Raw genomic sequence first — 139,663 nt, forward strand, 5'->3', positions numbered from 1 at the left:
ACAATAACGAGAGCGGGCTGTTGCCAGGCGATTGTGAAAGGGGCTAAACAGAGAGCACCTGTTGTTTACATATCTTGAAGGTCAGCATCCTGATCCTGCACAACAGCTAGACGCAGCAGGCTGCGTGGCGCTTAAGGGTGTGTTCAAGTCTGCAGCAGGCTACTGGTTTGTTTAGAGCCCACAGATGACCAGTAATATGAATGTGCGTACTGCCCAGCAATTCAAATACAGATCTGAGAAGATTGGATTTTCAATTCTGACACTGAATTAAACAATAAAAACCACACACCTTGAATAAAGACAATTCACTGTACACATTTATTTACAGTCTTTTTTTACATTGCCTTAATGAGTGAAATTTAACTGAACACATTTTAATAAACACATTAAACAGAAATGCTTAAAACAGACCTTATGGTGATATGTGCAACTGTGTGAGACAAGGAATGTAATAAAGACTAAAAAAAAATTTAAAACAAAATTATATCCAGCTGCAGTAACAACATTTTCATTATAACCAAAATTATATTTTAAGAGGAAGAGGGGAAATAAATCACACCGACTATTAATTCCAAAGCCCTCTAAGATACACGTACAATAAACCAACCCTTTTAACCTTCAAAGTTAAGAAAATAAAGTCTCAACACTGTCAGAACAGCTACATAAAATAAATTAGAGTGAAACAGAGGATTACCGCAGAAAACCTTGGCGGTAAACCGTGAAAAGCGTTGGCTAATTAGAAAAGCTTCACAAAGAGTGAAAATCATCCGTCACTAAATGGATCAATACGATTTTAAAGTGAACATGGTTCTTAAATGTAGTATTTTAACACAAACTACTTTTTCAGGTTCTCTCTTTCCCCCGGAATTTAAAGTCGCCGAAAGAGACAGCCAGCCATGAAATGAGGTCATCCTTTGTTTTCCGAAGTCCTTCTTTGTTCCTGCGACATTGGCAAGAGGAGCGGAGACTACAGAAGACCCAGTGTGAAAAACTGACCAGAGAGCTTTCAACTGCGCAACTGCGAGCAGCCTGATCCTCCATGAAGGGACTTTGGTTTAACCTGGACACGGATTGTTTGACGCTATTTTGGAACCTTAAACGAGTAAAAAAAATAATAATGAAATAAAAAAGAACTTAAATTGAAAAGGTGCTGTGTTTGACAGGCTCTGGTGGCCTCCCTACACAACAAATTTGTTCTTGGTAGTGGAGCCGCTTTTTGTGGCTGTGTCTGCGTGAGACTGGTATCCGATGATCACCTTTGGTGGGACCCCCAATCTCTCCTTGTACACTCTCCTGCGTAACGGACACGGATCATTAGTGTCAAGGCGTCACATCTGGCACGTCATGCATTACTTACATTTAAACCAAAAGAATGCTTTATGCCAGGGTTATTCAACTCACGGCCCTCGAGGTCCGAGCACTCGTGGTTTTCCAGCCTTCCTTTACCTGTCAGTCAGGTGTGAAGCCTCTGACCAATCAGAATCAGTAATTATTAAACTAACTACCTGGGAGAACTGAAAACACGGCCTGGATTTGGAATCGAGGTCCAGAGTTGAAGAACCCTGCTTGCTTTATGCTAATAAGCATAAAATAAGATAGGACATTTTTGTCATTGACTGTCTACAATGAAATAGGAAATTAATAGTTAATAGTTAATTAAATAACTCTAGTACCCCATAGAATAGTGCCAGGTGTTTTTAGTACTTGTCCCTAGGGGGCGCTCAAAGGTCAACTGAAATCACTGGTCAAATGAATTTGTCCTTTCAAAGAGAATATGGACGGGTTACCATCTGGCTCACCCTAACTTCCTTTGAGAATCCAAGCGAACATTTTACGATCCTCACACCTGCCGCAGAACACCACGTCGCACTCACCCTATGTGCGTTACGGCATCTTTGTTTTCATAGTTGGTCGTCCATATTGATATTTTGTCCCCCTTTGCTCGGATGTTGACGACAGCGCCACACACGTCGTCGCTATGGTCGTCAAAGGCTTCGCCTACAAGGCACAGGAGCTGCGGGGGAAGACGGACAGCTTAAAACCGGCTGAGCTGCCTCGTGTAGGACCAGGGAGGAGCCAAAACATCCTCGGATCACGCTGACTCACGGTCTCGAGCCAGAAGCGATCGAGGTCGGCCCGCCTCTGCTGCTTCGACAGGGTGATCAGCCAGCGACCCCCCTGCTTGTTTCGCTCGTCCTCCCACATTGGCTCGATTCCGTCCTGTGCGGGGGTCACAGGCAGAGTCACGGCATTTTAAATTCCTTAAATAAAAACTCTTTGGTGAGAAAGAGTGAAAAAAAATATCAAACGGAAAAACAATTGAAATGTTGCGGCAGCTTATTGGAAAAAGTCATTCATTAGTCAACTTTATTGTCATTGTCCGCATGCACAATGAGATGAGCTAATAGGATCCCTTACAGCAAGAATAACACTTCTAAGAGTGTTAAACAAGATAGCGGAATAGAATAGTACAAGATTATAAAATAGTGGAACAATAGTGTCCTTAGTAAGGTGCAAAAGTCACACATATTCATAATGACATTGTGCATATATGCATTACCATGTAAAAGGGGTTAAATGTACCAAATCATTTTACACTTCTTCAGCTGGTTCCACGAAATAAGGAGACTATGAGTAGTGCATGACATACCATAGCTACAGCTGGTGTAACATGTCGTATCAAGTGTAAAACCTGGCGGTATCCAAGCGCACCGTCGCTATGACAAAGAGGGCTACTTGGGGCATCTTTGACCCCCTTAGAGACAGAGACCTTTGACCCTGAAACGAAACTCGGGGGCGAGCTGCTAGGTAGCCCAGACACGTACCACGGCGGGAGAGAGCGGGAGACGTGGGGGGGGGCCAAGACAATTTGTCAATGGCGGCCAATACCACAACTTTTACAAGGCCAGTAATTAATACTGTTAATGACGACAATCATCTGAGGGCTTTTCCAGAACCCAATCACATAATTATCTCATGCAAAAAAAAAAAACAAGAGGCAGAAATGCCCAAAACTCCCCTTTTAATGTATTTTAAAGCGAATTCCTCACAAACGTCAGCCCCTACCTTGAACAGGCAGTAATCACAGCCCGACATCAAGTTGCTTGACAGCTGAATGTGATTGTAGAGACTGCAAAGACAGGAGAACGAATGAACAGAACACAGGAGCCATTTCAGACAACAACTCCAGACCCAGACACCTGGGCATTACACGCACGTCTATTGCAAATGGTGACCTCACATTATCCAGAACAAAGAGATGACAATAATAAAAAAAAAGTGACGCAGTTAAAATCTTAAAATCGTTCATTTAGAAACCGCAATAAGCATCCATGTCACACATACTAAACAACAGCTGTCTGAATAATGTAAACATTTTTTTTAAAACCTGTGATGAATGTGAATTTTTTTTGGAGGATTTCCAAATGTCAATTTCTACGTTAAACTATATTAGAGAAACAAAACTGGAATAACAGCAAGTTGATGAACATCTGGTTAAATATTTTAAAATCTAACAAGGACCATGGGACCGTGGAAAACAGGGTTCAGACATCTCCCATTCAGTTCTATTCTCATATCCACCGGAGGTTAATATTTAACTAAGCTTAAGGGATGTCACAGTGTAGCAAGACCTAGATTCACGGATAAATAGAAAAAAAAAATAATGACTGAGATGTTCTTTTTAAAAAAAATAAATCTCATCACCATGGCAACAGGCTTCTGCACACAAAACAATATGTGCTTTTATTTGACCTGTAATACTGAAAACTATTAATTAAAAAAAAATAGGAAAAATGATTGAATCCTTATGTAAAACGTCATCATGTCCCACAGTAAAGGGAAACATGGGTGTTGAGTACAGGAAAATGTGAAGTCATATACAATAATCCACACCTAGCTGAAGACTTTCAAATAAAATAATAATAATTATCATCATCATCATTATCATCATCATCATCCTGATCACACAATAGGCGACATTCTCACCACACAATGTCACCTCACATCCAAGCAGATTACTGTTGCCTCACCAATGGAACAACAGAGCAAAAAGGTCAATTTCTAATAAACCTGCACTGCAGACATTATTTCTCTGTACTACTAAAAGTCATACTTACACAGGCTTTCCTTAAAATCTGAACACACCTAAACAACCAGGCTGTTCCAGGTCTTTCTATTCTAATTTTATTTAAACATCTCATTTCTATCCTCGTTCCAAGTTCAAAATCACCTGAAATGTTCAACCATATGCAGAATATATTGTAATATTTAAATATTTTGTTCTTACATTTAAATAATAATAATATAATAGATAAAAATTATCTTAAAGCCACAGTTGCCCTTTAACTGGACAAACAATAAAACAAGTACTTAATATTGCTCAAAATACATTATTTACGTCACACTTTCACCATGACGCTATCAACACCAAAGCAAACAAACAGACAGGCAAGACAAACAAACAGCAAACGAACGATCTCTTACGCCCAGAAATCCTCAACGGTGTCGAACTTGGAGATGAGCCGCAGATTGGCTTGCCAGGTTTTGCTTTTGTCGTTCTTGAAGAACCAAAGAGCCCATCTGTTTTAGAGGGAGACAGTCATTATGGCGGCGCACACTTCGAGAGAGGCTGGAATATCAACTAGTCACACACACACACACGTAAGGCCTCGGAAACACGATTAGCTGATCCCTCGTGCAAATGGAAAATGCATAAAGGTACAAACATTATCGAATTGTATCAACATCACCACAGTCTGCATAATTAATATTTAAGCACACCAATTGGGCAAATCAAATTAAGTGGTTATTCCAGGCTTTGCCCGACACTGAATCTGACACTGATCGTGGACTACCAGCATTTTGGAACACAGTGCTCCTTCAGGTGGGGTGGGGCTGCTGACAGATGGGCCCACCTGTTCTGCAGTGGGTGTTTAACGTAGTCTTCTGGGCACACGACTTCCTGGCTGGCTGCTTCGGGCTGCTTCTCTTCGTCAGAATTTTGGGAACTTAAAGTGGTTTCCTTAAAAATAAAATAAAGGTTAGAAAAAAACTCTGCTTAATTTCCACCTTTTTTTTTTTTTATAACAGCTAGATTATGAAGTTGATGTTCCTTTTGAGACTGAAAGTTCATACATCTACATAAATGTGTAATGATAAATAAGCAACCGAATTAAAAAATAAATCAATTTACGTACAAGAATAAAAGTTATACATCAGTGTGTAAAGCTTTTCCAGTTACTACAGCCAGTTTACGTTCAATCAAATTGCTTGTGGCATCAGACTTTTCAGTTCAAAGACAAATAAGCAAGAAGACATTTACATGAAAACGGGGATAATATTCTATCCATCTTATGATGAGAGACTATTAGAACATTCTGGATTGCAGGCCTCTGTCTTGTCATTTTTTCCCTTTATCTACAACTTCCTAAACTCACACATTCAGCCAGAAAGAAGTGATCCCCTCTGATTTAATTATGGCAGCTTAAAACTTCATGCCTAAGATGCTTCAAGACTAATATTAACTGCATTCTGCATACTTCACAGTAGCACTAAGTCGTGTTGCCTGAGTCGTACAGATTTGGGGCACAGCACATGGTGCCGTTTTGTGTTATTTTTATTCTCTTTTAAGTGGGGTTTCGACAATGCAACAGAAATCCATAAGGAGAAGAACCGCTTGAAAATAACCTTAAACCAATTGATAGAAGTTATTATATTTTGGTCTACTTCTAGCCTGAATTCAGATGACTAGGAACCCGCTGCGCAGACTGGCCCTTTGCCAAACATGGAGTATAAAAGTATTATTTTCTTTTTCTTGTTTTGCAGCGAGTTAATGAGCTTGACAGAAGTGTTTTGTTCTCTCCCCTGAGGGTATGCAGGCCCTGCTGGATGAAACGAGTTCAAAGTATGTAGGGGGACCTGCATCGGCGGGATGCCGCTAGCTTCAGCGCCTCTGCTGGGGCTACCCGCCACAAGCACCCCGCTCCCGGGGCTCCGCCGCCTGCCATACCGAGACACTAACGGGACAGCGACCAGCGGCTTCCCAAAGACCTGCACCGTTACGCCATCGTCAAATAAACACACACCGACACCAGGGCACTCCCCTCCATCTCTGCGACACTTCTATCGCCCAACGCTTTGCGAGAAAGGCGACAAAAAGTAAGCGGAATCCGGCGCACGACAGTCAATGTCTCAGAGGGCTGCGTTTACTCACCGGTTCCGCGGTCGCCATCTTATAGCAATCTGACTCAGTGGCCTCTGGTATGATCATAAAAGCTGATTGGCCCGAAAGAACCAATCAAACGCGGCCTACGATGGCGTCCTCTGTGCGCATGCGCACCAGCAAGTTCCTTAACCGCAACCAGGAATACAGGATACTATAAAAATGAAATTGGGTCTTAAAACAAGAAGAGCAAAGGAAATCTATCATTCTATAACATTTTAGGGGATTATAGAAAAGTGAATGGAATATTACAGAATGACGAAAATATATGACTACTTTTAAATAAAGCCATACAAACCATATATGTATTATAATGCATAATAAAAACATCGAATAACATTGTTCCTTCGAAGAAATGGGAAGATTACTTGAAGGGGTCTTTGCAAATTATGTAGATAAACTATTTGGTTGGTTTTGCCAATAAATATATTTCACACAATTTCAATTTATACAAGGCAACAAGGGTGAGCGAGAAAACAAAAGTGATCGAAGTTGCATCTGCACCGTTAGACTGTTCAGTTGTGTTGAAATCGGCCCTATTTGCCGGCCCTCTCCCGCAAACCCTGACATCCCTGGTGGGTGTCCTTATATCATTTGGAGTGACTGTATTGGGCTCATGTTCCCAACAGGCGCGGGGGGGGGGGGGCGGTGGATGCGATGAATAGGCAGCACTGAGCGGGGCGGGCGGCGTTTAGCTGGCCGAGCAGCTCTCGGTCAGTCCCTCCCCAGTGCGCACCGCCAGTCCCTCCCCCTTTCCTCGCCGTGCCGGGGTGTCAGCATGGCGGCGGTGGAGACCAGAGAGTGTGAGACGCAAGGCTGCGGCAGCGAGGCCAAGCTGCAGTGTCCGACGTGCATCAAGCTGGGTATCCAGGGCTCGTACTTCTGCTCCCAGGTACCCACGACGCCGTCTTGCACGGATCACACGCGATCGGGCGCTACGGCTTCCCCGCACACGCGTTTTCCCTGGGAACTCCTGTGTCCCGGTTCACGGCGCTGAGAGAGATCAGACATTTTATATCGACTCTGTAGTGCTTCGAGACAAAAGTTGGCCTTATACAATGAAATTCTTCTCGTTTTTCATTCACTTTTCTCCAGTTTTGTAGTGTTGTCACCCCACCTCGTTGTGGCGGTGTTCCTCAGAGAAAGTTAATGATAGGCCTCCTGACACGTTTTCTATTTTGCGAGCTAGCTGGCTAACTCCGAACTTTTCTGCACCTTTCACACGTGTCCACACGGTCTCGTGCTCCCCTACACGTTTCCACTTGCCTCTACACGTCTCCACGTGATTCTGCACGATTCCTCGCGGCTCCGTGTGATTCTACACGTCTCAACGCGCCCCTACACGTTTCCACTCTCGCACGCGTGCCGTCATACGTGTGGCTCAGGCGATCACCGTCCGCGTGTATCACCCGTCCACGCATGCCCCCTAACTTGGGCACCATAAGACGATTTCGGTAACCGGTCCATCAGAAATCAGTTCACCGATTTAAAATCCGCTTATTTGTCCTGCTAGATGCACCGTGTTGTTTAGTGTTGATTAAATATCATGTCAAATATTTGCAGATGGAGTCTTTATTGGGCCATAAAAATACAAAAGGTGGCTAATGAATTGAAGGATGTTTACATTGTAGTGCTAGATGATGATTAGAGGATGCACAATATCTCATACAGGCTAAGGTGCTAAGCTTCAGAATTTTCCATTCATCTTCCTTACAACCACTTATCCAGTACTGGTGTGTGGGGGGTGGGGCCTGGAGCCTATCCTAAGCAAAACTACACACAAGGCTGGTGTGGAACGCAAATTAGATGGGATGCCAATCCTTCACTTGGCACACACATGAATGCACTCAGCCACCGTAAAAATGGTAAGCTTCTATTAAAGATCTTAACAGTCTCTCCTCATTAAGTAACAAATCAGACTGGAAACAGAAGTTCCAGGTCATCGATATAAGCCATGTTTTCAGTAAAATGTTTCAATTCCGCTAACAGTTGTTGTGGCGTATTAGAAGTTTACTGATGTAGAGTAATGACGCTCATTTTCCTGCATCTATTCTTGGTCCAGAATGGTTTCAAGCTACTATTCATAGTTTTTTTTTGCTCATTCTGGTGCTTTCGTTGGGCGACCTGCAGATGAGGATGGCCTTAACTCTGCACTTGCCCATCAAAATCTAATGATCGCGGCTGCTCTGTGGACCCCTAGTTTCTCTTAAAGTGCCGTCTACGAGGGGCACTGTTTAAACCTCCCTCGTGGAAACCCTTCACAGGCCTAGTCTGCTCGCCACAGCTCTATGTGCTGACCTCACGCTGGTAGTGTCACCCAGTAGGGGCGTATACAGGGGCACTGGTCCCCCGCTGAAAGCTGATTGGCTCACAGAATGCCCCCTCCCCAGTCACTCACTGTTTCAAAACATATCATTGGCTAATGATAAGGTTGGCCCCCTTCAAAAATCCTAGAATCACGACTGTCACCCACAGCCCATGCTATTTTTACTCCTTGCACTGCCCATTTGACACTAGTAGATCTTACTGACAAATGTATAGCCTGGGCTCTTGCTTTACATGTCTGTCCATAAGCTTTTATTAGACATGAATAATCTGTGTTTGATAACTGAAATGCTGCTTTTAAATCTTCCAGGAGGTTTTGCCATTGTACCATTTAGCAGGGTTAGGTATTTCAGTGGCTTCGGTTGAAATATTTGAGTATGCGTGAAATAGATGTTAAAAACAGACGTAATCCCTGAAAGCCGATTCAGATGCCTGGAAGGGTCTTGCTGTTGTACCCTTAAGGGAAGTGCTCAGCTGGCTGATCCAGCTGTGTGTGGCTGGATAATAGTCATGGCTGAGCAGGCTGCTCCTGGGGTCTCGGGGACGCTTTCGAAAATGGCAGTGCAGGAGTGCACCGATCTTGGGCCTAAGGAGCAGATTGGAGTCGGAAGCAGGCCTTGCTGCTACGCGACTGGCTCTTCATGCGAACTGCCGCCGTTATCACTTTGTGTTTATGCCGACGGTCCAATTATGTAGCCTGCGGTGCATTTCATGGAGACCCTGAGAGAAGAGCTGCAATTCCGCTTAAATCCAAGATTAGCAAGAGTCTCACTGTCACTGCTAGTGAACTTTGCAATAGCTAGTGAAGCACTGCTTTTAAATTAAATGCTACTATTTTTTTGTAGGGGTGCAAAAAATGGATCTATCGGCCTTACCATCTATGAACATGAGATAGCGCTCCGTACATAGCATGTATGGTCCATGCAGGTCACATGTTAGCTGTTTCGTCTCTCAGAATAAACCAGTTATTGTGGTTTAAAAAATATATATTTTTGTGTTCCTCTTCTAGGAGTGCTTCAAGGGAAGTTGGGCCACCCACAAGCTGCTGCACAAAAAAGCAAGTATGTGTTTTTTGTGAATAATCAGCTTGTTTACTTTTTGTCCAATCTAATTTAACTGCGAAACGCTTGTTGTGTTGAGTGTCTTCGTCACTGGCTGGTATGACATAATCCTGGCTGGTCTTCTAACTGGTGTCTTTTTCTTCTGTTTTTGATCGCAGAGGAAGACAAGACCAAAGAAGATGCCAAGAAGAAAGTTGAGAACGATATTGATACGGACCCCTGGCCAGGCTACCGTTACACCGGAAAGCTGCGGCCGCACTACCCCTTGGTAGGCCTTCCCCAAGAAGGACTGTGACGTGACTGTTGTGGGAATAGAACTGTAGTGTGGGATGCTGGTTATTTCACTGACATGCTCTGGAGTGAAGTTCACTCTTTGACTGATGGCTTTTGCTGAGGTTGGTCTCTCTTCCTGCTCGTATCCCTCCCTCTATCCCTGTCTTTCTTTCTCTCTCAGACCCCAATGAGGCCTGTTCCAGAGAATATCCAGAGGCCGGATTATGCTGATCACCCACTAGGTAACTGCTGCGTGTTCTTAGCTTGATATGGCTGCCAATTCAAGCTAAGCTTATGTGGTGCTGCCTCCTTCAGCACCGGAAGAGTATTGCAGGATGAGTATGGCTTTGAAGAAACATCAGTCAATCTCGTCTAGAAAGTCGACCATGTGTCTAAGCATGCTTTACGGCACAGTGTGCTGTTATCGAGGTCCAAAAGTGCCGGAGCAGCTGTGGTCTCCAGGAAGCTTTTAAAGCTTTCTATTTTCACCATGGAAGTCATTGTTTAGTGTTTGTTCCTTTGCTAAGTTGCATTAGCATCTAATGCATTAGCAGCCATATAAATAACTATTAGCATAGCGGGCCTTAATTATTTCAGGCTACTGTGTACACCTTGACACCTGCAGAGCTCCAAGAAAGCTTGCTACATCCCCCAGGCTAAGCTCTGCATACATGAGGATTCTGCTCTAGTCATTATGTCAGTTTTCCACTTTTCTTATCTCTCAGCCCACACGTCTGGGATTAGATGGGTGTTTTTTTTTTTTTTTGTTGCCATGTTTGTTTGTTTGGAAGTGATGCTGTGTGGTGAGGAACATTTTTTTTTCAGTATTTTTATTGGCAGCGGTGTCTGCAGTTTCAGAAGATTGTGAAAATGACTGACCTATACACCAGTTTACCTCATGACAATGTTTGGGTTTTGGATCAGATCTGACTCTGGAAAAAGTGAAGCAAAAATGCTTTCTGTCTTCATTTTGGTGTCATTCCAGGAATGTCTGAACTGGAGCAGACTTTGAAGGGGACCTCTCAGATACGGATTCTGTCTCCTGAAGACATTGAAGGGATGAGAATCGTGTGTAAAGTATGTCTGTCTCCCCACCTTGTCATTTTTATAAAAATCTCAATCTCTTTCAAAATTCCTGTCATCTGGACCCTCATCTACCATCTAGTGGAGTAAATGCACCGTGACTGGTTCAGCACAGGTCACATGTACCTGGATCAGACATTATGTAACCATGTGTAACAATGCATATTACAACTATGACCTGAATAGAGTATCCCTGAATTGGATCATCTCTGGGCAATAATACCAGCTTAAAATGGGACTTGGGTTCTTTGGGTTCTGTCATGGGGCAGATGGGGTCTGGCTGGCCATCCATCTGCAGAACATGAAAGGGCTGACGGCTTTGATGGAGTTATATTTTGGCTGTTGCATTGTATTTTTTAGATTAGAGATCATAATTTAAATAGTTGAACGTGAATATGACTATGGTTGTGATGTGATTATTTTGCTGCCATTGGGTGCAACTGTTGCCCGTCGATGGTTGGCTGCGTGTGGTCACCATCGTTATTGATACCTGCAGCTGGCCCGAGAAGTGCTCGATGTCGCCGCCCTGATGGTCAAGCCAGGCATGACGACAGAGGAGATTGACCATGCTGTGCATCTGGTGGGATATCCGACACTCTGCTGAACCCCCCCATTCCACCAAAGACGCCAATAACCAGTAACCTCCCTCCCATTCCCCCTGCAGGCTTGCACTGCCCGGAATTGCTACCCTTCCCCTCTGAATTACTACAATTTCCCCAAGTCTTGCTGCACGTCTGTCAATGAGGTCATCTGCCATGGGATCCCGGACAGGAGGCCCCTCCAAGAGGGAGACATCCTCAACGGTCAGAAATCGAACCCTGTGCTGATGACAGAAACCATAATTTCCCAAAATGCTTTGCTTTAGCACTGTTCAACAAAGCCTTATACTTTTCTTTCCTCCACATTTTGCCCATTGGGGAAATATTATGGGATGTTTCGTTCTTTTTCCCTCCCTCGAGATGAAGCAACTTTTGTGACACACACGTATATTGGTCGCACTCTCCGTTACTAAGAGAAGCATCTACTGTCCTGTTTCCCATTCAGTGGACATCACCGTTTACCGCAACGGTTACCACGGTGACCTCAACGAAACTTTCTACATCGGGGAAGTTGACGAGGGGGCCAGGAAGCTAGTTCAGACCACTTTCGAATGCCTTATGCAAGCCATCGACTCGGGTAAGGGTAGGAGTTTACTAACACACTTAAGTTACCTGGGAGCAGTTTGGTCGCTATAAATTCTGCTAATCTTACACCGTGCTTCCTAAGCGTCTGGAGGTATAGAGGCTGCTGTGTTGTATCATGTGTTGCCATAGCCACAAAGATGATGGCTTCCACTGCTAGGAGAGAATTAAGTGCCTTTGTCAGCAAAGTAAAAATGACAGCACTCTCTGAATGTACTGAGCTTTTAAAGACATTTGGCTGTGGTACCAGGCTAACTCCAGCCAGGTGTATGGGATTCCTTTTTACGTCATAATTAATGTCTGTGATGTAACCCCATCATCGCCATGGCAGCGACCTCTGACCCCTTTCTCCATTTCCTCCTGCAGTGAAACCAGGTGTCCGTTACAGGGAGCTGGGTAACATCATTCAGAAGCACGCCCAGGCCAACGGCTTCTCCGTGGTGCGGAGCTACTGTGGCCACGGCATCCACAAGCTTTTCCACACAGCCCCCAACGTGCCACACTATGCCAGTGAGTGGCGCCGCCCTAGTGGCCACCTCTCCTCCTCCTTGTTGTTGTTAACCAGACTATCCTCTTCTGTCCTATCTACAGAAAACAAAGCAGTGGGGGTGATGAAGCCAGGCCATGTTTTTACCATCGAGCCGATGATATGTGAAGGTAAGGAAGGGCGCCCTCTGTTGTTGGTGCAATGCAGTTACATGCTGGGTGACTTGTGTAGTTCAGGACCAGGTTGTCAGGTGAAAAGATTTTATAGCTCTGTGGCGATGTTTCATTAAAGAACTCCAGTAGTCTAGCTCATAACCTGTTGGTTTTTGTTCTTGTTTTATTCCAAATACTTGATTTTATTAGATTTTGCTCAATAGACTAAAGAGCAAAAAGTTTGTCTGGGATTTGTGTGGTTCTGCGTGTGTTGCTGTCCGTTGATGTTCATCTCCAATGGCCTCCAACCTCGCCCCCCCTCTCTGTGCCCCGCAGGCGGCTGGCAGGACGAGACGTGGCCTGATAGCTGGACGGCCGTGACGCGGGACGGCCGGCGCTCTGCACAGTTCGAGCACACCCTGCTGGTGACGGAGACGGGCTGCGACATCCTGACGCGAAGGCTTGACGACAATGGGCGGCCCCATTTCATGAGCCAGATATAGAGCGAAGCTGTCCCCCCCCCCTCACAACCACACACACAGTAGTGAGGGAGCCAAGTTTGTCTAATCATCAACCCCTTGATCATCCCTCATTTTCCCATGACATTTTTTTTCCTGGCTTGTTTTTACCCCATGGAAACATCTGGAATTGGGTTAATTGAAACAAGCTGCAGAAGGCGCACTCTTAAAATGCTGGAGCTTGTGAAATATACGATAAAGGGTCATTCTGGTGGCCTCCCTGCCACTAGGGGGTGCCAGTCGTGGGTGTCATGTACTCTGTGGATACATACTGACATTTCCCTCCCCTGCCTGTGTTATACGAGTATCAGCTGGAGCTGCAGCACAGTCAGGGCTGTCTCATGTATAGTTCAGACAAATTCACTGTCAAAGTGCAGATCCTCTCCTGTCCCCCCCCCCCCACCCCCTTCGTAGAGGTGCTGAAACGCATCGTAGCTCATTCAGCCGAGACCAGTTTAAGCTGCTTGGCTGTTGACTGATGGTAATGAAAGTACACATGAAGTAGTTTTAATGAAATAGCACTGTACATGGATACCTGCAGTGTTTTTTAGATGTAGTTGTGCCATCATCTTGTTTTTTTGTTGCAGATTTTATTCGAAATGCTGAAAAATCAGACTTGGCACCCTGTGTGTACCTCCGGCTGGTTTCTAACAGTGTTCAACCCAAAGATCTTGTCTTGGAACCAGGCTTCTAGTATCTCCTCGGAAGGGTGCCTCACTGTTTCACCTTGCACGTTTCCTTTGATTGTCAGTACTGTTTTTTTTTTTCCTGTCCCGTATCATGTGATCTACACCCAACCAATCGGATTACTGTGTGCCCTTGTCCTAATGTTGCCAGATCCATAATGCTGAAACAAATGTCTTACAGTCCCCAGAACTACTTTTATGTGACGTTCAGGGGGAAAAGATGGCTTACACCACCACATTGTAACAATGCTGCAGTGTATGGTGCTTTGTAATGTGGGAGTGCTGTACTTTTTTTATGCTTAACTTTCAAGTGATCCCAGTGCGGATCGGTGGTTGTCAGTGCTATGGTCACATGTTTATGTGTAAGTGAGAGATTGTGGAAGGTCCACTTCCACTTGCTTCACTGTGATTGGCTGAGCCCATTCACTCGATTGGATTGTCATTAAAATGCGATTTGTCCACCTGGGACAGTGCAGTAGATCATAACGCCTCTTGTTTTTCGGTTCATCTCACAACTGGGTGAACATAACTTTGGCAAAGTAAAAATATTTTGTAATTCTTTAGTTTAAGACAGTTAAATTTCTCTGTGGGAAATACGTTTCTTGGGCACTTGTGTTGAATTAGCCAGTTAGAACATGTTCTCTATCCAGAATTACAGTCCGTAGAAATGATCTTTTCACAACATGGACTTGGTTCTTAATTTAAAGAAATGTATAATCGGTTACCTGACAACCCTCTCTTATACTCTTAATTAAGCCATACAGTGGGGGAAAAAATGAAGCAGGCTCTAATTTCAAACGGTTTTAATTATCCTAGTACGCGGAGACACGCTTTCAGCGTTAATGCAACTGCTGATTACCAACAAGATCAGGTCTTTAAGCTGTGGGAAGTGCATGGAGCCGAGAACAGCTAGGTCTTCAGGCAGCGGGGGAACCGACAGGGGCTTCAGAACTTCAGAACAGTCCGAATGCTGCAAGACAAACAAAGCCTTGCATTCATAACTACTTTACCATTTCAATGTAACGTGCCAAAAACATCCAGCCTTTTCATCAAATCCTAAACCAAAGACTCAAACTACTTCCTTCGTTGACTGTGAGCACAATTTCACGTGTTATACAGCTTCAAATGTAACACTGGAGATCTTACCTCTTACCAGCATGCATGAGGTCAAAGCCCTCATTTATCTGATCAAAGGGCAACGTGTGGGTCACAAACTCATCCACCTTCAGCTTCTTGGCCATATAATCGTCCACCAGCTTTGGAACACTTTCCACACTCTTCCATCCTACAGAAAAAGTAATAATCTAGTCAACAAAACCAGCCAAAGACCTAGTGTCAGTAGCACGACATCCAACTACAGCCAACGTCAACGGAACATCCCATAATACACGCGCGTACGCAGAAGCTCACCTCCAAACGCTGTTCCCTTCCAAGTACGCCCCGTGACCAGCTGGAAGGGGCGTGTTGATATCTCCTGTCCCGCACCGGCCACCCCGATGATGACACTGGTACCCCAGCCTTTGTGACAGGCTTCCAAAGCAGCTCTCTAGACAAAGAAAACAGCAAATGAACAAACCAGAATTTAAACTCAGGCTTAATATTTAAGCCAGAAAAAGCACAGTCCAAGTTTAATATATCTGCTACTCTGGTAAGAGTGAGATCAAGCCACAATTTGCTGATGCATTGTTAAAGTCTCCTTTTGTAAATAGGTGAACATTTTAAAGAATTTTCACAAGAAATACATGAGAAAAAAATGCACAACCTACATTGATTTCCTGATGATCAGTAGGAAAAGTGCATTATAGCTCACCATAATCCCAACATTGCCAATGCACTCAAAGGAATAGTCCACCCCTCCGTCGGTCATCTCCACAAGAACCTCCTGGATGGGCTTCTTGTGGTCCTTGGGGTTCACACAGTCCGTGACTCCGAATTCTTTGGCCTTCTCGAACTTATCCGTGTTGATGTCAATGCCGATGATGCGGGCCGCCCCGGCCGACTTGCACCCCATGACGACGGCCAGACCCACGGCGCCTAGGCCGAACACGGCACAAGTGGAGCCTGGCTCCACCTAAAGGTGAAGAGGCGCCATGACACCACAGCACAAAGGACAAGGATTACACCAACACTATTACACTATTAATCAGCACCAGAACTTAAGAAATGTTGATGCCACATGAAAAAATATGTAGCAAGAAGCCTTTGGGCTGATACACTTTGGCATAAATTACCAAGGTCCATGGAGAGAAGCTTCTAGTGACCAAGTGTTAAAGGGACTCACACTTAATCTGGGGCCACTAGCTAAGAGAGCATCAGCTCTAACTGGCCATTTTTTTGTGGAAAGATAAACGAGAGAGATAAAAATTATATACAAATCAGCACTGCTGCTGGTGATGAAAAATACAGAGTTTGCTGACACTAATTAGCGGAATGAGATTACATAATTTTTTTAATTCTCTGCAGGCCAGAGAATAAAAAGATCGATCTGTGGACTAGATTGAATAATATTAGAAACATGTCAGGATGTGTATAAAACAATCGCGGTACTCTGAGACCCCCTTCCCGTCTCACCTTGGCGGTGTTGAGGGCAGCGCCGTAACCCGTGGAGATGCCACAGCCCAGCAGGCAGACCCTGTCCATGGGGGCCTTCTCGTCCACCTTGGCCATGGAGATGTCTGCCACCACCGTGTACTCGGAGAAGGTGCTGGTGCCCATGAAGTGGAAGAGCTGCTTGCCTTTGCAGGTGAACCTGGACGTCTTGTCGGGCATCAGACCCTGACCCTGGGTCACCCTAGAGAATGAAAAGGTCAAGGGTCAAGCAGACACCCGCAGTTATATTATATAATAGTCTCTACTGTAGCTAGGGAACCATCTGAATTCTGACTGGTTACCTAATCTTCTGGCAGAGGTTGGTCTTGGGGTTTTTACAGAACTTGCATTCTCCACACTGTGGCACATACAGCGGTATGACCACGTCCCCTGAAGAGAGAAAAATATCCACTTAACAACACTGTTAACTATCTATTTAACACCAGTTAACTCACTGGAAACAACTCATATTTAGTTTTAAATTTAGCTACTTTTTGTCAAGTTTGTAGCCTTGACCATCACTTAACTTGTTGCACTGTAACATTTTGGCCAAGATCAAGGGTAGCATCTGTTACGATCGCTTTATTTTTCAATATTCTATTCTAAAAAGTCACAGAGCTTTTTTGGACACATACAACAGCAACATCTAGAGATATTTTAACAACCGAAAAAAGCTCACTCTGGCAACCCCCCCCCCCCCATCACCGCCTCACCTGGCTTAAACTTGGTGACCCCCTCTCCGACGCTCTCCACGGTCCCGGCACCTTCATGGCCCAGGATGACCGGGAAGAGCCCCTCTGGGTCGGCGCCGCTCAGAGTGTAGGCGTCCGTGTGGCACACGCCCGTCGCAAACAGCTGCAGAGATTACGGCAAAGGGCCGGCATTCATGCCCAGCTCCGAACACCCACCCACCCGAGAACCTCCCATCCTATAAATGCTACACCTATCCAGAATCTGCCCAGTAGGGGGCAGTGTCCAAAGCATGGTAATGTCCAGAAGGCTGATACTCAAACTAAAAGCATGTAGATACCCAAAATTATGCAGGACCACGAGTAAATCCAGGATTTTTAACGTAGGGAGCGCAAAAGACATCGGAATTTGTACAGAGGTGCAAACCTTATTAGCTAATATGTTTTGAATCAGTGAGAGACAGAGGAGCGGACAGACCTGGGGCCAGTCAGCGATTAGCTGGGGACAGTACCTCTGTAGCGCTGGTCCTATATAAACCTCTGTGAACAACATGCCTAATTTCAGTCTTCATTTTAAAGTTTCTTCACAAACACTGTCCATGTTACTGTAGAAAAAGGAGCTGAAGAAGGTAGTTCAACAATTTAATGCACAAGTAAATAGACACAAAAAAACTGCGCAGAACACACTCTTCGGTTACATATTTTGCTAACTATGATATGTGGTGCATGGGGCTATATCTGTTACTTTCAATATGCTACATGTTAACACAGAGGGGGAAAAGGAGTGTATGAAATTGCAGCAGCAGTTTTGCAGCTGTGGAACGGGACATGAAGGAACCCCACAGCTGCTCTATTAAATCCTGACAGAAAGCAAAACGCTCATGGGAGTTGTACTTACGCAAAAATGTTCTGAGGGCAGAATGAAAACTGATTGGTGAAATCAACTTGAGGAGGCGGGACCAACCAATCAGATGTCTTGGTCCCACCTCCTCTACAATCTGATTGGTTATCTGTCTGAACATGAATGAATGAATCATTTTTCGTTCTGCCCACAAAACATTTTTGTGTAAGTAAAATTACCACAAGCAAGTAAAACCAGGACGGGGAAACACTGCAGGATATTCACTCTGCTGCCTCCCACTGCCACATAATTAACCCACATTGCTGCTTCACCAGCCAAGAAGCACGCCTTCAGTTTGATACGGGCCACCACCGGATCGCAAGCTCCTTCGTGCACTGGCTCCGTGTTCATTGACAAAACGTGGAAGTCGGTGATCTCCTGGAGGGTTGCCGTTACCTTGATGCGGACTTCGTGGGCCTTAGGTGGGGCCACCTCCACGTCCTCGATGGACAAAGGCTTCCCTGCCTCCCAGGCCACAGCAGCCCGGCACTTGATCACCTGTTTGTCAATACACAGGATTGCAATTTGTTGTCGTTCAGTGACATCTGGAACCTGGGTCAGTCGAGCCGATGGGGAGCATAGGGGAGACTTGCCACCCAATTTCACTTCAGACGGGGGGCTGGCAGGTAATTCGAGCTACCTTGTCAGAGTGGCATTCACCACAAAAATCAAACAAATCCGAGGAAATCTGAGATCTTGCCCATTGATGCAACCTGCACAGATGCTCTAACTTCACAGAGGACTTTTGGAGTCTTGTAAGCGGTGAACTTCGTATGGTTAATATGTCGGCGTGATCAGGAGACTAAACCTCGGAGGTTGATGTTTCACAAACTCAGCTGCCTCGACGTTAATACCCGCGTGTTAACGGTACAGCGTCCTACTTTCTGAAAAGCAACAGCAAAAAAAACGCAAAATAATTTCGGGAATAACTGCATCCATGCAAAACTGCAACTTGCAGCCATTAATGAAAAGCGTGCGGTTCCTGGGGGAAAAACGTCTGTGCAGTTCCGCTAAATGCGACACGTATCTCCGAGAAAATGATTAATTAAACCCTAAGATTTGAGTAAAAGGTTTGCCACCTCTCTGAAACCGATTATTTTTGTAAAAGTGAGGATGAAGTTAAGTTAACAATTACATAGCGCCATTGCAAGCCAAGCACACCAACACCCAGACTCACGTTTCTTTGTATAAAATTTGAAGTCCAACTTTCAGGTCAACGTCCATTAAGAAGGAAAGAAAAACTAAATATACAGCAATGCTGAACATGAAACTCACAGAACAGATAATATACTATAATGTGTATAATATGCATATTATCGTTAGGGCGGCGTACGCGTTAACGGCATGAAGTAATATTTAAAACAATGATCATGCTTACTTTCCCTGCTGTGTCCATATTCGTATCCCACTGCGGAACAGCGAGCGTGTACGACCCAGGAATATGAATAAGCAGCTGTCATCCAATCACAAGTAATTTTCAGCCAATCATCACGCAGAGGTGTCACCTCGTGTTATAGTTTGTAGCGTGCGGCCAATCAGAGTAGGATAAAATACATTGGGCGGTGCTACTGTGTCAAATTTCAGTTACTTTATTGGTCAGAATCGCAGTGGGTGTGTAGTGCCCTGATTTTCTGTCTTTTTCGCTTCTTAAATATTGTGTGTTTATGTTTGGGGAAACCAGCTCAGCGCTACGTCGCATTTGACAGCTTCATATGCAGTTAATCATTAGAAAGATTTAGGAAAATTTTGTCATTATTGACTTTTACTCAGTACCTTAACGAGCATTTATTGCGTTGTGTTATAACTTGGGCAGTAATCACTTATATACTGTACAACGTATAGAACCAGTCAAATGTTGCTGGTAACTTTTTTTTCCCCATTATCTTTAACATCGTTTATTTTTTTTCTCTAAATAAATGAAAACGAAAACAGTCTATAAAATATTACATTATACGAAACAGATAATGAAGTCTTTACGAAAACTGAACATGGATTATGGACTTGTTTCCATGACAGTCACATCCAGTCCTTTTTATAGAGAGGTGTATCAAGTTTCATGAACAGAAAAGTATGATTTCAAGTATGTCTGTTCAGACCTTTGAATAGTAATGTGTAATGTTACGTGTGTGTCACTGACCATCTGCGGTTGTAACGGGACACAAAGAACGTGGCTGAACAATGATTTTGACATTGACGTTTTGCTAAGGTAAAGGTACCTTTACTGATGAAGGGTTTCGATAGTACAACACAGACATGTTGAAAATTGCAAAAGCTGCAGGTGTGCAATTGGTAACCCGAGCGAAGGGCAATTGAGGATAGAGACATGAATCACGAGCAGCAGTGAATATTATTATGAGCGGTAAGAATGATTTTTCTTCAGTGAACCAGAAGTCATGAATCTTCAAACACGAGGCAGGTCGCGTCACTTCTCAATGTCCTGTAGACAGCTTTAGCACTGTTCGGATGCTGGAAAAGAGGGTGGGCAGGAAATACAGTGTCATATGAAAGATTACAAAGCTGACATCAAACATTTGCTTGCTACGTGGGCATGGGGCTGTAAACACAAAAGCAGAAAGCACAGGGAGGCAGAGTACCTTTTCCCTTGAACCAAAAGATCAAAGGCCTCGTTAATACTGTCCAGGGGTAGAGTGTGGCTCACAAACTCATCCAGCTTGAGCTTGTTGGCCATGTAGTCATCGGCTAGCTTTGGGACACTCTCCACACTCTTATAGCCTGTTAAATGCAAAGCACCCCCTGTCGGTTCATCTCATTTATTGATAATATGATTATCAATATGTGAATTCTGAACACACATGGTATTGTAACATATGAAACCAGAGCATTGAACTTAATTAGATTTAAATATATTGTATATATTCATTCATTCATTCATTCATCTTTTATACTCCTATGCAGGGTGACAGGGGACTGGAATCTATCCTGGAAACTTTGGACATAAGCTAGAGAATAGTCCGGGCCGGAGCACCAACCTAGGGCAGTAAGTATATTTATTTATTTGTTTGTTTGTTTATTAAAGTGATTTATTGCATATTTGTGGTAATACGCTGGTTGGGAGATTACATGTAATCAGAGCATTACTGAGGAGCAGAGTATAGGTATTCGTGCGCTTACCTCCGAACAGCGAACCCTTCCATGTGCGCCCACTGAGCAGCTGAAGGGGCCGTGTGCACACGTCGTGGGTGTCCGTGTAGCCCACCACCACGCTGACCCCCCAGCCCTTCACGCAAGACTCAAGCGCACTTCTCTGGCATCAGAGAAAGAAAACAGAGATGAAGACCAATAAACCAGACAAAGGTGCCAGCAGCGGAGTTCTCCACCCACCATGACATCCACATTCCCGGTGCACTCCAGGGAGAAGTCCACGCCTCCGTCGGTCATCCCAGCCAGCACCTGTTGGATGGGTTTGCTGTGGTCCCTGGGGTTGATGAACTCGGTGGCTCCAAACAGCTTCGCCTTCTCGAATTTGACCTCGTTGATGTCGACTGCGATGATCCTGGTGGCACCGGCGGCCTTGCAGCCCATCACCGCAGCCAGACCCACGGCGCCGAGTCCGAACACGGCACAGCTGGAGCCGGGTTTGACCTGCGTGAGACACGTGCGTCGTCATGGATACATCCAACTCATGGAACGATGACACAAGCCATGAAACAACCATGATACTATTGATACTACTAATGATAATTCACTACCAGTCAAAAGTTTTTGCACACACTGAGCGTTTCTACATTTGCATGTTACTCATTTAACAGTTACTACAAATATACTCAATATTCTTTGCTAACAAATCAATTTTGAGTACCTTTATTAGCAAGAAAATGTCATATCTTTGATTCATCAAAGTCTGGTTTCATGAGGGGGCAACAATTAACTAGTTAACTTTCCAATTTGACTATGCCATCACCACACAACCAGTTAACAGGACGTCAGACATACACTATTACATACTCTTTCCATGTTATAAAGGAAACTTGTTTTATTTGACTTCAATTTTTATTTGTAGATGTTCACTCAACTCCAATGCTTAACAAGAACGAAAAATCTGCAGTTTATGAAATAAATGTAAAAGTGGTAAAAACCTGTGGTGGGCAAAAGCTTTTGACCGGTAGCGTAGAATCGGAGTCACCTTGGCGGTGTTGATGGCGGCACCGTAACCTGTGGAGACACCACAGCCCAGCAAGCACATCTTGTCCAGCGGGGCAGAGTCAGGGATTTTGGCCACTGCAGTCTCATTGACCACAGTGTACTCCGAGAAGGTACTGGTGCCCATGAACTGAAGGAGGGTCTGTCCCTTGCACTTCATCCGTGACGTGGTGTCTGATCCCACATCATACCTCTTTCCAGGCCTGAAATCAAAGGAACATCTATAAGAACAGGTGCATCAAGATGGCCACAAAACCTTCCGCCATATTCTCCTTAGTCACATGACCTAGACGTTAAATTGCTGAAAGTAATGTAATGCTGCTATTACAGATACAAAGGTACAGGGTGCACTGCATGCTTTCAATCACTTGGTGGCAGTATAACCCCAACTGCTGGAAGAAAGGCACTGTATTTACATTATAGTGATTTGAAGCCCTTAAAGTGATTTACAATGATTGCTTAAGGATGCCATATCTCACTTATGATCCTGACAGCAGTTCGGGACAATTTTTTTTTTCAAAGTTCATCTTTTTTTACGATTAAAGTCAGGTAACAATGTCTTACCTCTGGCTTGACCTAAGAAAAAGTAAAAGAAAAAGAAAAATACCAAAGAATATTAATAATACATTGTTTGGTGCTACTTATAAGTCTCAGTGAACAACTTTATAGCCTTTTAATTCCCTTATGATGTTTTCCCCGTACAATAACATAGCATATACTCCCAGTTTGTTGCTGATGGCCCCCTGCTTACCAGTTCATGTTGCAGTGGTTGGTCTCCGGGTGCAAGCAGAAGCGACACTCCCCGCACTGGGAAACAAACAGGGGAATTACCCTGTCCCCTGTATGACGGAATAGATATCAGTCTTGCTTTATGTTCTTAGCCTTGTTACAATACAATATGGCAATGGAGGCAGTTATGGTACAGTGAGGTTATGCATTGTGCCAGAAGCCTTACATTGAGGTGATTCTGACACTTAACATAGTAGAGGTTGCTAAAGGATGTATCCAGTGTGCGAAATATGGGGGGTCCGGGGGGCGACACCCCCGATTAACCCATGAGACCCTCTGAAAGCCTCAAAAGCGAAATTTTAAGGGGGTCTCAAGATCGGTATTGCGCAACAATAGGGAGATGGGGACCCGCCAGAATATTGACGGGTATTTCGCACACTGGATGTATCCTTTTTAGCCAGCAGCTAAATAAGCAGTGGTGTGCGCACTGCGGCTGACCTGCTTTGAGTCTGCTCACTCCGGGGCCCACGCTTTCCACAATCCCCGCGCCCTCGTGGCCCAGCACTGCTGGGAAGCCCTCACTGCTCGACTTCTCACGCAGGAAGTACAGGTCCGTGTGACACACCGCGGTCGCCACGATCTGGCCCAGAGGTAGGGGATGCAAGAACGACACTCAAAACTGCTCTTGTTTTATCTGCTTTTATAATAAATATATATTTGGCTTTAAGTTGCACTGAACATAGGAAAATGTTTGCTTTTATTGTCTGGTTTGGTTGTGTATTTAACTTTACTGAGATTGTTTACATCTTTATATGTGCTCTTCTCTTGACAAAGAACCCAGGGACTATACATGGAGACTAGGTTCTTGGCTTAATAGAATAGAATAGAATGTCTTTATTGTCATTGTAACAAATTACAATGAAACAATGCATATTTACAGAATGTTATCAGCATGCATTGTCCCTGTCAAATAAACCGACAATAAAACCAAATAGATATGGGGTGCAGGTCCATGCAGGTGCCTATATGAGTCAGCTGCTGAAATCTATGGCCATAATGCCATTATACCATCACCTTTCCTGCTTGCTTCAGGGCTGGAAACATCGCCCCCCCCCCTAAGATCTGGGGGCTTCGGCTCATACTGTGAGTGACGGCCAATCAGCGTTTTGTGTCTAACTCTCACCTTGATGCGGACCTCCCTTTCTTTGGGGGGGGCCACTTCGATCTCCTCCATGACCAGAGGCTGGCTGAGGCCCCAGGCTACGGCCGCCTTGCACCTGATTACCTGCGGAATGGGGTGCCCTTCATTATGGGTAAGCGCATGGTGATCATCCTCACAACCATTCCGGAAACAAGATCACTGTAAACTAGTTACAATCACTATCACTGAGTGAGTTTCCCGACGCCTTCTTAATGCTACGTCGTTCGTAAGATCTGTCTTTTAACATAGAACTTAATGAACGACGTAGCATTAAGAAGGCTTCCGGAAACTCACCCACTATCAATAACTACGATATATACTATATTGCCAAAAGTATTGGGACACCTGCCTTTGCAGACACATAAACTTTAATTACATCCCATTCTTAATACATAGGCTTTAATATGGAGTTGGTCCACCCTTTGCAGCTATAACAGCTTCAACTCTTCTGGGAAGGCTGTCCACAAGGTTTATGAGTGTGTTTATGGGTATTTTTGACCATTCTTCCAGGAGAGCATTTGTGAGGTCAGGCACTGATGTTGGACGAGAAGACCTGACTCAGTCTCCACTCTAATTCATCCCAAAGGTGTGCTGTCGGGTTGAGGTCAGGGCTCTGTGCAGGCCAGTCAAGTTCCACCAAACCAGACTCGCTCATCCATGTCCTTATGGACCTTGCTTTGTGCACTGGTGCGCAGTCATATTGGAACAGGAAGGAGGGGCCTTTCACTGGAACTAAGGGGCCAAACCCAAGCCCTGAAAAACAACCCCACAGCATAACCCCCCTCCACCAAACTTTACACTTGGCACAATGCAGTCAGGCAAGTACCGTTCTCCTGGCAACCGCCAAACTCAGACTCTCACATCAAATTGCCAGACAGAGAAATGTGATTCATCACTCCAGAGAACACATCTCCACTGCTCTAGAGTCCAGAGGTGGCGTGCTTTACACCACTGCATCCGTGATGTAAGGCTTGGATGCAGCTGCTCGGCCATGGAAACCCATTCCCTGAAGATCTCGACACACTTCTGGAGCTAATCTGAAAGCCACATGAAGTTTGGAGGTCTGTAGCTATTGACTCTGCAGACAGTTGGCGACTTCTGCACACTCGCCCTCAGCCTCAGCATGCGTTGTCCCCTCTCTGATATTACGTGGCCGACCACTTCGTAGCTGAGTTGCTGATGTTCCCAATTGCTTCCATTAACAGTTAACCATGGAATATTTAGTAGCGAGTGAATTTCACAAGTGGACTTGTTGCACAGGTGGCATCCTATCACCACATCACGCTTGAATTCACTGAGCTCTTGAGAGTGACCCATTCTTTTGCAAATGTTTGTAGAAGCAGCCTGCATTCCTAGGTGCTTGGTTTTATACACCTGTGGTGTCTTAAAATGGATGAGAGAGGGATATAGGGCTCTCGAAGGAACAAACAGGCACGCTTAGGTTCACTCAAATACACTTTAATAAGTAATACAAAATGATCTCACATTAACACCAATACTGAGCTATCATATTGAAGGCAATGCAAAATAACTCGTACTACAACGGATATCAAATAATATATATCTTATAGCTAATAACATTAGGTGCAAAGGTTTGAATATATATATAGAAAAGAAGCAATTATACATAAAAGAAGCAAGGAAACATAGAAAGTTACGAAATATCACAAGCGGCGATAATTTACTCGCAACAATCAATAGAAAGCAGAAGCAGTTGCAAAGCTATTTACACTCGGACGTGCTATCATCACCCACCTTCACACATGGACTGGGGAGCCCTTTCAGTCCTGGCAGGAGACCAACACGTGAGTTCCGAGAAAGTGCCGGGCGATGCGCGCTCTATCCCACGGCTGAACTCCGGTCAGTACTGGGTTCTCCCCCTTCCTTTATACTAAATTTAGAGTTGCGTGTGGGCAGGGGGTAAGCTGGCCAGGCTCACTCCTTCCCCCCAGGCAATATATGGTGTTCCAATTCCCCCTTTTGTCCGAGTGATTCTGCTTGCGATAACATACTTCAATGGGCGTCCTGGCGCCAGGTGTCTTTGCGCAACACCTCCCTGTTCCCCCCTAAAGGCAATATAGGGTGCTGTATACCGACCCCCCACCCTATCTCCCGAAACCAAGATAAGCATCCTGGCTTCTTTTATGAGCCCAAGTTATTTACGGCAAAATTAGGTTTTACAGGGGATCGGTAAATAACTTGTTCGTGCAGTGTAGTGACATTTGGGGTGAATCATGGACGATTGATCTGAATTTCAGGATGATCAGTCCACAGGCGATCGGAATTAATCCATAATTATAACTTTCCAGAATATTATAGTAAAGTTAATTCCATGTCACGTGGGTGACGTAATCGTCCGCGAATTCATCCTAATACATTCGGTCCCTCGGCCATGATTCACCAATGTATAACCCGTGCAGAAATGTGATCATATAACCTGCGGGTATAAATACATAAACAGGTGTTCCGCACAGCCAATAGCATAACGTATTCGTAGTGCATACATATCCTCTATCTCGTATATTATACGTTTTGTTAGTATAGGTATCTAGTCATTCTCCCTTCCTTTTAAAGTCCTATATGCCCGTCCAGCTATTACAGGCAGCACATGGAACCTACATAAAGTTTGGGGAGTAGTTACACTATACATTTACCATTGGCCTTTACACAAAGTCTCGTTACACTGAGTTTTTTCAGGCTTCAGATGTAATCTCATACTGGAATCAATATTCCAGAATATTTTCCATTAGAATTAAATGTGATTAACACTTAATACACATTATTTAGTTGAATTCTGGTGTTTTACATAGTCATAGTGCATTCAGTCCGATTCCTCCACTGAGTTAGGTCACACTCCTACACCCACTTGAGGGGCACTCCGGCAGACGCAAGGATGGGAATGTTCTTTCCCATTGTGGCATCCTCTACAGACGTACATCTCGTTCCGGTTCACAGGAGTCAGTTCAACGACGAAGCATGATCGGTTTGCTGGTCAGGTGAAGATGTCTTGCTGCCGCTCCGTCGCGCTGTCTTTCCATCCGATCCTGAAAGTAGAAGTCTGCTCCCACTCGGTCCCTGGGACTGCAGCATAGCCGAAGGTCGTCAGCAGCGTCGGCCACGCCCATCACCAGAGCCATTGCGTCATCCTTCACACATAAGGAAAGAACTCACATGCACATTAGTTTTCTCCTAGATAACATTCATTAGCTGGGACATGTCGCCACCTTCGGCGCTTGGCTCCATAACGACCACAGTGTTGTTTTGTCCCACAGCTATCACTTCTGCAGGTTTCGGTGGGTTGTCTTGTTGTTGCTGAACCCACATACCTGTGTTTTTATTCTTTTTACTTGTTTTTTCAGATTCGCTCCTATAATTTCTTACCCCAAACCTCCTTGGTCCTAATTCTCTAATTCAGATTTTTCCACGCAGGCATCCGAACAGCCATACCATTCACTACTCACCAGGAATCAGTATAAACATAGCAATCACTCATCCCTTCCTGCTTCCAAAACCATTACTCACAAATCAGCCCATTGGCTGCTTTTACCTTCACCTGTCATTTCCAACATCTGCTGCGTACATAGATTACATGCCGCAGCTTTCCACTTTCGCTTACCATCGACATACTTAGCCGCCCCATCCGTACAACACACATGCTGTTTCTATTCTTCACCCCCCACGATATAGGGGACTCCACCAACACCGTCAATATCACAATCTCTTCCCCTTTCTCTACAACATCCGCCACTTACTCATAGCCCTTGTCATTTACATACTATTTCCTTTTTAAAACCCATGCTTCTTACACTCCTCCAATCCGGTGCTGCTTCAATCTCACTACTTTGTTTGCGAGAGGTATGGGGAAAGGTTGCATCTTCACCTTCCCCACCAATACCGGTCGCGCTGTCATCGTACCTCCGAATTTAAATAGTCCATCCCACTCCTGGGTCCCAGGTGTAATCACCATCATGGTTAGACTTATCCCACTCTCCTAGATCTCCCAATTCTCTCAATCTGAACGCCACATCTCCTATTCTTTCCCCTACCATATTCAACAACAATGACATCACTGCTGCCTTGTACTGAGCGGGTGCTGTTTTTATGAGAGCATTCCGGGTCAGTATTGTTAAGGACAAATCGTCCAGTGCATCAACATGCCCGGTATACACACCCGCCCTCATAGTCAACTCTCGCATTCTAGCGATCGCTTCTGACAATGTTTGCCACTGGCCCGATTTTTCCGGCCAGCTGCTTTCATCGGGGTATCGCTGATTCACCCCGGTTCCCATAAGGGCTAGGAGAGTAGTGTCACTGCTTCTCCCATCTATTGGTGGCTGCCTGTGCTCCCGACATTGGGACCGCACTACAGCATCGGTGCTTAGATCACAAAAATGGTGACAATCCATATGATCTATGGATATCTGTGCCGCACCCTGATCATACAGCCTGACCAACCATTTATCTAATGGCTCTCCTGGTCGCTGCTTCATCCGCTCCCGTATATCGCTAATCTCCTTCTGTGTGAAATCCTCCACAAGTAGCTCAGACTGCCGTGGTCTCCGGCCAGAAGGATCTTGCACTTCCCTTCTCCGTGAAATAGGGAGTGCAGAAGTTGTTAACGGAGGGGGATCCATAAGAGATCCCCGATCAGGACCCGCGACTTTATCTGGGTTGTAAATATCAATATCCTCATCATCTGAGTCCCAGATATTGCCATCCCATCGCTCGGGATCCCAATTAGCTGCTGTTGCAGTAGCAACAAATGCTCTAATTTTTCGCGGACATGGTGTCCGTTTTTTCCTGGCATTGGCTTTTGCTACTTGCATCGCAGCCCGCTCTGCAACCCCCGTTACTTGGTGCAGGCGTTGATGTAAAATATCCACCTGACCCTGTGCCAGGGTCATCCGACCTAATGCCTCAGTCAATTCTCTCATTTGTCCCTCTTTCTCCCTTTCAATCTGGTCTGCGCGCTCATACTGCATTCTGTATGCAGCCAACACGATCCATAGGCGTCTCTGTAGAGCACGCACAGGATCCTTTACAACCGGAACCTTTCTAAGGCAAGACAATACTTGCTCAGGCTCGGCTTTTCTCAACGCAGCAGTCCAGGAATCAACAGGCCCTCCACCCTTCCTTATCTCCTGGGCTAACGCAGCAAACTGCGTCTCATCCCACTCAGGGAGCACTTCAGGCTCGGGCGCTGCTATCTTTCTTCTAAACATGTTTGTTCCTTAGTCCTATATCTTTTTCCCCTCAGATCCTGCCGACTACGCCAAAATGTCTTAAAATGGATGAGAGAGGGATATAGGGCTCTCGAAGGAACAAACAGGCACGCTTAGGTTCACTCAAATACACTTTAATAAGTAATACAAAATGATCTCACATTAACACCAATACTGAGCTATCATATTGAAGGCAATGCAAAATAACTCGTACTACAACGGATATCAAATAATATATATCTTATAGCTAATAACATTAGGTGCAAAGGTTTGAATATATATATAGAAAAGAAGCAATTATACATAAAAGAAGCAAGGAAACATAGAAAGTTACGAAATATCACAAGCGGCGATAATTTACTCGCAACAATCAATAGAAAGCAGAAGCAGTTGCAAAGCTATTTACACTCGGACGTGCTATCATCACCCACCTTCACACATGGACTGGGGAGCCCTTTCAGTCCTGGCAGGAGACCAACACGTGAGTTCCGAGAAAGTGCCGGGCGATGCGCGCTCTATCCCACGGCTGAACTCCGGTCAGTACTGGGTTCTCCCCCTTCCTTTATACTAAATTTAGAGTTGCGTGTGGGCAGGGGGTAAGCTGGCCAGGCTCACTCCTTCCCCCCAGGCAATATATGGTGTTCCAATTCCCCCTTTTGTCCGAGTGATTCTGCTTGCGATAACATACTTCAATGGGCGTCCTGGCGCCAGGTGTCTTTGCGCAACACCTCCCTGTTCCCCCCTAAAGGCAATATAGGGTGCTGTATACCGACCCCCCACCCTATCTCCCGAAACCAAGATAAGCATCCTGGCTTCTTTTATGAGCCCAAGTTATTTACGGCAAAATTAGGTTTTACAGGGGATCGGTAAATAACTTGTTCGTGCAGTGTAGTGACATTTGGGGTGAATCATGGACGATTGATCTGAATTTCAGGATGATCAGTCCACAGGCGATCGGAATTAATCCATAATTATAACTTTCCAGAATATTATAGTAAAGTTAATTCCATGTCACGTGGGTGACGTAATCGTCCGCGAATTCATCCTAATACATGTGGCTATGGAAGTGAAAGTTTTAGTTTAGGAAGGAGTTTTAATTTTTGGTTTATTACCACAGTTCAGACATACATGACACGATTTTTAGATTGACCCATTCTTACACCATTTCCAGAAGCGTATTCAACAGTAGACAAGTTAGTCTATGAAACAGGAGAATTTGTTTTATGTTTGATTAAATATTGGACTTTTTTGTTTGGTCTTGATAAGTACTGTGAATCCTTTTGTAACTGAGTAAATATTTTTTATCTATCAGTTTATTTACTCTCAATTATGATTAAGATAAGATAGGGCCAAGATAAGTCGATGAAACAGACAGGAATGATTGAAAATGAAATGTCATAATGTAAAACGACTCCAGTAATTTAACATGGGAAACATGAGGGATAATTGCATGAACGCAATAAGGGCAGAATTTTTACATTTATGTGGTAGTAGGATAGCAACACCTGTATGCAAAAGCTATATAATATCAGATTTGGATTTCAAGCAAACACTGTAATGAAGCATTTAACTTATCGTATGATAAGGTTATCAAGTGTGATATTTGAGTTAAAAAAAACATCAAACATTCCAACATATATTACTTACCTTTCCTGCAGTAGTCATGGCTGCAAACGTAGATCCTATGATCTGTGGACTGATCTGTGGACCCATAAAACTGAGCAAAGGGTCTGTTTATCTGCAGTAAATAATTAACATCCACAATCGCTACCTTTTACGTTAATGTGCTGCCACAGATCTCGCCATCAGGTCCGTCTGCATTTCCAAACCTTCTCACTAAATATATTTTGTGTGACACCAGCCTAAGTTGCACCACCAGCTGATGGTGGAATAATCCCAACGGCGTTTTATCAGCATTTAACTGTGTGACACAAAAATGTATGCTGCTCCAAAGACAACAAATGCCACTTATTTGGTCACCATTCCGAAGACTCTGGGGCCTGTGGTTTTATTTACAGCACCCCCACCCACCCAAAAAAAAGAAGAAAAAAGAAAAATTGCCATTTATCATGCTCCATTTGCTTCCTAACATAAAGAATAACTTTATGCTTGAAGTAAGCTTGAGATAGACATATATATATATATATATATATATATATATATATATATATATATACACAGTGGTACCTCAGAACTCGAACTTAATCTGTTCAGAACTCCGGATCGAATCCTAAAAAGTTCGAGTTCTGATCGAATTTTCCCCATAAGAAATGATGGAAAACCAATTAATTGGTACAGCAATTAATTACACCAATAATTAGGTACACCTAAATATGTTTTTTTTTTAGCATTTTAACACAAAATGAACTGGATAAAACAAGATCGAAGAGCATATACTGTACAAAACACATCTAAGCACATTTATCAAGACAGTCATTTGTAAAGTAAGAAAATAAATGTATCCAAACAATGTGTAAAGTTAAAAAAAAAAAAAAGACAATGTGTCCTGCCCGATCGTCCGCTCCTTCCGTGTGCCACGCCCCCTCGTTAACCCCGTGTGGAATCCCCGTGTGATCAGCTGTTTCTGGTTGTCATTAGTCCTCTGTATTTCCTCCGCGTTTCAGTTTGTTTCCCCAGTCCGGTCATTGTATTGTCCGTCTGCGTTTTGCCTGCCTTACCTGTAATTAAACCTAGTATTCCCCGATACCCTAACATCTGCGCCTTTGTCTCCGTTCCGTCCCTGCTCGGCAGGACAATATTATTATAATTAAATGTATTAATGGTTTACAACAACAACAACAACAACAAATTTATTTTTGTATAGCGCATTATCACAACATTACAGTTTATTATTAATATTAAAATAATTATTAATAAATCTTTATTTTTAAATGTATTTTATTATATAATAATTACTGTTACTGTCTATCATTGTCTAAATGTATTTTTTCTGTCTAAAAATATGTATTCAGCTAGTGTAAACATGCACGATGCTATCACAGCCAATGCCAGGCTGAGACTGAAGCCTTACCTTTTCTTTCAGCTGAGAGACGTGCCGCGTGACTCATTTCCCCACGCATACAAGTAATCTTAGGTCAGCGTTCACCGTTTGACTTCTGAGATTCAGATCGAGTCCTAGGTAATTTTTTTTTTCGAACTGGTTGGTTCGACTTTTAAGAAATTCGAGTTCTAATCAGTTCAAGAACTGAGGTACCACTGTATTATCAATAATTCCCAAAACTTGTTTCTCAAAATTCATTTGCAATGTTCTCAGAGCACATGGTAGCATGTAGCATAGCGATACCTAAATGCATCCTTGAATGGTAGCATAGCAATACCTATATGCATCCTAGAATGACACTACCATCCAGCTATGACAGAAAGATAAAGGAGTCAATGAAGTAACTAAATGTTATTTAATGCAGTTATTGTAGGTACAATGTGCACTGCATGCTTTCAGTCATATGATGGCAGTAAAACTCCAAATATAGGCACAGAAGCCCAACTGCTGGAATTGAAGAACAATTTACATTAACAGTAATCCGAGTTGACTTAATGGATGGAAATTAGCATTAATCCGCAACACAATCACATCAAACGTCATTTTTAAGATATTTCTGCAGTCAGTGCTGTGCTTAACAGCTGAACATAGGGGCTTCAGGACCTGAACTCATCACAACAACATCGAGGTCTCTGCTTCAGGAAGTGAGCCCTCTCTTCATCATTTTCTTTTCATGGAACAGGAGGCTTTACTGAACAAAGTTGCATGAGTAGAACTACAAGAATAAATGTATAGGTCATAGAAGGGAAACAGGAAGTTCACATGCAAATAGTACAGGTCAGCCAGTGATTTGGCTGAGCAATTCAAAACTACAGGTGTAACCGGGATTATCCTGTGTATAATTACACAAAATCAGTGTATTTTATGTTTTGTTTATTTACATCCATACCTGACAGCTGTGTTCTCCATACTTGCTTGTTAAGTCTTATTGCATATGGCTCCACCCCTTTTTCCCTGTGTTCCTGCATTTATGAGCGTAAGTCCTAAACACTTTTAATATATACTGCAGCAAGGAAGGTTTATGTATGTCCTGTTAATGATTTTATCAAAGTCTATTGTATTGTCATTCTCTAATTGCATTGCATTGTCACAATCTAATGCTACAATCATACCAATAATGTCTCATCACACACATATATATATTTGCAGTTGGGGTTACCTTTGTGTGTTGGTGGCTTTATGTGTGCTGTAATACCCCCATGACTCAGGTTTGCATGTAGAGGCCTGTATGCTGCTATTACTGAGGAGTGTTTGTTTCTGTTCCTGTCAGGTTTCGCCAATAAAAGGAGAAAATGTCCAATGGTTCTCGAGAATCAGAGTGTGTTGGATTCCAAAAAAACCACAACACGGAGTTACACAGGCAGTGTGTTATTTCACAACAGTTTTCAAATCATCCGTCCAGTCTTCTTGTGTCCTAATGCAGTCTGACTTATATACCAAACAATCAGGCTCTATGCAATATTTTCCAGAGAGCCCTACAGGGGGATAAATCTTACAACACAAAATGTCTATCTGCCTACCACCCACACGCATTAAGCAAGGAGTCAGATCAGGAAAATATAAACGGGCAGTAGGTTCGAGAAGACACCTTCGGTTCTCCGTCTTCAGGAAGCAGCAGCGATTTATTCCATCTTTATTACTGATCTAATGCTGTGGACAGGAAGCAACGACGCAAGCTGTTAGTACGTCTGTTTTTGGCTACGCGAGAAATCAATAACGAACATAATTACACATGTAGTGCTAATAGCAAAATAGCTACTCTCACACCTTACAACCATAGCAATACAGTGCTAATATCTGCGAGAGCAATGATGGTATATATACTGATTATGTTGTTACCTTTCTCCCCTGGTCATGAGGTTAAAGGCCTCGTTAATCTGATCTATGTGCAGGGTGTGGGTCACAAACTCATCCAACAACAGCTTCTGGTTCATGTAGTCATCGACTAGCCTCGGCACACCCTCCACACTTTTCCAGCCTGGGGGGGGGGGGGGGGGGACAAGACTCACTAGTCAAGCAGATGCTAGCATTCGTAGGGGACGCCCACAGCATGCTGGAGAGGACTGAGTCTCTCATTTACACTGTATTGGTGAAATGTGCTGTAGTGGTGAATTAGAAAAAAAAAACATCTCCCCTTAATCGATAGCCAGTGCTGCATATTTGGACAGCGGAAACAAAACCCTCACCGCCAAAGTAAGTCCCCTTCAGGGTACGACCCAATAAGAGGTCATAGGGGGCCAGGGTGAGCTCCGCCAGCTCTGTCCAGCCCACGATGACACATGTACCCCAAGCCGAACGACATGATTCCAGGGCGGCCCTCTGGAAGGAGAAGGACATGGCCTCACAGCGATGGTGCACCATGACCAAGCTGGAGCAAGTTTGGGCATTCACACAGACATCGTGAACTACAGAACAACCCTGCAATTTTAAATCCCATATAATAATTTAAGAACTTTCCTACTTATTGTATGAATTAAATATGAGCTGAAACCTCAAGACTTAGTAGTTCATCATAGGACCACATAGCCTGTACCTATGGATTCCATCCACTTCAGACATTTTTTAAGACAATAGACTATTGTGACACATCTCCAGCCATACGCACCATCACTGCTACATCCCCGACACACTCCAGGGAGAAGTCCACTCCTCCGTTGGTCATCTCAGCCAGCACCTTCTGGATGGGCTTGTTGTGGTCTTTGGGGTTAACAAATTCGGTGGCCCCAAAGACCTTCGCCTTCTCAAACTTGTTGGGGTTGATGTCGACAGCGATGATCCTGGTGGCGCCGGCGGCCTTGCAGCCCATCACCGCCGCCAGACCCACGGCGCCGAGTCCGAACACGGCACAGCTGGAGCCGGGCTCAACCTGGGAAGCGAGTAAATCCTGGTGGTGACTGAGAACAAGCCTCTTCAGTGTCTCCAGCAGGCTCTCGTTTCAATACAGAGTTTTTCAGTCACTATTTATATGTACAGTTGTGTTTTTATCTATTCATTAATTTATTTTCTGCCATAGAGGGTTGGTGAGTAAGATAAACTTCTGGAGTTCAGGTAGAAAGAATGCACAGTTACAAACGGGTGAAACTTAAGAATCTTTGCTACTAGCCAACTAGGCTAGTTCAGTAAAATTGTAGTCGGAGAAGGCTAGTGCCCAGTTTTTTTGTGCATATGCTTCATTCAAATCACTCACCTCAACACAGTGGCCAAGTTTAATTTGCAGCCCTGGTCACAGATATCAGTCAAATGCCTTCAAAAGGGGCTCATGTTCCAGTCCTTCAATTCCCCTATAGCACATGTTATAAGTGTGTGTGTGGCATTAGAGTGGAGGATCCTGGGAAACAGAGTCACCTTGGCAGCGTTGAGGGCGGCCCCATAGCCCGTGGAGACTCCACATCCCAGCAGACACACTTTATCCAGGGGAGCATCATCACGGATCTTGGTCACCGAGGTGTCCAAGACGACGGTGTACTCGGAGAAGGAGCCGATGCCAATGAACTGGTACACCTGTCTCCCATTGCATGAGATCCTGCTTGTGCCATCAGCCAGGACTCCCTGCTGTGTTTTGGTCCTAATGGAGAACAAGAACTTCAGAATAAAAGTCCTCACCTCCAGATGGATATAGTAGCGATGGCCAAATGAGGCTTCATGAACCATTTGCTGTATTTTTGACCCCACTAGATGGTGATCTTGGTTTGCTTTTGGACATGATGTTAAAACATCATCTTTAAAAACTGTATAAAATATTATCAGCATCACTTTCTAATCATCAGCTCACCAGGTTAACAGTCACACAACTTAAGGCATGGGATTAAGATAAATAGAGCTGAATTTGATTGAAATTAGCAGTCATTGGAAACTGTTTAGGGCTACAGTGTCATGAATATTTTGTGATACTTAAATAATTTTTAGAGTAATGATTAATTCCTGAAGGGGAGGGTGGGGTCAGTCTACAGTTTACATCATTAAAATTGACATAGACAATGTATGTACTCACCAGTTTTTGGTACATAAATTAGTCTTTGGACTGAGACAGCATTCGCATTCTCCACATTGTGGCAGGAAAAGAGGGATCACCTTATCCCCTGAAAAACATTCAACAAGTTTCAGTTTCAGTTTGCGAATGAGAGTGGCAGCTCACTGACAGCACGGCTAAAATTGAGAAGGACCCTCAAAGAAACTTTTACAAGCAAACTACTCTGCAGAGTTTCCTAACTGATCCCACGACTGAAATGTAAACCGTTTATGATTTTACGCAGCTGGTAACAGACATCTCACCTTCTGCATATCGATGTCAGGGAGGTGGATGAGGGACAACTAGGAGGGGGTGTTTGGGTGGTCCGGCGTTGTGCCAGTAAAATACCTTGCCGGTTAATTTTACCGCCATTGAAAAGCTGAATGACAGATTTCCAGGCCACTGTGCATCATTCGTGGGTGTCAGGGAGCTGATGTCAATTTGTAGCAGACTCCCAGAACTTCCGTGACGGGTGGTTCATGGGAGTGTTACTTACACAAAAATGTTCTGAGGGCAGAAGGAAAAATGATTGGTTCAGAGAGATAACCAATCAGATTGTAGGTGAGGTGGGTCCAAACAACTCCAGGAGGCGGGACCAAGCAATCAAGTGTCTTGGACCCACCTCCTCTACAATCTGATTGGTTATCTCTCTGAATCAATCATTTTTCATTCTGCCCTCAGAACATTTTTGTGTAAGTAAAACTCCTGCAAGCTGAGAGGCGGGATGCGGGTGTTAATGAGCATTCAAACCAATTACGTTTTAAGTAGATTGGTAAAAATCATGGATTTCTCAAAGTTTGCCATAGTTTATGACGAGTATAAGTCATGAGCCTCTAACTTTGCTTTTTTTGCCGAACTGTCCTGTATTTTAGCATGGCATAGTAAACATTACGCAGTCTACATTCAAACTCTAAAGACTGGAAATGATTTACACTGTGGCATGAGTAGGTTGCGCATGTGCACAGACTCACCCGGTGAGAATTTGGACACGCCGGGGCCTACGCTCTCCACCACTCCAGCGCCTTCGTGGCCCAGAATGAGGGGGAAGGGTCGCATCTGCATGCCCTTGCCAGCCTCGAACAGGTAGGCCCAGTCTGTGTGGCACACGCCACTGGCTGCGGTCTGACAGAATGCACGGACGGCGCCATTACCGTGACGCATTTCAAAAACCAAGAGCTCAGGCTGAGAAATATCTTTGCACACACTGTTAACCGCAAAGATAAAAACACTGATTCAAAAACGGGGAAATTACCTAACCACTTCACCCACATCTCTAGGGGATTTATCAGAAGAGGAAAAAAAAAGCTAACACTGAAGTTAATTTCTTTTAATTGTTTTTTAAAGCGAAGCAAAAATGTCTCACAGAACTAACACACAAAGTTAAGGTTCTTTTCAGTAGTTCCACAACAAATAATCATTTTCCTATTGGACAAAAAAAAAAATACAAGGAAAATTTGTTTAAATTCATATGTTTGGTGGGTCACATGGTCAGTCACATGACCACCCATGTCTGCCGCTGGATTACCACCTTGATGCGGACTTCGTGGGCTTTGGGAGGGGCCACCTCCACGTCTTCAATGGACAGGGGCTTCCCTGCCTCCCAGGCCACAGCCGCCCTGCATTTGATCACCTGGAGGCCACACAATGGTTCTCTCATCTCAGATCCATGCAGAACTGTACCACACACTCCAAACCTGCAGTTCATTCCTTCACGCATGCCCGGCAGGCAAACTGATTAAATAACCAGACCATTTCTGAAATCGCAAAAGGTATCTTTATAATACACAATAGTGTTTTGAGTACTGTGTTTAAGTAATGCATTTGCTCTACTTTTACAGGAAACATGGTCAGCCTCTCACATACCTGGCCCACTGTTGCCATGGTTCCTTCTATGACCAATTGAAATCCTTATCCAGGTAGACTAACAAAAAAGACAAAAAAAAAAAATACGTATTGAAACTTCAAACAAAATCACAACAAAATCAAACATCTACATATATCTACCAAAGTACACACATATGCAAAAATCACATTTCACAAAGCATGTGATACACCTATGGATAAATTATATTTCAGACCTGTTACATGTGTAAAAACTAAGATTGTGATAAGGCTTACTCACAAACTAGTAGATGGGAAGTTGTGTGTCAAACTTACAGAAAGAGGAATGACAAATGGATAAATATGAATTTAAACGTGCCAGGCTTTTAAACGTGCCTATAATATAGATTAAAATTAAACGAATCCTTAAAACAGCTCCAAAACAGGTGTTCAACTGGGAAACATTTATAAATTGGGAATAAATTGATATCAAAACTGCATAGCTGCTTAAGCCACCCAAACTGTCTGACGTTACATTGTTGTTGCAAACAGCAAACACTAATCAGCGCTGGGCTTAATGATCGCCGCGAAGCACGTGGGCTCTGCGCTGACCGGAAGTGGCCTCGAGGACAGTTCCAGGGCTGCCAACTTTGGGGAGAAGTCAGCTCTCACATGCGCACACGTTTACATGTGAAAGTTGTAAATAGTCTGTAGGGCTTGCAAACTACCACAACACTTCTGATGTAGCTAATTTTAGGTTTATAGGCTAATGTAATAATATAGACTGTCACGCCAGATGCATGACAACTGGCAAACCTGAAACCACTTTTCCTGAACTTCTCTCTAACGTGTTCAGACGGTTAAGTACTATATTTCAAGGTCCATCCACCCACGTTTTATACCCGCTTGTCCTCCTCACTTCAGCATGTTTTGGACTATGGGGAAAACCCGGAGGAACTCCCGTGACGACACGGAAAGAACGTAAACGTTGTACAGTTAAAGGCGTCAGCTCAGCAATGAAACACAATGGCGGCAAACTGCACCTTGCAAACGCTTTTTGTCGTGTTGATTTGTTTGACGCCACAAAGGGAGTGATAAATTGCCACGGATGTATATACAATTTAACCATCCAGCGAATATTGTCAATGGAATATGCATGAGCTGGCACAATCTGAACACATGGTTTAATATCCCATGGAGAAAAAGTTTCTCATATGCTTGCATATTACTGCATATAGTTAGTATTAATTAACAAGTGCCTGCACAAGCTTCGTCTTCTTAATGCATCGAAATATGGTATCCTCATTAACACCATAGGCTACCTATAGACGCCAAATACCATAATAATTTAAAATTACATTTGTATGTCGCAAAGCACAATCTAGTTAACATCCATTTATGTTCGTTTTTAACTTATTTGTTTACCGTACGCGATGATGAAACAGCGCCGCCTCCACGTCGCCAGCCCAGAGACACACCCCTCTGCGCTCTTAAAGGGCAACGACGTACGCGGGGGAGGGGTATTATTTATCTACTGCCGGGGTGTCAAATTGCAGTCCTGGGGGGCCGGGGCCCTGTATAGTTCTTTCCCTGTTCCACCACAAGTGATTCAGCTCAAGAGCTGTGTAGTAATTAGCACAAGGAGTTAAATCAGATGTGTTAAATGGGGGGAAACCCAAAAAGACTAGAGTTTGACACCCGTAATCTACTGCAATAGCTATGCTCAGTTATTCTGTGAGGTCAGCACTACAAAACAATAATAATAATAATAATAATAATAATAATAATCTTAACAAAAACAAGAAGGTTCCATAGGACTACGTGCTTTGGACCCTTAATAATAATAAGAAGAAGAAAAAGAAGAAGAAGAAAGATGATGATGATGATGATGATGGTCTAAAACATGGCCTAATGGATCTGAAATATTTCTTGATATTTGAGGGTAGAATTACGTTAGTTCTTATTATTTTGCTCTGTACATTAATAGAAACGTTGGCGTGACATTTGAATTACTCGGGCAGCAGCTGTGTTTCTTCTTGCCTGTACTTTGGTTCATTTCACCAGACCTTTCGCCCGATACGTCACGCTATATATTCCCTCGGCCAGCTATATGACCATAAAGTAACCTAGTTCTAAGTTCACTCTACTGGCGTGACACGTCTTGCAGTTGCATTTTACCTTCGCGTTGGCAGCCTACCCGAAGTCAGTTTGACCCTCACGGCATTCCGTAGTTTAGAGGCAATCACATGTGTTTCAACAAGGAAGAGGGATTCCTGCTGATAGTTTATTTTAAAAAAAACACACGATGACTGTACAGCGATACCTCGTCAACTTAAACCATATGAAACGTGTTATATGCTTCGAATGAATGAACAAGGCATAGTGGATTTTGCTATAGTATATAAGAGGCGCTAGATTAATGCTCCAGTACATGTGGACGTTTGTGGCGGTGTGTTGACAGTGGTGCCTGAGTCATTGACATCTAAGTATTGAAATTTTGATGATCTTTTTGACAGCATGCAATGGGGAACTGCTGGACCAGGTGTTGTGCGATATTCCGAAAGGAAACGAACAGGATCAAAAGAGGAGGCGGGTAAAGTGGCTGCAGACGTCGGATTCATTTACATCTACGCGGTTAATTTCCCCTTTTATCGGGAAACATTTCCCCCCGATTTAAACAGAGCCTATGTGCCTTATGGAACACGTTGCATATGACTGGAAACTTCAGGCTTTCCATTAAAATGTCTTATTCTTGAAGACTTGCCACTTAATAAAAGTGATATACAAAGTTGCCCATTTTTATACATAGCCCCTGATATATTGGTGTTACCTGCCCATTATGGCATTAACGTAGTGAACAAGCAGTAAAAATTGGAAAAAAAGTTACTTGTTGTTCACCTGGATCGCAATCTGCTGGTAAATTACCGGTACAGCAGCGTTTTTGTTGGTGTATTTTACCCGCTTTCTGTCGTCTGCCAAATGCGGAAATTAATACTTGGCGGAATTTCCCGGGCATGGATAATTAATTTTCAATGCAAAATTTCAAAAATACTGTTAAGGCTTTGAGGACCAAAGACGCATGCGTCACTTCCATGAAATGACGCCATTATACCTAGCTTAACCACCCTAAAATTGCTGCTGGTTTTAAAACACGTAAGATTATTTTAGCCTAAAACGAAATAAATACATTTTTTATTCATACGGCTGTTGATAACCGTATGCGTCATAAGGGCTGGACATCAAGTCCTGTCATTTCTGAATGTGCTTTATTTGGTTGGTCTGTACAGTATGTAAATATTTACTATGCAAAATAATAGTGGCGTTCAAGGACTGTCCACTTTTAAAAGCATGTGTCTGTGTTATCAGCCAAATAAGACAAATATCAATACGGTATAGTATATTTGTAGTGTTCTAGGGCAGTGTTTCCTGACCCGGTCTGTGGGGACCCCCAGGTTCACGTTTTTGCTCCCTCCCAGATCCCTGCAGTGTGGACTGTGAGGGTCCCTGAGGACTGGGTTGAAAAACACTGTTGTCGGGTAGCACAGTGGCTCAGTGAGTAGCATTATTGCATCACCTCTAGGGCTGGCAGTTGCTGTGTTTGCCCCCGCTGTATTTGTCATGTGTACTTCCTCCTGCAGTACAAAGACAGGCAGACTGCCGGTTAATTGCTGTATGTGTCTCACCCTATGCCCTTGTTCAGGGTTACCCGATGGAAGATGCATGGATCTAGTGTTGTACATTAAATTTGCTGGATTTATTTGATTCATAGAAAAAAGAATGGATAGCCTGTATCATTGTGTTACAGTTTTGCATACACTGAAATACAAAAGTTCATTCTTTATAATGAGATTTTCATTTGAGGGCTGGTATTTAAGGATTGATGCTCTCTATATATCTGCAAAAGCCTTCTTCAGAGACCTTAACCCTTTATCCAGCTTCTCTGTATAAAATAGCACAGTCCTCTCTCACGGTTCGATGTTACTGTCGGTTTCATAAACTGAAAGATAGAGGAGAAAGGAGCGCTCCCGTAACTTGCAGATACTTATCATCCTGTGAAATAGAGAGATTGATGTAGAAATGTGCATTTTCAGACAGAAGAGTCTCCTTTCCCTTTCTGTCCACTTTCCATGAGCGGTTTCATTTTAATATATTCTCCCAGGCTTTCTCCTGATTGCATTTAATTTTTTTCACAGGTCTAAATACTTTAAAGCTGTTGGGGACCATTGCACTGTAGAGGTATTTGGATTTTATATTTTTATATTCTGACTAGGTGTTTTTTTTAACACCAGGCAGAGACCACCGGTGTATGAATGTGTGGTATGGATGGGTGAATGTGAGGCAGGAATTGTACAGTGCTTTCAGTACTCGTAGGAGTAGAAAAGCACTATATAAACGCAGTCCATTTACCATTCACCATGTATTTTGTACTTGATACTCGTCACCATGAAAAATCACACTTTTCACGTGTCAGTGTCACACTCAGAGCTCTTTGCTTGCCTTCCCAGTTTGAGAACCTGGTGGAGAGCGATGAGGTAAGTCCGCTGTGTGCCGTGGTCCAGCCCGGGTACACTTTGTGAGCTGGATAGAGGAAGCCTGTGAAGGACCCATTTCTGAGTGTCCTCATGTTCTCCTGCTTTCTGGTTTTCAGGAGGGAAATCCCGGCAGCTGTCTCAGGTACTCCCTAATCACCATTCGCTTCCATCAAGATTTCATATCTGGATTTCAATCAACATTTTTTTTTTTATTTTATTAAAAATAAAATAAAAATGATTTATCCTCAAAAGGCGTTCTCTGACCCAGGAGAGAGCGTCAGCTCTCATATTTGTTTATGATCAAAAACACGTTAAATTTGGTATAGTGATGAGGATCCTATTGTAGCGGGTAACTCACGCTGTCGCTTGCCGTGGTACCACAGAGCGATCAGCGAGGAGGAGATGGCCCACCTGAAGGAGCAGCGCTACGCCGCCATCTCCGACAAGCAGACGCTGGTGGACGAGCGGCTACGGGCTGAGGTACGGTGGGGGGCATTCCGACACACCCCCCGGGCTTTGTTTGAAACAGGATGGGCTTCCATCTGAGGACAGCGCTCTTTGTAACAGAGTACAGAGGACAGTAAAATCCCTGGGTGTCATTCTTGCCCCCCCCCCCCAAATATGAAGGGTACATCGGCTGCATCCTCACCAAACAAGACCAATACCATGATTCACTGCACCCCAACTTTGTTCCTGGGAGGCTAGTTAGCATGACCGGTATTGCCAAGACCGCAAGTCTTTGCGTTCTTGGTATTGAGATTCACCCACGTAGTGAAAACTCAACCAATTCAGTAGCTCATTATTGTACATCATTGTTCTTGATCACATGACCAATCAGTAAGTTGATCACATGAGTAACGAACCAATAGGACACTTTATGGCCATGGAGAACGCAAACATTACAGTTAATGTTCTACTTACGGTAAAGTCATTGAGTGTTTGATTTCCATTGGTCACCTATTAAATAAGCAATTACCTTTAATGTCTTAATTTTAGTTTTTGATTATTTCCAGCAACATTTTTTATTACAGCTCTGGATTTTAAATATGTTGTTTAATAGATTCTCACAATCCTGTATTTGAAATAATTGTGATTAAATACCAGCCACCAGAGCAAATTCACCACATTAGTGCTCTCTCACTACAACCTGTAATTAACCTTTTATGACCTTAATTTTCTCCTTTTTCTGCCATTTTTTGACCACCGGACCACGTTGCGCTGTTATTCCCACCCAGTTAGCGGCAGAGGAGGAGAGACTGAGGCAGGAAGAGGAGGCGGAGTGCACGGCCCAGCGAGAGGCGTCCAGGAGGGTGCGGGAGAGGAGGTGGCAGGAGGTGAGGCCCCGCAGTGCTGAGGACGCTCTCTCGCACCTCCTCAGTGCCCCCCTCCTCAGCTCACTCAGCCATAGAGGAGTGGAGGGGCCATAGCCTCTCCAGTGCACGTGTGACACATCAGTCCCGACTCCCAGTCTCTACCTTCTCAGTTCATGGGTGTCAGGATATAGAATAGTGATACTTTATTCATGCTGGTGGGGAAATCCTCGTTTCAGAGCAAGCTGGGGGGGGGGGGGGGGGGTCACAGCACAGGGCCAGGCAGCATCCAAAACCCCTGGCAGAACTGGGGATTAAGAGCCTTGCTAAAGAGCCCAAACACAGCATCAGTTTGCCGGTCCTTGGATTCGAACCAACAACCTTCCGCTAACCCTCTGAACCACACAACGACACCCATGGGTTGGACCCCAGTGGCATCCTGGCCTTACTACACATCTATGTCCTTAGACAGCCTGCTGAAGGATGGTGAATTTGGGTTTGATGGATTCAGATCCTCTTCTGGACCCTCTGCTGTGATACTGCTCATCCCCCAGGGGGCGTACTTGTGGGCTGACATGAAACATAAGCATAACTAGCACTACTGTTTAATGTTCATCCTTATTCATACATTACTTTAATCCTGAATTTATAATATATACTTTGTTTAGTCACTAATACTCTGCTGTATTAGAACAAATTTGTAGTTAAACATTGATTACAGATGTTAGATTCTCTGGCACTTCCCAAAGAAAAGAAAAGTCAGTAATTTTTCGAGAATATTTAAAATAATTTTGGGTAACAAGCTGTACAACCGGCTCTTTGGTGATTTTCCTGTGAGTTTTCGGTGTTTTAACACAGCAGGCGCAAAGCAGGGACACCAGTGCAGAAGCTGGAAGCTGTGGAGATCCTCAGACAACGTGAGTAGATGGTTCTAAACTTTGTTGATCTGATCTACCAGGCATCAATGAGCTCTTCATACAGTCTGATTCAAAATGATTTTTAAATTCAAAGCTTAATTCATAGCTTAATTAGACAATTAACATTAAAAATTTGACCTGTAAAGGCAATTGAGCCAGACTTAGAACTTCAAGCTGTAATGCTATTACCTTTGCTTTGTTGATTACCAGGGCCAAATTTCTAAATATTAGAAATTTTATGTGAGAAACCTTTAAAAAGTAAAGCTGCATTCACTAATGCAAAATTCCACAATATTCCACATCACCACTCAGGACTTTTTTTTTAAACATTGAGAAGAAACAGATTTTTCTAAAATGCGTTAAACGTGGCTGAAGTGTTTTTTAGAAACTGAAATGACCACCCTGCAAAAAGGAAGCTACCATATTTAACGATGTACCATCTACTGGACGCAAACGGACAGTGTTTTACAGACTGTGTGACTTTTAGGCTGGTGGCAGGAAGCAGTACCGGAGTCCCCCAGCAGGAGGCACTGAGGAGTAGTAGTAAGTCCAAGGGCATTCTTTGCAGACCTGTTGCTTTCAGCTACGTTAGACTGCATTTGGCACACGCCCGCCTGGCTTCACCCTTTGATCTTTACTTAGGCGTTGCCATGGCAACACCCAGCACTGGGAGCGGTCGTGACCTCATCAGCAGAAGGCAACGTTCCCTCAACGATGATGGATCTTCAGAGGAGCTGGAGTGGGATGGTGAGGAAGGTTAGTGGTGGACATTACACTGTCCCCTAAACCATCGTGCTTTAATGTACATCTCCGTGCTCATTTCCACTTTAATGTCGAGCAGGTGCGATTCTGGGATTTTTTTTTAAGGTGGGGGAGGGGGGGGAGGCAAAAGAGCAGCCAAATTTAAACAGCGGGACCAACCTTATCATTAGCCTTGTGACCCCGCTGTTTTGAACACCCTTGATGTCGAAACCTTGACACAGGCTGGACCTTGTTTTAACTTCACGCCGAGCTGTGTTTACATTCAACAAGCTTTCTGTTCTGAAAGGAAACGTCGTAAGGTACTTCAGACAATGCCTGGACAAAACAAAATCAAGTGTGTCAGCGAAAACCGTCTGCCGCATGCTTAAAACGACGTCACCTTGTTCGCCACAAGCCTATAGGGTGCAGAATGTTTTCGATGCGGTTGTCCCACATCAAGAGCGCAAATAAAGATATCGTGGCGAGTGAGTCATTTTACTAAAAGAGATGACATCACTTTTAAAATGGAAGTTGGTCTAACTAGCAACACAGAGAGGGAAGTTTACACAACACTCTTGACGAAGCACGAACATTATGGCTAACTATACACAATTTTGACATTTGCTATGTACAACATAAATACACAAATGAAATAACACTATTTACAGATGCGCACGGTGTGGTGCAAAGCATGCTGGTAACTGCATAATTAGTCCTGCTGACCAATCTTGTGCCATCACATTTATGTCAGCCAATCGTGGACAGTGGGTGGGATTAGATCAAACAAAAAAAGTTTGCCTCGGGGACCCTACACAGGTGTTATGCTTAATCACCCCTCATAAGATGTTGTATTGATAAAACTACATAGATTCCGTCAATTTCTCATTTGGCCGTCTAAGTCTTTGTCTTTGAATCCCTGCGTTTGCTATACCTCGGGTAAAGCATGCAGGAAGGTCGCTCCGCACAGAGTAGTAACAGGGTTCGTACGGTCATGAAAATCATGGAATTACATGGGATTCTTGAGATCTAAATCTCTGTCTGTCTGTCTGTAATCAACATTTGCAGTACAGTCCATTCTCTCTCTCCAGCAGTATCTCGATTATACTTTCCGAATCACTGCAGGTCCTCAGTATGGAAGGCCGTTGGGGCAGAAAAACGAGAGGAAATCCATCTCGACACGGGATTTTCCCCCCTCTGTTTACCCCGAAACAGCACTTTCCTACACAGCATTGGCATTAAAATATGCGTTTAAAAACCTGTGATGACATGTATTTTTATACCACATCAACATGATACAAATCTGCATGTTCAAAAAAAATGTCTTTCAGTACTAAGTACTAAAACATTTACATTCAAGGGCACATGGTCCAGTCTGTAATGCATTATATTAGTTGCTGTATCGTGTATCTTGTTACCATATAACATTTCGGCTTTTAATGATAACCACTGATTTCAATTTTCAAGAAATAGGTTTGTTGTTTTGTCTGATAAGCTGAATAATGCAGACACCCAACAACCAAATGCATTCATGTAGCAATGCAGATAAGTTTGTGGTTTGATATGTGGGTTTGATTCCTGACCCAGAATCTGCGCGTGTGGAGTTTGCTTGGGTCACATCCCACACTCCAAATAAGGGCAGCTAGGTGGGCCGGTGTCTGCAGGTAGCCTGATGTTTATCTTTGGGAGGAGCTGGCCTGCAAGGATGCACAGTGACAGTGTACGACGCTGTAAAGCTTGTTGGCAATGGGAGACGTCATTCAGGATATGGACGGTCTGACGGTAGAAGCCTTTTCTCTGACCGCTTCTGATTTGTTATTCAAAGGTGTTTATTTCTCATGTCACTGCATTGGATTTCCTTCATATGCAGTGCCATCAATCACAGGAATGACCTAGACTGATTGGTCATGCTCCCTGTAGGTGAATCCCAGGCAGAAATGGTTCAGCAGTCTGGTGCCTGGGACCGTGGCACCTCCCTGGAGTGGGAGGACGACTTCGTTAGCGCCCGCGCCGAGGACTGCGACGACCCCGAGTTCGACGGCTTCGTCAATCCCGTCCTGGATGCGCCGTCCTGGGACAGCGACCAGCAGGACAGATAGGCCCAATGGGAGGCGGGAACAGAATGGGGGCAGATTATAAAAAGCACCAATACCAGCCAAGGCACCAGTTTCAGCTAAGACTGCAGCGAATCCCAACCCATCCTCTAATAAGAAAGAAAAGACTAATCCTTTCCTTCAACTGGTGAAGGGCACTTGGTGAACTGGTGTGCACAAAGGGGACTCATTATCGTTTATCATCCAAAGGACTGAAGGATTATTTAGTTATTATTCCGCTCGGCTTATTTTTTTCCCTTTTTATCTTGCTCCTCATCAGAACTTTCCTTTTTATTTTAGCGGTCATTCCATTTAATTAGTTGCACTTCTGTAGATCTTTTTCCTGAACAGGGTACCCTAAAGGACATGGTGTTTCTGTATAAGTATCATGGAACCAAGTGGGCTTTGTAGAATATGGTCCACACCTAAGGCATTATACCCCCGTCTGGCCTGCGGTCTACGTCACAGGATGTCTGTTCTAAACCCTTTTGTCCCTACCTTGTTTTGTTTGGCATCAGCCCAGTGACCAAAGGCACCGTCTTCTCAGAAATGGGTCTGCAGCCTTATGATAACTCCTTTCGGTTGCACCCCCGATCCCAGTGTCTCGCCCAACATAATCCTGCCGTGGTTCTTCTTCCCAGCCAGTGCCTGGAGTTTTGGGTCCTCCTTGTTCCCGTTCAGGGTGGTCTGCTGTGCCAAACTGATTTGTCTTCTCCCCAAAGTAGCCTGGCTTGTAATTTCCAGGAAGTTCTGCGGGTGGCTGTCCCACATCCTGATTGGGTGCAGTGGTGTCCCGTCACCATAGAAACATTTCGTTCAGTAATGACAACACTATGTGTGTGTGTGTGTGTGCTTGCTTTTTAAAACAAACCTTATCTTGATATATATATATATATATATATATTTTATAGACTCAGAGTAAAAACTGGAGACAGCAAGTGAGATTTTGACATTTAACAAAAACAGCAGAATCTCTTGATGGGGTTTTCCTTTGGTTTGATCAGGCACAGACACAGTCCCTGGGTTAAAACTTCTTTTCCGTTACCCGTTTTACATTCTAACGGGAGATGGAAACCAGAATGATTGCTCATTACAGTCCACTACCACTCCCAGAGTCACACCTCTTTCTGAATGTATGTACTGTAGGTTTAATTTTTTGGTTTCTCTGTTTTATACAATATTTACTCTTCAAATGAACATCTGTTGTTTCATAAATCATCACTGAATTGCAAAATACATTCTCCTCATCTAGTTCTCGCTGTGTTTAGTATGTGCCATCTGATTTTCTTAAGTTTTATATTATATGAATCGTGCCATTCCTTGCCCCCAGCATCACAGTGTGAGTGCAGTCTCATGTAACAGGCTTCTGACTCAGCAGTACCTGCCAAATTTCCCGCAGAACTCGTAGATCTCGATTCCCGGTACAAATACAGGTGCCCTAGGCCTGCTTTGTAACCGTACCCGTCATTAGCTCGCGTGTGACATTCTCGGAAAGCCGGTAGCGCACTTAGCGGTCCGCGGTGCTCCCACGAGAAATCAAACACACAACCTGAGTGAGACCCCCCCCCAGGGACGACGGCACATTTTGTGTGGGCAGATAAAACCTGCAACCTCTAGACCAGAAGTCAAAAAGCACCTTTGTAAAGGTCTCTGCAGTGCATTTGTAGTTCACCTCTCCTAAGATCACCCATCCATAACAGCAGATATTCTTTCAAATGTATTTTTAACTAAAAAGAATGTTTATTTCTGTGCCAAATGATCAAACTACACTGTGACCCTTTAATGGATGGCAGTAATTGATTTAAGGATGGATGGTTGAATGGATGAACAAACCACACTATGAATACCATAGTAACAAGTAACTTTAGCACACTGGTTACAAGTCCAAAATAAGAGGTGGGCCACATCCAGTCAAACAATTGATGTCTGCATAGTCGGATGCAACTGACATCCAATTAATACCTGACATCTTGTAAGTGGTTCGAGGGTAATAGCTCTTTCTTTACAGAATATTCGGGAGATACGGCAACAGTTGTAGCTAAAAATTACAAATGAATTGTTTATGTTTATTCACGACAGGACTCAAGTCTCCATGATTCAAGACTTCAGGATTTGAAAATTTTATTATATGTGGCACACAAGGACTTTGCTGCAAAAAAGACTGACAAAAACAACAGCACAGTAGATGACATACAAAATATGCACCCACCACGGATAAAAATATTAACGTAAAGGAAGAAAATAGTTACTAATGTAACTCCAGCCTGCAAATGCACCGTTTCTCAAATAAGAGTGAATATGGGAGCTGCAGGACGCAGCAGTTTCCTCAGACAGTGCAGATGGGCTTGTGTTCATTTCAGTAAACACCCTTCCATGAGTCCTGTATCTTCCCAAAGGCCCGTAATTCCCAAGGTTTCACGCTGCCTAATGCTATCTGCTGAGAGGCAATGCGACTGTCCCTCGTGCTTCGTGTTTGACAAAGCAGTGTGCTGGATAGAGCCTATTGGAAATAAAAAAAATATGAAAACTATGTCATGGTTTATATTGTGGCTGGACTTTGTGTCTGGCCTCATTTCTGTGTGTGCGATCAGTCAGTCATGCGAAGCAAATCTACTATACTTAGTGGAAACATCATTTATTATTTAAAAACCAGGCACAATATGCTTAGATTGCCATCTCCATAAACTCAGTCTGCTGTGCTCTAAAACGCAAATGTGGTAAATAACCACCCCCAACACGCAAAGGCACATGGAATTTCAGCATGGTAGCATTTGTGCCTGTGTAACTGTAACAGTCCGTCACATTTTCATTAATAAACATTTGTTTGGTGTAGGACAAACACATTTTTCAGGAAGCTAATGTGAAAACCTTACATGTCATATACCAAGGGGTGATTCTGTGTAAAAAGTTATGGCTATATGTACATGGTAATAACCAAGACATTGTTCTAAAAATTAAATATACACTTTTTAGGATTAAGTACATTCTTTCATTTCATTTAGATAGACTACATTCACATTAAAGAACGCGAAACGTCGACTGGTGGTCAAAAACAACAGAGAAGAAAATGAATAAAATAAAAGTCATCTTAAGCAGAGATATAAGGGACTAGTTCCTGGGTTTTTACAGTTTGTGTAGCCTGCCTCCACTTTCCATGCACTTCATTACGCTGAAGACCAAAAACAAACTGTTTAAATTCGGCAGTTTCAAGGGTGTGGTCCGCCACAAATAACACGTTTAACGCAGCCGAACAGCAGACCCCCCACACCCATAACAGAACACCTCTCCTGTCCGTCAGCTACTAAGTTTCATTTGTGTTGATGATGAAGAGAGGGGGTGCCCCAAGTCACCCCCCCCAACGAAAGGTGCTCAGTGGGTAGAATGATTTCCACGCAACACCTGAATGGGGGTTGGGATTAAATCCTGCTCTCCGTATCACAGACATGCAGTTGGCTGACTGGCATCTCCATGTCGCCCACTGTGCGCGTGTGTGGCCTGCGATGGACTGACATCCTATCCAGGGTGTTGCTATGCCCGATTATACTCGTCACCCTGTACTGCGTACATATTTGGATGGGAGAGTGGAGTCATACCTGAACAATTACATCAACCCTTGATTCAACTGTATACATTTTAAAACAATACACCTTTATCGGGTTTAAAAATGACTTGAATCTCCTCCCTCCAAAACAACCCTTAACATTCAGTAATCAATCTAATTAAGGGTCCAATAAGAGATTCATCCGTGTTTTCTATCGGTGAAATACCAGTCGGAGAATAGAGGCAAAAAAAAATCATTTTTGCGTCTACTTCTGGATGAAGATGATGACGAGGCACAGGACACCCACCAACCCAAGAGCCTGCAGTCCGAGGAACCCGAGCATGAGCCAGAAAAATATTATCACCACCGGGTCCACAGTCTTCTCCCCGAAAACCACCTGTGAGAAGCCCAGGCTGCGAAGACATTTGTTGAGCTCCCCAAACAAGGTGCCCAGCCTCTGACAGTCATCCGACCCATGACGGGAGGCGCCGGCTTTACTCCTGTCCTCCTCCTAAGGGAATGGAAAGTCCCATTAATAAGCCGCGCTATTTCACTTCCTTTTTATTGACTGTGGGTAAACCCTAAAAACTGCTTTACACACACAGCCAAACGCAAAACAACTGTCGTAAAGTGAAATTAACGTGGATTTCCGAGTGAATTTCCACAATCCGAGTAGGTAAACAAGAAAACACCTACTAATAAGTAGCTACTGTACTGAACCTAAACTAGATGCGCCCGGCGTGCAAACCCCTAAGCTTAGGATAAGCGCGGAAATGGTATCTGACGGTAATAAACCCGCAACAATAAGCCTGTTTAATCCAGTATAATTGGGACGATCTGCGCGAATGGCAATGCAATGTTGATTAAATACTATCTATTCACCCAGAAAAAATTGTTTTTAAAAAACAACAATAGTTTAGATCATAACTTAAGTGCCTTTCATATTCACGTCACTCGCTTGCACGGCTGCCCATGATATACTCATGTTGATGTTTTACCTGGTCTTGTAAGGCGTTGTACGCGTGATCCCTTGTACTATTTTCCCGTTCTTGGAGATCAAGTCGGTTGCTGATATTGGGGTGTAAATCGGAGGACATTTCACCGGAGGGCAGGGGGGCGCTTGCAGGGCGCTCCTCCAGGTGCGGCGGTGACAGCGGAGATCCCGGCCGAAACGTGCGCACTTCTGCGCTCCCCCGCCGCGCACGTCACAGGGAGGAGTGCGAGCTCAGCCGGCGGGGGCAGGACTGTAATAAGCCAGATCCGGAGCTTCCCCGGGGCCCGGCCCCACGACTGAGGCAAACGCGGCCAGGCGGCTATCCGGCGCCCAGCAATGGCAGTAGCGCCTTATAACTTAAAATCACCAAAATAATCAGGACGGGGGGAATTATTCTTATAGACTTTTCCTAGTCGCATTCAACTACTTATGTAAAACGTTTTAAAGCAGGCATATAAAAAAGCCATCGTGATTTGAAAAATGAATTTTTATTATTTTGAATGCATATTAAATATACCTAACCCAATAACTCAATATTTCATTGGTGATTTTAAGAAAAGTGAGTAAAAGCCAGCGACGTGAAAGGAGCAATAGCGACCAACAGATGGCGACGGTCGCCGTGGTTTTTAGTCCTGCACGTCAGCCGATGAAAGATTATGTCACGCGTATTCAGAATAATGAAGATGTGCCGCATAATAAATACTATTAAGTGTATTATCATTATGAATAAATGGCATAAAAAGATTTGTACAAATGGATAGTACGCTTATCTTTGACGGTTTATGTTAAAAAACATAAACTACAACATTTCTTAAGCAACAAGTGGTACTGCCTGAAATAGGTTTGCACTGGCATTTCAAATAATCCTAAAATAATACTTGTGTGATTTCGCACTAAACCATGCCAAAGTAGATATTTGTATATATATTACTGGTATTTTCTTTTTTTCATGAAGTTTGCATTTTCTCTTGTTCACACATGACTAATTGCTCGTTTTCCTCTATTGTCCTGCACCGCCCGACTAATTCCCCGGGCCCCGGGCGACCTGATCCACCCTCGCAATCCCTCCGCTAATCCGGGCTCCGTCTTTGTGCGCTGCGATGGCCGGACGCCCGTGATCTGCGTGTGCATGCTGTCTGGACCGGTGTCGTCGTTTAAAACCCTGCGATGACCGCTTTCTCTCTCTCAGATAGGAGAATTTTGCACCAGTCTCCTTGATCATGCTTGTACTGCTTTACCTCCATGTCTTCCTAAGCTTCTTCTTCTTGCGGGTGGCCTGTTCCTCCTGCCCATCGCAGTGCACCTGCACAGACCACAACAGCTCCGATGGGACAAGCACGAGGTACGTGGGGCCCTCTTACGCCTGATCGTCTCTGACGTCACCTTGTTTATTTCGGTAAACAAATCGATTGCTCATCATTTTCCTTTCTAATTGATTGATCTGTGCCATCCTCAAAATAAGCGTTGTTTTATAATTGTATCAAAAATATACAATGCAATAAAGTATAGATGTAAACGTGAATAAGTCCTTTGCAGAGTTTGTTGCGTGATAGAAGGAATATTTACGGTTAATGTTCCCGTCTTTGCTGCGTACGTTCTACTAATCTCTAATCCACTAATACAGCACTCCATCTGGACTGTAGGGGTTAGGCCATGTCGGTTTATGAGTAGGCCAATGCCTTAAAATTCTAAATTGTTGTTAGATTTCAGTGTCCTAAAATAAAAACCTTTTTTTTTTTTGCCTAGATAGGCGATGTTTTTAGAAACCCCAAGGTTTCACAGCCAGATGTGGCTTGCATGTTTTCTCCTCTCGCCCTGGGAATTCCAGGAGCAGAGCCTGGCCATGCTGGTTCACAGTGTCAGCTCCCTCTTCAAATCCATCCTCAGTGTATTTACTACATATTTTCATTAGCTTTCATCTCTCATTGAAAGTGTTTCTTACAAATTTTAATATATATCTTCTTATTATACCATGCTTTAAATCCATCCCTTAATCCTGCCAGATCCCTTCCTTTTAGCCCTCATAGATAAACCTCCAGTTGGTTATAGCATTTAACACCCAAATTCTTAGTTTCCAGGAATTATGAAGGATTTGTTGTATCTGAGAAACTGATGTTTTATCATCCATCCACCATTGTCATTAGGCATTAGTGGAAACGTCTTCTCCTAAACTGATGCCCCTTTAAGCTCCCTGAATGTTCTAATGTTGCACTTCTGGTTCTTGAATAGTCTTAGTAGGTCCTTGGTTTGTTTGGGAGACTGCTGACACTCGTACCTGGGCATTCGTTAGGGCAGGGGTGGCCAATCTTATCCGCAAAGGGCCGGTGTGTATGCAGGTTTTTGGGATAACCTGTAGGTCAGCTGTTCAAACCCAGGTGTGAGGACCAATCAGTCCTCTAATTAGTAATCTAATCAGGGAGTTGCAGCGAAAACCTGCACACACGCCGGCCCTTTGCGGATAGGATTGGCCACCCCTGCGTTAGGGCATCGTTAGGTCTGTTCACCCGGGGCTGTGGCCCTGAATATTTTTAATCCTTTTCCTGAGTATTTTGGCTACGATGCCAATCTTCCTTCAAAAGCAAAGAAAGTCAAGCCCCAAGTAAGCCTGACTTAGCCCCCTAGAAGCTACCCTGGCTGCACTTACGCCCAGTCGACTCTTTGACAGCATGTACGTTTGCGATGTGCTAATCTGCCTCATCTCTATGTCACTTTGAACAAAAGTCTCTGTTAAATTAAGTGTCAGGTTTTGCTATTATATGAAAATTTTGGCCGTGATCTCGACACAATAAGTATAACATGGATGAATTAATGATGTACTGCTCTAAAGGAGATTGTATAAGAAAGGTTTGCCTCTCTACATTGGCCTGATTATCAACCGTCTCTACAAGTATAGCACAAAGTTAGTATCCTTGCTAATATAATAGGAAAAGTGTTCATTCCAGCCATGTTGAAGCCATTATTCAAAGTGAGAGGTTAGCCTTTAGCATATTTACAAACAAGCTGGAGTAAAATGATTGCCGTACCCTCTCACTACAAAACGTAGCAGAGTTAGATCTTGTGACTGATACTGAGCATTCACGCTGTGCCGCCCCCCCCCCCACACGCAGATCTGTGCTGTGCGACGACCCCGACATGTCAGACATTCCAGCCAACATCCCCATGGACACGGTAAAGCTGCGCGTGGAGAAGACAGCCGTCCGCCGCATCCCCGCCGAAGCCTTCTACTACCTGGTGGATCTGCGCTACCTCTGGGTGACCTACAACGCCGTGGCACTGGTGGAGCCCAGGAGCTTCTACAACCTGAAGGAGCTGCACGAGCTTCGGCTGGACGGCAACCAGCTGACCTCCTTCCCGTGGGAGGAGCTTCGCGAGACGCCCCGCCTGCGCACACTGGACCTGCACAACAACCGGCTGAGCGTGGTGCCGGCCGAGGCCGCCCCCCTGCTGGGCCACATCACCTACCTGGACCTGTCCAGTAACAAGCTCACCTCGCTGTCCCCTGACCTCATGGACATCTGGCCCCCCTTCTCTGGTGTGATACGGAGCTCCAATGCCTCCCAAAAAGTGGTACTTGGTGAGCTGCAGCTATGGCCCACTAGGGGGTGCTGCACCCCTTAAGTGAATGGAATAGAATAGAACAGAACAGAACAGAACAGATTAGAATAGAATAGAATAGAATAGAATAGAATAGAATAGAAGCTTGTGGGAGATTTACTTAAACAAAGATGTTCTGAGGGCAGAAGGAAGAATGATTGGTTCAGGGAGATAACCAATCAGATTGTAGAAGAGATGGGTCCAAGATATCTTTTTGCTTGGTCCTGCCTTCCCTAGTTGCTTGGACCCACCTCTGCTACAGTATAATTGGTTCAGAGAGATAACCAATAATTCTTCCTTCTGCCCTCAGAACATCTTTGTATAAATAGAACAGAACAGAACAGAATAGTGATACTTTATCGATCCCATGGGGTGATTCTCTTTATCGCTTTACCCCATCTTGCTGTCCATGAAGCTTAGGGCAGTGTTTCTCAAACCAGTCTTCAGGGACTGGATGTAGGTTAACATCATAATCAAGACGAAGCAATTGCAGGTTAAGGGCCTTGCTCAAGGGCCTAATGGAATAGGGTCACTCTGGGCATTCATGGTATTTGAACCAGCAACCTTCCGATTGTTGGCACAGATCCCAAGCCTCACAGTGATCACTCCGCCTGCTGGGAGCTGGGAAGGAGCAGAAATGTGGACAACTCTGGGCATTCATGGTATTTGAACCAGCAACCTTCCGATTGTTGGCACAGATCCCAAGCTTCACAGTGATCACTCCGCCTGCTGGGAGCTGGGAAGGAGCAGAAATGTGGACAACCTGGGGGGTCCCTGAAAACTGGTCATAGTGAAGGTCATAGTGAAGGTCATAGTGAAGGGGCAGCACCTTGTGTGATAAGGAGCCCCCCCTGGCACTAACCCTGTCACTGTACGTAATTAGAGGTTAGGACCCACGGTCATACGGTCATTCTGCCAAGGCTGGGCTAGAACCAGCAGGCTTCAGATCACAGGCATAGGGGCTTAGTGCACTCAGCCACACGGCACTCTGAAAGGGGAGCTTGTTTGCTTGTCGCTTGTTTTGCCCCCCAGAACTGACTCAGCTGGGCCTTGGAAGCTATGTTTGCAGCCATGGCTTATTATATGGTGTTTGCAAGTTCTCCTCATGTTTATCCGGGCTTCGGGTTCTTTGTTCAGTCCAGTGACTGGTTTGGTGAATTATCCTTTCTAAACTGCCCATAGTGAGTGGGCATGGATCCTGTTACAGTATATACTGGTATCCCTTGATCACACTGATATCCCTTCGTTGGTCTCTCCTGTCTGGAGGAATGGATGGATGGACTTTGCATGTCATGAATGACGCTACAAAACGCCTGAGTCATAGTTGTCACACTAGCAAGTCAATTTACGCAAAATTAGATTGAAAATTGCCTATAAATACTAAATTATAGCCGATGCATATTAAAATGTGTCCACTTGCAAAGAAGCCTTTCAAAGATTACATTTATCAAAATACATACAACTATCATATGGAGAGCTGCCATTCATCTCTAAATATAATGCAGTGATTTAAGCCACAAAACGTACAGCGAGGGTGATACTGCCAGTGATTAAACCCGATTAAAAATTCAGTGTAAAGATCGTCCCGAATGAGGAGCCCGGAGGTGCTTGGATTCATACTCTGGGGTTTCTGACGAAATGGTGTGCTGAGGTCTTTGGGGCCTGTTAACGTGGGGGGGGGGGGGGGGGGGGGCTTAGAGCAGACGTAGCCTCTGTCTATCCCCTTACCCCTGGCCATTAGCCCTCCACCCCTGTGGCCCCAGCACTCACGACGTCCATCGATTCCACCCCCTTGGAGATTAATGGGGTGTTTGAGGTCTGACCTTGCAATCTGCTGAAAAAAGACGGGTGTGGAGGGGTAGGGAGAGGACATGGGGTGGGGGGGGGAGCTTCAGAGTTTGTGTGAGGGCCCAGAGTACAGACCTCTGTAGGGTTGAGCCTGTAGGTGTCTGTCTCAAACCTAGCCTCCAGTAACCATGAGTTTAGGTTCTCTGTGACATAATTAGGATATACATACAAATCTAAGAATGTTCACGTTGCCAGTTAATCAAAAACAATAAAGGACATAAATATATTGAAGTCGAAATGGCTATTTACTGTTATAATTCCTATTTTTCATAATAGAACTATCTACTACCAGGTTACCCTAGATGGGAATGCCAGAAAGAGATGAGGAATACCTTTTAGTTATAGGAAAGATGAATATTTCCAACACTAGGGCAGCCTTATGCTGAAGAAAAATGTCTTCCTCAAATTCAAACCCAGTGCGACAGTAACGCTAAAGGTCACATATAAAATGCATACGGTGTTTGTGAGTTTGAAGTTGGCCAAAGAGCTAATGCGTAGCTGTCTCTTTATTCCCTCTAGAATATTGTAACCGCTAGAGCAGAGTACCAGAATGCTCCATTAGGTTCCCTTTTTGGCCAGTGATGAAGCTAAGTGTTTAATGGGAGCGATGCCAAATGGAGATTTCGTGTCTGTGGTCGTCCCCTGGTTAAGCGCCCGGGACAGTAAGCCGGTTAGCCGGGCCTCGTAAACAGATTTCCAGCACACGCCTCGTACCAGTGGTTTGTCTTCTTGCGTCAGGCTGCCAATGCTAAGCTAAGGCTGCAATATTTAAGCATATGTGGAACTTCTCCCAGAAAAGCGGCCTCACACCTCATGCCGTGTTTGTTTCTCCTTTGTGTACACAAGTTTCATTCAGGTGCTCTTATTTACTTCCTCCGAATGTGGTCAGGTGAATTCGCAGGCCTATCGCTTCATTCCCCTTAGTGTTTACTCTGTGTTTGTCTTGTCTGCGGTGCAGCCATAAGACCATGACTGCGAATTAGATGAGAGAGCTGCCCCTTTGATGTTATTCTTCAGCGTTAATCACGTGCAAAAGCTAAAAGCCCTAATGTTCAAACCTTGGTAAAGGGTAACGATGCTTACATTCTGTAAGGCCTGCATTGTGGCTGTGTCTCCGGGTTTGGCGGGAGACAGTTTTAGATTAAAATTCCGGTCCTCTTTGAAGCCGTTGCCGCGGTTACACCTAATCCAAATATTAACCCAAAGCACAGAGCATCAAATATTAACCCTGGCAGCAGAGTTGATTTAAAGCGGTGCATCTGTTTGCCGATGGTGCCAAGCTGTGCATTTAGAGGGGAAACACTGATAAGGAGGACTGCTTGTGATATTTCCTACGTGTACTTGTCTGTTGACGTCTGGAGACGTGAGCAGCAAAGCCGGCTTCACATGTGGTAATTCTGAGGGTCTGTGTTCCAGTAACCCCCCCCCCCCCCCCGAATACTCATGGCAGCCCCTCGCACAGGTGAACTCTCCAGTCATCTGGGTTTTGAAACGTGGACTCTGCTAAATTTGTGCTGTAGATACTATGGGTTTCAGAAGATTAACACGATTAGGAAGCAGATCAGTGTAACGTCAGTTGTTTTTTTTTGACCTCTTGTCATGCTTTCCGTGTTCATGTCACATGGCTGAAAGATTTTTTTGTCTATAGATGGGAAGCAACCACAGTGTGATTACTGCCTCGGAAATTTCCAGAATACCCATAGCTTGCCGTAAAAGGACTAGTGCTGGCCTGCAAGATTTGGGTGTTTTTTTTTCTTTAGCACAGTTTATAAGCCAATGACCTCTCCATGAAAGAGTATCATGCCTCGTATGCTTACCTCGTTGCTATAGTTAAATTAATCACTCAGTGATCTGGAGTAAAACATTCTCATGCTCCCACTTTCAGGGCTTCAAGACAACCCATGGGTCTGCGACTGCCGGATCTCCAAGCTGATTGAGCTTTCCAAGATGACGGTAACATCAGTGGTGCTGCTGGACCAGCTCCTGGTCTGTAGTGGTCCTGAAAACCTGGCCGGCGTGCTGTTCTCTCGGGTCGAGCTGGACCGGTGTGTCAAGCCAACGGTCATGACCTCTGCTACCAAGATCACGTCACCCCTGGGCAGCAATGTGCTTCTGCGCTGTGACGCTACCGGTCTTCCAACCCCCAGCCTCATCTGGACCAGGTCCGACGGCTCGCCCGTCAACAGCACAGGTAATATCAGAGAGAGCGTCCACTCTTTTAGCTGTAGCACTAAGCTTTGCAGACAGCCATCTGACTGCTTGCAAGCTATTGCAACATCTGATGTTCATCAAGCTAATTTCGTAGCCTTTGGTGTCGTCCTCATGACAAAGGCTACCATGCTTCCGGGTTTCCCCGGACATGTCTTCTTCTTGGGTCCCTGTCCAGGCATCCGGGTGGTTTTTCAAAAATTGACGGTTTAGCGCTGCAACCCATATGACCCAGTGCTGCAAGTTACAGTGGAGTCCCAAGCGAAGGAAAAGGCACCAATTTCCAATGTACACCAGACACTAAGTATCATCACACAGTGTTTGCAAGGCTTGCGCACATTTTGCTTTAAACATTGAATGATACGCACAGCTCTACATGTCACATTGCTCACGAGTGACATCGACTTTTGGAAACCATCGCCACTTGGACACTTTATTTTTGATTTCGTGTGAACAGCGAATCGCATCGTTTGCATCGTTGCAAACTTTAGCTTAGCGTTTTGTAACTTTTCTTGTAAAAGACTTATATACACGTGCATCATGTCAATTGTGTGTAGATTGTAAAACGAGAGCTAACTGTAAGATCACATTACGTTCAGGTTTCCCCGGAAGTGAATTTTCCATTTTACAGTGCGGTTAGGGAAAACCATTAATATTCGTAAGAGAAACACTAACTTATTAGGCAGTGAATGCAAAAACTCATTAATATTTATGACAGATGTGCTACCGGATTGGACGGTGAGCATGAAAACTCATTAATACTCTGATCTCCGGACCGGTCCTCTTTTTCGTTTCACCAAATATGGTATCCCTACTCATGACCATGCACATCAAGACTTTGTCATTTATTATTCTGCTTTGAGTGCCACTACTAAGCATCCCTAGCTAATCTTGGTGATACCCCTGCTTTAGGCTGAAGTTTTGTCAGCTAGCATGGTTAACGTTGACCTGCCCTTCCCTGAACGTGGGGACTCCCAAGCCAGCTACAGCAAGCTGACCAACAATATATTACTATTGCTCAGGAATCTTTGCTGTTGCAATAGGTCCCCCTGAATGTCAGGTAGGATCAGCAAAGCGTAATAGATAATTAAGCTTAATCTGTGGAGCTCAACATAAATGTCTGTCTGAAGTACCTTGCATGCTGATCTTCCTATTGATAATTCTGAAGGACACTCAAATGTGACATTTTATCTCATAAGGAGAAATTGATTTCTTTTTCAACTTTCTGCTAAGTCATGTCATGTCTTCAAAATTTGAAAAGACACTAAATATTATAGCCAGGTCCTGCTCTTTGGGATTGAGTGTTTGCATGTACCTATTGATGACCTTAGTGAAGAATGGCGTTAGGACACCCAAATGATTGCCCAAGCTACAGGTAATGAATATAACTGTACTCTGAGGTCACTGTTGGCCTTGTGTTTTGCTTCCTTTGGACAGTCGTTCAGGAATCTCCAGGCGAGGGTGTCAGATGGTCCATTATCAGTCTCAATGGAGTACAGTACAAAGATGCTGGGGACTATCACTGCAAGGCCAAAAATTTGGCTGGGACAGTAGTGGCATCTATCACTCTTACGGTAGCAGGGGATACGGATGCACCTGCAAGTGGAGGAGGGTTCGCCCAGAAGTCTGGTGTGGAAAAGGAGAGACAGGCGGACTCTGTGCCGGTGACCCCCATTACCACCCAACATACCACCACCAGCACTCTTACCACCACCCTGTCCCCACCCCCCACCAAGAAACAGCCCCCTTCACTGGACGGCCAACAAGGGTCGCCTGCCAAAATGCATCAGGAGAACCTCAAGAAGATGCCACCACAGGACGAGAATTCCAAAGGGAACAGCACCAGGCTTGCCTTACAGAAGCTGTCCGTCAAGAACATCCAGGTTGTTGAGGAGAACACTGACAGCGTGGTGCTGGTGTGGAAGGCGGATGTGGTCCCTGGCAACGTGCCACTCGCCATAGTGTACTCCCCATATGAGGAGAAGGTGAAACAGACGGTCACCACTGAGGTGGGTAAGGGAAAGCTAGCCTTGGAGGGCCTGAAAGCCAACACCAAGTACATGGCCTGCCTAATCGTGAAAGGGGGGCAGTCAAGGCGAGACCAGTGCGTGAGCTTCTCCACGGCCAAGGAGGTGGCAGCGGAGGTCACCAGTCCCACGCTGATGGTCGTCAGCAGCTTTGCATGCGTCCTTGCCGTGCCCATGATAGCTCTGCTGCTCTACAAGATCCTGTCTCTGTTTTGCAAGCGGAGGAGAAGCGCGAGGGAGAACGAGCTCTCCAGGGAGACTTACGTGAAGTTCGAGACGCTGTCTCTGAAGCCAAGGACAGCGAGCAATCAGCCCGCAGAGCTGTGGACGTGCGGACAGGGGCAGGAGTCAGAGAGGATGCTCCTGTGCTCCAGATCCAGCATGGACTCCCAAGGAACCTGCAAAAGCGGAGGCTGCAAAATGGAGCTCTTCTGCTAGCCAGGATACCTACACTGCTGGTACACGAGCCACTGAACACTGGCATGTTCTTGTGGATCCTCACATACATGGATTGATATGTTTGGTGACCAGTTTTAAATGTGTTCTTAATTGAGCCTTAATTTTGATGCAAACCTTCAACTTGTTGTCCTAGCACAGCATTTACATCCATGACATTGCTTAATATTTTCTGACAAAGTGATTATTTATGAAAATGTTGCGTTATCCTCTTTTTTATTTTTGTATGTTGGGTTTTTCCCAGCATTGCAAAAGCACATATTCCTCAGTTGTGACGAACGGATGTTACTGTAAACTGAGGGGAAGTAGAAGAGCAGCAATGAAAAAAGCTGTGTGCTGAGTTCAACGTGGGGTCATTGAAATGAGGATGGATATCTTACTCAAGGTGTAACTGTACAAAACCACCAGAAAAGGGTTAAAAGCAGTGGAGGACTGATTTGTCTGAGAAGTATCAGACAGTGTGAAAATAAAGAGGTTTGTGTGTGTATGTATATATAAAGTCACTATCCCACAATGCATTTCTGCCCTACTGGTGACGGCAGGGTGACTGATGTGTCTGGCAGCACACGCTGTTCCAGTCGACGCTCGGTCCCGCGGCGCGATTGTGGCACCGTCTGGGGAGGTGCTGTTGACAGAGGATTCCAGCGCTATCAAACTGGTGTTAAGTTTTCTGGATTTCTTTTGAAGAGGGCTGCCTGATCTTTGAGGATAAGATGTAATTCCTACCTGCTGTAATTCCTGGACCCAGACATTACGTATGATTCTATTTTTGGTCCACTCCCTGTATGCAATTACAATGTAATTGCAAAGCAATTACAGTAATTAACACCACATTTACCTTCAAACGTAGGATCTGAATTCAGGGCTTACATGATTATATAAGCATTACTTTCATAATCCTTAATTCATATTTAATTTCAGTTCATTTTTAAAGCCAATATATCATCAAATTGCTTTGCATATTTTCATACGTGAATTGACATGTATCTGGTTTCCTTATTATACCTTGAAGTCTTCCACATATTTTTGCATTATACGTAAACGTTTTAAATAATTACTTCAGCTTGAGTGCGTGTTTAATTAACTGAATTTTTCACTGGTTAACGGAAACAAGTAAAACTACATTCTAAGTCCAGAATCTCTGGAAATGTCTGTTTACCAGGAAGGATGTATTAAAACTACAACAATATTTTTAAAAATCGACAGTTTAAAATAATAACAAGTGGCTTATAAATGAAATCGAATAAGACATTTGGCTGGGACAGTTGGGCAGTCTGAATAACTCTGTCTGGACATTCGGCGCTTAGTCTTTAATTGGATTAATAGGTCTTTCGGCTTCGAGGCGAAGGAGGGCTCTGCCTTTCTCCGGTCTGCTCTGTCTGAGCGCCTCCTAGTGTCACGTACCGTGATGGCGCTGCTGTGACATGAATCTCTGTGCTCTTGCCACACAGTCTGTCTGCGGCAGCGAGCGAGAAACGCAGGAGATCAGGTTGAGATCGCAGACGTGCAGGCTGGAGATGCACTTCCCTTTGAATTCCGTCTTAGCCTTAAGTGTTCGCACACTTTGGTGTTCATCGTTTTACTGTCCTGTCTAGAGAAGACCGCATTCTGTCACGTCCCAAGATGCCTTACGAATGGCTGGTATACTCCTGTTAGTTCCCTTAATGGGTTCTAGCTCAGATTCAGATTCCGATGTTCGGAAGCAAACCGAGTGTAAGTTCTTCTTGTATATCCTGAACTGCGTGTTAATGTTATTTAAAAAAAAAAAAATACTACAATGATACTGGAATTATTATATAATATTGCACTGTAATGCCAATGGTGAATTGCTGTCTAATGTGCTTTTACTTCAATATATCATTGTTATAATGATTGTTTTCATTAAACATGTGTCCTGTGAATATGAGTGTCATGGCTGTGCTGTCTCTTTTTTTCTTTCAATCCCGAAGTGGCCTGTACCCCAGAGAGTCTGAAGCCAGCTACTCACCTTCCCAACAACCTGAACTGCTTTTGAATGGATGTTTCCTTTTTGTAGAATCATTTGCAAAGGAATTGCAATAACAGAGATAATAATGGGCTGAATATATATATAAAAAAAATAATTGGTTAATCTATTCTGTTCCCATACATCCCCTGTAGCTGTGTTTCCAGACAAAAGCATGATAAATAGGGCAATGCTGCGAATTGGGAAAGATAAGACGGTGCAGTGATGTGGGGAAGTGGACCTTGAGTTATAGATTTTTCTTGCCTTCTTTGGTAGGCAACATTTTTGATGAGGTGGTCGCTGAAAAATGTTTATCGATCTTGATTAATGAGATTAATCTATAGCGTTTTACATTAACTGCCACCATAATACCTTTATAATGCATTCATAGAACATTCAGTGCATCTCCATAATGCGTTCATAGAACATTCATAAGCAGCATATAAGTATACCTTAACATCCAAACATACCTTAACAACATTAATAATAAACATTATATGATTATACAAGTATGATGTTTGTTATTAATGTGTGTTACAGCTGTCATGTGTTGTTCATTGAAAGTAATGTGAAAGCAATGCTTTAAGACAGGTTAAGGTATACTTACATGCTTCTTATGAATGTTCTATGAACGCATTGTGGAGATGCAGTGATTGTAAAGCATCACCCATTAATGTTTTTCCATCTGCATCAGTGGATACTTGTGAGTAGTTTGTGAATTGCAGTTGGCCTCCACAGCTCTCAAATGCACGTTTAAGTGGGCATAGGCTTATGGGTGAAGCAACATGCTGTACTGCACTTTGGGCAGCCTGAAGTCAGTGCATGTATCTTAAGGCCAGTGGGTGAAGCCTAAGGTCAGTGAATGATTTGTATTGCTCACAGTTAGCGAGCATAGCCTGGCTGAGGTGGGCAGGCCACAATCCTGTGTTGCTTCTGAGTTAATTTCCGAGTGACTTACGGATAGTCGTGGGTCCCGCGGTCATGTCAGTGGCAAAGAGATGTTCTTATGAATTCCTCGGAGCTCCAGCTGCAAGCGTCTCGGATCTGCCGATTTCCGACAGCTGTTACACCTTCACCTACCCCACTCTCCAAGGTAACACGGCATTCGCTTAATTTTCAACCATGCAGTGAGTCCCATGCAGTGAGTCCCATGCAGTGAGTCTTGGCACAGCTCGACATTTATTCTGTGGTGGCTGGTGATTAAAAAAATAACGATAAAGATAATTTATTTTACAATATGACAACAGTGTTTTTTTCCAAAGAGAGAAAAATGCTTCAAAAATTTTTGCAGTCAGTTGCTTCTGCACATTCCACAGTCAATCTTTTACTTATGTCTCATTAGCTTGTTAGATGGTAAGTCACTGATTTCTACTTTATATGTGTATTGCACAAATCATGTTATGGACTTCAAAACAAATAACTGTATGCCAACACAGTCTAGTTCTGATTTGTAACAAAAACTTGATTCTTCCGTATTGGTTTTCATGAAGAGAGTGGCCTCATTGTGCAGCCTGCCCATGTCAGATGGGGGCCAGCCCTCCACCTCCATCTGAGTGGGTGATCTAGGCCTGGTTCATCCACGAGCCAAAGCCACAGTGACCTGCAGCCCAGGACTGTGTGCCTGGACTCTTCCCACCCGGCCAGCGGACCACCAACAGCAGCAGCAGGGGTGGGGTATTGATGGCAGTAGCTTATAAACAGAGTGCAGGGTTCAGGGTCGAGGGGGAGGGGGCACGTATGGTCACCCCAGGAACCTAAGAAAGGGAGGTACATGGTTATTCAGACAAAATCCCCCCCCCCCCCCCCCCCCCCTTCCCATTGACAGCAGGCAGGGGGCGGTGGCGATTGTGAGGAGGGAGTGGGGCAGGACAGGGTAGGCAGTGGAGTGGGGGGGGGGGGGGGGTTATTTACTGCGACTTAGCTGCTTCGCCTCATTTCTTGCATATTCCGCATTCTGGGTCCAGCGCGAGACGAGCTGAGCAAGGAGCGGCCGCTGGACCTGCGACGTGTAAAATTTACCACGGGGGTGTCAGGCATTTCGAACTTTGGCTCCAAAACAGCCAGGCAGCCTAGGGGCCGTGGAGAGGAGGAGGCCGCAGCTGGCCGGCCGGAGCTCAGTGCCGCGGAGAGCGCCGTCGAGGTCGCAGCTCAGGGATGCAGCCCTGCCCCCTAGCGCCCCTCCCCCGGGGCCCGAACAGAGACGCGCCGTCCGGGATTCTGGGAGCTTCCCCATGCTTGCGCGCCCGCGGCGAGGCATGAGCGACGTCGGTGACTTGTCGTTTGGGACGCGGAGATTCGGGAGCATGCTGCTCGCTGCACTCGCCACGCTGCTGGTCCACCTGGCAAGTGGCGGGGACCCCTGCAGGCCCGGAGGACCATCTGCCACCGGCAACGGGACCTGCCCAGGTGAGTAAAACCCACTGCAAGAGCAACCTCCCCAGTTGGGGCTAAGATCTCAAAACTGACCTGTCGTGGTTACTAGCCAGGTCTGTGCCTTTCATTGCTAAGCATTGGTAAGCTAATAGCTATAGCTAGCTGTCATGTAACAGCCATAGAAATTCATTAAAAAACAATCGAAAAAAACACCAGTGGAATGCGGCTGCTCTTACGCATAAGGAATTCAGTTTCTTACACATTTCTGTTGAATATAAAATTATTCATGCATGTGTCAGTGAGCCAACATCGCATGAAATGCTACTGGATGCACTGTGATACTATATTGCCATTCAGATTCAGTGCATGTTTGACTGTCGAGTCCATGTGCTGGACTTTACCCGTTACTATGTCCTGGGTGAAATCTGTCAAAAAGAAATGAAATATTTGGCCACTGCATGGAAATTTGGGAGATTTATGTTATTCACACCACTAATAACATTTTAATGCTTTTTCAGAAGTAATTATACTTATATTATTTTTATTGAGAGTTTGTCGGCATGAAGCAGATAAGGTCTTTACCTTTGAGGTAATACGCCCAGGAGTCCTGAATGAGCAAAATTATTCTCCTGGAAAAATAGTCCAGATGAAAGTAAAATGGTGCGTCAGAGGGGCTGGCTTGGGATACGGTGTGAGGTGCTGGGCGTGTGAGCTGGATCGCATCCTGCTTCACTGTCTGGGAGGCTCTGCCACTGGCCACGGTCTGCTCCCCTGAGGCAGGGAGACGGGACCTACCCTGCTTGCCCCCTGTAGGGGAAAGGGGCTTCGGTTGGGGGACTGAGCCAAAAGCTTGTAGGATCTGCGCACCACAGAATGGTTTTTCACTTTTAGTTATCAGTAAGATGTTTATCTGAATCAAAAATGGCAGAATGAAGACCCACCTGGTATAAGATTACGTGTCGGTATCCATTATTCTTTTGAAGGAAGGAATAACGTGTTTCTACGTCACTGCCTGAAATGACGGTAAAGATGCAGATCTCACCAGCTATTTCAACTCACCACTCAAGATATAATGTTGGCCGGTCTCCCGTTTGCAAAGGACCCCTAAATTCATTTGTCATCGCGCCCCAGCAGGAACTCCGTGACAGATCCGTGCTGGTCCACTTGCCCCACCCCCCCCCCTCCCCCAGGGACCCATCAGCTGGACACTAACACAACTGATCTTGCCTGTGAAAGTCCACTAAGGTTGGGACTGTGAACACAATGGTCCTTGGGGCCAAAATTCGAGGACCAGATGTATGATTGATGTCCTGCTCTTTCACCACAATGTGCGAGATTCTCACTTCGGTCCCTTTTTAATCATCCAGATTTTTCTTTTAAGCAGGGGCGTCGTTAGGCCTATTTTAGGGGGGGTTTAGTCCCCCCCAAATAAATGTATATTTATTGGCTTAAGTCATGATGACCAGCCCGCTGTTCCATTCATCTCTAACTACATCCCTGCTTTTAAGTAAATTGGTCCTTTTGCCAGAAGCCACATACTACTGGACACACCTTGATCTGAAAGACCAAATCAGCCACTAGATGTTGGATGTTGACTCCTTTATTTTTGCTGGTATGGAGATCTTCCTAAACTTATTTGATGTTACTTTAGAGTAGAGCATCATGTCTTATCAATACGTAAGTAAGGCTTCTTACCGTGTGTAACATGCACAGTGCTTTTCGAAACCTTATTTTGAAACTCTATGATCACCTAACAATATTTTCTGTAAACAATGAGCAGCTCAGCATCCTCCTTTCATTCATGGTACACAATGCTGTCCATTACACATTTTTCCCATGACCTTTTAAAATCGCTGCATAAGCTCAAAGATATTTGTTTACACAGTTTCATTAGTTTATATTGTTTGGCTAGCAGGTTCTGTTGCTAGGAAATCGAGGCTTTGCCCTTAAACAGTCCAGGCTGCTGTGAGTCTCGCGTCATTGTAGGTGTGAATGGACTCATCACTGAGGAACATTGATTTACCGCATTTAACAATGATGTCACTAGCGGAGCACAATAGGAGCGGGGCTGGGGGCGTGACCAGGGGGCGGGGCTTGAAAGATAAGTACAAATGTTCCATTATGTTCCTCCTCATGTCCGAACATTAACACATAATCTTATTATAGTCCTGTTCAGCTGCCCATTACCAGGACAGAGCACAATATTTCATTACCGTTTCAGACTACACATTCCGGAATTCTCTAAAGCAGCCGCGTTCCTGGTTTGTAATCGAGCACATGTCCGTCAGCAGCATCGTCTTTGCTTCGGAAATGATTTCCCAGCTACTGGCTTATTTTGTGTTTTCAGTGCAGCATGAGTCTCCTACTCATTACTTATTCTCATTGCAATAAAAATGTTGGTCAGAACTTGGGGGGATGAAGTGGCGGCAGGTCGGTGACACTGGGGTGTGTTTGACCTTTCTGTCCTTTCGAGGTCTAACCTCGACGACCTTGAATTGAAACCCCTGTCTCCCCGTGCCCCTCAATTAGCCCCCGAGGCCTATCTCATCTTCAGCTACGGCCAGGCCGTATTCCGCATCGGCGCTGACGGGGGGGCTCAAAGGAGGCTCCTGAGGGGCGCCGGGGCCGTAGCCCTGCTGGACTTCCACTACACGGATGGGAGGCTTTACTGGGTTGACACGGAGTCGGGGATCATTCAGAGGACACTGTTGAATGGGACGCGTCGGCAGGTAGGCCTGGTGACCACGAGGGGCGATGTCTGGAGTGTGGCACCGTGACCTAAATCATACTTCGTCTGACAGTGTTATGTATTTAACTGTATGGTCTGGTTCACATCCCGGGGACCTCCACAGGCTCTTACGGACAGACGATTTAATGCAAAATGACATCCTTTGATTGCATTTGGAGTAGTATAAACATTTTCAATGACAATGTTTAACGGATTGTTGCATTAAATATTGCTGCTGTTTGTGTTATATGCTTCACGTGTAAGTCGCTTCGGAGAAATGCGTCTGCTACAGTAAATATGTTAAATGTATATATCATGCAGCACCTTTAAGTGCCTTTATGTGCCTTTTTGTTTATATGTGCCCCAGAAAGTCCACTCAGCAGGAAGGGGCATAGCAGGATTTGCTGTGGACTGGATCCGGAACCAACTGCTCTGGGCCAATCGAGACAAGGGAACGATAGAAGGAATCGATTCAAACGGGAAAAATCTGAGGACGGTTTTAGCAAATCTGTCCAACCCCAGCAGTATTGCAGTGGATCCAAGCAACAGGTATGGTGTCACTGGTCCTTAATCAATTTTTATGTAGCTTAAATCTCTACAGTGGAATTTTTTGGAACCTTGACATAATAGGTATGACTAAAGTACTTAAGTGGATCCTTTTTGTTTGATCCATTTTCTTTACACTGGTTAAGGTGCTTGGTTCTGTTAGGATACTTTTGCCCATGATCAAAGGTGGCTGGTTCAAATCCAATGGTTGGTGGAGTGATATTTTTGGGCCCTTGAGCAAGGCCCGTATCTCCAGTTGCTAAAGGGAGTGGCCATCCCTGCTTTCTCAATAAATAAATATGTATACATAAATTAATTCAAATACTTTTATCAGTAGAAGTAAAAATGTCTCATTGGCATGGGTGGTCACCTGGCATGCTGGGCATTTTCCTGATGGACTGACGACTATATGAGCCAGCAAAATCTATCATGGGGGATCGCCCCCTCTCCCCACACACAGACACCCCCAGCCCCCACCCCAGTTAGCAAAATCCAGTCCAGCTCTGTTCTTTGGACAGCTTCAGGATTGGGTGCCATGATTACTAGGTGCTGATGTGGTGAATTCCAGCAAAGAAGGTTATGAGGGTACAAACAGCCAGACACAGACAAATCTCCCCCAGGTCCCCATGTCTGCCGTGTTTGCGATGAGGCTGCAGCCATAAATGAGTGCATTCCTTCAAACATGGCTGGCACATAGGTGCAAGCTGCCCAGCTGGGACTCAACCCCATAAGGCCTTGTGTGACACCCAGCCCTGCTTTCGCGTTTGCATTACAGCCCCCCTCTTCACACACATTACTCAGGCCGGCCTGTGTGGGCTTGCTTCTTGGATTTATATATTGTCTGTGTTTCCCAGATCATCAGTGTTGGCACAGCCCTTAACATGGCCTGGATTCATTGAACTTAGTTGTGGGATCAATCACAGAGATAAAGAAGGCAGAAGGGATATTTATGGAGGCTCCCCTTTTTAATATTCATGCAATATAAAGAAATTTGTGAATTTTCTGTGCAGTTGTTAAAGTTTTTTGGTCACTTACATATATATAATTACTAGGGCTGTCAATCGATTGGAAAAAAAAATAATTGCACATTTTGCAGTGAATTAATCGCAATTAATCATGATTAAAAACTTGTTTAATGCATTAATTATTAAGCCCTAATAATTGCGCCTGTTTTTTAACACTCTGCATTATATTTGGTAAGAAACCAAAAAAGTTTGATCGAGTCAAATCAGAGAGTGGTATTTCCAACAGTGTCAGATTTGATAATAAAGATTTCAGTGTTTGCAGTTTTATCACTAATTCAGCAGTGCACTGCCAATCCCTGAAGGTCAGTGCCACTTAAATCTCACTGCCTTTCCACCTAGGTTCATATTTTGGGTATCAGACACCTTAACTTCAAGCATACAGAAGTCAGGCCTGGATAGTGGGCCGACCATCACCATCTTAAAGACTTCCAGCAGACTCGGGACACTTTCCCTAGACGTGGCGGACAGGAGGCTCTTCTGGGTTCAGTCCAGTTTAGGTGGCAGGGCTACCATTGGCTCTTGTGACTACAATGGGAATACCATCAACCTCATGAAGCAGCCGCCCCAGTAAGCAGGCGCACACCGCAAATACATTTAAACACACATAAATGCTATGCTTTGGGAAAACTACTTGTTTTTGCAGAATTTACATATATGGATAATTCCAGCATTATGAATATGACATGTAGACTCATATTAGCAAATAATATGCCTCAGAACAAGCACAAGCTCAGTATCAATGAGTCAATTTTCTTGCATATCTTTCCATGTTGAATATAGACAAGAGAAGTTCTCTGTTTTCGGCTTTGGTGAATCTTGGCAATTACATGCCGATGTAAGATGTGAACTGTATCATCTTTCTGCTTCTTAACCACCTCCCCCCACCACCCCCCCCAGCTCACGACCTCTGGGGATGTCTGTGTTTCTGGACAATGTGTACTACACCGACACGAAGGCCCGGTCCATTATACGGGTCAGTAAGCACACAGGTGACAAAGCAGTGAAGATCACCCCCAATTACATGCCCAAACCCCCTGTCTCCGTTAAAGTGGTACATCCCTTTGTCCAGCCCCTGCCAAAGGCTCCACCCACCACGCTCAAAGGTCAGAGTTCACACCTGTCGCTTTACCGCAGCTTCCTTGTAAAATGGCTGTTGTCCATGTAACATAAAAACTGCTTAGTAATTGTATTATTTAGACTTAGACTGTCATCTGTATACTTCAGTATAACATTCATTTTCGAATAATTATATGCAAAGAATATGTAGAATTCTGTACCATACCTTAGTGCGGACAAGAAGGTTGTGTGTATCTATTCGCTTTAGCAGTATTGAGAACATTTTGCAGGAGCTTCCTCATAGTCATGATTTTTCACATGAGACATTTTAATATGTGCCAAGATCTGTTGTTTTACTCTATCCTGGAATGACACCAGCTTTACCAGGTGGCCTGTCCTCCGACCTCGATGGAGGTTGTGACGTGCTGACGGGGGACTGTGTAAGCGTGTGCACTGCTCACGCCACCACAGCCGTGTGTCAGTGCCAGGACGGGTTCACGCTCAGCGGACACGGCAACTACTGTGAAGGTAACCGACTGAAGGATCCAGATTTACTCAAATCATTTTTTGTTCACTTTTGAGCCCCCACCCCTCAATAAGTCTCTGCAGAAACCTGGTCACAAGGGCATCCCTGAGTTACAGTTAAACTTTACTGGCTTAGTTTCAAATTCATGAAGGGTATATTTTTAATGACAACGTTGAAATGTGTCATTATGATGCTTAATAGAGCTTGTTATAGTAAGCAAGCATCGTAATATACAGTATACACTTTTATTCTTTTTATTTTATATGCTTATACTTTAATTATATATTTGTTTTACTTCTAATTTATGTCTGTTCTTTTATTTACTGTAAAGCACCCTGATTGACCCCTGTGTATGGAAAAGTACCATACAAAATACTAGCCTTGCCTGTCATTGAGAACAGGACCGCGATCATCTTTCTGATGTGGGTCCTGAATTTGCCCCAAACACAGCATACCAATGCATCTCTCCAGCTCCTCACGTCGATCGAGTTTAAATTGTTTTCTGAGGGTCTTCCTTCCATGTTTCGATATCCCAGATATTAATGAGTGCGCTCTGTGGACTCACGGCTGCACCCTGGGCTGCGAGAACATTCCGGGCTCCTACGTCTGTACCTGTCCTAAGGGATTTGTGCTTCTTCCGGACATGAAAACCTGTCGTGGTGAGATTCTGTGCTGTTTCTTGAACAGTTATGGGTTTACTTACAATTCATGCTGGTTAAGGCTGGTGGTGTGGTAGGTTGTTTTGTCTTCATATGGTTGAATTCAGTTCAGTTATATAGCGGCTTTCACGAGAGTCACCTCAAGGAACTTTACACGGGTGTGTTGTGATACATTGCAAAATCATTAAGACAGAATAACACAAAACAAGAAAAAGGGAAGATGATAGATAGATAGATAGATGGATGGATGGATGGATGGATGGATAGATAGATAGATAGATTGACTGATTGATTGATTGATTTGGGTACAGGCTTCCTATAGTGCTATTGACACCTGATCCCTACCATGGACTGGACCCCCATCCATGGTGTCCCCTGCCTTATGCACTGTGCTTCCTGGAATAGGCAACAAATGATATACCTAATATATGAATATATAGGTGATCTGAACTCTACAGACTCAGAAGTGCAAAGTCAGGGATAATAATACTTAATTATAAAGTAAACAAAACCTCTCCTTTAAGAATTATTTTTATTACGATTTTCATCTATACTTTTCATATTCATGATATGGTAATACTTTTATTAACACCCAGTAAAAATGTAGCAATGTTTATAAGTGCGAGCTTGCAGAAGCCCAGTACTTAAAAGAAAGGCCTGCCAGACTTCCAGTTTTTTAATGTAATTCTTGCCAGGAATCCTGTCCCTGTAGGAGACACAGGGAGACTCTGCCCTGACTATGAACTGTTATGCTGTCGTATGTGACATCGTGCTAGAACTCTGAACCCAGCGGTGCAGCCAGACTAGGCCACGAGGTGACACTTGTAATATGGAGCATATGTAGTCTGCAGCGTTCTTATGGTAAGCTGGTTTAGCATGTAGACAGCGTCCAGTATATGAACACTGCTTGATGCTGTATAGTGTTATATGGGGGGATAGAAACAGAAAAGGTGGGCCACCTACTGCTAGACTGCCAGATACCCCTCCTGCTATGCTAGCTGAACCTCTAGCTGTTAGCTACACCCCTAGTGTTATGCTAATGAATGTCTGTGCTATGCTAGCATGACTCCTCCTGCTATGCTACCTGAACCTCTGTTAGCTACACCCCTAGTGCTATGCTAGTGAATGTCTCTGCTATGCTAGCATGACTCCTCCTGCTATGCTACCTGAACCTCTGTGTTAGCTATACCCCTAGTGCTATGCTAATGAATGTCTGTGCTATGCTAGCCTGACCCCTCCTGTTATGCTACCTGAACCTCTGTGTTAGCTATACCCCTAGTGCTATGCTAATGAATGTATGTGCTATGCTAGCATGACTCCTCCTGCTATGCTAGCTGAACCTCTATGCTGCTAGGCTTACTGGAGCTTTCCTTCCAAGCCAGCACCAATTACTGACACTGTAACTAGTGTCTCTTCGCGGTACAGGTTGGGTACGGCCTGGTTCCTGTTTGCAAGTGAAAAAGCGTTTTAAGATTATGATTATGGATTTCCTAGCAGTGAGGTAAAAATGATAATTACCTTAAAACTCATATCATGGGGAAAAACCTATGTATCCTTCCTAGTGACAGATAACAACCAATTTTCTTCGGTGTAGTTTCAGTTCTTTGAGTTACCTTAAATATATTCATGAACTTTAACCAGTAAAATGCCAGGATCTGAGTCATAGTTCTAAGCAAATTCATACTATTTTTTAAGGTGCTCATTATTGATAGCAGTTTTATTGTTCCATCCATCTTATAACTGCATATCATTTATTTATTTATATAATGAATTTAATAAACTTTGTATTATTACCAAAATGTATGCAGTAATACACATTAATTGCAATAACATAAAATTGGTTTAAAAGTCATTCCAATACTGGTCTTGGGATTTAGAAAATCAAACTCGACTGTTGAGTGGGAGTATCAGGCAGTGTTATTATAGCTTGGATTTTTTTTAATTTGGTTTTTACTTATATATCATTCTCAATTTTCATTTGAATTTTAGTTAGTTTTCAGCGTGGTTTTATTTATATTTATTTAAAAGATATATTTCCATTTAGTTTTTATATATTTCAATTGAAGTTTTAGTAAGTTTATTTTTAGGGATGGACTGAAAGTTGTAGAGCTATTTTATGTCTTATCTTTCGAGAATCCTGCATGCATACATTAAGGCCTAATGTCCTTAGCATGTTCCAGGTATTACTGATAGTAATTAAAGTTGAACAGATGATTACTTTCGCTATTAAGGTAGTATTTAAAATGGTTACGGAGGGAATTGTATATAACATTTTTTTTTTTATCTTACTTAGTTTTTGTATTTATTTTAGTTCATTTATGAAGCAATATTTACTGTCTTGTGTTTTTTTTTTTCATTTTATGTTGCACCTTATTTTATTTCAGTTTGTGAAAATGATTGCTTATGGTTTTGGTTGTTGTCTGTGATAATGACCCTGGTCGGAGGGAGTGTGGAGTGCGTAATAACCAGGGCTTTGGCCACTGACAGCCGAGCGCAGGGCTGTCCCACGCGTGTGCACCCTGATGTCACGCAGGGCTCTGACGGGCTTGGTCCTTCTTTCCATCTCCTCGGCATCCAGAAACTCATCCAGTGTTTCATGTAAACATTAACATGATGCAGTTTTACCGTGTAATGATTGAGATTCATGTCATACTTCGACGTATCTGCCTACAGTTTTGACAGATTCCAGTCATCCAGGACTCTGCGTGTAATGTTGACATGAATATTAACATGCGTATTAAGTACTAATAAAGCTTGTTTATTTATTTCCTTGTTATGTATGCCTTGGGTTACTCTTTCGCTTTGTTTCTATAGCAAAATATAGAGTGAAAATGGTCCGAATCAGTCAGTTACTAATTTAATGTTTTACAACCCAGTCCTCTGGGACCTTAAAACAGTCCACATTTTTATTCTCTCCTAGTGCCCAACACACCCATATTAGGTATTCAGTGTTTCTTGATTGGTTGGGAGCCTGGCAGGGGCAAAAAAGTGGACTGTTTTGGGATCCCTGAGAACTGGATTGGGGAACACTGCACTAATTACTTGAAAATTGAGGAATCTGTAGCCGCAGCCACTTCACCCAACTCCCACCCTACAACCCCCCCCCCCCCCCAGAGCTGACACCGTGTGCGAAGACGACGCCCACCTGCAAACACGGCTGCATCCAAACAGATGACGGAGATGTCTGCGCATGCCTGGCGGGGTCCGTCCTGCAGCCGGACGGGACGACCTGCACCGGTGAGGGTAGCATGAAGTGAGACATGGTCAGAAATCAGCAGTCCCGGTCCCAGCTGAGCAGGGGGGGGGACGCTCCCACCTACAGGGTGCTCTCTGCAAGACAACGGGGGCTGCAGCCAGGAGTGTGTGCCCCTGGGCCCGGGTGGATGGGACTGCCAGTGCCGCCCCGGGTACAGCCTGCAGGGCGACGGGAGGAGCTGCAAGGCCACAGGCGAGTCCTCTCCACTCCACACACTGACACACAAGGGGGTCCGGCAAGACCCACATCCCCCGTTACCTTGGCAACCGCATCCGGTACCCAAAACCATTACATCTACTAATAAAGGAAGACTAGTGCTCAAAAGGACTGGGCCTGGTACCATGCCAATAATATAATATAATATAATATAATATAATATAATATAATATAATATAATATAATAAATGGACAAGTGGTATAAAAAAAGTATAATGAATTATTATATTACAATATATTTCAATAAATGTTAAACTATTCCTGTATTAATAGGATATTTTATATAGAATAACATGCTTTATTGTTACATTAAGTGGCTTGTTCTTTAATGTTTATACTGCAGGTCCTCGTCCGTATCTGATATTCGCCAATGCCATAGACGTCCGCCGCATGGACTGGGACGGCACAGGGGACCGGGGTCTGCTGCAGGAGCCGCGGGGAGCCATCTTAGCCCTGGACTACGACCCAGTGGAGAGAAAGGTGAGCAGGTGTTAGTAGTGGCAAGAGGTTTCTGATCTTAGTGTTAAGTGGACGGACAAACTTTTAGACTCATAATTAATCTATCAAATTGCAGCATTATATGGAATGGATATGAAAAGCAGTTTAGTTTTAGTTACACTTAATGAAGCAAACAATCCAGTGATCTGTCTAATGGTTCCTGAATGACATTTTATGTCAAGCACTTGAATGTTGTTAAACATCTTGCTACAATGAAGAGCCTGACCTATTAACCTAAAAAGTAGTTTCTAAACTGGTTGTTGTTCAGTTTTTATAGATAGCCATCGAAGAGGAAATTCCCCAGACGAAACGCTGCATGTCCATACTTGCTGCCCCCTGCTGGTTGTTTGCAATGAGTGCAATATTTGTGTCCAGACATAAAATTCGGTAGAGGAGAAAGCCTTTGTCATAATGCTACTTGTGTGTTTGTTAGTGGGTATATGTGTGTATGATGCATTATAGTGTACGTGCAATAATATGTGAGGTACATATGGGTTATATGATATATATGTGATATATGTATATGTGTACATGCGTATGATTGGGGGTTTGGTGGTCCGTAGGTGTACTATGCCAGCAGCAGCCTGCGACGAATCGAGCGAGCTAGCCTGGATGGCAGCGACCGCGAAGTATTGGTGAGCGAGGGATTGGACACCCCTGAGGGCCTGGCCGTGGACTGGATTCACCGCAAGCTGTACTGGACAGACCGGGGGTGGGTCCCTTGACCAGCAAGAGCAGCCAGAGAGACAGACACCAGCACAGCAGATGGGAGGGAAATCCCACTTGTCGCTTCTGCTACGGTGGATTTGCACACTGCCTCATTTTTTCCCCATTTCCCAGCATGCACTGTAACGTCTGTTGCATCTACACAAAAGATTTCTGATCTTCTCTGTCATATTTCCTACAATGCGATTGATAAGTAGCATTAAGTAATAAGTGGTCAGAGATGAGCTTTAGTGTACACAACACCTCTCTTCCACCTCAGACTCTCGACTATCGAGCGGAGCGACCTAAACGGACTCGAGAGGGAAATCATTATCGACCGAGAGCTACAGAAACCTAGAGGAATCGCTGTTCATCCCCAGGCAAAGTGAGATCCTTCTCAACAGTGGATGTCTTCAGAATGTACTCTCCCCACTACAGAAATTGCCAGTGTAACCCCTACAGATCAGATGTTTCTCTTGAGGACATGCACCCATTTAAATTATGTCACTTTCCAACATTCAAATCATAGCACTGCTCACTTGCGTAAGGGCACCAGAACCCAGTCTGTTTGGGACTCAATCCAGAATCCCAGGCTGTGAATTTCTTAAATAGAACACTACCCGCTGTTACACCAAATACTTTTTAATTGGTTAATTCTTTACCTCTGCTTTTGATCTCTTGCCTTCTTTAAGGGTAAAACTCTTAGATGTCTATTCCAGTGATTGATTAATCTGTTGGTGTCACTCCACATGACTTTTATCTAAGTAAGGAAAGCTTGGGGTCAGAGTGCAAGGGTCAGCTGGCATCAAGTGTAGCTGGAGCAGGTGAGGTTAAAGTCCTTACTCAAAAACCCAACATATATGTGATTATTCTGCCTGCCATGGGATCTGAACCCACAACCTTCTGGACATAGGAGGACCCTGACCCACTGAGCTACACACTACCCCCTAGTCATTAGTTTATCTGATCTGTACTAGCGATGAGTATTATGGGGATGACCTGACACTGATCCAAGCCGTTTGGCGTCGTGTGTTCCTTAGGAGGTTGTTCTGGACAGACATGGGTGAGACGCCAGCCGTGGGAAGTGCTTCTTTGGACGGGGAAGACCGGGCAGTGGTGGTTAGCACTGGCCTGCTGGAACCCAGTGGCGTCGCAGTGGACTATGCCGAGGGGCGACTCTATTGGTGCGACAGCAAGATGGGGGTCATCGAGGAGGCGGGCCTGGATGGGTCCACCCGCCGCGTCTTGGTCGAGAACCAAGTAGGTGAGGCTTCTAAGGCAGGTGTTCTGACTGGGTCAGGGTACCCCGGACCGGTCCCTTGGGACTAACTGCGGTCCCGCTGGCTTCCGTCCTAGGTCGTCCGTTTGACATCGCTGTCTTCGAGGACCTGCTCTGGGTCACTGACTGGGACCGGTATGTGGTTCTGCGGCTGAACAAGCGCACCGGACAGAACCTGGAGCGTGTCTCTGGTGACGTGGTCAGGCCAGCCTCCCTGGTGGTCGTCCATCCACTCGCCAAACCGGGTATGACAAAAACAGACCCCCCTGTTCTATGTTAATCGGCCACATTCTCCTATAGAGAACTTCTGCAAAGTAGAGAGAACAGCTGTGCTTAATCCTGATTGGCTGTGCCGTGCAGGTGCAGATGCCTGCTTGCATAATAATGGAGGGTGTGACCAGCTGTGTGAAAGCAGGTTTGGATTGGCCCAGTGCTCCTGTCACTCAGACTTCATCGAGTCTCCCAGTGGTGGAACCTGCCTGCCGTCCAATTCAACTGGGCCAAGTCTAGGTGGGCAGCACTTCTCTTAGCTTTCCTTTGCCGTTAGGGCAATGCCCTGTGGCATCAGGAACTGAAGGAGCTGGTTGTCATAGATCAGGGTTCCCCAGTTCTGGACCAGAATCCACACGGTTTCCAGATTTCCCTGCTCAAACACACCTGAATCGGCTAATTACCAGTTTTTTTAGGTGTATTGGAGCAAAGAAACCTTTGTTGGATTCTGGCCCTACAGGACTGTAATTGGGGAACTCAGTCAAAGACACTTCCTGCTTCTCTCTGCACCATGCGGAAGATAAACATGGGTCACTGGACCTTTGTTTCAGCAAATGAATCATCTGATTGTTGGTATCCAGGATGGGTGGGGGGGGGGTAAGCTTAAATCTTTAGAAACACCCTTCTCCCAGTACACTTCCAGTAAGCTTAAATCTTTAGAAACACCCTTCTTCCAGTGCACTTCCAGTAAGCTTAAATCTTTAGAAACAGCCTTCTTCCAGTGCGCTTCCAGTAAGCTTAAATCTTTAGAAACACCCTTCTCCCAGTGCACTTCCAGTAAGCTTAAATCTTTAGAAACACCCTTCTCCCAGTGCACTTCCAGTCCGGAGAATCTGGAGATGATGAGACCCACAAAGCCGTGGTCTTGAAGAACGAGACGCTAAGTGATGAAGCTCCTCTGGTGAAGGAGTCGGGGCCGGAGCCCACCATGGAGGACCAGGCGGTGGTCACCTTGGCCACGGAAAAGATGGTGTCAGGTGAGGACGTGGACTTCTGGTGTCGAAGCACCACCTTTCAACAAAACACTTTTGCTTTTCCTGACTTCAAACCAAACAAATTTAATCTTCCAACCATATTATATGTTTTTTTTTGTCAATGTGGTTGTGTGCCTAAGAGTTTATTTTATATTTTACCCATAACCGTCGTTTGGTCCCGACCCGCTGCAGACCAGGACTGCTCCTCCCTGCTTTGCCCCACTCATGCGCGCTGTCTCCAGGGTGCGGGAAGCTCCACCTGCCAGTGTCTGGAGGGCTTCATCAGTGTCGGGAAGCAGTGTGTGGGTGGGTGAGAAGGGCGGGGCTGCAGTGCGGAAGCCCATTGGCTGGGAGGAGGAGGGTTGGCCCAAGGGGTGTGGTTATCATTTACATAAACAGGAAGTGGCCCTCCTGTTGCATTTAAAGTCACCCCTTCGTACTCGTATCTATCTGTCAGTTAAACTTACTTCAGCATGGATTTTTACACGATAAAACAAGTTCATTTGCAGGTTTAGTTGTGTCTCCCCCCACATCTTATTTACGCTTTGGAACGGAACGCTTATGTCCGTGGAAACAGGAAAGATCAGCCACCTGGTTAAGCTCTGCACATGCTGCATTATGACTGTCTTTTGTGGAGCAGACAGGTAGCTGATAGGAACACACAGCTGGTGCAGCTGCGCTGTGTCCGATTAGTGGCTGGAATGACGGCGTAATGAATTTCTCCGTTTATGATGTGTGTTATAAGGTATCCATGTCCCGCTCAGTCGGGTTTTGTCCTTAGAAAGTCCTTCCTAATAAGGCTTTCTGGAAGGTTCTGGGGGCATGTAGGTGGTATTGTGGTTAAGGGGGTGATCCTGTAAGCGAAATGCTGCCGATTGGACAGTGAGGTCACTGGGATTGTGCCGTTAAACGCAGCACTAATCTAAATAATCCCAGGGTACACATCACCATTTCATGCCTGTGAAAGTCGATCCTGAGATGAGCCTGCAGTCAGGGAAGCTGCCAGGCTGGGATGCTTCTGGGTGCCAAACCGCACATGCACACTCCCATTACACACTGGTGAATTCCCACTTTAACCATCAAAAAGCTTTAGTCAACACGGTGAAACACATTTTTTTGTAATTGTTTCTAATAAGGATGTAAGTACTATGTGCGCATGTATTATAAATGTAATGTTTAATACTGATTATGATCATTTTATATACATATTTATATTCCACCCTGTGTGTTTCTTGCTTAAACAGCCTAACTTGGCTGCTAACAGGGATGTACTTTGTCTAAATGAGATTTTTGTTCGTTTTTCTCCCCTTGGTGACGCCGCAGAGTCTCCCCGCGCCTCTTGGGTGACCACGGACACCCCCGCGGATGTGACCACACAGGGGCAGAACCGAGATCGTGTGGAGAATTGCCCCCTGTCCCACGAAACCTTCTGCCTGAACGACGGAGTCTGCTTGTACTTCCCCGAAATCCAGTCCTACGCTTGCAAGCACGTACCCGAACGCGCCCTTGCACATCTCACACCAACAGGTTGACTAGTAGGAGGCGCTGACAGGCAGCTAACTGAAGGAAGCACACTGAATATGACCCATAAGTTAGTGCAATACTAAGAGTGACCAGCAGATGGCAGCAGTGTACTGTAGACTAACCACATCTTGAAATTGTGTCTTTTGGGAGGCTGATGCGTGAGTGTGAATGTCTGTGCTCCTGTCAGATCGCGTGTGTGTGTGGGGCTAACAGGGTCATGCTCTCCCCAGCTGCGTGTCCGGCTTCATGGGCGAGCGCTGTCAGTTCAGCGACCTGGAGTGGTGGCAACTGCAGCAGGCCGAGCAGCAGAAGCGACTCAACGTGACCATCGGCGTCTGCGTGCTGCTGCTCGTCACGCTGCTCTCCGTGGGCGTTGGCGCCATCTACTGCTACAGGTGGGTCAGAGCCGCCACTTTTGAATATGATGTTTAAAAGTGAGAAAACAGTCCATCCAACACGTTACGTCTGATCAGGGGTGTCGCTACAGATTTTGGGCCCCAACCCAATCCAATCATATTATGTTCCAAATTTTTTAGAGCCCCTGTTGCTCCAGTGTAGTACAGAACCCAACCGCCGCCCCCCCCCCCCCCCAAATCAGAGAAAGAAACAGATGCTGCAGCTTTGTCTACATAGTTGATTATGCTATAATTTTTTTGCAATTTCTTGACTTTAATCGTGTGCAGCTTGCACCCCAGCCTCGTGCCCTGTGCGCCCCCCCCCCCCCCCCCACGCCATCCTGATCAGTATAAGCAGTTAGAAGATTGAAGGCGGGTTATATTTTGCATAACGTTTTTCCAAAATATGATTTATTTATGTGAGAAAACTTTACACGGGCTGCTACTTCTCAGAAGTGGATGTTCTTTAAGCCGAGCGGATCGTAAGGCAGTCACACGGGCCCCTGGGATGTGATCCCGGCGTCTCCAGCGGCACAGCCGATCTGGCATGTAGCGAACAGAGAGGGAACGAGTGTGAAATCAGGGCCTTTAATCTCTGCTTATGGAGGGTGTCATCCAGCCTGGGGTGTTTAAGGATTATGGGGGGGGGGGGGGGGGGGGGGTTACGTGGCTGGCTGGCAGCCAGGGTTCGAGAACTGGGGGGTGGGGCTCCTGCTTTTATTTATCTGGCTGGGGCATCGAGGAGACACAGGTTTTACAAATTTCTCCACAGCTGCTGGCCAAGCTGTCCCGGGTGGTCGTGACTCACAAAGCAGTGCCCCCCCCCTCCCCGCTTCCTTGGACTTGCACGCATTCAATTACATGCTTGGTTCGGCTTGTACTACAGCAATTACCCGTCAAATTAGGTAATTTCTGTGCCCAAAAATGGAGCCAGCGATCTATAACCTTATTTAAACGCCCGCCCGCTCAGCAATATTTCTGCCTTAAATTGCCGTCACACTCGACTGCCGGTGTTTTCGCATTGTCTGATTTTTCTCTCCACCCCCCCCCCCCCCCCCCCCGCCTCAACCTTCTCTCCTTTCTCCCCAAAAAGCCACACCATCCGCTTACTTCCCAAATCTGCATTTCCTCCTTGGTCGTGTTTGCGGGGTCACAGGGGTTGAATATTCAGATTTATCACAAGGCGCCCGCCTGTGTGGATTTCGTTCGCGGTGCGTCTGCCAGTTCTGCGGCACCGGCAGGAGTTTCGCCGGCCTCACACACGCTCTGCCTGCCGAATCGGCTTCAATTTGCAGCGACACTTACATGGGTGCGAGGATGAGCATCAGCCGGTTTGGACTTTACAGCCCACCATTTCCGGATTGCGGCCCACCACGTCTATCTCCCTGCGTAGTAAACGCAAAGCCATTCTTATGTTTTTAGCAGATGCTTTTGTCCGAAGCAACGGACAAGTGCGGAAAGCTTTTGGGGTCAGAAAGCGGGATCATTCGCCATTCCTGGAGCAGTTGGGGTTAAGGGTCTTGCTCAAGGGACCAGCGGTGAAATGATTACTCTGGAGGCCATGGGATTAGAACCCACAACCTTCTGGACAAAGGCAGAGATCCCTCACCCAATGTATTTTATACTCATTAACATATTTCAACCCCCATGCGGTACAGAACAGTCCGAAAGACAGCTGCCTGAGCACCTCCTACTATCCAATGTCCTGATTGGACTGTTAGATGGGATGGGGAGAACAAGGGTGCTGTTGAAGGATACCAGGTCCAGTCCCAGTGAGTCTGCTGACGAGCAGATAGTGAGCCATCTCAGATATCGCTCTGCATTCATGGTGATGGTTAGAGGGTCGTAAGCTGCGATGCTGACATGAGATGCTTGAGCAAAGAATGGAATGTGAAATGTTCTAAGTAAAAACACGAGCACGTCCCAATCTCAGCACACATGGTCTCAGCTCGCATTTCATCTTTTCCATTTTCCCTGTTAAATCCACATCTCTGTCCATCCTAATAAGTGCAGTTGGGAGCCTTAACTGCATTTATGTCTATGTGAGCCCAGTAGCACGCCTCAAACAGGTACCATTCCTGCCAGGTCCAGGCGGCTCTCCCAAAAGTGCCCCCCAGCTGACGACATGAGCGATACAAGCGGAGCTGAAGACAGCAGGAGCGCGACCTTGGACCGAGGCCCCCTGGAGGTCGGTCATCGCATTGCAGCAAGGATGTTAGATGGTGCTAAGGGAGGGCATCTCTGTTGGACCCCAGGTCCATGGCTCCAAGCAGATAATAACTATTTGCGATATATAAATCCTGTTTTATATTTAAGAAAATAATTTTGTAATTAAGGAAAGTCTAAATATAGACTTTTTTTTCAATTCCCATAACTACATACAACCACAACATACTATATTGAACCTTTCATTGCTGAAACGAATTATTCTTTTTGTTCTTATATATCCAGTATTTTGTTATTGGTCGGATTCTGTTTATATGTATATTTTGTAAATAGTAATATATTTATTGCTATATTATTAAGGACAGTACACACCTACAACATGGGCTCCTCAAACATTTGCCATCAGGAACACGACACAGGAGTATGCAATCAAGGCGAATAAGGCTCACAAACAGCTTCTGCCCGCAGGCCCTCAGACTCACGAACAGCTTCTGCCCGCAGGCCCTCTGACTCACAAACAGCTTCTGCCCGCAGGCCCTCTGACTCACTAACAGCTTCTGCCCGCAGGCCCTCAGACTCATGAACAGCTTCTGCCCACAGGCCCTCAGACTCACGAACAGCTTCTGCCCGCAGGCCCTCAGACTCACGAACAGCTTCTGCCCGCAGGCCCTCTGACTCACGAACAGCTTCTGCCCGCAGGCCCTCAGACTCACGAACAGCTTCTGCCCGCAGGCCCTCAGACTCACGAACAGCTTCTGCCCGCAGGCCCTCTGACTCACGAACAGCTTCTGCCCGCAGGCCCTCAGACTCACGAACAGCTTCTGCCCGCAGGCCCTCAGACTCACGAACAGCTTCTGCCCGCAGGCCCTCAGACTCACGAACAGCTTCTGCCCGCAGGCCCTCTGACTCACTAACAGCTTCTGCCCGCAGGCCCTCAGACTCACGAACAGCTTCTGCCCGCAGGCCCTCTGACTCACTAACAGCTTCTGCCCGCAGGCCCTCTGACTCACGAACAGCTTCTGCCCGCAGGCCCTCTGACTCACTAACAGCTTCTGCCCGCAGGCCCTCAGACTCACGAACAGCTTCTGCCCGCAGGCCCTCAGACTCATGAACAATGCATCCAGCACTGCCCCCTTACTCATTACTTTCATTGACTTACCTTATTTGTAGCGCAGAACACTTTACTTTTACTTTACTTATTATCACTGCATGCTCTGAACGTTGTGTGTGTATATGACAATAAACTTCTTGAAATTGAAATTATTTAGCCCTGGGGTCTCCAACTCCGGTCCCGGAGACCAGTAAGTTTTTTTTATCCTCCCTGGCTTCTGATGATTCACAGCTGTTCCTGGTATGTACCTGAGAACTATTTCCTGCTATTTGTCTGCCCGCTGGAGTGGCTCATCAGAAGCCAGGTAGGGTGGAAAACCTACTGGATAGCTGCTCCCCACGACCGGAGTTGGAGACCCCTGATTTAAACAGACAGAACAAGTCTTATCACCTGCTCATAATTAAAGTACCATTCCAGTACAGATCTTTTGCCCTTTGGCAAGACCCCTAACAGCGGCACCTTATTTACAGTAAACCACTTGGGGCGACCAAACCACTTGTCTTCCGATGACCAACATCCGCTGCATCACACACACAGTTCTTGTTTTTTTGGCTGTTGTCACGCAGACTCATCCACACTCTCTCGGGGTGGGAAGCGGCAAACGGCAGATATCGAAGGCAGACGCAGACGCCTGTCCTTTGGGCCCCGTAACGTGACTGTTCCAAATGAAACAGGGGGAGGGGGCCAGCACAAATCAGATTTGGATGGGGGGGTGGGGGAGGGGTATATGGGAATTTACTGCCTTTGTGTTTTTCTCTGTTTGGAAAATCCAGAGACACCCTTCAGTCTTTCATTATCAGCGCAGGGCTGCACAATCTTAACACCCCGTAATCCTGGCTGACGGCTAGTAGATTTGAAAGGGAAAAGTGGGCGGGAAGGGGGGGGGGGGGGGTTGGAGGGAGTGATTATGTGTCCTGAAAAGGTGAGGGAGACTTTTCTTTCCTTTGGCTTCGGCAATTTATACACCACCGGTAGCTGTAAATGTCACAGTGTCACGTTCCTCCGACATCCGCCGGTAATTTGATCGCCCTTTAGCGTTCCTGAAACGAGGGTCTCTCCCACCGTCTCCACAGCTCTACGTCACTCTGGAGTCAGGTCCATGTGGAAACGGCGAAGATATCCACAGCACGGGGTGCCGGACGGGACAGCGCCGGTCCTCTGTCTCTTCTGGAAAAGGTCCCGCTATTTCCCCGCCTGCTGTGATTACTGACATTGCAGATTTCACATTTATATTGATTTATTTGCCAGATGCTTCTGTCCAAATTGATATACAAACAAGACAGACATACGTCACAAGCACGCAACTGTCAAGGAGCCGACTTTGGTTCTGTAAAGTGCTGCTAGGACCAGCTTCCAGTGAGCTTCTAGTGACAAGGGCAAGATAGTTATGCAAACAAGAGTTATGAACACTTCTTAGGATGCTGTAAACCTGTGTTTCTCAATCCGGTCCTCAGGAACCACCAGACGGTCCAGGTTTTTGCTCCCAACTGGGAGCTGGGAGGCAGCAAAAACATTAGCCGACCATCGGTCCCTGAGGACCGGATTGGGAAACATTGCTATAAACACAAACGTCACCTAAGAATCTAATAAAAAGTCTGATATACAAAACCAGAGCATCCATTGGTACCAAACAAATAAATCTGACATCGTAGAGGTCACAGGTCACTTAGCAGCCCTGTAAATGGAGCTCCAAACCAGCAGCATGGCAGACGTTCCATAGCAGAGACAAGAGCTTCTGTACATACTGCTAATGGTCTTATGTACCATGCCCTTCTCAGAGGTGGAAAGTCCAGGTCCAAGACCAAGGCTTTGTTTCAACCATCCAGCTGAGTACTGTGTGACTGTGACTCCTTATACACAACTGCTTGGTTGAAACAAAACCTTGGTCTGGATTTGTACTTTCTGGACCTCAACTTTCCACCTCTGGAACTTATTTACTAGCGGAGATAAAACAGGGCTTCAGCCAGGGGTCTTGGTTTGAATTTTCTTTTGGTCTTTGCTACCCTAGGGGAGAGCATCATATCACAGCCTATCAGCTCGCCCCGCCCCGAGGTCCCCAGTACTGGTGTCCACCTCAAGTCCGTCGACAACCTCATCTTCCTGGATGACCCCAGACCCCAGTGCCAGATGCTCTGAAGCTGTATCCACCACAGATATGACATGTACACAGATATAGTTGCTTCACACCAGCCAGTTATGCTGCAGTCGGGGTCTTTACACCTGTGCTACCAGCAACCCTAAACTCTTGCGTGCCTATTTTCACCCAACAGAGGCCAAAGGAACGTAAAGACCAGGAAAAAGCTACGTGTAGATATCGAAGTGTTATACAGTATGTTTGAATTTGCAAAACTCTTCGCCCTGCGGCACCTTCCGTTTTATTTAAGTCGGCTCCTCATATCCACACTGATACTGCGGCCAGTTTCAGACCGATTGTTCATCCTCGCTCATCGTCTGTCATGGTCTTCTGGTGGAGTTTGGGAAAGCTAGAGATGCACAGCATGTCAGAGGTGCATCATGTTATTGATGTGAATCAGCTAGATTTTAAACAACGTAGGACAGTTCCGAGTCTATCTACCATCCGTACATCTACCCATCTTATGCTCATCTTATTCAAGAATGTGCAGATCAATTTCAGCCTGGCAAATGAGTTAACATCGGCAGTGACATTTGTATTTATCTCTTTATGTTGTGTTCAGCTGGGTGAACCATACCAGGGCTCACTGTAAATGTTGTGAATGAACGACCAGTCACAAAACCAAAATGGTAACTCTACACCATTTTCTTAGTGCAGATCCCTCATTTCTGCAGTTTTTAAAAGCCCATTTAAACCCCACTCCCCGGGGACCACCAGCGATTCCACAAATCCCGTCTTTGGATGAGCTGAGAGTGCAGCCCTCTGTCGGGTTACTTCAGGTAAACGTGCAGGTGCTGGACGAGCAACGTCTGCCTGCAGGCCCTGGAGCAGAGTGGGGGAGAGCATACTGGAAATCCAGTTTTTGTCCATTTTGCTTTCCATTTTCAGAGGAAGCCAATGTCTTGTTAGATCCAAAACGTTTGTCACAGGGATGAAGCTTGGATTGACATACATATATACCTCCAGGGTGTTGGAGGGGAATAGAAAGTCTGCCAGATTCAATGGGCCCAGCACTTTAAACCCCCCCCCCAGCAAAAAGTTTTGTCAGGGGGCCCATAATTTCTGGCTCCGCCCCTGTATACCTCACAGACATATACAGCACATGGACTTCCATAAAAACTGGTGATGAGTATAAAAGTCAATTCTAGCCACCTAAAGAAATCTGATTCGTATTTGTCCAACAGACTGCTTTACTGTTTTCAATTGTAACTTTTTTTAAAATTATTTGTTTTCGTTTGTACTCGTCGTGAATGCTACGCTTTTTATTCCTTGATCGTCGCTATTTTTTTACGTATGGACAGGCCGTATTTCAGCAGAATGTTTTTATCGCTGCCTAGCCTGTCTGTGTCACTGTGCACATCCTGCGTTGCATTTCAAAAAGACGCCATTTGTCATGCAGAAGCCAAGTGACGGTCCCAAAAATGCAGTGATTTCGCTGTCTCAAATCCGTGCTTGTCCCCTTTTGTTACATTAATAAATGTATAGGAGAGTTACTACATGCGTTTTGTGGAAAAACTAATTAAATAGTCCCAGGGAAATGTTTCTGCAAAAATGTTTATTATAAAATATAGTTTAATGCTGTACTAGCGACTCCAGTACCAGGCAGATCAGAGAGAATGAAATTGGCAGAATGAAATGAACCATCTTTAAGATGTGCAGGTCGGCTGTTTGTGAATGACGGACATCTGCCAGCGAGCCGAGATTGTTCGGGAGCCCAGTTAATCCCACACATTTCCAGGGAGAGAAAATATTTCTGTTCAAAGGTTCGAGTGCCGCAAAAAGGCATGACAAGCGCTGAACGACGGCGTTATCCTGAGCCGCGCCTAGGGGCAGAGGGATTTGATCATCGCCCTGATGGTCTGGCAGCAGCCATGTGGTTGACAGTTTTCAGGTCTTACAATGATCTCACCTTCAGCCTGCTCCTGACCTCCTCTCTACTGTTATGTAGCATGCAGCTCGCTTAACTTTCAGATCCTCCATAATTCGTCCTGGTATGTAATGTCTTCAATCTTCATTATTAACGTGGATCAGACGTTCAGACAAATATGAATAAAGTCCAACACAGCCAATGCGTGTAAGGTTGATACTTTAAATTTGAAAGAAATAGGGACGCCACCCCCACCCCCGGCTCCACGACAACTACATTTTCCGAGGGGAGGGGACTTGATCGCTTGGTCAAAAAATATGGCACAAATCGCATCCCGTACTGGTTCAGAGTGGGTTAATCCCAAGGCTGCTAACTTTTGTCAGCTGGCTGGCGTGAGATTTTCAGTTCGAGACAATTCTGCACACACATGCACACGCATTTACATGTATGTCACAATTTTGTTACCTTGTAAATAGTCTGTATGGTTTGCTAACTACCCCCAACGCTTTTGATGTAGCTAATTTTAGGTTTATAATGGAATAATATAGATTTGCCGTAAGATTTGGCAACCCTGCAATTCTATATTAAATTGATTAAACTTGCAACTCTAACATTGTGAGTATAACTTGTAGGCAAATAACGGCACGGTTATTGGAGTGAGGTTTGTGTGCTATTTGAGCAAAAGCCCTTGAAGATGCGCCGTCACCGTTTACTGAAGCATCTCCAAGGGCAGCCGATAGCAGCGGGGACAGACCCCCCCGTTTCCACACCCACGCTGCCCATCTTTGCGGGGAAAAACAAAGCGCTTTGCCTCAAAGCCATCAGAAGCCAAATCAATATTGATTTTATGAAAGGGCTCTCTTATCTATATATTGCCCCCCATTAGGACTAAGAGACAAGCCTCGATAGCCTTCCAAATAAGACTGAATTGGTCTTGCAATACAGACGAAATTGGAGCAATGTCAATTTCATCTATATTACTCCTCGATGAACACAGAAGACCCAGATGTCTATTTTTCCTCTCCAAAAATGCTTTTCAAAAATGATTATAACAACAGACGCCATCAAACTCGAACGCTAAAAGAAACGTAAAGAAAAGCATGTTACTGATTATTACTGGGTTTACTGAATATTTAAGCAGGCAAACAAGTCAAATTATCCGTCCTGTTTGGAGTATTAAGAAAACACACAGGCCTATGCGAAGGAGCTCTTTCGATTGTGTAGAGCAAAGTTTTCTGGCCAGTGTTAACAATGTAGGAGCCAAGTTTCCCTGATACTGTAAAAAACAAATAGAGATGGCGCCCCCACTCGGAAGAACGCCACATGGCACGTAAACTAACGGTAAAGGAAGACGGCGGAAGACGCCCCCCCTTCACCCGAGTTAATAAAGACCGATCGCGGAAATGCAACAGCGGCGTCTTTTCATTACATGATCTACTGCCAGAGGAAAGAAGGCAAGACGGCTGATGCTCAAAGCGCCGCCTCATCACTCGGGATAACAGCAAGACGCTTTTAAAGAAAAACTCCCGGAGGCGAAAAGGAGGGGGGGAGAGATCCTTCGGTTTTCTGTCGGCGTTGCAGTCGGGTCACATTTTCAGTTCAGCTGCTGGGAATTAAAAGTGGGATGAAGGGATGAGCGTGGTAATCCATCTGAGAAACAGAGGGCCGCGCATCACTGACTGGGCCCTACAATATCTTTTTCTAATTTCTCTGTTAGACAGACGCGGCTGACCCACAATCCTCGGTCACCCGCTAAATAACACATTAGCTGCCCACTCAAAGGCTTTGCTCTGATCCAGCAGGTCACTGCCCCGTCCCCCCTGGGTCTCTTACGGGGCAAGGCGGTGACCTATTTGCTGGAGGGTGCCGGCAGATTTAGGGTCAGATAATGTGTGTATTTAGACGTCTCACACATATGGCCGATGCGGTCCCGATGAGCCACTGACTGGAAGTTAGCAGGAGGCAAAGCGGCGCATTGGAGTGTCACTCAAACCGGGGCAAGAAAGGCGGTATTAGAGTGGTGCGGGGCTGCCGATCTCACGCAAGAAATCTCTTACGGCAAATCTATATTATTCCATCATAAACCTAAAATTAGCTACATCACGGTACTCCAACAATATTATTAGGGACATTTACGCCATTGATATAAACGCCTAAAATTGACACCAAAAGTTTTTCGTGGTAATATAATTTTATAAATAATAAATGTTATTTATTTTAAGGCTTCAAACTGTGCATAATTCTTAACGCAGTAATACCTTGGAGGATAATCTGATCTTTTTTTTAGTGAGCCGGTTCCTCGTGTCTTCTGCGCACCGTTTCCCTGGCGTATTGCGGCGACTCAGTTGCACATGACGGCCAGGAGGTGGCAGTAGTTGACAATAAACAACCAAACAGGACAATCTACGTGGGTCCCTTTTTAGGCTCCGCAGTGTTCAGTGCGTCTAAAAGGTATTTACCAGTGCAAAGGCAAATAAACGTTCGGGATGTTAATAGATTACGTCACCGTAGAAGTTACACAATTAATGAGGTGAAGCGATCTGAATTCATTGATCCCTTAGTGCTATAGTCTAGTAAGATACAATTAACAAACCCGCTTAATCAGTGGCTGCATCCATTTGCCGAGTAGTTGATTTTCACGAATAAATAAGCCAGCCGAAGATAAAGTAATAATTTAAGGCAAGGGTCTTAAACGTATTGTTTTTTGTAGGCACCGACAGTTATTCATGTGCCAGTATCGTCCGGTCTCATGCAGGATGTAAAGATTTATAGATAAGAATGGGACCCGACTGAACTTGTTCCACCGGCTCCGGACCCTGTTCCGGTAACAGTCAAACGATAAAAAGTAGCGTGCGAAAAATATAGGACTTTACTACATCCTAATACCGAATGCCGTCTCAGTAGGCCGTTTGGAAATTTACATACTTAAATGTGCAATATTAGGATGGAGTTTCAAAGAATTGTTATTATCAATAAATCTTTGATTCCTGCTTATCCAGGGGCTGAAACGTTAAGCTAAAGCCTAAGCTAAAGGCAGGAGAACACGGTGCAATTGTGCACGGTGCACAACTGCAAAAACAGGATAGTGTAGATGGATGCCCAATTTATTCAGCTAAGCATGACAGCCCTGGCCTGTAACTCCAGAACTTTTTATGTTTACGTTTTTACGTCTTTGATCCAGATTTGGATTTCAGCTCACTGGGCACCTGCAGGGTATGGGTTCAAAACCCACATCCACTGTGTGCAGGGGCCTTGGGGACACATGGAAACCTTCAGGGGCCTCTCTCTCTGCCAAACCTTTGCAATATGGGGCCCCAAGTGTGGGGGCCCAAGCTGACATTTTATCAGGGGGCCCTGAATTTCTCACTACACCCCTTTATGTACTTCTTGTGTTGCATGACTTTGCTCCTGCAGTCCATAGACATGTGGTCAGGTGACTTGACATCTCCAAACCATCTCTATTGTGTGGTGCTGTCTGCATGTTAACACAGGCTTAAGCAAATCCCTATGGCCCTGTAATGTATGAGGGCTGGGAAGACGAGTGGATGGATTCACAACCGGAAAGGACGTCAGCTAACCCTGAAGCGGTTTGTCGTCATTAGGAGACCATGGTAGTAGGGAAGATTCAGAGCTCCCAGCTGGCTCTCAGGCAGGATCCTTTATCTGCGGCTGTTGTACAGGAGGCGTGTCTGCAGTTATGTATATTAATAAAGGCAGGCGTTTAATGGAGACTTCCCACGAAGGCGTAATATGAGGAGACGGGACGAGGGATGGCTTTCGTTGGCAGCTGAATGTGGGCCTTTATAGGCACTGGTTCCCTAACCTGGTGTCTCTCAACCCTGTCCTCATGGACCCCCCCAGACTGTCCACATTTTTGGGAGTAAAAACGTAAACTGTCGGGGGGGGGGTGGGTGGGTCCCGCCTGCCTAGCCAATCACACGCAATATGTAAATGGTGAAAATGAAGCCCCAGAAGGCATTGCGGCGACCTCTGCTCCACTGACGGCACGGCGTGTGTGAGCTGTGTCCCGCCTCACTATCACAAACCGGCTCCTTCGATTCGCATCAATCAACCATGAAATCTTATGTGACGATATGGAGACGCCGGGTACCTCCTGGCACAGGCTGCATTTAATGGGATTGGAAGTTACTGCAACACGGTGCATTTATAGCCCTTTAAGATGCACATTTCCATTTGAACAGAAGAGCAACTGAATAACATTTTTCTATTAATAAAGAGTTGTGACAACACATTATGTAATAACATCGTATTATGTGATGAAATTTTGTTACATTTTGTCGAGTTATTACATAACGTGGCATTTATTACATAATGTGTTGTAACGAGAGCTTTTAAACCAAAACTGTCAGGTCTGAGGTTCACGTTTTTGGCTTCCTAGCTAACGGTAGAAGGTAAAGAAGCTGGACCTTATAACCCTTGATGATTAAAGCCTCCACCGTTATCCAACTGACCAAGGGAAGGTGACAGTAACTATGGCAGGATAATTATCTTTAAAAGGGCACATTTACATTGATTTATTTACCATGTTTATCTTCCAAGAGGTGCCGATGGTGGACATCTGCAGCTGCAAATGAAAATTTATGCTGACAGCACACAGGAGAAGACAGTGCGATTTTTACACTGCATATTTTACATGAAATCACTTCAGGGCATCTTGAAATAGGGATATATTCACTCATGCCATATGTTAATTGAAAAAAAAATATGGTATATTTGCCATAGGAATCTTTGGGTTTTCAAATATCCCATTTTATTTGTTCTGAGACATACTGTACACGACACATATATATGGTTGCCAGCAGAGTTTTGGGTCCAAGCCCAGGGTTAGGCCTTTCATCCAGCACCCCTGGGGTATTTCAGGCGGTTAAGGGCCTTGCTCAAGGGCCCAGCAGAAATGTGTTTACTTAGCTGAGGGTGAGGTGTAAACCAACAACCTTTGAGTGACCAGACGCAGAGGCATAACCTGCTGAGTCACACACCATATGCTCAAAAGGGGATCGAACCCACAACCTACTTGCACCACACTCTAATCGACGGAGCTAACTGGCCAAGTGACATCTTATGTATTGGTTTCGACTGGACTTCACCTGATGGTTAAAATGCACATAGAGTACTGTGCAAAAGTCTTAGGCAGCCAAAAAAAGTGATGTGAAAATGATCATATTGGCGTAAAACTATGATATGCCCTAGAAGTGTGTCAGCATTGTCGTTTCGGAAATGCTGAAAACACCCCAGAATTTGCAGCAAACGTCCAACACAGTCGTGTATTTTTTGACTCGACCGCCAGCACACCTCGTATGGCTAATCAATATCACACTGGCTATTTTAACTAATTAAGTGAGGTGGTGGTCAAATTTAATATATAGATGGAATGACTGGGGTGCCCCTGAGGAGAGGTTTGGGAACTGAAACTGGGTTCATCTAGCCCAGGGGTGCCCAATCTTATCCGCAAAGGGCAGGTGTGTGTGCGGGTTTTCGCTGCAACTCCCTAATTAGATTACTAATTAGAGGACTGATTGGCTGAAGAGTCCTCACACCTGGGTTTGAACAGCTGACCTACAGGTTATCCCAAAAACCTGCATGTACACCGGCCCTTTGCAGACCAGATTGCCCACCCCTGATCTAGCCGTCCAATAGAAGAATTCCTTACTAGTTTTTATTGTGTTACTCTTAATTTGCACATATTGTAATGTGTTTTTGTTCTGAGCAAAAGTAGTTACTACCCAGATGTGAGCGCAGGCAGGGACGGCCTTAGCTGCGGCCGATCTCCCCGGCACAGTTGTTTGCATCTATGCAAATCTGCCGCAGAGAAAATCTCCGCATGACGCAAAGCGAGCGAAACGCCTCTCGCGTTTTTTCGTTAAGATGAGCGCCACGGCTGTCCTGATTACCATTTATACTTTGTTCCACTTCTAGTTCCTAGAAGTGGGACCTTGAGTGTTGCTGAGGACTGTAAAGAAGAAGCATGACAATCTAGAAAAATCTTCTGGCACTATTTCCTTGCACTCAAGCAGATAGGAGTTTGTGTCTTTGTTCCCATTCAAAGCAAAGAGCTTTCTCTGCAGAATCACTTCATTCCCCAGTCCTGATTTTATCTTTTAACCAGATGTCAACACAATATTGGGTCTTGGTTACTGGCCCTCCACACCCAGAGTTTCCTGAAGACCACTGCAGCATCTCAGTGATCACATATTTAATGGAGAAAGAAGGAGAGACACCACATGTGAAATGTGAACGGATTTTATTTTGTGCACGAGCAAGAATGACTTTGCATGTCTGTATAGGAAGGTGGAAGACTCGCTTGGTCAGACGGCATCTTGAGGGTAATATCGGCGGCTGCAATGTACAAAGTGAGTGTGATTTATTCTGTCCCAGGGACATCGAGGCCATGAGAAGCATTAAAACGCAGCCAGACTACAGCAAATCATTCACGGGTAAACTCTCCCCCTGCCTCGGCTAATTACCAGGCAACATCTGGACGAAGAGTTTGAATTACAACTAGTTCTACTTGAACACATGGTCAGCAAACTTCCATCCATTTCAAAATAACTGAAAGAACACAACTGTCTTAAGCTGTCAAAATCTTAAATTTGTACTTCTCACTGTAATTACACACAAGAACCTTTATCCGTATGTCTGCATAAATAGATTTACATACAATAAGACACTTATGTTTATAGAGGTGTATGTTTGTAAATCGTCATCTTCTACAGCACATTTAAGTATAATAAGACCATCAGCATGTTATCATACATCTTTATTATGTGAAAATTACAATTAAGTCATCCAGAAAATGACAAATTACGGAATGGATTCTATCCAACAGATTCTAGACAGAGACATGGTGGGGGTCCTTAATGGGATTCAGGCTGACTTCAACATTGCCTTCTCTAAATTCTCAGTAAATTCTCACCTATTCTATACAGCATGTAGGGATGAACGATGGGCAGATCCGGCGGAGAACAATGAGGTATTTTGAGCTCACCTAGACCAGCCTGCCATCACTCAGTTGTCACTAGGCGCCATGTTGACTCAGGCTATTGAGAGAATAACCCTCATTCGCATGAATACCCATCTCTTTGAGCCAGCCAAGGATTTACGAAAGCGACGGGCCTGTTCTTAACCCAGTGGGGGGGGGGCACTAAAGTATGTTGATGGTGTTTTTTCATGAATGCATCAGAGCTGGTGAGGTGAGTTGCCAGAATCCATCTTAAGTTGAGGTGACAGGATAAATATGCGCCGGAATGAACAGGAAGTCACGCACGCAGTCAGTCGTCCCCCCGGAACAAGTGCAATTAAAAACACTGCTGCAGAATGTCACGGAACACTCAAAGAGCAGTATTACACCCTCTAATCCCAGTAAACAAACGGGAGGTGATATGTCAGTTACCCTTCCCCTGCGGTTCCTCTCCTTCCCCTGTGGTTTGTTCGCCACACTGCACCACACCTTTTCCTAATAGCAGCGTTCGTTAAATACTGTATCCTACGCGCTCATGGTTGGTTGCTTGTACATCACGGGAAGACAAATACAAGAACACTTGTCGACATCGCCGAACAAAAACTTCAGAAGATATATTATTTGTGAGCGTGAATGTCTTTGTCTGTTTTGTGGCATATAAATCCAGAGAGCTCATATAAATAATTCCAAAATTGAAATCTTCATTTAAAGACAGGAACGGGCCGCACTGCATTCAAACTTTGCTCCAGAATACAAAACTTACTGCAATCATCAAATTCCCTTCTTTTGACAGTTTCTATGGCCAGTGGAACCAGTTTACATTGTTTAACTTGCATTTCTGCAGATACTTGTGGATACATCATTTTAATTCTTGAACATTTTCAAGGCTGTAGTGGTCCAGTTATTTTGGTTCCACAGAGTGTATAAAACAGTGGCTGATTAATTATGTGCTGACAGTACCATAAATTACATAAATTCTCTCCTGTGTACCTTCTGTTACATCATGTATAGTCTTAGTGTTCCAAACCCAACTATTTAGTTGCCTGAAACAAGGAACAAGGGATTGGATACTTTTGGGCAGCTGGATACCACAGACACCATAACATAAGCAGCCAGCAAGGTATTTACTGATGTTTACTTTGGGCTGCGAAGTTCTTACACATCCAGATATGAGGATCTTTCCTGTGGTACTTAAGTGTCAGGAGATACACAGCGGTAATTTTTCCCCGATCCCTAATTTCTGTTAACTTGGTTTCAGTCTGTTAATTCATCTCTGTCAGTCGACACATTTTTTTAAAAATTATAACGCACAGGTTTAATGGCTATGTTTGCACAGCAGAGTGAGTGTTTGTGTGTATTGGTGCTGTTCACCCACGTTGGCATCGCACTGTCTGACAACGGAGAGGAAGTGCAGATAGGTGTGGTCGGGGCACAGAGGAGACTTATGTAAATACAGACCACAAGGGTGTGCGGTGGGGGGGAGGGGTGGTGTCACGTTTCAGTGCTCTACTACGGGTAGACGACCATAAACAAACACCACACATGATTCACCAAACGGGGGACACGATCACCACAGCAGCTGCTCACCTATTACACTGATCAGAAAGTAACGACACAGACTCGCCCATATCTCCCACGATCCTCAAGGCCATCCCCGCGTTTGTGGGCGCGTAAAAAAAATCTCTCGATGCCCCGACGCCACCTCTTTGACTGACTCAAATCCCAAGGCTACTTTTCAAATGCATACGCACGTCGATTTAAGGGACCACATTCAAATTAAAAACACGACCCGACATCACACGCTGTGAAGTGTAAGGGAGCAGACGGCAAGCATCTTTCATTTATGATAAAAATCGACACCTTCCATCAACGGCTGTCACTGATTTCAAGGCCCAGCCCAAACAGATAAGCTGTAATTAATGTGCTTGTTTATCAGAGGGCTGTCTGAGGTGACAGGGACGCGGTTGAGAACCGATGGCTTTTGAGGAATACGTCTGTATCTGGGGGTGCTGTGGGGCGGCCAGGTGCAAAGGGAAGCATCCACGTTGGCCGCCATGACACAAAGCAATTCCAGATTTCAGCGACGTCGTGGCTATGGATACAAACCAGGGCACTCGTGTAATGAGACCTTTGAACCCGTTCCATAAAACAGGAGGAACAGTGATAGGCAAACACTATAAAACACTCGGAACACCTTTTCATATCTGACTGATGGTTTAATATTTTCACGCGTCACCAGAGAGTTTTAAAGAGGAATAAAGTCCCCGATCCGGCGAACCTCCCACTCGTGACGGCAGGGACTGCAATCAAAACGGCTCCGGAACTTGGACGTGGTTCTGCTTGATTTGATGTTTGTGGGACGACAGATTTGAGAATTTGTGGTATTGGGGCCGAACAGACATGAACCTATGTTTGGAAATCTAAAAGGTGAATAAACAATGTAGAAAAATGGGGAAAGGATACATGTGTATGACACGGGTGCACAATAATCGCAAAAATGTTCCCTGGAATGTCAGCAAACCAAAATCCCTCAGCTCAGTTTCACAATAAAAGTCAGCGCTGAGCAAGGCTTGTCGATACCACAAGCTAAATGACCGGATCAGATGTGAAATTCATAACAAACTGATAATACAGATCATTCGGGCCGAGACTGTACCCTTAATGATCCCGTATTCGGGAATGCGGTTAGCGGACTAGAGGATGCCTTTCGGCCTTGGCATGTGGCCCTCGCCCCCCCCCACCCCCCGCCTGGCGTTGGAATGCGTGATATTACAGCTGGGTCGGCGATAAGTGAAAATTAAAAACACGCAACAGCGAAAACAACAAGGGACGGAGATTTCTAATTAGATTAGGATGAAGCTACTTTTCACTTTAAATACTCCTTTCCCACGTCCCCGGGGGCGGTAGGGCGCACAGACCCGAGAGGTGCGTACGCGCTGCGCCCCGTCAAGCGCCGAAGCATGCGCTCGACATGGCCCCGGGCGGCATGAAAGAGGCCCATCTGACGAAATCGCCAGAAGCCGCCTGTCCCCCCCCCTCCTCACCCTCCAAAAGCAGCACGACGCAGATGTGACGCTAATGATTAACTCTGCGCTTCGTTTTCACCCGTCACGGTCCTGCAGTTCCACTCTTTCAGTTTGTGATGGGTGGGGGGGGGGGGGTGCGGTCGGTAAATGTTCCACTAGAGCCCGCGGTCGCTGGCTGCAGCCTCTGCTCAACCTGTCGCTCGACATCCCAGAGTTTTGTGGTGACGAGTACAATGACTTAAAAAAAAAGAAAAAAAGAAAAGCACACTGGCGATAACGATAAACCAATTATTGTCTTAGACCCCATCTGTTGCCGGGCCGACGTCACTGCACGTCCATCCACCAATCATCTCCCTTCCTTGCCTTCAGTATACTTTCCATACACTTCATGGGCATACTGTCAATGTGGTGGATCGCGTTCGGGGGGTAAAACCCTGGCGATACACGTCGAGCGTTTGCAGTCTTGCTGTTGGCGTGTTTATGGATCCTTCAATGCTAGCTGGTGAAGATCCCCGAGCCCCCGCGCAAGTTTCCCTTTAACACTTGTACTTGTGCGCACAATCACACGTGAACGCGCCACATATCCTAGGCCCCCCCCTCCCACCCCCCATGGTCCCCATGTGCTCCCCGCACCCCCAACCCCCCCCCCCCCACACCACCCGAACTCCCGAGTCAAACTTTTCGAGTCCATACCAGATCTCCCCCCTCTATCTTCTTCTCTCGGCTCGGCCCGGTCCTACTGGGCCTTTTTCTGGGCGTTGCTCTTGGCCTTGTTGATGTAGGCCTCGAAGAAGAACTGGCAGAAGAGCACAAAGTAGCTGAGGTACATGAGGGAGGACCACACGATGTTCTGCACGTGCGATGGGCACTCCTGACCCTGCTGCATCCAGGAGAACACCAGGTAGTTGACCACGCAGCCCACCACCATCTGCGCAATCTGCGTCAGCGTGATGAACATGGCGAACTTGCGCGAGACGCGGAAGCCGGCTGCCCGCATGGCGTAATATGAGTACATGACGGCGTGCACCAGGTAATTCATAGTCATGAACCAGCCGCCGCCGGCCACCATGTCCTTGTAGGAGTACCAGGAGTACAGCAGGACCGTGATGTGGTGGTACCAGTGCAGGAAGATCAGCTTCTGCTTCCGCAGCACGATGAAGAGGGTGTCCCCTAGGGGGCAGCAGAGAGCACAAAGTCAGTGGCGGACAGTAAAGGGGAGAGGGGTGACGGAAAGAAAAAACACGAAGACAGTGAATAGCGAGCAGAAAGTACAAGGAGCCGATGGTCGGACAAGACGTCCATTGTTACACTGTGACGGGCACGACTGCAGGCAAAGAAAGTCCAGTTGACTTGGAATAGCCATTAGCGTGGAGGCTAACAAAAAGGAAGCCAGTGCTTTGAACGTAGACATAATGCCTTTGAACCCAGATACTTCCGCAGCAGTTGTTCAGAATTCCTAACATTGATCATTCATGCAAGAGGTTCAACATTAAGAGTATGTGCTTCAAAGGTCCCACTACTCCTTTCCCCTTCAGCTTGGGGGCTACCACAAAGGATTTTCTAACCCAATCACACCAAATCTCACAAAAGAAGAAATAAAGAAGTGTGTGCATGTGTTTGTATGTATGTCCGAAATTGCAGCAAGGCACGTGTGTAACTACATTTCCCAGAATGCACTGCTGTGCAGACGGGGATGCCACCCAGGGAAACTCCAGCACTGAGCACATTTGTCCATCTCATGTTCTCGCGCTTGGTTGGCGAGGCACTCGTCCAGTGCTTCAGTGGAACTGGACCGGCTCCAGCGAAACCACACGTAAGTGAATGTCTCGGAAGCATCTGGCCGCACGACGGTGATTCGCAGGAGACCAGCTCATCTCTCGGACGCCGAGGAATCTGGCAGGGCGGCGTTCATTCAGCCGCTCGGTAAACAAATCAATCCAAAGTGCCCAGTTTTTAACCCCGTAACTGCCAGCCCAGATCCTGCATAAATTGCAGCATCAATGTGACAATCTGCCATAACACTATTATTATTAACATTGACTCACTTTTATACATTTTTCAGAAACAAACATGGTTGAAAGTTGCCTGCAGCATTTGGCTTATTGAATAATGAACCTCCTGCAGAGTTGCTGTCTTTCCCCTGTGGGGGCCCCTGCCCACATGATGCTCTTGGGAGTTTAGTCCAAAATCCGAAAAATGATTGGTCCAGAGAGGTAGCCAATCAGATGGTAAAGAAGGTAGGTCCAAGCAACTAGAAGAGGCAGGACCAAGACCTTTGATTAGTTGGTCCTGCCTCCTCTAGTTGCTTGGAGCCACCTCCTCTACAAAATGATTGGCTACCTCCCCGGACCAATCATTTTTCGTTCTGCCCTCAGAACATTTTTGTGTAAGTAAAACTCCCATGAGCCTCCATAATGCTGCTATGGGTCTGGGAGCCCGAAACGGAGCCTGTGCTCCCCTTACCGAGCTCTGGCGCCTTGCTGAGGACAAAGGCGTACGCCCAGAACTTGCTGACCGGTCCGTTGTAGAAGCCCTGGTCGCACACAGACTGCTTCAGCCCCTTGGTCATGACGACGTACATCATGTAGCTGCCGGTGCGGGCTGCACCAAATATGCTGGGGGGGAGGAAGGAAAGAGAGGAATCAAGCCAATGTAGGGTCTATCGAAACCTCAAGCATCCGCAGAGATTAACAGAAATGGGTTAGGGGATGGTTTATCTTTTATAGTGAACTCAAGAAGGTGCGTGTTTGTGTGCACATGCACACAGTTAACAATGGAGAAGGTCTGACCTAGAAGATTTATAGCCAATGAATGAGAAACATCCAGGAAGAATTCCAACGCAGAGGCACAATATGTGCACACTAATCTTACTGAAATTCACATCTATTATTTCACTATCATTCATTCTGTAGGGTCTCGCTTTCGTTAAGAATGATGAGAAATATCCACTCATTAAAAAACAATTACTTTGCCAAATGATGCAGACATTTATGATACACAATCTGGAATGTTCCGGGTCGGTACATCTATCAGGTAGCGTGCTCCAGACTGTAATGTTATACTGCAATCTGTGTGGACATCACAGCGTTATCAGCAGGGGGGTGAAAATCCTGATTAAGCTCTGGATCATTAGTCGAGATCCTGGTTTCGTCCTTCATGCGTCCTGCTCTTTTAATCTGTGGTGATGTAAGAGCGTAGGGCCCATGGCGGCATGATGGGGAGTGGGGAGGGAAGCGCAGGCTGGGGGCCGCTGCCCAAGAGGGACCTTGCTGCCGCGCCGCCGAACTATCGCAACGCCAGACTGTTTCACCACGCCGCCCCCCCCCCCCCAGCGCCAGCTCGTTTCCCCCGGGGGGACAGAGTGACTCAGCAGTGCGAAACCAGGGGGAAAAAATGGAGCAGAAGCAACAGTGAGGTGTTGATTGGGTGAGCTGTGGTGGGAAAACACACCCTGGCCCAAACCATGCTGGGAGCTAGCGCTGTGGTTTGAAGCAGCAATAGGAGAGTGACACCCACACACCAGTTCGGGGTCCCTTGCGCTGGTTCCCTTCCGCTGTTTGACATCTACATGCTGAACTCTGAGAGGCTGAGGGTGACCCATGTGTTTCGGCCGGTAAACCTGAGCACACATAGCAGCGGAGTTCAGAAGGGAATGATGCAGACTCAGTTTATCGCAGTGGTTGCTAGGCACAGCTCACTTTAGTATCCTAATGGAACAAATCACAGCCGGGGAGCTTCTGCTGATTTGGTTTAACGCAGACACAGATGGAGGGAAGCTGGGTGGAAGGACCATCCATAGGTGTTTCCAGGTTGGTTCTGCTCTTGCTTATGACCCATTTTTAATGCCCCAGGTCAGGTTATCTGAAGTTGACCTCCACTGCACACACGGCTTAGTTTGGTCAGGGGGTGTGGCACATCTGACCAATGAAAGAGCCTTTTCGGTTTGCCAACAGAATGTGGGCGTGTCCCGCAATCATGTTCCACAACAGGGATAGGGAACCTGATCCATGGAGATAGTGTGGGTGCAGGTTTTTGGGATGACCTCTCAATCAACCAATAACAGTGGGTCCCCAGGACTGCAGTTGAGAACCACTGATTTGTTATTGGGTGACTGAAAGGTCACCAAACCCACACCCACACCGGCCCTCCATGGATCAGGTTCCCTGCCCCTGTTTTAGAACATCCCACGATGAGAAACAGACAGCAAACACCGTCTTATAAAGGCCATAGAAACTAAAGGGTGTTTGAAAGGCCAACATTGCCCATACTTCTACGCTGTGCTCAAGAGAGTAGAGAGTAGAGAGTAGAGAATGGGCTACGTGTAAAAGCCGGCAAAGTAACATTAAACTTACAGAGGAATTACAGGTGAAAAGCATTAAGAAACCGTCTTGTCCATTTATCTGAGAGTACAGCCAAGTATTGGTCACTAAACATTTTTCTGTAGACCTTCCATTCTGGTTGTGTGGAGGTGTGGTTAGATAAAGCTGTCGCCCGTGCTCTGTTAACTCCTTGACCGAGTTTATCGAGTGAGAAAGGCCGTTTCGCACCATGGCGCACATTTGACAGTCAGTGTATTGGCAGGCTGAGGCTGACCTGAAGACGGCGAGCGTCAGTGACCAAAGCACCAGCGGTTTCCTCAGCTCGAACTTCTCCCGCTGCTTCATCAGGTGCCGTCCTCCCAGGATGCAGGCTCCATAGAGGGCGGCGAACAGGAATGACTTCTTCCTACAAAAGCCAACAAGTAGCCCGGCATTATTTTCAGGGGACACAGGGCAGACCCTGGGAAAGTGACTCTGTGGGGACAGGGTAAACCCAGGGAAAGTGACTCTGTGGGGACACAGGGCAGACCCTGGGAAAGTGACTCTGTGGGGACACAGGGCAAACCCTGGGAAAGTGACTCTGTGGGGACACAGGGCAGACCCTGGGAAAGTGACTCTGTGGGGACACAGGGCAGACCCAGGGAAAGTGACTCTGTGGGGACACAGGGCAGACCCAGGGAAAGTGACTCTGTGGGGACACAGGGCAGACCCTGGGAAAGTGACTCTGTGGGGACACAGGGCAAACCCTGGGAAAGTGACTCTGTGGGGACACAGGGCAGACCCTGGGAAAGTGACTCTGTGGGGACACAGGGCAGACCCAGGGAAAGTGACTCTGTGGGGACTTAGGGCAGACCCAGGAAAAGTGACTCTGTGGGGACACAGGGCAGACCCAGGGAAAATGACTCTGTGGGAACACAGGGCAGACCCAGGAAAAGTGACTCTGTGGGGACACAGGGCAGACCCAGGAAAAGTGACTCTGTGGGGACACAGGGCAGACCCAGGGAAAGTGACTCTGTGGGGACACAGGGCAGACCCAGGAAAAGTGACTCTGTGGGAACACAAGGCAGACCCAGGAAAAGTGACTCTGTGGGGACACAGGGCAGACCCAGGGAAAGTGACTCTGTGGTAGTAAATTCTGCCTTTCCTTGGGTTTTTTTCATGAAGGATCAGTCACCCATTACTTATGTTCAATTAAGACTCAAAAAAATAATGAATTTTTAAATTTATAACCTAAATTATGCATCACCAATCATCTGCTCAACAGGTGGTTTAACCCACAGAATCATGATTGTCTTTTATACACATAAGACTCCACCTGTAGCTTAACTAAATTAGCAATAATTGGTAGACAAATCTCTCTAACAGAATACATAATGGTTAGCTACGTGCCTCTGGCTCCACAGGTACCTAAATTAATAGACACCTTGTTATTAGTGCATAGCTAAAAAGTTTCATTGAAGAATTGCTGGGAACAAGTCAAGCCTGTCAGGCAGCACGAAACCTGTACTCCTACGTTCATCAGTTTTAACTCCCACAGAACGTTTCTCCCAGTCAGTTTGTTTAGCGTAGCTTAGCTGGGCTTTTTGTAGTGTGGGAGCTGACGTGTATAACACAGCGATGGCCATGGCGTCACACGCAACGATGCAAGCACATGCTTGCTAAACAGGAACAAAGTCCCGGAAGAGTCTCTGCTGGCATTCTGGCTTTCCTAGCCAAGCGTGTTTGAACGTTAACATATCATTACCTCAACTTTAATGTCGCTTGCCCCATCTCCCTGATAACCCTGAATTGGTGCAATTCCTAACATTTTTCCTTCTTTTTTTCATTAAACCAGGAAAAAAATTGCTTTTTTTCTTGGTTTGACGGAAGCAGCCGGCTCTGCGTGTTTGCTCGGGGACTGACAGGAATGAGATGTCAACACTGAAATTGCTATTAAAGCGCAGGAAACGTGAAGCTAATTATACCAGCGAAGCAGATGGCTTCAGTGTGAAGGAAGGCGAGGAAGAGTCACACCTGTGGGGCCACGTTCTGACCCAGTAATGCTGTCACCTCGCTTTGCTCACACATTCTCACCCTTCGGCAGATCTGAGCAAGTACCTCCTGTCAGCCCTGTTTCAACTTTCATATCTTGGATTTTTCACATTATTTATGCAGCTATACGGATACTCACCAGAGTCCCATCTAAGGACCTTTCTCAGGGGTACGTCCGACATGGTATTTAAACTTGTGAACCGTAGCGTCTTCAGGAATACATTGAGGCAGGCCTCCGCATCACCTCATTTAGTTTCCACGTGAACGTGGTTGCTTAGGGCCAATGGAGCGAAACACGCAGGCATCTGAAAGTCGCCCATTCCAACGACTGGCTCAGCGGAGTGATTTCTGTCGTGTGCCCTTCAGTAGCTGATCCTGCTTCTCTCAAATGCATTGCTTGCCAAGCATGTTTGTTGTTTTGGATGAAAGCTGTCTGCTAAATAAATAAAAAGTATATAAACAGGTAAATATCTGAATGTAGGTGCTGGAAGCTGTAGATGTCCAGAGCAGAAGGTGGGGTGTACGGTCAGGAAGCGGCAGACACGGCCTTCTCAGATACTTTCTGCAGACATGACAGATGGGAAGGGGACAGTAAGGACTCGGAGGGATCGAGCAGTCCAAAAGAGCAGGTGGGCCCTTTGCCTGACGCCCCCTACCCAACAACCACCTCAAGAGCAAGGAGAACAGGCGGCTCGGGCCCAAGTAGCTCTGTCAAGCTGACAGGCAAGAAATAGCAAAGTATGGCTAAGACAAGAGATTCCTGGCAACTTGCCCACAGATCACACATGCAGCTGGGAGAGGATTCTCAATCTGCTGTTAGTTACCGGCTTGACCGTGGTAAAGGGCAAGACATGCTTTGCTATCATGCTCGCATGTTTTTCACTTGACCATTGACCAACCGTGGTTCTTCCCCTGCCTTCCGGAAACAAGTCAGGTACAGTCTACGAGTGACACGTGTCCATAGATGAGAAAAGGAAATGGAATTACTCCATGTGTTTGCAGAAAGATCAGGGCTAATGGAAACTGAAGAGTCTGCTCACAGTCATTGGATGACATAACGCTCAGAGCTTGTTCTCTAGGTAGCTGCTGAGAGGACAGTGTGTGTGTGTGTGTGTGGATTAGGTTTATATTACATTGTTTTTTTGGCGTTGTGGGGACCAATTTACAGGTTCCCACAAAGATCTGTGAATGCAATCAAAAAACTAAAAATGCCAAAAGTCTTGTATTTTGTTTGTTTACTTATGGTTAAGGTTAGGGCTGGGTAGGGGTTAAGGTTGTCATGTTGTGATTAGAGCTTTCCCCATAGAAATGAATGGAGAGTCCCCATAAAGATATAATTACAAACCTGTGTGTGTGTGTGTCTGAGTTTGAGAGAGAGAGAGAAAGAATCAGACTGAGAGACATGAGAAGATGCCCTACCTACCACATCCCTCTTAAATCTTTAACAACCTAAGGTGCGTCGCAGTTGGCCGGTTGCTTGAGAGAGTCCTCTGATTGGTGGCCATCATTTAGCATGCTAGCCAGGGACAAAGGGAGTCCTTTCACCTCATTGGTTGCTCCTGCTGTAACCAGGACACCTGAAGGAGACTTCTTTGCAATTGGGAGCCAAGGCGAGCCAGACTGCTGAACACAAAGCGGCAGGCCGATCGATTCTCTTGCGGCTCGAGCGATTAGAACTCCCATGCCGGCGAGAGGTGAAGTGGGTTGAGGCTTTGCCATAAATCATATTTTAAGGTCACCCAGGGTGATGGGAAACTCACGCTCCCTGCGGGGTCCAGGAGAATGCCCAGGCATTGTCACATGGCAAGAAAACACCAGCTGTCAGTGACAAGAGCGTGGGGGGGTGGGGGGGGGGGGCGGGGGGATTCAGCCCCTCCGACTTGGGCCGGCCACCACGGCACTCACTAAAGTTCAGCCCGTTTTTAAAAAGCTGGGGGTATTATGGGATGTGCCGTTACCTCAGGATGGGAAGAGTACCAAAAGGGTGTCTGAGCCAAAAAAAAAAAAAGCAGATGTCATGGGGAAGAACAGCTGTTGGCATTATACAAATGAAGGTTTTTGTCGTCTTAGCACTATGGTAAACTGCACAACCCTAACTTCCCGGCTGTCATTTAGGACGTGAGGAGAGAAAATCCAAACGCAGCTAGAAAAATGTCCCCCCCCCAATATTCAACGTATCTTTCCCGACCTATGAATGGCCCCGATACAACACTGAACTCAGACATTATAACCCCCCCGGCCCACTCCATTACGTCTTAGTTGACATCTTGCTTCCTTTTTTATTTTGCATTTTAATTTTCATACCGCAGAAGAGCCTGAGGAACATGGAGCCCGTGAAGCCTATTGGTTTTCAGGCCGCTTTTCCTGGCTTGTTCCCCACACTGTCACAATGCTGGATGATGCAGCGACAAAAGGACTTTTCAGGCACAGAAACAATCGGGAGACTCTGCTACAGACCACTGGTCTCCATTACTCCAAACAGATCAATCGTAATGCAACCCCAGCCACAGACTGTACCCAGAAATCTCACTCTCTCTCACTCTCTCTCACACACACACACACACAGTTTTCGTTTCCTTTTTTGCCTCATAAATATGGTTGTAAGGTTGAAAGACCAGACTGGGACGAAAAGTTGTCCCCGTTGTTCTACTAAAGGATACACCGAACACCGTACCAGTGCCACGCAAGTGTGGGTCTTAACAATGGTGCAATGCAGCATCTGACATGCTTGTGTGACCAAGGCAGAAATAAACAAACATTGCAATAAATCCACACCAGCTCCGCTTAACCACAACAGCGGGCCACGCTGGGTACGTCCAGACTCACTGTTCCTAGTGTGTCTTCAGTCACCGTTATCGCCGGAGTGGGAGATACATCGGGTTTATACTCTAAATGCTCCCAAAACACCTTCAAAAAATAAGCCTGCTTTGTTTCCTCAGACCCCATTTTGCAGACAAAATCCAGGGCAAGCTGTGAAATACACCCCGTAGACTCAAAGGAAAGCTCTTCATAGAAGTCAAAACATATCCGGTTACATTATCAGTATCTTGTGCTATCACAGTGTCCACATGAGAGTGACTTATCTCAAGACTGGTGTTAAAGACACCCAAGCAAACCTCAAGGAAGGGTTACAGAAAGGGTGGCTGGGGACAGTGACAGACCAACATCGGACAGAATGGTGAGTAATGGTCCAGGCAGAGTGGAAGGTGGTCTTCGCTGCAACAGTCTACAAAGCTGTAAACAGACATACGATTGCCTGGCAAGACACTCTGTACAGCTACAGTCCTCCAAATTGTTAAAGATTCATTGCAGTCCTCGTCTTACCACCCCCCCGGATTTCACCTTTGACACTAGCTTGAGCTGCAGACTGAATGCTCTCTAGCTCGTGGTAGAGTGTGTTTCTGGGAGCCAGATGAACACCTGGCAAATTAAACTTTGCAACACAGGAGAGATTCTATTAAGAAGCTTGTCAAAGTAGAGTTGGGAGCCTGGTCAACTGTTGGCATCACACCCGGAAGAGATCCATGGTGCCCCTCAGACCCAGGCTGCCCCCCCCAAGACCAACCTGTGGAGATGGAAATTAATTTGGGGAATCAAGAGCAAGTCTCCCACAATGTCAGCCTGCTCCTGTAATGCACAAGGTCCCCTTCAGAGATACGCATGGTCTCAGACACAGATGACCAGGGAAGATAAGGACTGCAGCATGGTATCCTCCAGAACGCAGAGGAAAGATGTGGTATGGGCTGAAGGAGGCTGTGGGAGGAGGTACCTTCTATTTATTACATGACACCTCACTCTGATTTTTCTCCCCTAGAGAGTCTGCCGTGGAACAGTAAGAAGAAAAGACAATGGGTCACGTCTCCCCAGGGCTACCCATAATCCTCGGGTGATCACAAAGCATGTTTATCCTTCAAATGCAATATTATTCTGATTTAAATACCCCAATCTATGGGCATATGGAGGGCTTGTAGTGGAGATGATGTAATGTGGAGACGGTGATGGAGATGTGTAAAAAAAAAACAACAAAAAAAAACAGCGACTGCTCTCGAAAAGTAATCACAGTGCCCTTATGCTCCGCTGTGCACAAATTTCCAAGGTGGGTAATCAGGGATGCGACTGAGCACAGATACCGTAGGATGAGTCACAGAGGGACTGGACTCGTATCGTGTGTGTCATGACTCAACCTCCCCTCCCCCCCACAACCACCTAGGTGGCAATCGGAGCTCAGCCGATATGCGACACCAAACACGTCCTTTGATTTCCTTCTGACGTTCAGCCAGGTTGACGTGTGCCGTTCTGCCAGTCTCTTCATCCGTGTTTGTGGGGATTCTCAAAAGACCATAGCTGAGGCTTATTAAATAATCCGAGGTGGTACAGACTGCTGTCCCATAATCACCCCCTAGAGCTCGGGGGGGGGGGGGGGATATCCATATCTGTGCCTTTAGTCTGGACCACATTTTTAGTTACATATTTTCATTTATAAGTCTAGGACTAAAACTTACAAAGGGTGAGATTGGGATTGGAATAGTAGTTGCACATGGGTTAGTATGTTTTATACGCGGCTTGATGTTAGAACAGTAAATGCTCTTATATTAGGGTTAGGATGAACTTGTTTTGATATCTGACACGTTCTATTGTGATGCCATCTAGGAAGAAAGACATATCCATTTCAAAGTGTCTGAGACAGGTAGAAGTAGACCAGGTAGAGCTGAACGGAGTGACTAACTTCCCAGTATCAGCTTGGCTGAGATCATTAATAGTTTTAGCTCATTAAGAGCTTACATGTCCTCGGAGAGCGGTGTGCTTATTTATATCACAGTGAAGGGGGCAGGGTAGCAGATGTGAAGGCTTCGCTAAGACCAGAACCTGTCCAGCAGCAAACTCTGCTGCGTGTTAATCTGACAGCATGCCTGGACTGGGGTGACGTATAGCTCCTTTGCCGTTTTCCTGTCGTTGCTACTTGTGTAAAGTTATAAACTGAACTTCGTAGGGGGTGGAACTGAGACGGAATGAAGGTACCGATGAGGACCCCATTTCAGGTGCCTGAATTTGAACAGTGGAAATGCTACTGCGCTGGGCTCCGTGCAAAGGGGGAAGAGGTTTAAAACAAAGAAAGTCCTGGAACTCACTCAACAGAGACACCCTGAGAGTGTCATGGCACAGTGGAGGAGGTAATTGCATCTACCATCATGGAGCTTCCTGATATAGGGATAGGTACTTCCTCAATTTTAGGGAAGCCATTTATGTGAAGGGCCCACAGCCACTGAGATCGTCACAAAAAGGGCATCGGTCATTGGAAGCTGGCCTTAACGAGGTGTGACTACCCAACTTGGGCGTCATAAACGTCATCTCACTCACAACCAGAGAGGCTCGTTGCTACAATTTGGGGCTGACTTCCTTGGAAATATCCATGTAGAGGAGACGCAGCTCAAGCAACTTAACGTTACCCAGTTATCTGGCTGAATCTACCCCTTTACCCAAACAATTCTGGTTAGCCTTGGTTGTTAGACGTGCCGAGGGGATAAAGTCGTACACGCAAATATCGACCTCCTACCAGTGTAAAACTTTGGTGCAGCCAGCCGTTTATTGCAAAGATGGCCTCATTTGTCCGGTCCTCGACTGTCCTACTTTGGCCAGTGATAAGGCACTGCTCAGCCAGGTGGTTCTCTCGTCTTCCAAAAAGTCATTCCCTGTTGCCCATTCAAATACGGTGTCTGCTAAGGACAGTCTGCCAGCAAGACGTAACTGCCAAGAGAAACATACTGAAGAGAGACAAATGGGGTGCTGAGTGGTCGTATTCATCTGTTCTTGATTTACAAGCGAGCCCTGCCTGTTTAAAGCCTGCCCCTTGGTTATAGGGGCTGGGAGAAGCATGGGCACCATGCCAAACCTTTCACGTGTTTCAATCGGTCTAAAGAAGGCATGCAACTCTTGCTGCATCTCGTATACATGGATACGTGACGAGACCTCCATCGCTCACCCGCTACTGACCCGAGCGCTAAAGTCATGTTTTGTTTATTACCATCCAGGGTGGCCCCAATGCATCTGGCTACACTCTGTCATGTGACCCAGCCGCTCCCCTGGTGGCCATGCAAATGATGACCCCAAGTGGAAGAGCGTCTCACGGGCAAATCGGCTCACGGCCTCGAGGCACAGGGACGGCACGGCCATCCAAAGAAGCTATTCTCGGACAAGCCGTCCATCTCAGCCTCCACCCCCCCCCCGAGAAACACAGACAGGCTTATGCTGTCTAACACGCCAGCATCTCAGCGCTCGCCCCCGCTGGGCCGCAGGCTTGACAGGGCGGAAGCGGTGCCAAGAATCAGCCTAGCCCGCAGATGCCGATCTCTCTGGCTCGGGAGCGAAGATGTGCTTCCTCATGGCATCGGCTAGGCCGCTAGCATTCAAGACACCAGCCCTCTGCTTTTATGCATCTCGTTCAACAACCATCAGCAGCTTTTCAACAAAAACAAGGTCTGGCAATTAACTCCAAGCAGCTGGGGCCTGTCCTTGAGCAACACAACATGTAAGGTCAGTCGCGGGAGTAGCAGGTAGACGGGCGGTGCACTCTGAAGGACCCAAGGCTGTCAGATGATCTGGAGCGCCAACTCTTCTCCCTCTTCCCTCCCAAAAGCTAAGCTCCAGAAGCTGATTGGCTGAAAGGCACGAAAGGGGACAGGTGGATTGGCAAAGTGTCCAAGGGAGGGGGCTGTTTATGATTAGCTGTTGGGGGAGGAGGGGCTCATTTTGATTGGCTGTCAGGGACCCTTAGCCATTTGTATTTAAATTCCCATTGTTTACACACACAGCAGCAGCAGGTCCAAAGCAACCTGCTGAGCTCACACTGGTAGAATGCTTCTCCCTGGAGTATGTGTACAGTTCAGCATTTTCATAGCAGGAGACCTTGAAGGATCCCACGGCATCCTGCTGCACTGGCAAATCACCCATCGCGCACACGTCATTACGCCACGGTCCCTCAAACGTCACCAGTGTTTACACGTTCCCTCAAATGTCACCTGGGAAGGGCCTCCGAAGGACACGCTTCTGTGGTGGGAAGCTAGCCTCGGGAAATATGCCATGCAGACAGACATGAAAACAACTGAATTTCATCTCAGATCCGGCAATGCTTGGTCAAAACAATGCTATAGATCGCGGTAATTCGGTCAAACCACAGAAATGCACGTCTGTGGGACGTCTTCTTCATACAAGGGCTAATTGTGCTCCTTTCTCGTGTTCGACAGAAGATCCTAATCCTCTGTTAGCCCACCGTGCTCCATTTATGGGTCCTTATCCGGCCGCTCGTCTCTGTGGGAGGGTGGCAGTAAAACACAGCAATGGTGCCTCCACCCAGAATGACACACGAGTGCTGGAATGCTTGGAGGCGCTGGGAGCAGCGACTGGGATTCACTGAATAGCTCCGACGTACAAGTCCCACTAGCTTCTATCAAGCCGCCCCACCTCCACTCAACCGTCTCAGACTGCTCACCCTACCGCTGGGGGTGAGCCAAGTCAGTGGCCCGGTCGGTCCACAAAAGACTCGTAATTCTGAAATTACACCGTACTACGCCCACATTATAAACAGTCATTCCCGCTAGTGAATAACGGCAGCGGCTTCCTCACCTCCTCCGACAACACGATACCCAAAAGTTGCTGCTAATTAACCTCGGCTGCATTCAACCTCGAGTTAATTACCATTAGTTACAAGAAACCCCGAAACGTGTCGATACCTGCAATCACACGGTCTGAACACAGAGCCTAAGCGGCCCTGCACCAGTTAGACAGCAATGAGACTGGTGCATACTGGTTTTCAGTCCGGATATCAGACACTGGCCGACGAATCGCGTGGCTTTAGTATTCAGCTGCCTTGTTTCAGAGGTACGGCCCATTACATCATTATTCGCTGTGTCCTCTGAAGACACGTCTAGTACAGGGGAAGCAAGTAGGACACAGGCGTGGATCCATCTCTGAGACCGGTTTAAGGACGTAAGAACGTCAGATGTAATGTTCAGGCACATCCCCATGCACGATGCTTACAGAGGTTGCACAATCTAAAGAAAGAAAAAAAAAAAAAACACACAAATGCTAGCTTGGATTATTTAAAGGGCCTGGGATGAAGCTTCCTATTGTGTAAGCAGTCATTTGACAAATTTGCTGCTGCACAAAGGGGAAAAAAATGAACACCGTGACATTATGGCAGTTTTGAGAAAAGACCCAATTAAAAAAAAAATTTAAAGTCATGGGTCAAAGACGAAGCAATCCGATATTACTCACTGGTAAAAATCTGGGAGTGCAAGCAGGAAAGAAGATGAAAATGCATTTATTTACGTTTTCCACGAAATAGCACTCTGTGTGCATTCTGTTTCTGTTGCCCTGTACTGGTTGGAAAACCCAGTCCCTGAAGAGCTGAGTCACACAGCCACTGAAAGTGTGGCTTAACCCCTCATCATGAAGTTAATACGGCATCCCTGGGCCAGAGAGGTCTCTCACCTATATTATTATTCTCACTTATCATCCTTGAGGTGGGGGGGAAAAAAACAGAGTGACCTCTGACCTTTCCTCTGAATGGAAGGTTTAAAAAAAAAAAAAAAGTCAACGATGTCATGGCCTCAGGACTTGGACGCACAAATAAGCTCCTTCCAATGGTCCTCAAAGACACTCATGATGGTTTATGGTTCTACCATATACCTCCCAACCCAGCACCACCCCCCCCCTCCCCCAGACGCTGGGATCAAAATTATAATGCAGACGAAATAACAGGATGACACAAGCTCTGGATGCCAGCTCTCAGTCAGCGGCTGGACGGATGACCAGCGAACTCCACCGATATCACCAAGGTGCGCGCTAACATACATGTAAGTAACACACTCACAAAACCTTCGCTTGTAGCAGAGATAATTATCACAATGCCCTTGTTTGTTGGCCGCTGCTGTTAGTTTGTTTTGGGAAGGAGAGTTCGGCGTTTGGCCATCCGTAACGCGGCAGCTGTGTAATGTACCTCCTTTATGCTTTTCTGCTGACTGTGCTCTAAGATTGCTGGTCTCTGCTCACCCGAAGCTACTCTAACTGTGTGCAAATCCATCAGGGGGACAGAACACCACCCGAAGCAATGAAAAAAAATAAAAAATCACCCTTAAAACCAAGTGTCACAACAAGCCACCTCTTAGCCAGAGGATGGGCACCAAAATTTTAGATGTTTCCAGATATGGTGAACAGATTTGCATGACAGAAGGCTTAAGCACATGCTAGGCTAACTTGCTTCATGCATACAACTAAGTCAAGTGGGGCTTTATTGCCAGGCCAGCTAGACAGAAGTACACAGTGGTACGAGACGTCGTTTCCCTGGACCACGGTGCAACGTAAGATACGTGTGTGTGTGTGTGGGGGGGGGGTATGTACACAATTACAGGGGTAAAGTGACATGATAGAACGGCGGAGACAAAGTATATACATGAACAGTGTCTTTATAATATAGCAGGAGGAATGTAGCAACACAATATAAATATGGTAAATAAACTATGTAACGTGAATAGAATGATGTAACTATCTGTGCATAATGACAATACTGAATATTAATTTTCTGTACATAATATACAGCATAAAAACATGTAACATAAATAGAAATGTGGTATGTAAACTACTACAATATTCGGTATATTATTTTATAAGGTAACACTGTGACCTCCCGCCTCCCTGTCCCTGGTCCTGCGAATGTGGAATTTGTACATGATCCCTGCATCTACACCGGCATCCCTTAGGTACCCCACCTTCCTCTCACAACTGGGCATCTCCTACTATATGCCCTATGCTCCCTGGAAGGAGCTCTAGACGACCCTGAACTAGAAAAATAATTACAGGCAACTGATAGTCGGATGGAAGGACTTATTTACAAGTAGAAATGGGAGAAAATCTTTGCACAAGCCTTCTGGAATATTTGTCAGTATTTCTGACAACAGCAACCAATTAAACGATTAAACTATGAGCATGTGACACCTATGGCATTCTGGGAAAGTAGAGTTTGCTGTCCTGGTGACGGTCAGCCCCCCTAGCTCTCAGATGTAACGCCCCCCTCTTAGCAAGAGCGAATCAGTCATTACCCAGGGTGCATGATTCCACTGGCCACAGATATAAAAACATATGTCTGGAAGACTAGGATGTACGGCACGGACCATCGTCTCGTTTTGGTTTAACGGTAATGGACTCTGACACCGTCAGATGGGAGCTAAGGTAACGGTATCAGTGAGTATCTTGTTAAGGGTAACGCGATATTTAGTCAGTGGGTTCCTTTGCTGTGGTACAATACCATTTCCTTAACTTATTCACACTTAATCAGTCATTGGGAACACAATATAAATGTGATATATAAGTTCTGTTGCCACATTTGAATTTGTAAATGAACAAAAACTGTATGTTTTTTTTTACATGAAATATATCTGAAAATGTAAGAACACTGTGTATTAAGTGATCGGTTGTCTTGAAAGGGAAACCAAATATCAGGTTCTTCTAAGGTGAATCATCATTTATTGCCAAAGGACATATTTATGGGTGTAACAAAGCTCTTAACATTAACACACTCCACTTATAATAAAGAGAATTACAGTGCCTGTCTCATTTAATGATATTTAAAAATAAATATCTAATCATCATTTAGACGTCATTTAATACACCGAAACAAACAAACACCGATTTATTATAAAAAATAAGGCTATGCCCCCCCCCCCCCCGACGGTATTTGAGGCCATGGGTGTGTCCGAAATCGCGCACTTGCGCACTTTTAGTGCGCGATTTTAGGGCGTAGTGCGTTCACACTGACAACTAAGCCAAAATTAAGTGCACTGAAAGTACCCGGATGGTGCACTGAAAACGGCCAGAAAACGCAGTGCAGAACGATGGACACTACTCGCACTAAACGGACGCCATTTTGACCACGTAGCGGAAGGGGAGGGACTTTCGGCAAGTTTAAATAATGGCGGACAACACAGACACGCAAGCTCAAGCGGAGGCAACATGCGTCATATAAATGTAACATTAATAAAATTATTTTACTGATGTATACTTCGGTGTGTAGCCTGTCACTCTCTGACGACAGTTATAGATAATTTTGAGTTTGCGATTATATCGGCTTGGAAGAGTTCGCACACGTAAATGTTAGCAGTTTTTTAGCCGGTTAGGCGGTCGTAGATAGGTTATATACACGCAAATAAAACCACAAGGAAATTCATTGTAAACAAAACACGGCAAATATTTTGGGGCGCTGGAGAATCGCGATCAAATGCTAGTCCGTCACTTCCGGTAAGTGCAGAACGGTAGTGTTCCATTTATGACAGCACTTACCCATGGTAGTGTGCACTACAGGAGGAAGTGCACAGTGCGCACTACGCACTACATCTCAGTGCACTGAGGCAAGTGCGCGATTTCGGACACACCCCATGTATCTGACAGGTTTACATGATGCAAGCACTTCTCGAAAGGGTCGGCACAGAGGATCTGCAGCGTGATTGGCCAAAATGCAGTCAGCAGACATCAGAAGATGACTCTGATTGGCTACCAGTTTGTGCTTAAGGATATCACAGCCGCTTCGCCTGCACGCGCTACAACTATTTCGAACGGCGGCGCTACCTTTTCGCCTGATGTGTTATTTATATTAACCGATAAATATGACGACAGTTAAATAATATACTTCTCTCAAAGTGAATAATGAAGAGTATATTTTATACCATAGAGATACTGCTATGCCAAATAACACAGTAATATTCATATAAACTGTAATAAACACGTGAAATGTAATTTGCAAATACACCCTCTGAAAATGGGTTATTGTTAATTAGACCTTTAGTGTAATATCGAAGTAAAAGTATTTCAGTCCTGGCAAAGAATTTTAAACGAATAGGTACTACTAAACCACATTTACAAGTAAGATAAATGCGTGGTTGTAATACTGCTTACGGAAAATATTGAGTACACCTTTTAAATAATTTTGTACAAGGTGTACAATTAAGTGCATTATTTATACTGCTGGAAAGCTAATATATCCTAAGCTACTGCACCCAGCCCGGTGATATTATTAATGTTAATTAACATGATTCGGTGGTGTTTTGTAACATTTCCAGCGAGCTGTGGCAAAGCTGGAGCGGTATCGGTCGTAATATATCCGCCTTCTGTAACGTTAGCGCCGCCCGGGACGATAGCAAAGGGACGGGGCGTGATTGCCTGGGCGCCGTTTATACCGGGGTGTTTTCAAGCCCCTGTGACCGATGCCGGATAGCAACTGCACTTAAACCCAACCGGGGCCATCGGTACGTTTTACGCCAGTGAATCGGGGTTTGAATGAATAGGCAGCCTTATGCTGACAGGTAAAACACCTTCGCGCTTATAAAATGCCCATGCATACGGAAGCGGACAGCTTATCGGGTGAATTCAGGGATGCTGCGAAGTGGAAGCGGAAATATTTCGTTTAACGGTTGAAGTGACCTGGCTCTCGCATCTGATGGTGAATGCATCCAGAAATGGAGCTGCATCTTGATCACGGAGGAAGGAGAGATGGAGACCGATAATAAAAACACGTGCTCTGCTTTTCTCGCCTCTTATTTTACCCTGAAAAGATGAATAAATGTGTGCTTGCTCAGTCCCAGGGCTTTCATCCCTGCAGTGGGCCTGCGATCATGTCGCTTCATTCATACTGGCTATCGTAGGGGCCGGGCCGGACCCAGGCAGGCATCTAAGAGGATGAAATCCCCCCTTGTCATTGAAGGAGGCGGATAACTGCACAGCATCGGGTTGAATACCCGGAATCTGTTCATATTTGCGATGCTTAAAATATACATGCTTTCTTCTGTACACAGAAATCACTGGATGTCACACCAAAAAAAAAAAGCCAGGCGATCTGGGAACATCAGGCTCGCACATTCATCTTAGGATGCACCGATGCAAACCACCTGCATATCCTTTAACGTGTATATTCCCCCCCCATACAAATGATCATGATACACGTAACATTTATATTTACACGAATAACGCGCCTGGTACAACGTGAGGACTTTATTACAGAATCGGTAATATAGATTAACACCAACCATATTTTATTTCGGACTTATTCATTAAAACGTACCAGTTTTCTTGCATCCATCGGATAGCTTCATCCTCGTTAAACTGCCTTTCAAATTCATATTCTTGCAAAGCGTGAACTGACATGTTCAGCCGGCGCCTTCCGGTTTACGCGGATTCAGAAGGATATGGAGATGAAACGTGCTGCGCTCCGAACGGCTCGTCTCCCTGATCGCGTTCACAGTCTCTCTGTCTCAGCTGTGCCCCCTCTCTCGCATCGCCCTCGCCGCTGCCAAACTCCCCTTTGCAGTCCCTCCTGGATCTCCGTCTATATGCCTCCTTCCACCTCAGCCGGCACACGCCCTCTCTACCAAGGTGCCGCATCCAGGTCCTAAAGCCGACATCTTACATCATCGAGTTCAACTCTATGGCAAGAGCTTGTCCTATCCCGCCATTAAAAGTATTCATTTAATGCATATCATTATTAAACTCGAGAGTCAGACGCATAATGCTTTTAAAAAACAGAACCATTATTTTCCATTTATGGATGTATTTTCTCCTTTGCACATGAAACCCCTCTAATGATTAAGGTAACTGATTCCACATCAAGAAGTTCATTAGGAAAGTAATAAATTACAATAAGGATACCAAAGTCATTGTTTACATTTTAATGTGTAGTGCATTGTAACTGCATGCTGGACATACTGTGTCAGTGTTCAAGACCCAAAAAAAGTCTTTCTATGGCTCCTTTATAAGAGATTTGCTACCTTCTAATGAAATATTATGCTGTATAAATTGGTGCGAACTTGAATAAACAAATCTAATTAAATATTTTTTCTGGGTGCAGGTGCAGGATCAAAACGTGATTTACTGGCCATCCATACAACTAAACATCCATACAAGCAAAAATATTCCATCGAAAGATAGGCGTCTAGTTTTAGTCGTGAAATGTAATTTGTTGCTAGGCTCTGTAGAGGGCGCTGTGGCCTCGTGTGGGTAAGCAATTAAAGTCCGTTTGGATCCAGAGTACGAGGTGGTATGATTTCATGCGACTGACCTCAATTATCACTGTATCGTCAGACACTGCCTGGACTTCAATCTCCAATTATTTTGACTGTAATTTTGCAAGTCCATATTCAACATTTCATCACCTGATAAAAAAAAAGTTCTTCGGTTTGGCAGAAAAACATTATTTTTGTGCCAATATTTTATAATTAAGCAATCGATTGCAGTCTACAATATACTGCAGTGTGTAGTTCAAAATATCAAATGCAAGTTTATGATACACACAATATGTACGATAAAGAAAATTAAGTAATAAAGACACATAAAAATGGCTTGATCTAAGCTGAAGTAAGCAAAATCAGAATCCTTTTATTCACCACGTAGAAAAAGTACTAGGAATTTGTCCTGGTGCACGAAGTGCACAACAAACATAAAATCAAGACAAAAGTATAAAACCAATAAATCGAATAAAAATAAAAAATATATAAAAATATTAATAAATATGTGCAAATATAGAATAAACAAGTAGACATGTAAATATGTGCAGATAAGCTTATAATTTAAATTAGAACAGTGTTTCCCCAGGGACCTCCAGACGGTCCACGTTTTTGCTCTCTCCGAGTCCCCTTCCGCCAGTCTACATTTCTAGAAAAACACAGACTGCCTGGGGGTTCCTGAGGAGCGAGTTGGGAAACTGTGGGTTATAAGTTCCAGTGTACTTCTCTTGGCTGCTTATGTAGGAGGGCAATGGCCTGAGGAAAGAAGCTGTTTAGGTGGTAATTGGTCCTTGTACTCAAACTTTTACTCTCAGCTCCTGCTGCCAAGATGCTGCAAGATGAAGTAACTAGGGTGAAAGGGGTCAGACATTATTTTCTTAGCCCTGCTCCTCATCCTTGATTAGTATGGGACTTCAAGCAGGGGGAGATGACAGCCAATGACCTGCTGCGTACATTGCAGGATTTGCTGTAGTCTCCGCTTAGAGTGAGATAATGCACAGCCATGCCGCAGAGAGAATACCAGGTGGCAGGGGCGGAGCTAAGCCACAAAGGAATAGGGGGCGTGGAAAAGGGGCATGGAAAATTTGTGCTCTTACAAAGGGACATCAACTTTTAAGTCACATTCATGTTAATTAATGTATTAGTTAGTTAGTGGCATGTCTTGCCAGTAAGGTCTGCCTGAACCTCCCATTTCCTCCCCAGTGTGACCTTAACCATCCAGGCCTGGTGTCCATTAGTCTTACCGCTCGTTCCTGCCCTCCTGTTAATCCCAGCTGCCTCCTGTTTGCTCTCTCGTTAGCCTTGTATTTAAGTGCCTCCCAGTCCTGCATATTCCATTTCTGTCAGTGATGTTGTAACCCTGTGTGGGCTAGAACCTCCCTCGCTCATCGTACCTGGTTTGGATCCCTTCTGATCCTGTTGATTCTTCAGTTTTTGTCGGTTCTGTCCCAATACACCCCTTCTTGTTTTGAATCTCGCCTGCTCTGGCTCCACACGTTCCCTCTGATATGATGGAATGACAGATGTCCCAAACAGTGCCAGCAGCCTGCACCCTCCTTCTGGCTTGTCCGCATCCATGCATCCAGCGGATCAGATGCTCCCGGTGCCTCCGATTCAGTTGCCGAGGGGGTTGCCAGTCCTGCAGGACTTTTTCCCTCTTTGACCTTTGACCTGCGGTTGGGGAGATCTGAGGCCCTGGCTCTTCATGAGGACGGATCTGATGTTCAAACTCACCCATGCCGCAGATTCCCAAGGGACTATAAAGATTTGCTGGTTGCGGTGAGGGGGGAACTGTCTAGCGTGAGGGCGCTTGGATAGATACTGATCTCCCTGCCGGTTTCCTGCCCATAGGAAGAGGAGGCAGCGGAGGTTGGTGGTTCACATCACTGCCTCTGCCTCTGCTTCTGACCCATTGCCTTTAGCGTCCAACCAAAGTGAAATCACTGTGGATTCCCGAGTCTGGCCTGGATGGGGTCGCACACTTGCAGAGCCTGGCCCAGGAGAGACGGCTGCCGTGCCTGTCCTGGCCCAGAGAGGGCCACTCTGCCCAAGTTCCAGGCTCTCAGTCTGGGTGAGATCTCTGCCCATGCCTCAGAACTCTGGTCCCGAAAGGCCTGTTGCTCATCTGGGCCTACCTTAATCGATGTTGATGCAGTGTATGCAGTATCACAATGGCTGTTATGTGGATTATCAAAGGGTTCCTGGCCTGTATTTGGGCCAGGGCATCATGGATGACCCGCAGGAGTCCCAGCAGCGGTGTGCAGTAAAAACCATCCAAGCCTCCTGTGACATTCATCTCACTGAGCCAGATGCATTTTTTATTTTTTTTTTACTTTTCCCCAATTTTGAAAAAAACTATGAACCATGGCTGAAAAATGTTACCATGAAAACGATTGCAGTATTCCGGCTAAAACATCCATCACAGAATGTCCAAGGGACTGTCGAGGCCTGTGTGTGAGCTGAAACAGGAGCTCTGCCTTCATGAAAAATTGCAGGACTTGATGTTGCTGGCAAAGATTTCCGGAGTGCTGTGGATGCTGCAGATCATGCTTTCTGGAAAATGCACCGGTTTGATCAGTCTCTGGCTGTGGCTATGGTTGGCTGGCTGGCTGATTTCTCAATCTTGTTGCATTTTAAATAGCCACTGCGGTGATCTTAAATGTTCTGTTTACCGTTTAATGTTTCAAATTGATAGTAATTGTGTTTGGGTCTTAAACATTTCATATAGCTGGTAGTAACAGACCCACTTCCTCCTTTCTAAATTTCTGTGCTTAAATCTTTTTTGCTTGTTTGAAAGCCACAAAAATATTGCTTTTGCCACCATCTATGATCTATTTCAATGAAGGGAATTACACACTGGCATTGTTTTTATGACACTGAACAAGTGTCTGAGTGTCTTGGATTGCGGGTGTCCTGGATAAAGGCCAAGATCCAGGCATTTAAGGACTTCTTAGGCACAGCCATCAGTAGTGTGTCTGTCTGCGGGGAGAATGTCGACCTTGTCGAGAGATTTACCTCGGCACCGACATCCATGTGTCTGGTGACTCTTCCTGTAAAGTCAGCAGATGGATTGGGAGAGCATGGGGGGTCATGAGGTCGCTGGAAAGGGGTGCGTGGAGTTCCTGATATCTTTGTAAGAGGACGAAGGTCCACGTCTTTAGAGTCCTGTTGCTCCCTGTCTTGCTGTACGGCTGTGAGACATGGACACTATCCAGTGAGCTGAGACAAAGACTGGACTCCTTTGGTACTTTGTCTCTTCGGAGAATCCTTGGGTACCGCTGGTTTGACTTTGTGTGGAATGAGCGGTTTCTAGAGGAGTCCCGAATGTGGCACATTACCTGCAGTTACGGCACTACGGCCATGTGGCACGATTCCCTGAGGGTGATCCGGCTGGCAGGATCCTCATTGCTGAGGACCCGAGCGGCTGGACCAGGCTGAGGGGACGCCCACGTAACACCTGGCTGCGGCAGATGGATGGCCATTTCCGGAGGGTGGGACTGGACCTTGTGTCTGTCTGGGGAATCGCCGGCCGGGATCCCGAGGAGTTTCGCCATGTGGTGGGTGCAGCAGCGCGCTGCATCAGCGCATGTCCCAACCTGACCTGACCTGATTGTTTTAATATGTCACTATTTATTTGCTGTAGTCAGAGATGCATCACTGAGAAAATGAAGAGCTGTAGAAGCAAACTTTACTTCTGTCTCTGACAATACGTAGCCACCAGGTGCTGCTGGGCCTTCTCAGTTGGGCAGGTGTGTGTGTGTGTGTGTGTGTGTGTGTGTGTCCGCGCGCCCTCTCCACAAAAGTGCTGCATTCCAGGTTCTAATTCCTCCCTCATTATTTGTGTCATACATATAGACACTCCTTCCTTAACTGAGCTCCATTCCTCCGATCAGGTTATTATGCAAATTGGTTGATAAGCGAGGAGCCGCCCCTTACTGATATTTCAGGCATTATGTACTGGTATTGGTGTCAGCTGTCTTTATGGTGTTAATGTGATCTTTGCACCATATATAACATTTTTAGTATATTTCTAAATGGTTACACAGTACTGTCTAATGATATTACTAATATACATTTTATTTTTATATATATACTGTATATACAGTGTGTATATATATATAAACTGTATATACAGTATATATATATAAACTGTATAAACTGTATATACAGTATATATATATAAACTGTATAAACTGTATATACAGTATATATATATAAACTGTATATACAGTATATATATATATATATATATATATATATATATATATATACATATATATATATATATATACATACACACAGTATATCAGTACAATACTGACTGGTCAGAGCTGGTTCTAAGTCTGCATGGTCATTAACCAGGTAGGTTGTTAAGTGAGTAGTGATTGTATTTTTTACATTTTCCTTTAGACACTAAAATATTGCAATTAGCACACAAATGTAAAAGGGAGATCTGAGGATCCCACTGAAGGTGCGGCCAACAGTCTGGCTCGGGTTTCGCGTCTTTAAGCTCCTCCCACATCGTCACCTGCGTTGGCCTTTCTATTTCATCCATCCATTATCTTCCGCCTGATCCGAGGTCCATTTCATCTGCTCAAACTAAGGCCAAAGGAGGTAATTCATGGGTCCAGAATAGATCCCGGCCGTTGGCTCACAGCAGTCAGTCACCTGCTGCTCTTGCCCTGACATTATTTGCTTGGCAAAGTCACGGAGTTGACTAACATACACGCTAGTAGTTCACATAGTTCAGTTGCACTGAAGTAGTTTGGGGTTAACAAATTGCTGGAGGTTACGATAGGTGATGAGCCTTTGGGATTTCAACCCAGATGCAGCATCTGTTGCTTAATTTCATTGCTGGTGAATCGTTCTGCCACCGCAACCCAATAAAATTTATAGGTGATGATTTAATGTCTTGACTTTGAACCCTCTCCTGAACCTCTGTGCTAAAACATAGTCCATCGGAAGCTTCCAGCTCTGCAAAAATTACAGTGAATCAAAAATGTCACAACATTGTCTTACATAATCTTAACAATCCACAGAGGATGGGGGGGGGGGGGTTCTTGGTGTAAGCAGATGCAAAAAACATTATTTGACTTTAGAAGGAAAATCGTAAAAGAATCAGAGGAAATCAATGAGAAAACCTTTATTATCCTGCAGGAAATTGTGACTAACTGCACAGCATATAACCACATAAAAAGACAAAGACTGACAACACACAGCACCACAAATGACAATTTCTGTATAAAAATAAATGTGTAATATATGGAAATGATAAACTATAGGTGGATGAAAACACCAACATTGCTTGCTATAATAGTTTGTATTTTGTATAATAGGTTAGTTTTACACATGCAAAATACAATCTTAAAATTGAAACTGGGAAGTCTCTCGCATATTGAGAAATTAACAAACAAATTAGGTTAACGTGGTACCTAATCAGTATAAAAGATCAGCTTTTCAGAATTTACCTGAAGTTTATAAGTTTGACTGTGGCTGACTGTAATTTTCATTTCCCTGGATAGGCACTGGGGGGTCGGAGCTTTTTGGGATTAACTGCAGAAACGTAAAATACATAACTGTAAATAACGAGAGTGATGAGCTCTGCAGGTGAATGGATCCACATGACAGTGTGTTAGGGGAACTAACATGCCTTCCATTGAGAACGGGTGTTTGGTGTTAAAGGGCTTGCCTGCGCAAACCGCAGGCCAGTGCAAACAAAAAGTCGTCTCAGTGTAACGACAAACAAAAAAAACAAAAAAACGGTGAATAGGAGATATGTCACCCCCACCTGATAAGTGCCAAGGGCTTCATCTAGGAATACACTGATGATCTGGCATCACATGTACTTTTATACACTGTGACTTACAGTTTTACGCATCACGCAAATTTTAAAGTCAACAAAGAGCGGCTTCTCCTGCCAGGAAGGTGTCCCCGGTAATCGCCTCACCTTAAAAAGCGGCGATAAATTAGCCTCATTCTCCCGTCCGCATGTACTTAGCAGCAGGTCGCGGTGGAGCTAACGGCTAATATAATTAGCTATCGACTGTGCAGCAGGTCGCGGTGGAGCTAACGGCTAATGTAATTAGCTATCGACTGTGCAGCAGGTGGCAGCGTGGAGCACGGAGCCAGTCTGCAATCAGACCGGTCAGCTTCAGCCGGGTCAATGTGACTGGAGTCCTAAGGGAACGAGCTGTGTGCATTAATAGCACCATGTATGTTTTAAGCAGTTTCTCCTTGAGCTCATATTGAGTCAGTACAGCATTTTGGGTTTTCATACAGTGTGCGTGTGTATGTGTGTGTGTTTGCATTCACCCCGTGCTTGGATGGATTTCTTCCAGTTCCTCCACATTCCTCCAGCAATACAAAAACATGAGGTTAGGATAAGGTCTCTCTAAAGAAGCTTCTCTGCAATGGCGCCCCCTACCCTGTAGGAGACCCTGACCTTATACCAGGTAATTACTAAGGAAAATGATCAGACAAGCCAGACACATTTTAAGTTAGATTTATACTATAATATTTATGGTGGGGAGCTTTTGAACATGCATGAATTTCCATACGCACATCTGGGTTTTGGATAGAATGCAGATTCTTACACAAAACAGATAATCAGCTCCGACAGACACTTGATAAAAAATGCAGAAATTACACTCTCAATAAAATCCAAAAAGAATTACTGTTTACTAACAGAATTTAGTGAATAGCGTTATGCTTGAAGTAAGCTTGAGATAAAGACATATATTACCAATAATTCCCAAACAACCCTCACCCATGAAGGGCCCATACTTTTTGTATTTGAACAGCAAACCTAGATCAACTAATTCAAATTTTGTGTTAATTTATTAGTTTATTTAGTCTGGTGATAGAATGAAACAAATAGAACACTATTTTGATAATGGTCAGGAATAGGTTCCAGAATTACTAGTTTAAACTCATAAGCTCATAATTTGATCCAAACCATCCACAGTGCTGCAGCCAATCTGTTATTCCCAGTGACGTCATTCCATATATATTTGGCAAAAAGGAAATAGTGAAAAAAGGTTTCAAAAGTATTTTCAACATTCAACAAGTCTGTATATATATCCAGTTTTATTAGTTTTGATAGGTAAAAGATTTATTAAATTATAACAACTAAGGGATGAGCCGGGAATTTGTAAACACAGCTTAGAAAGCAAAAACACAAGCGAAATGAAAATAAATTTGTGCTGTCGACTGCGTGAATCAGAAAAAAAAAATGAAAAGTGTTTTGAGCCAAAAACAATTCGGCTCAGATTACTGTGTCATGTGGAGCCAGCAGAAAAGATAAATGTGAAGAGTCTGGCTTGGACAGCAAGCTGAGGAGAGATTCGACGGAGGCCAAGCGGAAATTCGGACCGGCGGCCGCCTTTGAAGGGGACTCTGTGGCCTCATGCACACAGACGGGTCCACACGTGTTCTGGGGCGTCCTGGGACCCTCAGATTGGCCTTGTCGTCTCGGCCATGATGAAACATGCCATATATGGCCTGAGGACCCGAATTCCCTTTTTTTATTTTTCCTTTTTTCTTAAGGTTTTAATTTTAGGAAACAGGGCATGTCGCCCGCTGGTCCGGAGAGCACTGGTGTTTTTCACAAGTCCGTACTGCCACAGGAGAGCGTGCGACTCGCTCGCTTAGGCACACATGCACGTGCCTCATTAGCTAAGTGGTATTCATCACTCAAGCATGACCGCTTTTGGGTTCCAATGAAAGCAGGCTTTTTTCTGTGGGTGTCGGGCTTCAATTTTGGGGTTGGGTTTTCACATCGTGTGCTTACCCCTGAGCACCCCTTGCCCCCCCCCCAAGCTCGAAACATATTGTGTCGATCTACCCCCTAATACACCACACACACACTTGGCATGGAAACTGCTTCTGACCTATTCTGGAGTATCCCTGCTTCATAAACCCCTATTGTCCTTAGCTATTTTTTCCTTTTCTTGCCATTTTTCAGCCTAACATTTGCTATGCTTTGTTTTATTGTGCTGTTTTATTCTGAAGTGCCGAATGACAAATGTTTCCGGAGGCCGGGGGGGGGTTAGATTACAAACAATGTGTTGAAAACTAAAACTATTGAGTTCTCCCCAGGCCCTGAAGGTCATAATGTAAAATCATTTTCTGAAGCCATGAAACATCAAAAACAGCAATTAAAAAGCAAGATCGTAAATTTTTTAAAATCTCTACCACATAAACCTTGTTATCACCTCAGAGCCCATGCAGAGTCCCCAGAAACAGGTCAAAGTTGACCGTGTAATTAACAATATTTCACAAATAGTAAACCACAAGCAAGAAGAAAATCTGAATGTAATCTATGGTAAATTAAAACACATTAGTCTCATAAGTATACATTTCTCTTAAAGAGTGTAAGTCTGATGGAGCGACATAGTGATGTGAGTGGAAATAGTTATGTGCGTAGTTAGTGCCCTTCCTTACAATAGCATTAAAAATGAAAATGGTGGCTTTAGGACTGCTTGCCAGTTGTTATTAGAAAATGCAAGACTCTACCTGCTGTGTGTATAAATTGTTTCACAGACAAGAGAGAGAAGGCTGACTTCGTTTTTCCCAAGCCTGCAACGGCATTTACGTCACGGTGAGACCACTTTCACAGCTGCTTTCGATGTTTTACAATAACACAGCAGGTACGAATATTGTGGATTTTCCATGTGGGCTGGGCTGCTGGGTTATCCTACACTGCTGATTAACACGGCACTATTTTATACGTAATCCAATGAAGGCGTTCAGAGAGGAGTGTCTTCCTCATCTGACAAATTCTCCCTCTCTCCGCCTACTACTGAAGGGAGAGCAAAGGGTCTGTCAATTCCTGGGAAAAAATAGCTGAAGTGGGACTGAGGGTTGGGAAAGTGAGTTGTCCGTTTTATCTCGTTGTAGTGTTGGGGGTTCTCAACGTCCTCGCTCTCTTCCTGAAATCCTGCGCTCTCGGAGATCTTGGGATTGTCCAGCAGGCAGTGTTCCTGGTCATTGACGTCGTCATGATGGAGAGCATGGAACTCGAGGAGAAAAGTAGGACGTACTGCATCAGAGGCAAGCATGTGGCTGTGATTTGCGTGGCGCTGGCGGCGGCTGCCGCCGTCGTGCTGGGCATCAGCCTGGGCCTCTCCCAAGCACGTCCGACTGACGGAATGGAAACCTCCAGAAGCTCCACACCCGAGGTTTCCGAGCGAGGACCCTGCAGAGCCTCCTCAGACAGTAGCGGAGACTGGAAGAACTTCAGGCTGCCTGAGTACGTCACACCGGTCCATTATGACCTCCATGTAGAGCCTGATCTGGACACTGACATCTACACCGGAAACGTCTCCATCTTGGTGTCGGTTTCTAAGGCCACCCGGCACCTGTGGTTACATATCAGGGAGACGTTCATCAGTGTCCTCCCAAGGCTGCAGAGGAAATCCGGCCAGAGGCTGCAAGAGGTGCCCCTCAAGAGGTGCTTTGAGTACAAGCCCCAGGAGTATGTAGTCCTTGAGGCCACAGAAGTGCTGCCACCTACAGGTCCCATTGAGTACTACGTGCTGACGCTAAGATTCCAAGGCTGGCTCAACAACTCTCTTGTGGGTTTTTATAGAACCACGTACCAGGAGAACGGGACTACAAAGTAAGTGATCTCTCGCATTTGTTTATCTGTGAATATGCATGATAGAATGTCACCCACGCGGCTTCAAGTGAACCTGAGAGGCTTGTTCATGTCTCACCCGGATGGGACGACGTGGGAGTTTTGGGGAGTGAATACGAGGCTAAATGTTGCACTGGCGTAATAAGTGGGTGAAAGTCACGAGGAACGGGAATCTGGACTCGCGACCCGAACACGGTCAGCATAAATAAGCAGGACCCAAAGCCTTAATCATTCAGGCCTGCGAGAAGGAGATGATGTAACCGTCTCAGTTTTATTGTTCCGTTGCATACAGCAGCTTGAAGTATAGAATCAGAAGTAGAATCCCAATTTAATGCTTTATTGCATTTAGTGTACAGTCTAAGTGGTTATGAATTAGCCTGATTTTACTAGATCAGAGAAGGTGTACGATGAAATTCTGCAACAAAACTTAATTTCACTCTACAATACGCAGCTCGGTGTTGCAGAAAATCCATCCATCTTTCAATATCTCTTCTTGGTCAGGGTAAGGGGTGGCCTGGAGTCTGTGCCAGTAGGGGGCGCATGACCGGGTACACCTTAGACAGGATGAGATGTTACAGAATATTTGGGGACAAATGGATAAGTGACATTGTGTTCCCTTGCTGGAGTGAGGGAGCTGATATATTGAAAGAGACTGAATGTAAAGACAGAGAATAGTGGAATGCTTTGATGGTTGAAAACAAAATGTTCTCAACATCTGCAAAGAGGCATGTCGACCCTCACAAGCTATTCTCCTCAGGCACCTAGACAGCTGCCAAGGGAGGAGCTCCACGTGTAAAACGTTCCTTTTACTTCATTTAAATAGGTATTGCTCTAATAGCGCCATGATAGATTGACAAAGCCAATTGTTCATGGCTGTTCAGCTTTTGAAACTTTGCACTCTGTGGTCAATGCAGCGCAAATCTAGCTCGAACAAGGAATTTGGCTTCGCATTCCCTCATTGACCCCAAATGTCCTTAATTTCCAGAAAAATTGCTGCCACAGACCACGAGCCCACCGACGCCCGTAAAACATTCCCATGTTTTGATGAACCCAACAAGAAGGCCACCTATAAAATCTCCATAACCCACGATGGCTCCTACAGCGTCCTCTCCAACATGCCGGTGGAGGTAAAATGAGGCGCCGTCTAAAGATGACTTCTGTTATGTGTCCTACTCTCACAGTAAGACCGAACGTTATTACAATGCCTGATTTTTGGTCTAAGAGGTCCATCAGTGGTCTTGTTGACACCGTAATGGCCGAAGATGAAGACTTAATGTTCCCGTATTACCAGCCTGCCCCTGAACAGACTGAGACTATCGTTTTGTTTTCAGAAAATCGAGATCCTATCCGGTAATAGGAAGAGGACATCCTTCGAAATCTCAGTCCGCATGAGCACGTATCTGGTGTGTTTTGCTGTGCACCAGTTCACCTACGTGGAAAGGAGGTCGTCACGTGGGATACCTGTAAGTGCTAATCTCTGGCCGTTCCATTACCCGATTCACACCGACTATACCGGCCGACTTAAGCAGGGAGGGAGTTTTCGACTCATAAGAGTAGAGCTACTTACACTAGCTGACAAACAGGGTGTATTTATGCAGGGTGTATTGATTGGCGCTCATTTTACAAAATATAGACATATTAAAGGCCGTGTTGGTTGGCCCCATCCTTTACCACAATGGCAAGTAAAAGCATTATAATACCACAAAGGGAAAGTAAAAATGAATCACACCTGAACAATAAGATGTGCGACCATGATAAATATCTTCATAGATGCATTTTTAAAGTATGATTATATACCTTAGTAATGGAAATTTCTAACGGAATATCAGCCAAAGAGACTCTGTAGAAAGTTTATTAAAAGCTTATAATCTAACATATATGATTAACATAATTCTTTAAATCCTTTGATTGTAAATTATCTTCAATGAGTAACTTCGTTAAGTAAGAAAAAGCAAACATATAATGTTAATCCCACCTTCTCTGTTGTTATCTGCATTACTTTAGTATACAATATATACTTTATGGGCCGGCCCCCCGTCCTGGGTTGTCCCCCCCCCCCTGCCCGTAGCTTCCGGGATAGGCTCTGGACCCCCAGCGTCCCAAAAAGGATAAGCAGTTTGGAAAATGGATGGATGGATATATACTTTAGAATGCAATGTTCTGATGAAAAAACAAATACAGTACATCTCTTTTTACACTACAAATCAGTGTAAAGTCCTTTGGACACTCTGTTCCTAAAAACACAAGATACTAAAGAGAACATGATTGACTGATCGATCTGTGAGAAGGCACCCCAACCCAGGGCTCTGGCAGAGCTCCTGAAATAGGAGGGTTGGGGATCTATCTATTGATTAGCTTCCTGTACAGGGGGGTCAGATGATATGCTGTTGTCCCACCTTTCTGGATGACAGCTTAGCTTGTCATTCAGAAGGTGCATGGTGAGCGAGCCCCAGCCTCTCCTCAGGCTCACTATGATGTTGCACAGACAGTGGCACCTAATAAATTGGAACAGAATTGGATTGGTATTGGTTGGGGACCAAATACTGTATGATATTTTCATGGGGCCCAAAATCTCTAGCGGTCCTCCTGTGCCCAGATATCTTTTTTTTCATAAAAATGTTTTTTGAAAAAGTTATGTGAAAATTTGTTAAACTAGGAAAACTCAGTACAGGTTAGAGCTATATATGTATGTATAAATAATATTCAAACAGTCATACAGAAAAACAATAAAAACCTAATTATAATTGAAGCAATATAGCACTTACTAGTCATGGACAAAATGACACTTCATGAACCATTTACTGTGTTTTTTGACCCCAGTGCTCTCTGTTCAAAAAAGGGCACGAAGGAAGCCCCAAAGCAAACCAAGACCGCCATCTAGTGGGGTAAAAAAATACAGCAAATGGTTCATTAAGCGTTCACTAGAACGTACCATCCCAGCAAAGGTGTCCAGGTAGATGCCTCTTATAAGTACCATTTTAATTGTGTTCACATTGTGAAAACCAATTTCTGCATACCCCGCTCTCGCTCTTCCTGTGTATACTGGTTTTACAGTTTACTATACATGCTGTTTTAACTGTTTGTCTGCTGTTTCACTTGTTGTTATACGTACAAACTCTCCTTTTCGCACAGTTGAGGGTTTATGTACAGCCAACGCAGATCCACACCGCAGTGTACGCTGCAAACGTGACCAAGGTCATCTTCGACTACTTCGAGTTCTATTTCAACATGACATACTCCCTCCCGAAATTAGGTAATTACCTCACCCACGAGTCAACTTTGATTCTTGTATTTCCCGATACCCCACATGCCTGGACTGGTGCAGCAAAAAAAATCTATGATTGGGAAATGTACAAGCTGAATATGAAAATGAATTCCAGTGCCTTTTATGTTTATATGATCTAATTGGAAAGGAAATGTGAACGAGTGGAAAGAGGTCTAAAACAAGAGTAGAGGTTCATAAAAAAAAACACAATTCTTTAATAGAACATTCGTAAACAGCATTGAAGCATACCTTAACACGCCTTAAACCACTGCATTCATAATACTTTCAATGAATAACACATGACAGCTGTATTATACATAAATGACAAACATTATACTTGAATAATCATATAATGTTTATTATTAATGTATATATAAAGCTAGTAAGGTATATTTTGATGTTAAGGTGTACTTACATGCTGCTTATGAATGTTCTATTTATACATTATGATGGTGCACCGAACGTTCTGTGAATGCATCATGAAGGTGAATTGAACGTTCTGTGAATGCATCATGAAGGTACACCGAACGTTCTGTGAATGCATCATGAAGGTGCACCGAACGTTCTGTGAATGCATGATGAAGGTGCACCGAACGTTCTGGGAATGCATCATGAAGGTGCACTGAACGTTCTGTGAATGCATCATGAAGGTGCACCGAACGTTCTGTGAATGCATCATGAAGGTGCACTGAATGTTCTGTGAATGCATTATGAAGGTGCATTGAATGTTCTGTGAATGCATTATGAAGGTGCACCGAATGTTCTGTGAATGCATTATGAAGGTGCATTGAATGTTCTGTGAATGCATCATGAAGGTGCATTGAATGTTCTGTGAATGCATCATGAAGGTACAGATAATGTAAAGTGTTACAAAAAAACAGGGGGGGGCGGGGGGCAATGACCTACAAACCTCAAACGCCCCTCCGCCTTGACAGATAAGATTGCCATACCGGATTTCGGCACGGGAGCCATGGAGAACTGGGGGCTCATTACCTACCGAGAGAGTAGCCTGCTGTATGATGCCAGTGAGTCCTCATCTTACAACAAGAAGAACGTGGCAAGCATCATCTCCCACGAGCTGGTGCACCAGGTGGGGCCGCGATGACGGGGGGCGAGCCTGCAGTGAAGGGACAGTGGTGGGAGGGTGACCCTGCTCCAGTGTTACTGCAGCAAGGAGGGAGGATAAGCTGGGTATCAGACAGCTGTGGATGCTTCAGCCTGATGAGGTCCATCCTGTTCAGAATGGTGGGCTTGTCCAAATATCGACAGAAATGATTATTATTGGTCAAGTAACAGTTGTAGGTCTGTTTGGACTTCCATTCCAGTTACTAATAAACAGAAACTGGCAAGGTCTCCTCAATTATTGGTTGGATTGATTGGGTAGCTCAATGTGCAACACCTTCCACCTAGTGATGACCAAATGAGACTTTATGGATCATTTGTGGTATTTTTGACCACACTACTTTGATTTGTTTTGTGCCATGGTTTTACCGTTTCTTTTAAAAAGAGCACCATCTAGTGGGGTCAGAAAATACAGCAAATGGTTCATGAACCTTCGACACTACTTCTACCTGCAGAACTGTAGGTTTGAATTCCACCCCCTGCTATGGTATGTGTGCAGAGTTTATCTCAGCATTTGCCCTCTGGGTACTGCTGTAAACTCTAACGGTCTAAAACATATATGGTTTGGGTGAACTGGTTCCTTTAAATGGAGAGAGCGTGAACCCTGTGATGGTCTGGCATGCCATCCAGGATGTGCCCAGACTTACACTTCCAGGGATGGGTTCCAGATTGGATTATCCATGAGGCGTTCCAGTTGTGGTGGTTTTATTGTATCCTGAAAAGGCTGGATCCACCTATGTCATTACTGCTGTCAGTTGTGGATTAATCACAGAGGGCTCCGATTGTGGATGTTTTTTTCTCTCCTGTATCACCGGCACTTTGTGCCAGTTTGTCTGTTTGACCTGGGCCAACATTTACTCCATAGCTGTGTGGAAATTGCAGAATTGCCGTCTGTCAGCTGGTGCTCGACTTTAAAATATCACTCTTTCCAGGACTGAAGTGCATGTCCTCCATACAGAAAGTAGCACCCAGTGCTGCAACACCTAAGACCAGTGTTTCCCAACCCAGTCCTTGGGAACCCACAGACAGTCCACGTTTTTGTTCCCTCGCAGCTGCCAACACACTTGAACCAGGGATTCGGTGTTCTTGATTGGCTGGGAGCTGGGAGGGAAGAAAAATGCGGACTGTCTAGGGGTCCCCAGGACCAGGTTGGGAAACATTGGCTTAGGCTGGAGCCTCTTTGTGAGTCTCCTAGGACGACCACAAAATGGGTATTTTAAATGAAAAAAATATCCTTAGATGTTTTTCACTGTCTAATTAAGTGGACGACACTTTCATGTCCCTAAGAAAATGGCACTAAAGTGATATCTTGCAGGGCTGTTTGTTTCACACTTTTGTACCATTTACAATGTAAAAGGCCCTATCCCCTTATTTGCTCATGTATTGCATAAAGTCGGTTCTGATTCTGTGATTATGGGCCAAATGTCCCATGGACCCTGTCACAGTGGTTCGGGAACATAGTGACGATGGACTGGTGGGACGACCTGTGGCTGAACGAAGGTTTCGCCAGCTTCTTCGCGTTCGTGGGGGTGGACAGGGCGGAGCCGAGCTGGGAGATGGTGAGCAGCCTGCTTGGGCTCGCATGCCTTGGGGGGGGGCCGTCACCTGCGGCAGCTGACGCATTCCCGCCTCGGTAGCGAGACTTCATGTTGACGGACATCACCCTGCCGGTCATGGTGAGCGACGCCCTCGTCTCCTCCCACGCCATCATCACCAACGTCTCCACGCCAGCCGAGATCACGGCCGTCTTTGACGGAATATCCTACAGCAAGGTAACCCTCTACTGAGGCTAAAGGCACCGACAGTTTGCACAGCTGAGTGCTTTTAATTAGGATAAACTGTATATATTTCTATTGTATTATAATAACTAATTTCTGTTATTTCTGATAATTTAGAGTATAACTCATGTATGTAGTTGGCAAATATTCCATTTATATACACGAAATTTATTATAATGCTCCTAGTATTTCTAAATTGCTAAGCTGCATGGAAATACCGAATTTCAAGTAAGACAAGTAAGAAAGTTTAGACACTATTCTCAAGTGCGCCACCTGCTGGAAAAAATGAGATGTAGACACTAAATGTTCAGAAGTCACGATGGCTTGTTTTTCACCGGTAACACCCAGAGCTAAATATGTAATATTGATACAAACACACATATATAAGCAGAAAGTGGAGTCCTGGAGAACACCTGCAGCATTCTTCCTATTGAGATATCTACAAATGATTAATTATAGAGAATGTTATATTTGGTCCATAATCAAATATTCCACTATTTCTTTTCGTCATTCACCAACACGTTTTTTGTACAAATACCTACCTTCACCTATAGGGGGCATCAATCCTGAGAATGCTGGAGGACCTACTGGGTGGCGAGATGTTTCAGATCGGCTGTCAGGTATGATGTCAACATATTCTGTTGTGCAACAACTGATAGCTGATGATATGTTGCAATATGTTGATAAGGTTTGGCTCCTACAGCTTATTTTTATCAGCCAGTAAAGTGGTCATATTTATACTGAACTTTAATATCTTTTTATATCAACTGCCAAAATGTGCATTGAATTGCAGGAATGGTATAGAAACAAAGCAAAAGTCAACATGAATTAATCTGTTCCTTCTTTGCCTAGAAATACTTGAAAGACTTCCAGTTTAGGAATGCCAAGACCTCTGATTTCTGGAGGTCTTTAGCTGCGGTATGTTCCTGTCTCTGCCTTTCTGATATCTTGACTTTGTTTCCATGATGGCTACAGCTGATTGGTTTCAGTAGGCCAGCCAACCGACAGGATTATGTTTCTTGATTTACATGCATGTGGAGATCGAATCGCGCTCAAATGGCTGTAGACATGTCCACCTGTGGAAAGGCCAGATGCATAAGGGGTGGCTTTGTGCGTCAGGTGAGCGGTTTTCCCATAGAAGAGATAATGGACACCTGGACCAAGCAGATGGGGTACCCTCTACTGGATGTGTCTACCCTGGGCATGCAGGTCAGGCTGACTCAGAGACGCTTACTGCTGGATCCCAACGCAGACCCCTCCAAGCCCACGGTCGCCCTGAGGTGAGTATCGAGGTCAGTTCTCCTGCTTCACTTAATCTCCTAACAGCCTTGGTGCTAAATGGAGATGCTAAAGTAGCTTTATTAATTAGGGGGTGCTGAGGGATTAGGTAGAGTAAAGAGTAAGTGTCTAGGAAGGATGGAGAACTGGGGTTCAGGGAAGATGGAGAACTGGGGTTCAGGGAGGATGGAGAACAAGGGTTCAGGGAGGATGGAGAACTGGGGTTAAGGGAGGATGGAGAACTGGGGTTAAGGGAGGATGGAGAACTGGGGTTCAGGGAGGATGGAGAACTGGGGTTCAGGGAGGATGGAGAACTGGGGTTCAGGGAGGATGGAGAACAAAGGTTTAGGGAGGATGGAGAACAAGGGTTCAGGGAGGATGGAGAACTGGGGTTCAGGGAGGATGGAGAACAAGGGTTCAGGGAGGATGGAGAACAAGGGTTCAGGGAGGATGAACACCTGCTTAATTGTCATTCTGCCAGTGCTAGAACAGGAGGGTCCGACTGACTATCTCTTGAATCATTACTGACATCCCATTACAATCACTGTCATGACATCTGACTTTCACCACAGCTACAGCTGGATCATCCCTATAAAGTGGTTCTCTCTGGGTAGCCAGAAGAATGGGAGTATAATGTACAACAGGATACAGAGAGGTATGATGGGCAGATCCCACAGCGGAACCCCTCCAGTATGTTAATAACAAGCTCTTTCTACACCTGTATCCCTACTGTGACCATTAAGGTACCCTGATAGTATGTGATGGTCTTTCATCTCTCAGAAACACCAAGCACTAAACTCTTACATCCAAGAAGCCATTATTCCCTCACTTACATGTACTTTTATATTGGTGTTTTATATCTGTCGCTGTAAATGCATGAATGTCTTCTGCTGCTCTACGTCGCAGACCTTCTAGTCCCAGATTATGCCACCGATGTGGATGGACTGCTGAAGGTGAACAGAGATTCCATTGGCTTCTACCGGGTCAATTACAATGACCTCCTGTGGAGCTCAGTGAGCCAGCAGCTGCTCCAGGAGCACAGGGTATTTCCCGTTTTCTCCAGGGTGCCGACTTTTGGCAGTCAGTTACTGGACTTTTACTTGAATATCTTCCTCACTGAATGTCAATATAAATCATATGCGATAGTTAGCGTACTTGTTTTCTGGCAAGTTACTCAAAGCACTGTTATTTTTCTGTTTCCGTGCAATGACAGTGCAATTAACCTATAACCTGACGTCTGTGTTACTTTTTTTTAGGTTTTCTCTAAGGCAGATCGTGCGGGGTACATAGATGATGCATTTTTTCTGGCACGGTACGAATCCTTTCTTTTCCTTTTCTGAGAAACACTTGCGTTTTGCTCACTCTGTTGATCGCGGATGAACACGATCGCAATGCAAATCATGGTTAAAAAAAAAAAACGCCCGCAGGGAGAAACCTGTTGTGCCTCACTGTCCAATTCACTAATCTGCCCGAACAGAGCCAACGTCATCGATTACAGCCACGCATTTAACCTGGCGAAATACCTAGCGGCTGAAACAGAGTACGTTGTGTGGGACACGGTGGCTTCGTCCATCGCCTATGTGCGGGACATGATGGTGCAGGACTCCACGCTGTACCCAAAGTTCCAGGTACCCCATGCAAAAGGCCATTCTGTGCGCCGAAACGAGCCCATCGGGGAAGCTGTGGGCCGCTGGTCCCCCCATTAGGACGTTATAGGCAGGGATTAGACGTGGAGATGAGCTACACAGACACGGGGGACATTTGAGCTTTCGTGATGAAACTGGTTTGGTGCGTTTTTTAAGTGTGGGGATGGTGTAGATGCTGGTTTACAGAGCGACCCAGGACGAATGACTTGCAATACCCCGACATTACATTACAGACAAGCAACCAATTAAATAAATATGCTTTTCCATGTAAAATTAGTTATTTTTTCGTGCTATACTAGTATATACTAATGCTACAGGTTGAGTCTGAATTTGAACATCACTGTTTATTCAGGGGGGGGGAAAAAATCTGTATTAGGAATATCAGACGTGTTTTTCATAATTGGCATTTTAAAAGTCAAAAAGTGTCTGGGCGCCCCCTGCTGAGAGTAAGTGTGCATTACATGTATAAATAAACCTATCTTCTACGTCAACTCTGAATTTACTAATTCTGATATTACAGACTCTATACAGACATTACAGATGCTACATAGTGTAATAGTCATTTTTTTTTGTCCCTTTTAGATGTTTTTCCGTAATAAGCTGTCAGGTATCTCCAGG

At 45.2% G+C, this 139,663-nt stretch overlaps 10 protein-coding genes, 1 long non-coding RNA gene and 1 other non-coding gene across 29 annotated transcripts in view; 5 read left to right on the top strand and 7 right to left on the bottom strand.

Annotated features, from left to right (window-relative positions):
- Positions 1 to 295: 295 nt before the first annotated feature.
- On the bottom strand, positions 296 to 6,365 carry LOC111849382 (eukaryotic translation initiation factor 4E-1A). Of its 2 annotated transcripts, none has more exons than XM_023822200.2 (7): positions 6,215 to 6,365; positions 4,917 to 5,023; positions 4,486 to 4,581; positions 3,067 to 3,130; positions 2,107 to 2,220; positions 1,875 to 2,014; positions 296 to 1,293 (listed from the first exon to the last, which is right to left on the bottom strand). In XM_023822200.2, the coding sequence occupies exons 1-7, from the start codon at positions 6,269 to 6,271 to the stop codon at positions 1,179 to 1,181; spliced, it is 693 nt and encodes a 230-aa protein (XP_023677968.1). In that variant the 5' UTR covers positions 6,272 to 6,365; the 3' UTR covers positions 296 to 1,178. The 2 variants fall into 2 exon arrangements, with proteins under 2 accessions (XP_023677968.1, XP_023677970.1); XM_023822202.2 differs by lacking the exon at positions 6,215 to 6,365 and adding an exon at positions 6,087 to 6,199.
- Positions 6,366 to 6,904: 539 nt separating this feature from the next.
- metap1 (methionyl aminopeptidase 1) lies at positions 6,905 to 14,469 on the top strand. Its single transcript, XM_023822198.2, has 11 exons — positions 6,905 to 7,115; positions 9,558 to 9,609; positions 9,768 to 9,877; positions 10,064 to 10,124; positions 10,868 to 10,959; positions 11,462 to 11,545; positions 11,630 to 11,768; positions 12,010 to 12,141; positions 12,513 to 12,656; positions 12,738 to 12,803; positions 13,122 to 14,469. The coding sequence occupies exons 1-11, from the start codon at positions 7,002 to 7,004 to the stop codon at positions 13,286 to 13,288; spliced, it is 1,161 nt and encodes a 386-aa protein (XP_023677966.1). The 5' UTR covers positions 6,905 to 7,001; the 3' UTR covers positions 13,289 to 14,469.
- Positions 14,470 to 14,921: 452 nt separating this feature from the next.
- Positions 14,922 to 19,662, bottom strand: adh5 (alcohol dehydrogenase 5). The gene is made up of 9 exons (XM_023822199.2): positions 19,547 to 19,662; positions 18,565 to 18,666; positions 17,292 to 17,433; positions 16,881 to 16,968; positions 16,561 to 16,780; positions 15,800 to 16,060; positions 15,400 to 15,535; positions 15,136 to 15,274; positions 14,922 to 14,959 (listed from the first exon to the last, which is right to left on the bottom strand). Exons 1-9 carry the CDS (start codon positions 19,562 to 19,564, stop codon positions 14,935 to 14,937), a joined length of 1,131 nt encoding a protein of 376 aa, XP_023677967.1. The 5' UTR covers positions 19,565 to 19,662; the 3' UTR covers positions 14,922 to 14,934.
- A 116-nt stretch (positions 19,663 to 19,778) lies between these two features.
- Positions 19,779 to 31,462, bottom strand: LOC111849379 (alcohol dehydrogenase 1-like). The gene is made up of 10 exons (XM_023822197.2): positions 31,129 to 31,462; positions 24,242 to 24,343; positions 23,557 to 23,698; positions 23,081 to 23,168; positions 22,894 to 22,905; positions 22,313 to 22,532; positions 21,511 to 21,771; positions 21,301 to 21,433; positions 20,763 to 20,901; positions 19,779 to 20,634 (listed from the first exon to the last, which is right to left on the bottom strand). The coding sequence occupies exons 1-10, from the start codon at positions 31,192 to 31,194 to the stop codon at positions 20,598 to 20,600; spliced, it is 1,200 nt and encodes a 399-aa protein (XP_023677965.2). The 5' UTR covers positions 31,195 to 31,462; the 3' UTR covers positions 19,779 to 20,597.
- Positions 25,702 to 30,485, bottom strand: LOC140577674 (uncharacterized). Its single transcript, XR_011981824.1, has 2 exons — positions 29,913 to 30,485; positions 25,702 to 27,405 (listed from the first exon to the last, which is right to left on the bottom strand). It is a non-coding gene; the product is annotated as an uncharacterized lncRNA (long non-coding RNA).
- A 1,087-nt stretch (positions 31,463 to 32,549) lies between the features above and the next one.
- On the bottom strand, positions 32,550 to 39,872 carry LOC111849384 (alcohol dehydrogenase class-3-like). Of its 8 annotated transcripts, XM_072697745.1 has the most exons (11): positions 39,798 to 39,872; positions 38,415 to 38,472; positions 38,080 to 38,181; positions 37,523 to 37,673; positions 36,534 to 36,621; positions 35,888 to 36,107; positions 35,148 to 35,408; positions 34,729 to 34,861; positions 34,382 to 34,520; positions 34,131 to 34,192; positions 32,550 to 32,616 (listed from the first exon to the last, which is right to left on the bottom strand). In XM_072697745.1, exons 2-10 carry the CDS (start codon positions 38,430 to 38,432, stop codon positions 34,165 to 34,167), a joined length of 1,140 nt encoding a protein of 379 aa, XP_072553846.1. In that variant the 5' UTR covers positions 38,433 to 38,472; positions 39,798 to 39,872; the 3' UTR covers positions 32,550 to 32,616; positions 34,131 to 34,164. The 8 variants fall into 8 exon arrangements, with proteins under 8 accessions (XP_072553846.1, XP_023677972.2, XP_023677974.2 ...); XM_023822204.2 differs by lacking the exon at positions 32,550 to 32,616 and having other exon boundaries at positions 33,895 to 34,192; XM_023822206.2 differs by lacking the exon at positions 32,550 to 32,616 and having other exon boundaries at positions 33,895 to 34,192; positions 39,803 to 39,834.
- A 719-nt stretch (positions 39,873 to 40,591) lies between these two features.
- Positions 40,592 to 49,213, top strand: LOC111849386 (AP-1 complex-associated regulatory protein-like). Of its 4 annotated transcripts, none has more exons than XM_023822213.2 (11): positions 40,592 to 40,749; positions 40,889 to 40,965; positions 42,566 to 42,608; positions 42,878 to 42,904; positions 43,021 to 43,046; positions 43,288 to 43,384; positions 44,140 to 44,238; positions 45,073 to 45,131; positions 45,619 to 45,674; positions 45,774 to 45,887; positions 47,790 to 49,213. In XM_023822213.2, the coding sequence occupies exons 1-11, from the start codon at positions 40,741 to 40,743 to the stop codon at positions 47,966 to 47,968; spliced, it is 786 nt and encodes a 261-aa protein (XP_023677981.1). In that variant the 5' UTR covers positions 40,592 to 40,740; the 3' UTR covers positions 47,969 to 49,213. The 4 variants fall into 4 exon arrangements, with proteins under 4 accessions (XP_023677981.1, XP_072553847.1, XP_072553849.1 ...); XM_072697746.1 differs by having other exon boundaries at positions 40,889 to 40,961; XM_072697748.1 differs by having other exon boundaries at positions 40,889 to 40,961; positions 45,774 to 45,878.
- Positions 49,214 to 50,066: 853 nt separating this feature from the next.
- Positions 50,067 to 52,713, bottom strand: LOC111849387 (uncharacterized). The gene is made up of 2 exons (XR_011981825.1): positions 52,502 to 52,713; positions 50,067 to 52,014 (listed from the first exon to the last, which is right to left on the bottom strand). It is a non-coding gene; the product is annotated as an uncharacterized protein (transcript).
- Positions 52,714 to 52,820: 107 nt separating this feature from the next.
- LOC111849383 (leucine-rich repeat, immunoglobulin-like domain and transmembrane domain-containing protein 3) lies at positions 52,821 to 64,536 on the top strand. Its single transcript, XM_023822203.2, has 4 exons — positions 52,821 to 53,839; positions 55,605 to 56,071; positions 59,825 to 60,130; positions 61,585 to 64,536. Exons 1-4 carry the CDS (start codon positions 53,718 to 53,720, stop codon positions 62,610 to 62,612), a joined length of 1,923 nt encoding a protein of 640 aa, XP_023677971.2. The 5' UTR covers positions 52,821 to 53,717; the 3' UTR covers positions 62,613 to 64,536.
- Positions 64,537 to 66,519: 1,983 nt separating this feature from the next.
- egf (epidermal growth factor) lies at positions 66,520 to 90,489 on the top strand. Of its 3 annotated transcripts, XM_023822184.2 has the most exons (22): positions 66,520 to 67,020; positions 69,517 to 69,716; positions 70,083 to 70,264; positions 71,626 to 71,853; positions 72,184 to 72,389; positions 72,721 to 72,870; positions 73,405 to 73,527; positions 76,642 to 76,764; positions 76,850 to 76,975; positions 77,343 to 77,479; positions 78,061 to 78,209; positions 78,483 to 78,587; positions 79,243 to 79,466; positions 79,559 to 79,726; positions 79,842 to 79,991; positions 80,564 to 80,728; positions 80,918 to 81,031; positions 82,049 to 82,211; positions 82,480 to 82,644; positions 84,730 to 84,832; positions 86,995 to 87,097; positions 87,930 to 90,489. In XM_023822184.2, the coding sequence occupies exons 1-22, from the start codon at positions 66,846 to 66,848 to the stop codon at positions 88,055 to 88,057; spliced, it is 3,387 nt and encodes a 1,128-aa protein (XP_023677952.2). In that variant the 5' UTR covers positions 66,520 to 66,845; the 3' UTR covers positions 88,058 to 90,489. The 3 variants fall into 3 exon arrangements, with proteins under 3 accessions (XP_023677952.2, XP_023677953.2, XP_072553851.1); XM_023822185.2 differs by lacking the exon at positions 80,918 to 81,031; XM_072697750.1 differs by lacking the exon at positions 73,405 to 73,527.
- Positions 90,490 to 100,583: 10,094 nt separating this feature from the next.
- elovl6 (ELOVL fatty acid elongase 6) lies at positions 100,584 to 119,670 on the bottom strand. The gene is made up of 4 exons (XM_023822242.2): positions 119,383 to 119,670; positions 104,521 to 104,652; positions 102,391 to 102,542; positions 100,584 to 101,097 (listed from the first exon to the last, which is right to left on the bottom strand). Exons 1-4 carry the CDS (start codon positions 119,463 to 119,465, stop codon positions 100,664 to 100,666), a joined length of 801 nt encoding a protein of 266 aa, XP_023678010.1. The 5' UTR covers positions 119,466 to 119,670; the 3' UTR covers positions 100,584 to 100,663.
- Positions 116,369 to 139,663, top strand: part of LOC111849397 (glutamyl aminopeptidase-like) — a 26,507-nt gene continuing 3,212 nt past the window's right edge. For 4 of the 5 annotated variants that reach the window (XM_023822235.2, XM_023822237.2, XM_023822239.2 and 1 more), the window contains exons 1-17: positions 116,369 to 116,513; positions 128,861 to 128,918; positions 129,218 to 129,938; positions 130,942 to 131,083; positions 131,288 to 131,419; positions 133,089 to 133,209; positions 134,157 to 134,311; positions 135,789 to 135,902; positions 135,981 to 136,115; positions 136,676 to 136,741; positions 136,974 to 137,039; positions 137,241 to 137,401; positions 137,972 to 138,054; positions 138,306 to 138,442; positions 138,656 to 138,711; positions 138,877 to 139,027; positions 139,628 to 139,663. The exon at positions 139,628 to 139,663 is cut by the window's right edge and continues 38 nt beyond it. In XM_023822235.2, coding sequence (XP_023678003.2) covers positions 116,490 to 116,513; positions 128,861 to 128,918; positions 129,218 to 129,938; positions 130,942 to 131,083; positions 131,288 to 131,419; positions 133,089 to 133,209; positions 134,157 to 134,311; positions 135,789 to 135,902; positions 135,981 to 136,115; positions 136,676 to 136,741; positions 136,974 to 137,039; positions 137,241 to 137,401; positions 137,972 to 138,054; positions 138,306 to 138,442; positions 138,656 to 138,711; positions 138,877 to 139,027; positions 139,628 to 139,663 — 2,358 coding nt within the window. In that variant the 5' untranslated portion in view covers positions 116,369 to 116,489. The remainder of the gene's footprint in view (positions 116,514 to 128,860; positions 128,919 to 129,217; positions 129,939 to 130,941; positions 131,084 to 131,287; positions 131,420 to 133,088; positions 133,210 to 134,156; positions 134,312 to 135,788; positions 135,903 to 135,980; positions 136,116 to 136,675; positions 136,742 to 136,973; positions 137,040 to 137,240; positions 137,402 to 137,971; positions 138,055 to 138,305; positions 138,443 to 138,655; positions 138,712 to 138,876; positions 139,028 to 139,627) is intronic. The other variant, XM_023822236.2, reaches the window with a different exon arrangement.

Source organism: Paramormyrops kingsleyae, chromosome 12, assembly GCF_048594095.1.
Source record: "Paramormyrops kingsleyae isolate MSU_618 chromosome 12, PKINGS_0.4, whole genome shotgun sequence".
In the NCBI taxonomy this organism is placed as follows: domain Eukaryota; kingdom Metazoa; phylum Chordata; class Actinopteri; order Osteoglossiformes; family Mormyridae; genus Paramormyrops; species Paramormyrops kingsleyae.

Coding starts and splice junctions, on each gene's coding strand:
- LOC111849379 (XM_023822197.2), bottom strand. CDS start 31,194: ATGGGTCCACAGATCAGTCCACAGATCATAGGATCTACGTTTGCAGCC. Junction 24,344..31,128: donor CCATGACTACTGCAGGAAAG/GTAAGTAATATA, acceptor CCCATTCCGCAG/GTAATCAGGTGCAAGGCGGC. Junction 23,169..23,556: donor AGTGAGCAGACTCAAAGCAG/GTCAGCCGCAGT, acceptor TCCGTCATACAG/GGGACAGGGTAATTCCCCTG.
- egf (XM_023822184.2), top strand. CDS start 66,846: ATGCTTGCGCGCCCGCGGCGAGGCATGAGCGACGTCGGTGACTTGTCG. Junction 79,727..79,841: donor CCATCCACTCGCCAAACCGG/GTATGACAAAAA, acceptor TGTGCCGTGCAG/GTGCAGATGCCTGCTTGCAT. Junction 79,992..80,563: donor TTCAACTGGGCCAAGTCTAG/GTGGGCAGCACT, acceptor CCCTTCTCCCAG/TGCACTTCCAGTCCGGAGAA.
- LOC111849382 (XM_023822200.2), bottom strand. CDS start 6,271: ATGATCATACCAGAGGCCACTGAGTCAGATTGCTATAAGATGGCGACC. Junction 5,024..6,214: donor AGATGGCGACCGCGGAACCG/GTGAGTAAACGC, acceptor TTTATTTTTAAG/GAAACCACTTTAAGTTCCCA. Junction 2,221..3,066: donor GTGATTACTGCCTGTTCAAG/GTAGGGGCTGAC, acceptor ACCCCCGCACAG/GACGGAATCGAGCCAATGTG.
- LOC111849384 (XM_072697745.1), bottom strand. Junction 34,521..34,728: donor GAAGGGGACTTACTTTGGCG/GTGAGGGTTTTG, acceptor CCCCCCCCCCAG/GCTGGAAAAGTGTGGAGGGT. Junction 34,193..34,381: donor CTCATGACCAGGGGAGAAAG/GTAACAACATAA, acceptor TCCTGTCCACAG/CATTAGATCAGTAATAAAGA.
- adh5 (XM_023822199.2), bottom strand. Junction 16,781..16,880: donor AACCTCTGCCAGAAGATTAG/GTAACCAGTCAG, acceptor TTCATTCTCTAG/GGTGACCCAGGGTCAGGGTC. Junction 15,275..15,399: donor GAAGGGAACAGCGTTTGGAG/GTGAGCTTCTGC, acceptor CTTTTTCTGTAG/GATGGAAGAGTGTGGAAAGT.
- metap1 (XM_023822198.2), top strand. CDS start 7,002: ATGGCGGCGGTGGAGACCAGAGAGTGTGAGACGCAAGGCTGCGGCAGC. Junction 11,769..12,009: donor AGAGGGAGACATCCTCAACG/GTCAGAAATCGA, acceptor TTTCCCATTCAG/TGGACATCACCGTTTACCGC. Junction 12,804..13,121: donor CGAGCCGATGATATGTGAAG/GTAAGGAAGGGC, acceptor TGTGCCCCGCAG/GCGGCTGGCAGGACGAGACG.
- LOC111849386 (XM_072697746.1), top strand. CDS start 40,728: ATGCTTCGAATGAATGAACAAG. Junction 43,385..44,139: donor ACGAGCGGCTACGGGCTGAG/GTACGGTGGGGG, acceptor ATTCCCACCCAG/TTAGCGGCAGAGGAGGAGAG. Junction 44,239..45,072: donor GGGAGAGGAGGTGGCAGGAG/GTGAGGCCCCGC, acceptor GTTTTAACACAG/CAGGCGCAAAGCAGGGACAC.
- LOC111849383 (XM_023822203.2), top strand. CDS start 53,718: ATGCTTGTACTGCTTTACCTCCATGTCTTCCTAAGCTTCTTCTTCTTG. Junction 56,072..59,824: donor CTCCCAAAAAGTGGTACTTG/GTGAGCTGCAGC, acceptor TCCCACTTTCAG/GGCTTCAAGACAACCCATGG. Junction 60,131..61,584: donor CTCGCCCGTCAACAGCACAG/GTAATATCAGAG, acceptor TCCTTTGGACAG/TCGTTCAGGAATCTCCAGGC.
- elovl6 (XM_023822242.2), bottom strand. CDS start 119,465: ATGTCAGTTCACGCTTTGCAAGAATATGAATTTGAAAGGCAGTTTAAC. Junction 104,653..119,382: donor CGATGGATGCAAGAAAACTG/GTACGTTTTAAT, acceptor TGGCTTTTGTAG/GAAGAAGTCATTCCTGTTCG. Junction 102,543..104,520: donor CTGACGCTCGCCGTCTTCAG/GTCAGCCTCAGC, acceptor CCTCCCCCCCAG/CATATTTGGTGCAGCCCGCA.